The sequence below is a fragment of the Akebia trifoliata genome, chromosome 11 (genome assembly GCF_017979445.1).
Source record: "Akebia trifoliata isolate Shusen 1 chromosome 11, ASM1797944v1, whole genome shotgun sequence".
Classification (NCBI taxonomy): domain Eukaryota; kingdom Viridiplantae; phylum Streptophyta; class Magnoliopsida; order Ranunculales; family Lardizabalaceae; genus Akebia; species Akebia trifoliata.
In genome coordinates this window covers 45097924-45226476 of record NC_141385.1, presented here as the reverse complement: position 1 = coordinate 45226476, position 128553 = coordinate 45097924, and the positions used below count along the sequence as shown (strand labels likewise).

General features: G+C 35.0%; 8 protein-coding genes, 2 long non-coding RNA genes and 1 pseudogene across 16 annotated transcripts; 7 read left to right on the top strand and 4 right to left on the bottom strand.

The window, feature by feature from the left end:
* The first annotated feature begins 1677 nt into the window (after positions 1-1677).
* LOC147392031 (eukaryotic translation initiation factor 2 subunit gamma-like) lies at positions 1678-9858 on the top strand. The gene is made up of 9 exons (XM_086457518.1): positions 1678-1824; positions 2082-2223; positions 2346-2407; positions 4382-4494; positions 4579-4681; positions 5879-6106; positions 6234-6452; positions 7392-7652; positions 9210-9858. Exons 2-9 carry the CDS (start codon positions 2118-2120, stop codon positions 9510-9512), a joined length of 1395 nt encoding a protein of 464 aa, XP_086313644.1. The 5' UTR covers positions 1678-1824; positions 2082-2117; the 3' UTR covers positions 9513-9858.
* A 9611-nt stretch (positions 9859-19469) lies between these two features.
* LOC147392030 (protein ACCELERATED CELL DEATH 6-like) lies at positions 19470-24055 on the bottom strand. Its single transcript, XM_086459469.1, has 3 exons — positions 23256-24055; positions 21962-22494; positions 19470-20344 (listed from the first exon to the last, which is right to left on the bottom strand). The coding sequence occupies exons 1-3, from the start codon at positions 23854-23856 to the stop codon at positions 19625-19627; spliced, it is 1854 nt and encodes a 617-aa protein (XP_086315595.1). The 5' UTR covers positions 23857-24055; the 3' UTR covers positions 19470-19624.
* Positions 24056-49933: 25878 nt separating this feature from the next.
* Positions 49934-50638, top strand: LOC147392029 (secreted RxLR effector protein 161 pseudogene; annotated as a pseudogene).
* Positions 50639-51535: 897 nt separating this feature from the next.
* Positions 51536-52509, top strand: LOC147392028 (uncharacterized). The gene is made up of 2 exons (XR_015183200.1): positions 51536-51673; positions 52196-52509. It is a non-coding gene; the product is annotated as an uncharacterized LOC147392028 (long non-coding RNA).
* A 1695-nt stretch (positions 52510-54204) lies between these two features.
* On the top strand, positions 54205-65444 carry LOC147392025 (uncharacterized). Of its 6 annotated transcripts, none has more exons than XM_086459297.1 (14): positions 54205-54844; positions 60798-61117; positions 61205-61507; positions 61604-61711; positions 61799-61873; positions 61946-62182; positions 62301-62612; positions 62935-63134; positions 63667-63839; positions 64048-64293; positions 64411-64730; positions 64832-64889; positions 65115-65261; positions 65416-65444. In XM_086459297.1, exons 2-8 carry the CDS (start codon positions 60803-60805, stop codon positions 63055-63057), a joined length of 1473 nt encoding a protein of 490 aa, XP_086315423.1. In that variant the 5' UTR covers positions 54205-54844; positions 60798-60802; the 3' UTR covers positions 63058-63134; positions 63667-63839; positions 64048-64293; positions 64411-64730; positions 64832-64889; positions 65115-65261; positions 65416-65444. The 6 variants fall into 6 exon arrangements, with proteins under 6 accessions (XP_086315423.1, XP_086315419.1, XP_086315422.1 ...); XM_086459293.1 differs by lacking the exon at positions 54205-54844 and adding an exon at positions 63372-63582 and having other exon boundaries at positions 60641-61117; XM_086459296.1 differs by lacking the exon at positions 54205-54844 and having other exon boundaries at positions 60641-61117; positions 61616-61711.
* Positions 57104-58102, top strand: LOC147392027 (uncharacterized). The gene has a single exon (XM_086459137.1). The coding sequence runs from the start codon at positions 57104-57106 to the stop codon at positions 58100-58102; it is 999 nt and encodes a 332-aa protein (XP_086315263.1).
* LOC147392026 (uncharacterized) lies at positions 58205-60583 on the top strand. The gene is made up of 4 exons (XM_086459136.1): positions 58205-59430; positions 59503-59793; positions 59869-60200; positions 60279-60583. Exons 1-4 carry the CDS (start codon positions 58205-58207, stop codon positions 60581-60583), a joined length of 2154 nt encoding a protein of 717 aa, XP_086315262.1.
* A 9166-nt stretch (positions 65445-74610) lies between the features above and the next one.
* LOC147392024 (putative GTP diphosphokinase RSH1, chloroplastic) lies at positions 74611-77619 on the bottom strand. Of its 2 annotated transcripts, XM_086417381.1 has the most exons (5): positions 76903-77594; positions 75906-76732; positions 75429-75490; positions 75276-75344; positions 74611-75195 (listed from the first exon to the last, which is right to left on the bottom strand). In XM_086417381.1, the coding sequence occupies exons 2-5, from the start codon at positions 76318-76320 to the stop codon at positions 75121-75123; spliced, it is 621 nt and encodes a 206-aa protein (XP_086273507.1). In that variant the 5' UTR covers positions 76321-76732; positions 76903-77594; the 3' UTR covers positions 74611-75120. The 2 variants fall into 2 exon arrangements, with proteins under 2 accessions (XP_086273507.1, XP_086273506.1); XM_086417380.1 differs by lacking the exons at positions 74611-75195; positions 75276-75344; positions 75429-75490 and having other exon boundaries at positions 76417-76732; positions 76903-77619.
* Positions 77620-81471: 3852 nt separating this feature from the next.
* LOC147392023 (protein ACCELERATED CELL DEATH 6-like) lies at positions 81472-85368 on the bottom strand. Its single transcript, XM_086459135.1, has 3 exons — positions 84751-85368; positions 83336-83868; positions 81472-82176 (listed from the first exon to the last, which is right to left on the bottom strand). The coding sequence occupies exons 1-3, from the start codon at positions 85334-85336 to the stop codon at positions 81472-81474; spliced, it is 1824 nt and encodes a 607-aa protein (XP_086315261.1). The 5' UTR covers positions 85337-85368.
* Positions 85369-85729: 361 nt separating this feature from the next.
* Positions 85730-88855, top strand: LOC147392022 (uncharacterized). The gene is made up of 3 exons (XR_015170247.1): positions 85730-88175; positions 88261-88354; positions 88443-88855. It is a non-coding gene; the product is annotated as an uncharacterized LOC147392022 (long non-coding RNA).
* A 14498-nt stretch (positions 88856-103353) lies between these two features.
* On the bottom strand, positions 103354-104296 carry LOC147392021 (antimicrobial ginkbilobin-2-like protein). Its single transcript, XM_086417447.1, has one exon. It carries the CDS (start codon positions 104172-104174, stop codon positions 103449-103451), a length of 726 nt encoding a protein of 241 aa, XP_086273573.1. The 5' UTR covers positions 104175-104296; the 3' UTR covers positions 103354-103448.
* Positions 104297-128553: the final 24257 nt, after the last annotated feature.

Here is a 128553-nt window from a genome sequence, read left to right as displayed (position 1 = left end):
CCTATTTTGGAGAGAGAAAATTAACATTTTTTTTTCTCCCTTCTTCTCTCCAATTCTTTTCTTTTCCTTCCCCACTTAACAATCCAAACAAGAGAAATGGAAAGAAACTCACTTATTTTCTCTTCTTTCCATTTCTCTCAATCCAAACATGGCATAAGTCTAACGTTAGGTGCACTCTAAGCACAGCTTGTCCCACTATTCATCTCCTCTCAACCATCATTTTGGATCATAAAATCTAAAATAAGGGTCTCAAATGCACGATCCATCCCATTAAAAAAATATTAAAATGTTTATGGATATCCATGTTTGGGTATCATGGTTGGAGTGCATTTCTCATAAATACTCAAAATGGTTGGAAATCCATGGTTACCCATTAATGGAGATTAGTATTCTTGTTGGAGTTACTCTAAGTCACTTAGACACTTAGTAAGCCTAGGTTTCTAAACTTATTTGATACTAAAACAAGATTTAAAAACAAAAAAACAGGTTTTGTAATGTTTGTAGGAATTTTTATTTTTATCTTTTACAATTTCAATTATTGATTTTTCACAATTAGCGGTTTGAACGGTTTGAACATTGGTTCGAAGTAATCGACAGTTCTTGATGAAGAAACAATTCTTAACCAACTAGACAAATTATTATGTAAAATCCAATTGACCTTGGTCTAATCGTCGGTCCAATTCGACTTTTAAAACACTGAGGAGAAATTGAGAAAGTTTTAGAGCTTGCTTGCGATAAGATTGACTTGCACTACTCGAGATGGTCAATGTGAATCATCTCTCACGTTGAATCATGAGTTTTCAAAATACAAGGCGTGTCATCTCCAACTTGACCGTGTCAATTGGGTTTATGTGTTTTTAGATGTTTGATATAAACTTACGATTATTTCATGGTTCAAATCTTTGTTATCAATAAATAATATAACATAATAATTTTTTTTTTCTATTGAACAACTAATAATGTATTTTATTATAATAAAAAATAATAATTATTCAAATATAAAATAACATTTTAAACAAAATGTTTGCTTGCAAAGTTGGTTGAAGTTTGTGAATATTGATTCCAAGTCTTAAGTTCAAGACCTTAGCTACAAGTTATCAATCACTAAGCTCGTTTGCCTAACAAAAAATTAAACTTGTTCAATATCATATGATTTGAAAGATTCAACTCAACGTTGTTGGAAGACAAGACAAGATGCTTAAATTTTAAAACATTAGAGATCATCTTTAAAACCTCGTAAGTGATTGATTTTCAAAATCGATTGAGTTTATTTATTTATTTATTTTTTGGAAGGTAATCATGAAGTTGGGTTCTAAGGGAGTCGAAGATGTGGGAACACTTTCCACATGTCTTACCAACTTGCTAAGTTGGCATCTTCGACTAAGTTAATTGACTTTTACATTTTTGATACACAATAATCAAATTTTTTTCAAAAGTAAATATTTGTTATTTATAAAAAAATATGATTTTGTGACACCGATTATCTACCAATCAATCTTATAATGATAAAAAATTAAACTTTTTAATTATACATATATTAATAAATAGTTTTAAATTATTTAACTTAAACAAAACGAGATGACTCGGAGGAGTCAAATCGGTGTTCGTCGAGATAGGGGAACGAGAAGCTGGGCTTGGGTCTGGCATTAAGATGGGCTTAACGTATCTGATTCGGCCCAAGATAATCCTGACCCACGTAAAGTCCTTACTACCAGCATCGCAGCGAGGGTTCTCATTCTCATCTATCGTATCGCATTTCTCTCCGCCTCTCTGGACTCAAAGAGCTCTCACAGACAACTCTCGTCTCATTTGCCCTAGAACCCGGTTCGTCAATTTCTTCTACTCGTTTTCAATCTCAGACTATTTCATCGTTCTCTGCTTTTGAAGATCTTGTTTCTTGTTTTTTTTTTTTTTTTTTTTTTTTTTTAAATTCGATTTGGTTTTGAATCTGTAACAGCTAGTCTTCTTTTAGTTCTTAAATCGTAATGTTTTTATTTAAAATTCTGAATCTTTAAACTCTAATCTTTTTAGCCAAATGAGTACAAAACTAAAACCCTAATTTTTTTTTTTACCTTTTGCAGGTTTATATTAGATAAAACCCTTTAGCGACACCGAAGATGTCTCGAAAAGGGTTGATGGAGCAGGATCTAAGTAAACTGGATGTAAAAACTTTGCATCCACTCTCACCTGAGGTTATTTCTCGTCAGGCTACAATAAATATTGGTAAATTTCCTAAGATTTACTTATTTGTATTTTTTTATGTATTTCTTGAATCACTATCGATGTTTAAAGAATGTTGTCACGATTTGGGTTTTATGCACTTGTGCCAAATTTTGTTGTTTTAGGTACTATTGGTCATGTGGCACATGGAAAGTCTACTGTCGTAAAAGCGATATCAGGGGTTCAGGTAATTTATTCTCTTTTGTTCTGTTTTATATTGTTTGATTTGGTTTTAATGTACTGTCACCTATTTTGTTGTTAAATTTGTGAGTTTATTAAAGTGGTAGGTCTAGAATTGAGAAATAAAGTGCCTTGGAGGCAAGCCAATTTTGTAAATTATTATGCTGATTAGTTGTTATGAAAATAATAGCGTGATATAATTTATTTATTTATTTATTTTTTCAGTTGATTCCCATGTTATAGTGGGATTAAGTTGTCCTTTGAGGTCAAAATTTACAAGTCATTTGCAAATTGATCACCAAAAAAGATTGGAATTTGATGATAGACAAAGAAGTAAGAATATTTTTTTATTGTTGAAATATAAAATAGTAATATCTTGTAATTGTTATTAATATAGGTATCCAAACTTGAAATTTAAAATTTTTGGTGGCTACCTTAATTATGTAATTTTCAATATTAATTATTTATATATGTTATATTATTTGTTTTAAAATTCCATGCATGTAAGGCTTACACTTTAGGTAACCCTTGAGGCTCTAGGTTATCGAGGGCCTCACGCTTCAGTGTTTTGAAAACATTATATAGTTTGGGTTCCATCACTATAGAAAAGTAGATTCATCATCCTCTTCGTTGTTGAAGATGCCTTTCCCATCAATGAGAGGCCCACTAACTTATCTCCAAACATTTTTCATCGTAGAAGATTTCACCATCCAAGTTAGACTTGTCACCTCTATTAGTAAATTCTAAATTACCTTCTACTCCAGTATTAGACCATTGGCAAAGTCCAACTAGTTGTTTTCATCGTCGTTACTTCATCATCCAATGTTGGTGTCACATCCTAATCTCAAACTTCAAGTTTTCTTCAATGCCAATGTCAAACTGTAAAATGCACATCATCAACATTGCCGTCATCATTATTCCTTATCCCAATATTGGGGTCTGAAATATGAATCCTATTTCTCTTAAGCTCACATCCATATTGGGGATTGCCACTATTTTACACCCACGTACAATCTCACACAGCCCTCCTTTTTTCAAGGTTGGGATCTCTAATGCAAGCCTATCAGTTACAGAAGTAAAAGTTGACCACTTTGTTCAATATTTTGTAGCAGTCGACCTCTTTGCTTAGAAGTCTCGTGTATATCTCGAAGGACTTGATCGCTTAGTTTGTTGCTCTTGAGTCTTTGAGGAGGTTCTTCAATTCAAGGAGTATTAGAAGCTTTAATTTCATTGGATGTGTTTTGAGGCATGATAGATTAGCTTCAATGAGAAGGTTCAATCTCATAATCATGAATATGTATGGTTTATGAAAATTGTAGATAAATTGGATACCAAATGACCCTGTTAACATGCAAGTTTGGATACACACTCTAGGCTTGGCTTTGGCTCTGTGATTACTTGCTCATTTTAGCTTAGGTCAGCTTTGTTGGTTGGGCTTGACTTCGCTGATCTGTTTTACTTAAGACTACTTTTTATCAACCTAAAATTGAGTACTTTGCTTTGAGTTCTTGCAAAGCCTAGCTATCAGGTTCAAAGCTAGAGGTCACGGACATTCAAAGTACGCAGGCAGAATGGTTATTAGCAAGCGTTTAAACTTCTACAATGGGAGCAATACCGGAGCTCTCTTCAATGTGGAAAACACACCTAAGTGATTGTCATGTGTTTCTGTTTTTATTTTTATTTTTTTTCCTGAAAAGAGTAGCCCAAAATAGACACATGCACAAATAGCAGATAATGGGGGAATATCAAGCCCTTGTTATGGATACCAGCTATGTCTTTGTGCAAAGCAATATATTTGCAACCTGTTAGAATTAGTGTTGTTAATGTGGACAAATCATTATTAAATTATTGAATTTCTTGTTTATTAGATATGGTAACCTGTGAGATGGTCCAACATTGGTAGTCCACTAATCATATCTGAAAAATATATTTCTTTATAAATCTGGAATTATACTCTTTTCCTGGTTTGTTATTTCTGCAGACGGTTCGATTTAAAAATGAGCTGGAGCGTAACATTACTATCAAGCTTGGATATGCTAATGCAAAAATATACAAGTGTGAAGATGAGCGATGCCCTCGTCCTATGTGCTACAAGTATGGTGATCTCTAGGACCTAAGGTTCTTATCTTTTCATTGTTGCTCGGATTTTCATTATTTATGTTTAAAATTTGTATGCAGGGCGTATGGCAGTGGAAAAGAAGATAGTCCTCCATGTGATGTCCCAGGATTTGAAAATGCAAGAATGAAGCTACTTAGACATGTCTCTTTTGTAGATTGCCCGGTAAGGTGATTGGCCTTTAGACGTTAATGTCAATGTATATATCAACTAGAATATTGTGACATGGGCATAACCACTGGTCTATATTGGATGAGAGCGATTGTGTTAATTTACGTTTTTTGATCCATTAGTTTCTTTCGGAATCTAACTTTTGATTACACAACAGCGTGAATTTTCTTAACTCCATGTTTGAGTTCTTTTTACCCTCTGCAGTGAATTGTGAATCTGCAGTATGAGCTTTCTTCTAGTGGACATATGCAAAATTATTGAGTGAGTAGACAGCTGTATTCTTAATCATTTTTATCAAGTTAAGATCATAACTTGAAGCAAGATTGAAGAACAGAAGTTAGGTCTGGAAAACTAGTTGCTTGAGTTGAAAGTGGATAACATTTTACGAAAACCATTGAATGGTTGAAGGATCTAATGGACAGAAGGTGGGTGAGCCATAAGGTATCCATTGAGGTGAGATATTGGCTTTCGAGGGTTGAGTCCCGTCGACCAAAAGGTTAACAAACTACATAATCAACCAATAATATTATGAATTGATAAAAGACAATTAGAAAAATGGGGGAACTGATAACTCAATATCGTCATGTTTTTAGCATATCGAAACTGTTAATTCATGATTTATCTGTCCAGATTACTGTCAAAATTCCAATTTGAAGGTTTTTTTTTTTTTTTTTTTTCTATAAGCAAAATTTTTATTGAAAAGAGGACAAGGAGTCCTCAAGAGACGAAACAGCAAAAGCAAGCCCATAAGGCAACAAGAAAAAGAGTAGAGAAAAGAAAGAAAAACAAGGACAACCCAAACTAACAAGAGGATCACCCTTTACACACGAGATCCCACTGAAAGAAGAAGTCTTCAAAGGAATACCCCCCTGAACTCAGAAAAAAGCTTACACCAATAAAACAATAATTTCATAACATAATCCACACGAAGTTTAGTTTACAAAGTCGGTCACTAAAAATTTTATTTATGTAAACTACGTTTGTATAAAGATGTAGAGTGGAGACTAACCAGTGATAAAACTAATTTCTGCACTAATTCTTATTTGTGTATATTCTGTGCCATAGTTGCCTCATTTACTGCTCCCAATGACACTAATTGCAAATTTGCATTGAGGGCCTTGTGTGTCTATATTTGTGGTTTTCTCTCTATAGTGGATCTGAAATTTTTTATTTTGCTTTTCTATCATTTAGGGTCATGATATTCTTATGGCTACCATGCTCAATGGAGCAGCTATTATGGATGGAGCATTACTTCTGATAGCCGCCAATGAGAGTTGTCCCCAACCTCAGACTTCCGAGCATTTGGCCGCTGTTGAAATTATGCGCCTCCAACACATAATCATCCTTCAAAATAAGGTTGATCTTGTTCAAGAAAATGTAGCCATCAACCAACATGAAGCTATCCAGAAGTTTATTCAGGTCAGTTTTCTTGAACCATAACTGATGCAATATATATATATATATTTTGCTAAGCAAGCAAGAGATTATATACTTCTATTTGTTTATTTTACTGTTTTGAGTTAAATTGCAAACGTGAATTTTGCAGAAAACGGTTGCCGATGGAGCACCAGTGGTTCCAATATCTGCACAGTTAAAATATAATATTGATGTTGTATGTGAGTACCTTGTAAAAAAGATCCCAATCCCAGAAAGGAACTTTGTCTCACCACCCAATATGATAGTAATTCGATCTTTCGATGTGAATAAGCCGGGGTCCGAGGTTGATGAGATTAAAGGTGGTGTTGCTGGTGGAAGCATCCTTAGGGTATGCTGTTAATCCATTACTTTCAAAGATAGGTATCTAAGGTATATTTTGACAAGGATTTGTGGGAATCCTATTTATAACTGGCCGATAATTCATTATGCACATGCAGGGTCTGGAGATCTACTTTGCGATCCAATCCACTGGATTGGACGGTCCAAACCATCTATCTATCAATTTGTCTCTTGACTATTTACATTCTTTCTCTTGTTTTCTGGGAAAAATGCAACATAATGAATGGTTACATTATCCAATTAGGTGGATTTTCTCTTTTAGAGACCTAAATCATGGTTACAAAACCCCGTTTGACGTCTCGCCTCGTCCATGGATGAGACCGAGTTATCTTGGATGAGCCAACTCATTTCGGATGAGATAAAACCCTTTTACTCGTTTTACAATTATTTACTCATATATTTATATGAGAATAATTATAATTTTTTATTATAAAATAATGTTGATTAGAAGATGTTTAATCTTAAATCATATTTATTTTGATAAATATGTATTTAAATTACAAAAAAATTATTATTTTAATTAAAATATACAAAATCCTCGTTGACTTGGCTGAGTTTTATTGATTTGGACGAGATTTTCAAAATCTCAGCAGTCATCTCGTTTATCTCATGAGATTCGGCACAGTTGAGACGCCTTGTCTATTCGCCTCGTTCATGAACGATACCGAGATGACTCGGGCTAGTCATCTTAGTCTTGGATGAGATTTAAAACCATGACCTAAATGGGTCTTACCAATTTGCTGGTTCTGATTCAGCTGTATGTGCTATTCCTTCAGAAACCGGTTCAAATTTCTCACGAGTCCTGATATCCCTGTAAATCTATCATGCTTTAAATGTGGGAGCTGATGTGTTTTGGTAAAGTTTGCCTTTTTGGATCTCATAATAAGTTCTCTATGAATCACAATTAAAACAAGTTTGTGTTGTGCAGGGTGTTTTGAAAGTGAATCAATTTATTGAGGTCCGCCCTGGAATTGTAGTAAAAGATGAGAATGGTAACATCAGGTGCACTCCTATATATTCAAGAATAGTTTCACTGCAGGCTGAACAAAACGAGCTGCAGTTTGCGGTGCCTGGTGGTCTCATTGGGGTTGGCACCACAATGGACCCTACTTTGACTCGTGCTGATAGGCTGGTGGGTCAGGTTCTTGGGGAGGTTGGATCACTCCCTGAAGTTTTTGTTGAACTCGAGGTAAGAAACTGAGCCTGCAAATTAATTTTGCTGTTCTGAATTAACTGTTATTCACATGTACGTGTGTGGCTTTGTGTGCATGCGCGATGTCCATAAGCTTTTTGAACCAACACCTTGGTTGTAAACATTCACACGTACAAAGCAAACCAGCTCAAAATTGAAATAAAAACAATGAGCAATTTTCTTAAGTTACTATAACAGCCTTACCCAAAGATTTGGGGTCAGTTAAAAGGATCGTGTTTCTCCATTCCCCTTTGTCTAGTAGTCAAGTTTTCTGGTATTGAAAGTTGGTTTGTAGCTACGTTGACTATCTCGATCTGTGTTCTTTGGGTCTTCCCCTTGCTCTTTTACAACCAACAACTTGGATATTTCTTCTCAATTTGCCTTATTTGATCATGTCCTAACCATCTGAATTGACTCTCTCTTGGTTGATTGCCTATTGGAGATACTCCACATTTTCTTGAATTAGTTTATTTCTAATATATCTTTTCTCGTCTTTCCAATCATCTATCTCAACATCCTCATCTTTGCTTGGTTCAATTCATTAATATGATGCTTCTTGATAGTCCAACAGTTGGTCTTACTACCATCTTATAAATTTTTTTATATTTAATTTGATTGGTACGCATCTGTCATGTAACACTCAGGAGGCACACCTAACTTTAATCATCCAACTCTGATTCTATGGACAGCATTTTCTTCAATCTCTCCTTCCTTACATATAATTTTTTTTTTGATAAGTACCTTCCTTACATATAATAGACCGGAGATAATGTAAGTGGTCGTCCAATGGTGTCTTTAGACCATCAATTTTTACTAAACAAAACCCCCTTAGTGAGTACTAAATTTACACTCCAAATACCCAATATTGGTTTTAGTCATTCTAAAGTCCTTGGGTTCCAACATCTCTCTCCATATATATGAGTAGAATTTTCTTACATTACTAAAGAAAAATGTAAGAACTGATAAAAGAAATTTCTCTATGTAAAAGTACTATATTGACATAAGAGAAATACTGGTTCCCTGGGCTGGTCTCTCTTTTTCTTTTCTGTCTTTTTTACCCCTTCGTTTTTCAAAGAAAAACTGATTTGCAAGGTAAAATTTCTATGCTCTCCCCACAAGTAACTATCTCATCCCCTAGGAAAGTCCTTTGACGGGTAGAATGTGTTCTCACACATGCATGACAGTGGTTTACAAATGCATCTGCTCCCAAAGTGCGAGTTTGTGGTTTGAGAGGGCGACCATCTCATAATGCCAGCAGTTATAGTTACAACGGCCCTGAATCCTTGGTTGTGCATTGTGGATACTCATGTATTTGAAAATATGCTTCAATTATTAATAGCTTGCTTGTTGATTCTGCAAATAAATTACCTTATCCATGTGTCCTTGACTAATGGAGAGGAAGGTGGGTTTGAATGTTTGAAGACATGCCGAAAAAGCCCAAGATTGTTGTTCCATCTTTTACCCTGAGAGCGTTGCATTACTTTATCTTACATGTGCCTAGTAAAATTTTGTATAAAAATGATGAATGAGTCTATTGCTCTTGAATATTTTCAGGTTAACTTTTTTCTTCTAAGGCGGCTTCTTGGAGTCAGGACAAAGGGTACAGAGAGGCAAGGAAAAGTCTCAAAGCTGGTGAAAGGTGAGATACTTATGTTGAACATTGGGTCCATGTCAACGGGGGCTAGAGTAATTGCTGTGAAGAACGATCTCGCTAAGCTGCAACTCACATCTCCCGTGTGCACTAGCAAAGGGGAGAAGGTTGCTTTAAGCCGGCGGGTTGAGAAGCATTGGCGTCTTATTGGATGGGGCCAAATTCAAGCCGGAACCACCCTAGATGTCCCACCCTGTCCCATCTGAGTAAACCCCACCTGCAGAGGAAAGAAAAAAGAGAGAGAAAACAGTACTCTGTAACACAACACAAACAGTTTGGAGAAAATGTGGGAGGGAAGGCAACTACTAGGAACAATTTTTGTTAGGTGGAGAAGAAAACATGGTTTGATTTCTATTATGTTTTTTGTTTTTTCTTTCATTAGACTAAATGATATGGAGTGTTCGAGTGAATTGGGTCTGAGGAGTAAATTTTTTCCCAATTATGTTATGGAAACTTTACTATCAGGTACTTGGGATATGTCACTTTTTGTTATTGTTGTTTGATCATACTGCAATTTTTTTATTTATTATCTACACATTTGGATGCTGTCAATTGGGATTGCCTGGTATTTCAAGTCTTTTGAATCTTGACTTAGGCAATGTGTTGTGTGGCCCGCCTTTTATTCTCAAACCTTTTTGGTTTTTCTTCTCTGGTGGATTCCCATTTTGTGCTTTGCTCCAAACTTCTGGAAGAGCTATTATGTGGGAGAGTCATTCTTCTAAAATGCTCATTTAGTTTGTTCGGACCTTAGTGGAGCTGGTTGTGGCTTAGGAGGTTGTGGGTGGATGGGCTTGATAATTAAACCTTTGGTTCTTAAAGAGTTGTTCTTATTGAAAAGTGCATTTGCATACAGGCCAGTTTTATTTTTATTTAATGGATTAGTTTGAAGATTTCATTAGATTTCTAGACCCTTGGAGTCTCTCTATATCGCCTTTTTTGTGAAGTTAAAAAGACTGAAAAGGTAAAAGAAGTTGAATTTGACTACAGTTTGGGAATTTGAATATCATATTAAAGGAAGCTGAGGTTAGAGTGCAGGTGCTAGAAAAAGAGCTTGCAGAGTTAGATTGGAATCATAGTATTTATGAAAATTATCAGAAAGCAAATAATGACTACTCTGTGATTAGTAAGGACATTGAGGCAAAAGTCTAGAATTCAATAGTTGAAAGAGCGTGACTGGAAGCTAAGATTTAAAGCTCAAGAAATTGTATCCGTAAGATCAAGAGTGCAGATGGGACGTGGATTGAAAGTCCTGATGATGAGATAGGTTCCCATTCAGCAAATCTGGTTATGCATGGCTCATTATAAGGGTATTGATCTAGTAATTTCACAAGATGAGTGTTGATCTAGTGAGCATGGTGGATGAGGAAGAAATTTTCAAAGCAATTGTGTCCATGAATATAAAGTGGAGTAGGAGGCTAGATGGTTTCTTGGGCAAGTTCGACAAATCTTCTTGGAACATTATTACAGTGGATTTGATAAGTGCTGTGCGTAATTTCTTCCTGGAAAGAGTCATAATTTTTTTTTTTCTAATTTTTGTTCAAGTAGCATTCGCAATTTTCTTTACAAAATAATTTCCAAGATCTCAGCTAATAGGTTGGGAAGGTTTTTACCGAGCATTATCTCAAAAGAGCAGCAAGCCTTTGTCAAGGGACGGAATATTTATATCATTAAATTATCGATCTCATGAGATTTTCGGTGGTTCGGATAAGAAAAAGAGAGGAAACAATCTAGCTTTAAAGCTGGATATGTCAAAAGCTTATGATAGATTGGAATGGAGGTTCCCTTTCTCAGTTCTAGAGAAATTCGGGTTTTCCCATGCTTGGATTAATTTAATCAAAGGATATCGTTATTGTACTTCAAGAGGTCTCCATCAAGGTGATCCTTTGTCTCCTGCTTTATATATTATAGCGGAGGAGGCTCTTAGCAAGGGTTTGAGGAGACTGGTGGTGGAACGATACAGTGGCTTGAGGGTGGCTCAGGTTCCTTCTCACCTTTATTTGCGGATGATTTATTAATCTTTTGCAAGGCTACAAAGAAGTCTTTGTTATATTTTGTGAGAATTTATTGAGCCTAATTATGAAAAGTCTTATAGACACTGTCTGGATGTGGAGAAGAGTACATTTTTTTTTTTGTAAGGATGCAAACTCAAGATGCATTAATATTGTTCGAGAATTTTTGGTTTCTTTGAAGGTAGCTTGCCAACTAATTATCTTGATGTTCCCCTTAGTGTAAGAAGGTTTACTCGTGAAAGTTTTGAGGCTTTTTGATGGAGAAGATTGGAAGGAAAGTTGAAGAATGGAAATTCAAACTCTTTTCGGAGGGAGGAAGACTAATGCTTCTCAAGCATAGCATGTTCTATCATTGATTCCAAATTTATTTGTTCTCTATTTCTCTCTTGCTTAATATGTTACAAACACCCTTGAGTCTCAATTTGCAAAATTTTTCTGGGGTGATGGTGTTAAAGGTAAATGAGGGTTAGTTGGGAAAAATTAGCTAAACTAGTCGATGAAGGAGGCTTGGGAGTGCGTTGTCTAGCTGTTGTTCACAAAGTTGGGAAGCTTAAAATGTGTTTGGAGAATTAGTTATGATGGATTATGGGTGCAATTACTGAAAAATAAATATATGAAAGACGATCTGTTTGGACTGCTTGGGTTTCCTCTCAGAGTTCTAAGATATGGTCTTCAACGTGTTCATATGCAACCTGGCAATTGTACAGATGATGTCCATTGGCTAAGTTCTTTCCTTTTATCACTTCAAAGGTCTTGTGGGAGTGTTGGGAAATGGCAGCTCGGATTTTGCGAAAATTCAAGAAAAGCTGGGCTCTGATGCGGTCTTGTTTTTGTCCATAGGCCTTTAATGCTAGGAGTAATGCTAATCGTTTCGTTTGGAAACCAAATCCTTCAGGTAGCTCCTCTTCAAAATTAGCGTGGGAAGTAATTTGCACCTCAGAAATGTTTGTTATCGTTGATGCTTAGCTGGTGTTCATCTTGGTGGAGATCGCAGTATGGGCGCTGTAAGCAAAATCCTTACTTTGGATTGTTTGTTGGGTGATTTGGTTACTGCGTAGTAAGGGCATTTTTTGAAGATGTAATAACTTTTGAAAGACCGAGTTTTAATTTAAGTGGCATTTTGGCTCAAACAAATTTGTCAGTTTTGTAACTTTTTTTGGAAGGTAGTCGAGGGTGATTGCAGATCCCTAACCGACGTAAAAAAAGAAGATATTACATTTCAATTTTTTACGTTGGGTCTGCCATTGGCAACCTCCCTAATAATACAAACTAGAATGTCACAGCATTACAGCTCTCACTATCCTTGCAATGCTTCTTAACACCCATCTTGCTTACCACCTCTAGAGTAAGACAATTACGCTAAATAGAAAGTGTAAGGGCATCTTTTATTGCCTTACATGGATTAGACCACTAGATGGGTGGATCAAGGTGAACGTGGACGTTCAAGCTTGGGAAACCGAGGCGAAGCTGGTGGTGGTGTAATCGTGTGGAATAGTGATGGTCATCTTCTATGGGGCTAAATATCTGCTTTAATTTTGGAATTCTTTCTAATAATGTGGTTGGCTTTAGAGCTTTGGCTGAAGGTTTAAAACTTGGTGAATAAGGAGGTAAAAAATGTAAGTTTTGATTGAATCAGATTCAGCAATAGTATAAGTTCAGGCATTAAAGGGAGGAAATTATCCATTGCAGGTTGATTGATGTATGGGTAAGGGTGTCTTAAGGTGCTTGTTTGTAACATGTCTTGGAACATTTGTCCTGTTTAACTCTAGAGAAAGGAATATGTTGGCGAATTCATAGGCCAAATCAGATGGGAGTCATTTCCATTGGATGAAAGAAAAGCAATGTGTGGAGATCTTCTGAATTCATCTTACATTCGCCTGATGATTAATTTTGGGTGTGTCTCCCCTTTTTTAACAAAATTTAACCATACTTTTATTGTATTTGTCTATATAATTACTGAGCACAAACAAACAAAAAAAAAAAAAAAAAAAAAAATCTAGTTTTGAATGCTAACTGAGTAGTGGAAATGTTGGATATTCCAAAAATCTAGTTATGCGCTTAGTATGTAAGGATGCCAGAGGGCATGCCTATGATCGTTTGTAATCTTTCTTGTGGTTGGGGTCTGAATAATGAGATCTGACTCATTATTGATGATGATTACATGACCCTAATAGGGTTTATATAGAAACTAATAACATACTCTTAGATAAGATAAACACAATCAATTCAAATATTTAACTAATCTACCTTATCTAAATTTCCATAGATATGATTCAGTGTATTATTGTACACCTTCTTACAATGCTTCACATATAATATTCTAATATCCCCCCTCAAACTCATGGTGATCGAAGATCATTATGAGTTTGTTGAAATCTATCGCCTCCAAAAATGTAATTGTCGATGGAGAGTAGCCTACAACCAAGTGCTTGTTGATGAAGAAGTTGACCATCAAAAACCATTTCAATTTGTCAAATGCTTGTTGATAGAAAAAAAAAAAAGGTTATCCATCAAAATCCACTTTAATTTGCTAAATGTAGTGTCTGCCCAAGAACAAGGATATATCCATATGTATGGTAAAGAATGAGCAGTAAATGACTCAACTCAAATGGGCCTCCATTGGGCCATGTTTGGTTCAGAAAATGCTGAAACCTATGGATTTTAATTAGAAATGTAGCCTCGAACGGACCAGGAAAATGTGCTCAATGTCAGCTTCATGAGCTCGATCATTGACAATGACCTCTTTTGGACCTTGAAATTAGAAATGGGTCTCTATGGACCATTGATGAGCTTGATCTCTATGGATTCAGAGGCTCAGCTTTGGGTTATACCCACAAGCAATTTTATTTATTTTTTGCTTGCTACAAATGGATAATGGGCCTCCTGTGTTTGGGCTCAACTTGGGACGTCGGCATTCTGTGGATTGGTTGCTCAAAGTATTGGTTGTTTGTATGAAGTTTGGGCTTTTGAAATTGGTGCATGTGAGATGTACAAAATCCGTCTCAACCATTAGAAATGAGATTCTGTCTGGTGCTTCTTTATCTTCTTAGACTCTGAAAGAGTAAAGAGTACAATGACAGTACTCATCTTTGAATAGAAGTGGTTGGACAACAACAAAGCATTATCGAATACAGTTCGCCAGCAAGGATTCTTTAGGCAATGTTGAAAACTGGATTTTATTGATGATCTACAGGGTGGAGTCATGGATATGATCTAGTTGAGTAGAGCCGATGTATGACAAGCATGGTGGATGATTCTATTGGTTGTATTGGTGGGTGATGGAGATGATGGAAGTGTAGCAGAGGGGTAAATATCTGGTTAATGCAGTCTGTGCAAATGGAGATTTAGAGGGGGTTTGGTGGAGCAAAACATAGAAATGAAAGACGGACAAACGGACAGACTGCGGCATCTCCCGAAGGGCACCAAGATCTTAGATATTGACTGGAAGATCAATGGGTAGCTCTGATACTATGTTAACCAACCAATAACTCCAAAAGACCGATGTGTTGGAGAAGGGGAGAACTATGAGTATAAGAGGGTCACGGGACTTAACTTGTGTATGACTCACCCGAGAGTGGAGGAAAATATACACTCAACACTCCCCATCATCCATAAGGGTGGACATATTTGAACTCGTGACCTATACGAACCGAAGTGAAATAATGAGATTTGATTTATTCTTGATAATGATTACATGACCCTAATAAGATTTATAAAAAACTAATAGCAAATTCAAATCTCTAACTAATATATACTATCTAAATCTCTCTAAATCTTCATCGATAGGATTTGATGTATCATTGTACACCTTATTGTAATGTTCACAGGCGAGCGCTGGTGAAGAACGCAAGCAAAGCTGGAGCTTAGGCATTGTTATATTCCATCCAGAGAAAGGAGGCAGACCACATAGGGGGAGCGAACCGAAAAGCTCAGTTTTGCGGAGCGGACCAATCTTCCATACCACAGCACCTGACTGATTGAGTCGAATAGAATCTCATCCGGATAGAAATGGACAAATAGCGCTCAATAGCAAACTACGGAGATGCAGGATCAGAAAACCTAGTTTCTTCAGTCGATATAGTTGAATAATCAGCTGTTGATTCTGAATCTCCTCGTTTGCCGGGCCTACGTTTGCATATAATACTCTTAACCCCACTTTAATGTTAAAAACAAAAAAAAAGTGTTGTGCCCACTGAATATATATTACAAGTAAAAAAAAAGTTGAAATAATTGTTTACTCATCATCATTGTAATGAAATAACATAGACACATACGTTGGGTGTTGACTGCGTATCATTTCAGATGTCCAATCTTTAGGATTAACATAGAGGTCACTGTACACCGAAACCCAGTAGACTAAACACTTATACAAGTAGCACTCCTCAATAGAGCATGGTAACACTCTACGTACCACTCCACTCGCGAGTGCAATCACAACAAGAGCTGTAAAAGCCCTATCGGGTAATGTACTGCCAAAACCATTATAATGCATGTTTACACCGGACATGAATGCTGATAACATACTTTCGAGCGTAGTAAGGATAGATATGATTGCCGTAGGAAATAGAATTCAAGAAGTAAACCTAGTGGAGGTGATTTGCGTCATCACAAGAGAAATCATTGTGGTCATCAGGGGTGGAGCTAGTAAGGAGTTGGTGGGGGCAATTGCCCCCACAGAACTTTGAGACACCCCTATATTTTCAACTAATTACATGCCCCATTTGTCCCCACTCCCTCATCTCTTCAATTTTTTGTTGATGACATTACCTCTTGACCGGGGCTTTTCAAATATTAATTGGAAATGACTTAAATATCATTTTCTTCAACTTCTAACTAAAAATCTCGTAATTTCTCCTTAAAACCATTTATCTTCACTATACAACTAACCATAGTTTGCCCCCACTACAGGAAAGTCCTGGCTCTGCCCCTGGTGGCCATTGAGTAATACATTGTATCAGATCTAATGAATGCTTGGAAATCGTTATTATTTTGTTTACTTCTCCGTCTTTATTGTATCCTCTAGGCTATTGGAAGCCTGCGGCGAAGGTGACAGCGACAATGAGCGTTGCTACGACTAAAAGGTTGTTTATTTTATCCTTTAAAAAATTGGTTGATCTATATTCTCTCCTAGTACTATGATTTACAAGTTTCCGTAGGCTAGCTTTGGGGTTAGAGCATTGTGGACTTGCATGGTGAAGTAAGGTTACTAAAGTGAAGGCCTACACACAAAGAAGAATATTAATTAATTAATTATATAGAAAGATATCTAAATAATAGGATTTAATTTAAAATTACCACAACTTGTACAAAGCTTCTCATCTTGGTGTTCAGAACAACAATAATTAAGAATATGCCACAAGGAAAATGTTGAACTGACTGCACTTAACACTGCATTTGACATTGTGCTTATGTGGCAGTGTTTCCTGAATCATAGATTTTCTCCTTGAATCTCGAGGAAAATACACTATTGTTCAAGGGACAATGCCACGCCAGCTCAGTGTAGAGCGCAATCGGTTTAGAACGACTCTTTGAACAATTATGGACCGTCTGATGAGTTCTCAAACAAAATCTTAACATGCATTTTAAGCATATGCATTGCAAATAATAAATTACGATGGAAATTAATGGTGGATTAATCTTTCTTTGCATCATGGTAGGGGCAATTTGTGCTCGAAACCCTAATAAATGCATTCTAGCTAGGATTCATATTATGCATCAAGAAAAAAGTGAATCACATGAATCAACATTACTAAACAATTAGGAAAATGGGTACCATACCTTGAAACGATCGGTACCATTGTAACCTCCTAACTTTGCAATCTCTAGAGCAGTTAATCTTTTGTTATTTGATTAGGAGTTAGAAAGTTGTTTTAGGGCTCTATTTACAGAGACCCTAAAGTTGAATAATACATAAAATCCCCTAAATAGACATAATATTTGATAGTTCATGTTAAAATTTTTTTAAAAATAAATTATGAATTTTCAGACTAATTATGGTTATTTATATGTAATAGGTCAAAGTCGTGAGATTCAAAAGGATGAACTAAGACAATTGAAGACTCAAGACAAAATCACGAACTGATGACCAAAGTCAACGGGCCCATAAGCACCGCGACGTGATGAGCACCTTGGGTGGCGCAGTGATGTCAATGAACTTCATCTCAAGATTCGTGCAATGTTGAGGTGGTGTGATTTGTAATATTATACATTAGGTTTCAGAGTCCTTGTAAAACACAAAAGTGTTTCGAATTCTAAAGGAACCTTAATCTGACTTCTATAAATAAGAGATTAGCCAAAAGCTTAGGGATCATCTCTTCTCTTATAATCTCCTATCTTTTTTTAGGTTTTTAGGTTTATTTTCTGTTTAACCTTTGTAAACAGAAGGAGTACTCTACCAGTTTCAAGTCTAGATTAATAAAATGATCATCACTTTCTTCTTTATTCTCTTCTTTTTTTATTTTTATTTTGCCTTTATTATTCTTGCTATGATATGTGGCTAGACCTCCGTTAGAGAGATCGATGAAGGCCTAAGTAGGATCATCTTAGATAATTATTTGTTTCAATCATGATTCAATGCTCTATTGTGATACCAATTTATTAAGTAGTGATTATTAGATAAAATATTTATTCTCATGATTTTGATAGTTTAAGCTTAGATAAGTTCAAGTTAAACTATGCTTTGTTAGAGATTTGATATTTAATCTTTTAATTTTGTCTTATTAAATATCATCACATAATTTATGATTAATATTTGAATTAACAGATTTCATCTTTTGATCCAATAACATTAGTTTTATTAATTGGATCGAGATAATAAGTAAACAAATAAATTGATAGGGTGACTTATTGTTGTGGATTTGACTGATCTAATTATTTAAATTGTGATTTTCATTCTTGTTTATTTTAGAATAGTTTTAATTCAGTTTTCTTTAATACTTCTAATCATGATTATTTTTAAGTCGAAAAATTGTTGGATTAACGTTATTTCTTTGGATTGACTTTTGTTTGCTAAGATTTTTATATATTTTTGTTCTCTTATATTTTTATTGATAATCTGCACCGAACATTGTTCACGGCCATCAGATCTACTCCCGGATTCCTTACGAGAATATTCACTATAGAAGGGTGACAACTGATGGTGGCTTGATGCAGAGGTGTATTACCACTGTAGCCACTTTAGGTGCAATCGCCATATCCGAAAGAGAATAACTAGAAAACTAAATGGGTGGATGAAGGTGATTGTGGGAGTTCGAGTTTGGGAAATCGGGGCGAGGCTGGTGGTGGTGTAATCGTGCGGAATAGTGATGGTCATCTTCTATGGGTTACATATCTGCTTTTATTTTGAAATTCTTTCTAATCATGTGGCTGGCTTCAGAGCTTTGGCAGAAGGCTTAAACTTGGTGAATCGGGAGGTAAAAAATGTATGTTTTGATTGAATCAGATTTGGCAATAGAATAAGTTCAGGCATAAAAGGGAGGAAATTATCCATGACGTATGGGTAATTAAGAGTATGTTAAAGAGCTTGTTTGCAACGTCTTAGAACATTTGTCATGTTTAGAGAGAAAGAAGTATGGTGGCAAATTTGTAGGCTAAATAAGCTTTTAAATCAAAATCAGATGAGAGGTTTGAATCATTGGAGTCATTTCCATTGGTTGAAATTAAGAAAAGCGATGTGTGGAGATCTCCTGAATTTATCTTACATTCGCTTGATGTAATTTTCTTGGTGTACGTCCCTTTTTTCCAACATTTGTAACCATTCCTTTTTATTTATGAAATACTTTTGCTTGATTAGAAAAAAAAAATCAATGCTAACTCAATAGTGGTCAAGAATATTGGATATTCCAAACGAGGTGAGACTAATTTTATATGAGAGCTGCTATTGGCACCCCAACTTTTACTTATCACACCCCAATTTCTTAAATTATGTATCACACCTCTATTAAAGCTTAAAACACACTCTTCAACACATTATCAAGGTTTGGTCCAGAGTAATAATTGTTTACAATTATATATGATTAGACTCAAAGAAAATCCAAGAGAGAGCTCTTTGCACTCCAACTTTTACTTATTTTCTACCATTCATAAATTTTCTATATTCTAATTGGGGTGTAATAAGTAAAAGTTGGAGTGTCAATAGCAGCTCTATTTTATATTATGATTGTAAGATCTTTTACTATTAATAAAGGATGGTGTCCCATCAGCCTACAGTTGTTATACATTATATAAAAAAAATAAAAATGTAACAGGCATAAATGATGATTAAAAAAAAAAAAAAAAAAAGGAAAGAAGAAAAAAAGTGAAATGATTGTTTACCGATTATCATCCTTCTGGTAACAAAATAACATAGACACTTGGGTTAGGTGTTGTTGACAGGCTGTCCTTTCAGATGTCCAGGGCCTACAATTCAGTGCATTAAGGACCAGTAAATACCCGTACCAGCAGGATAAAAACCCGGGCCAGTATGACGGATCAAGCCCGAGCAGCTCAACCATGGCTGTAAATATTGGAATAAGGAGAAGGCAAGTGAATACATTATCGTCAACAACATTTTTATGCATCAAGCTTTTGTTTCCGGATACTGCCACGTTTACACCTGACAAGAATGCTGTTGTCATAAAGGCGAACGCGAGATACAGAAAAATGCCTGCCACCAAGAATAGTATTGGAGAAATAAACCTATTGGTGAGTTGCATGAACATAAGAGCAACCACTGCGGTCATTGAGAAATACATTGCTTTGACGTCACTGTTAACGAAGTTTTGGAAATCGGTATTATTTGCTAGAAGGATCCTGATGTTTACTTCTTTGCCGTGTTCATCGTATCCTTTAGGCAATGTGAAGCCTGCCGTGAAGGTGACAGTGGCAATGAGCACCGCCACGAGTAAAAGGACATTTATTGTGTTATCGTTGGAAAAATTGGTTGATATTGTATTTGCTCTCCTATAGTTATGAAATAGTTTACGCAGGCCAGCACTGGGTTTAGACCATGGTGGACTTGCATAGCGTAATAAGGTCGCTAAAAGCAAGGCCTGCAGTGCATACAAAGAAGAATATTAATTATATAGAAAGATACCTAATAGGATTTAATTTAAAAACACAACTTACTATATACAAAGCTTATCTTTTTGCCTGGGTGAGAAAGAGGTGGAGCTAGTAAGGAGTTGGTGGGGGCAATTGCCCCTACAAAACTTTGAGACACCCCTATATTTTCAATTAATTACATGCTCCATTTGTCCCCACTCCCTCACCTCTCTCCCCATTTGCCCCCACACCCTCATCTCTGTCTAATTTTTGCCCCTACAGAACTTCAAGATACCCCTATATTTTCAATTAATTACATGTCTCATTTGTCTTCATTCCTTCACCTCTTTCCCCATTTGCTCTTACACCCTCACTTCCCTCCAATTTTTGCCCCCACAGGATTTTCAGATGCCCCTATATTTTCAACTAATTACACGCCCCATTTGTCCCCACTTACTCACCATTTCAGTTTTTTGTTGATGACATTGCCTCTTGACCGAGACTTTTCAAATATTAATTGGAAATGGTCTAAATATCATTTTCTTCAACTTCTAACTAAAAACTTCTTAATTTTTCCCTAAAATCATTCTTCTTCACTAAACAACTAACCATAGTTTGCCCCTACTACAGGAAAATCTTGGCTCCACCCGTCTCTATCTTATTAATGTTTTATAAGCTTCACCATAACACTTTTTTAATTAGTTGGATAATTCGAATTGAACCACACATCCAAAAATGCATTCAATGTCTTAGATTATAAGCCACAAATCTGCCTATGGATAATTACATCACTTTAATTTTTCATTTTATTATTTTTGAAAATGTTAGATTCCAACTCCTTCATCAAACAAACAACTAAGATAAGAAGAATAACGAATATTTCCTAAAAATACATACTAATCGCCTAGGAATCAATACAATTTTTTTTTCTAGGGGTACATTTTTCTTCAAAACCTATATCATCTCAACCGTCGATTTGACGGAGACCCTCAATGTGAGGCTAAACTTTTATTTGAAAATATGAATAACATGCTCCATTTGTCCCCATTGAACTTTTAGACACCCCTATATTTTCAACTAGTTACATGCCCCATTTGTCCCCACAAAACTTTGAGACACTCCTATATTTTCAACTAATTACATGCCCCATTTGTCCCTACTCCCTCACCTCTTCAATTTTTTGTTGATGATATTGTCTCTTGATTGGGTCTTCTCAAATATTAATTGGAAATGACTTAGATATCAATTTCTTCAACATCTAACTAAAAACCTTTTAATTTCTCCCTAAAACCATTCATCTTCACTATACAACTAATCATAGTTTGCCCCTACTACATGAAAGTCCTGGCTCCACCCCTGGTGAGAAACAACATTAAAATATGCCACAAGGAAAATGCCGAACTCACTACGTTCAATACTGCACTTGACACTGTGTTGATGTGCAGTGTTTCCACAACCATATATTTTTCTCCTTTTATCTCAAGAAAACAAATCTATAGTTCAAGGGACCATGTCAGAACAGTGTCAAATGCAGTGTCAAATTGCGTAGAAATTAATGGTGGATCATGACCACAGGATTCATATTCTGCATCAAGAAAAAAAGTAGGGTCACATGGATACCATACCTTAGAACGAGAGATACCATTGTAACCTTCTGACTCTGCAATCTGTAGAGCAGTTAATCTTTCCTTGTTCGTGGCCTTGACATCTACTCTCGGATCCTTTACGAGAAAGTTCACCATAAAAGGGTCACAACTGATTGTGGCTTGATGCAGAGGTGTATTACCCCTGTCATCCTTTTCATTTATAAGCCCCTCAAGTTGCCTCATTTTCAAAATACGTGAAACCAACCTGAACCAACTATGCTCGACTGCAATGTGAAGTATATTCTGACCTTTGCTGTTATGCAAATCCTTCATATCTGGGCAGCATCGAAGCAACTCATTAATAATGTCAATGTGGCCATTAGCTGCTGCCACATGAATTGGGGCAAAGCCGTATTTGTCTTGGAGATAGGCCGTCGAGGTATCACATTTCAATAGTTGTTCAACCATCTTATTGTAACCCAGAGTTGCTGTAAAGTGCAAGGGAGTTCTCTTGTTGTCATCTGCTTCGCTGAGTAGTCCTTCCTTCTTCTTTAGTAGCAACTTAGTGATGTCTTACATAAAGAATGGAAATTATCAACAACAAAATCCCAATATTGTTAGTCTTTACAAAATAAGATGAAAAAATAAATTTGTAAAATAGAATAGTACATTCCATATTTGAGTGCATCCAAGCATTTGTTAAAAAGTTCAGTAAGTAACAATTCAACTATTTGGATACTTAATTGAATTTGAATTTCTTACTTACTTCATAGAGATTGGTCAGTAGGGCACAAATGGTTAGATCCAGGTACATCTAGATCTTAATCTATCTAGGATTATCTAGAATTTCTTACTTAAATATCTTTTCAATATAGACCAAAAAAAAACCAAAAAACAAAAAACAAAAACCAGTAAAATTAAACCGAAGCATTCCACTTGGCCAAGTTTTGAAAAACACGGCCAAATTGATAAATGTGGGTCAAATTCCTTCGACCGATGAGTCAAATAAGTTAAGACTGAATGTGAGGTACTCCTTGTCCTTGAAGGCCTGAAGCTTGCTTCTTCATCTCCAAAGGAAGAAGTTGGTTATAGAATTTGATTCTTCTCTTCTAATAAGATGTTCGAATGGTGGCGCAAACATCCCATGGAAGCTTGAGCATGTTTTTCAAGGGATCTTTAATGACCAAATATCAGTGGAATGGAAAGGAAATCATATATATGGAGAGAAGGAAAGGTTCAATTTGCTTATTTTAGCAAAAGAAAAAGAAAAAGAACAAAAACTGTCATGAAACCATGATAGTTTTACTCCAGGTGAAGGTAGGTGTGAGTTTACCTTGATTTTCATGAATTACGGCAGCGTGCAAAGCGGTCCGTCCATCTGGGCCGGAGTGAGCATAATGAGTATTATTTAAGATTTCTTTAACGATATCTAGTGCATCTAGTGCTGGTCTTTCGACCGCCAAATACAATGGAGACTCCCAATCATTATTGATAGAACATAGCAGTTCCGGGTCCTCCGCTATAAGCAATTTCACCACCTCAAGGTGGCCATTTCTTACAGCCTCATGCATTGCATTGTTGTTCTCCACATTCCTCTCTCTCAGAAACTTAAGTGCTTCGCTTCTTCCAATCTCAACATCTCCAGAATAATATCTTTTTACACAATCAATAAGAGATCTGAGTATTTCCAAATGTCCAGCTCTTGCAGCGACGATGAGTGGGGTGTCACCATTTGAATTTGATTTACTGAAAAGTTCTGGGCACAGGTCACAGATCTTATTAGCAAAGTTCAAGTGTCCGAGTCTTACTGAGATGTGAAGTGCCGTGTCCTTGATGGGGGTTACTTGAAAGAGGATAATTCTGTTTTCCTGTGCAAGTACAGTAAGAAAGGCCACGTTGCCCGAAGTTGCTACTCCGAATAATCTAGGATCCATGGCTTCTACTTTATGCTCGGAAGTAAACGAGGTATCTTGGAAGAACTTTGAAGAAGTAGAGAGGCAATTAAACTTTCAACTAGAGAGAGACTAATAGAGCAACTGATTTCTTGGCTCGATTAGGAGCTAGAGAGAGGAATTTTATGTAATTGAGGATGAAGGTGTCATGCCTCAAGAGTTCATGAGAATCATTCTAGACGATGTAACATGAAAAAAAGAAGTGCTGCAAGAACATTAAAAGAGTACCCTATTTATATTCGAACCTTTTTAATTGTTGATTTATTTGGTAAAATCATAAATAGTAATAATTATATTTATTTTCATCTATTTGATTAAAACTAAAGAAAAAAAAATACAAAAAATTAAATAATTAATCGAAGGGTAGTAGCTGTCAGAAGTCAGGATGTTTGACTAGTGGGGACTAAGTATTAACGATGGTCGACCTACAAGAAGAAGAAAGAGAGCGCAGAGCAGCAGCAGCTTTTGGCTTCTTTTGAGGGTGCATGTGCTTACTGAATAATTGAGGTGGTGGTGGGGTATACTATGGTACCACCAATTATTGAGAATAATTCTAGTGGCATCCCAGATTTTATTTATTACAATTCAATTAAATTAAATAAGTTGAATGATATTTTTCTCCCTTTTAATAATTGAGGTGGTGGTGGGATATAGTACAGTACCATCAATTATTGAGAGTAATTCTATTGGCACCCCAGATTTTATTTATTACAATTCAACTAAATTAAATAAGTTGAAAGATATTTTTCTCCTTTTTAGTATAAAGAAATTAATGAGAGAAGAGCACAGCATCGTCATCATTAAGTTGGTGCAGAATTGGAGTAGATGATCACGTTGGTTGATGTTCTCTCTTAGGATTGTTGTTGTTCGTGGTATTTCTTTTTTTTGTCTTATACAATTTTAATTTATTAGTGTATTAAGAGAACATCATGACGTGGAAATGTTGTTCTAATTTTAAATAGCGTGTTAGGTTTAGCTGTGTATGATAAATAATTTAAATAATTAAAGTGTAACAAATAGAAGCTGGGCTGCCAATAGAAGTTCCCATTATTAAAACTCTCATTTTTATGGTCAAGAGTCAAGAGTCAGACCATAGTTTTAAAAGTTAAAACTCGTGGAGTCCAATCGGTTGGGAAATGACCAAAATCAGGTCATGAAATAAGCTTAAAGCGCTTATATTAATTTTATTTAATTAAAAGTTTAAAAATAATCTTTAAATCATTATAAATAACAGTTATATTTATAAAAACAAAATTAAATATATAATATCGATAAATTTAACTACTTGAGAAAGAGAGATTAGACTTCTGTCGGATCAGGTTTTTATTATAATCTCAATATTAGGATCCAATACAATCAGATCAGATCTAGTACAATCAGTCATCATGATAGGTGATTTTTAGCCATTGGATTTGAGTGGTTAATTTACTGGTTGAAACCAAGGGATAGAAATCACCATCATGATATGTATATCAATCAGTGGGCCTTAAGGATTATGCCAGGTGGCAATAAAAGGAGATTACTTCTGACTCTTGATGCCTAGTGGGAATTGGGATCTTGTATATGTTTGTTCACATTTTTGCTGCTCAAAAGCACTCCTGCCATCTATTGACCAATTTTTTACTCTCAATATAAACAATTATGGCGAACGAATTTAGAGGCAAAACATTTAAAAATGAACTCATGACAATTTCAATTTAACCAATTAAAAAGAATTTTTTTTACTAAGTGGACTATCAAGAGAAGTTCTAATACTTAACGGTCTTGGTGGATGATTTTCTTTCTAATTAGTTATTGACTTTTAAGGGTTAGCTAAATAGTACATATAGTAAATCCCTATTTTCTATTAGTGCTTGAACCTTATCCTAAACATTTTTCACGATTGAAATGTTAAAACTACTCTAATCATTCAAACTCATTATCTTTGCTCAAAATTTTTTGATTTCCAACATCCCAGTCAAGTTTTGGAGATACCATTCTGATGAAAATGATTTGAGAAAGAGGAAGAAGTCATTTTCAAGGATTTTAATATGTATGTAAAAAAATATGGGTTTTCAATTGTTTTGTTTCATTTTTAACTGAAAATTGATGAAGGATGGTTCTTTTGGTTTAAAATCATCTACACAAATCATTATATCAAATTTGAAGCAGATCTTTCCACGGATTTCAATTGGAAAATCTCAGGAAAAAAAAAAAACGAGGGGATTTACAACATCGAGTAAGACAATTATATTTAAGTTCAATATTTTTATCGTCGAGTTCGACATTTTTTTTAAAATTGTCGAACTCAACAATAATTAAAACTCGTGAGCTTGAAAATTATTTTTAAAAAAGTCGAACTCGACGCTGTAAAATCCACCCGTTTTCATTTTTTCGAGTTTTTCCACCTAAAACACGTAAAATGATTGACTTAAAATTTAACATAACGACTTGTGTAAATGATTTCAAACCAAAAGAACCATCATCGATCAATTTTCATCAAATTGGAATTGTCGGAAATGATTGGAATCTTCATTGGAAAACCTAAGTATATGAAGGGGATGAAAAAGGGGTAATTCCGATATTTCAAAAATATTATAACCTAATATGAGGTTGAAGGACCATTAAGAAAAGAAAATTTTACTAAATGAACTATTAAGAGAAGTCCAAAAACTTAGGGACTATAAAGAAAATCTTTCACCAGGTATCTGTAGACACCCCATTTTTGCATCTGCCTAATTCGACAATTCGTCACCCGGTTACCGTGAATTCCTAATGATGATCGTAAAGAATTCGAAGGCTTGTGAGTACTGTCCCTGATTCCCTTAGTTTCCACTCTTTTCATCTCTCTTACTCGTTTGCGACTCGACATAGAAATTTACGCACGCTTAGGATCGCCATACGCCAAACCCGATTTAGTAAGCACGTACGCTTAGGTTCGCTACACAGTTTGATGACCTAGAGACCTCGCTACGCTAGGAAAATATGACTTTGAAATATAGAAATAATCACGTTGAAACTGAAAGAAACTTCACGTTAAAATTCGTAAAAATCTACAAAAATTGACAAATGACAAAAATACCCTTCATGAATTTCGGACTTCCGAAAGATCTCGAAACTACTTCCATCGCACTCAGAATATGATTTCGAGTCTAACGGGACCTAAACCGATGAAAACAGAGAAATTTAGAAAAATTCATAAAAATGATAGAAATGCCTCTCGACCTCCAAACTCAACTTAGAGACTTCGATCGTTAGGAAAATGTAACAAAATCAAATTTAATCAAAAATTCAATTTAAATTTAAAAATAATAATAATAAAAAAATTCAAATTAAAACAATTAAACAATTCAAACAATTAAAACTAAAAATTAAACTCAAATTAAATGTTAAACAATAAAAAAATTAAAATTAAAATCAAGTAACAATTAAAATTAAACGTTTAAAATTAAAAATTAAACAACCGACAAAATCAAAACGCAATCAAGAAATTAAATCCAATCAAAAAATTTAAATTAAATAAAATTTTTTAAAATCGATCAACCAAAATTCTAATTAACCAACCATTAAAATTAAATCAACAAATTTAAAAATCAACTTCAATCGATCAACCAAATAAAATATAAATCAAATGACCGACTAAAGCTCAAAATAAAAATAAAATTTAAATTTAAATTAATGAAATTTAAAACAAAATTAATCAATCCATAAAAATCCAAAACGAAAATAATTAATCAAAACTTAGTTCAAATCGACCAATCACAACTCGCTAATAAGAGATTACCAACAAAGTGAGAAGCATGGGATCGCTACTCTCATATTCTCAAAACAAGGGAAAGAGAAATACGTGTTGATTGAAAGAAAAAAAGAGAAAGCAAATAAAAAAAAATTAGAAAGAAAAAAAATAGAAGAAAACGAGAAATAGAAACTGAGTTTCTATATAAAGAAGGGCGTTCCCTTCTTCTTGGGGGTCTGGAATCTTCGGCTAAACACAGCCCTCTCCTTCATCTCTTCTTCTCCATTGGGCTGAACGAAGATCTTTGGTGGTCTCTGCATTGATTCTTCTCTCCTTCAACTCTCTCCTTCAAGTCTCTCATTCTTCTCTACTCACGTCCCTCATCTCCCAACTACTCTAACAGCCCCTGCAACACAGCCATCCCCCCTCCTCCACGTCTCCATTAAAACCTGTAAATCACTTCTCACTCACCTCTCCTCCAACGACCTTGCTGTACCAACGCCCCAGCCACCTTCATACAGCCCTTGCTGCACCATAGAACACCTCATTCTCTTCTCCATTAACGCCCCAACCACCTTCATACAGCCCTTGTTGCACCATAGGACACCTCCCTCTCTTTTCCATTAACGCCCCAATGATCTTTTCCATCTCTCCAATCTCTGCAATGCAGTCCCATTCCCGCCATTAAAAGTCCAACCGCCCCTCTCCTTGCTATCTTTGACACCTCAAATCGCCTCCATTGGCAGCCCCGAGTCAGTCCAAAACCAGCCCCAATCATCGCTCCTTATTCTCCATCAGCAGCCTCATCAGCCACGCCACTGACCTTCTCAGCCTTTTCTCTCATTGTCAAAAAAATGGAGCAGCACAACGCTAAGAAAGTCCATGATGGGGGTTACTTGAAAGAGGATAATTCTGTTTTCCTGTGCAAGTACAGTAAGAAAGTCCACGTTGCCCGAAGTTGCTACTCTGAATAATCTAGGATCCATGGCTTCTACTTTATGCTTGGAAGTAAACGAGGTATCTTGGAAGAACTTTGAAGAAGTAGAGAGGCAATTAAACTTTCAACTAGAGAGAGACTAATAGAGCACCTGATTTCTTGGCTCGATTAGGAGCTAGAGAGAGGAATTTTATGTAATTGAAGATGAAGGTGTCATGCCTCAAGAGTTCATGAGAATCATTCTAGACGATGTAACATGAAAAAAAGAAGTGCTGCAAGAACATTAAAAGAGTACCTCTATTTATATTCGAACCTTTTACAGAGAACCCCAAACACAAATACAAATTCCCAAATCACTCCAAATGTTTAAAAACCTCTCTTCATACCCAATTTTCCACCTTATTTATGATCCTCTCTTCAAGATGGGCCACATTAATTCTCCCTTCAAGTGGGGCCTATGATGTTATTTATTTGCAATCAAACAAACTCTACTAGTTATTGTGGAATCACGTGTCCAAATACAAATTCCCAAGTCACTCCTAATGTTTAAAAACCTCTCTTCATACCCAATTTTCCACCTTATTTAAGATCCTCTCTTCAAGATGGGCCACATTAATTCTCCCTTCAAATGGGGCCTATGATGTTATTTATCTGCAATCAAACAAACTCTACTAGTTATTGTGGAATCACGTGTCCAAACTTTTAGGAATATTAAATAATAGACTAACAAGAGAAGTATCTTTCTAATGTGCTACAAGAACATTAAAAGAGTACCTCTATTTATATTCGAACCTTTTACAGTGAACCCCAAACGCAAATACAAATTCCTAAGTCACTCCTAATGTTTAAAAACCTCTCTTCATACCCAATTTTCCACTTTATTTATGATCCTCTCTTCAAGATGGGCCACATTAATTCTCCCTTCAAGTGGGGCCTATGATGTTATTTATCTGCAATCAAACAAACTCTACTAGTTATTGTGGAATCACGTGTCCAAATACAAATTCCCAAGTCACTCCTAATGTTTAAAAACCACTCTTCATACCCAATTTTCCACCTTATTTATGATCCTCTCTTTAAGATGGGCCACATTAATTCTCCCTTCAAGTGGGGCCTATGATATTATTTATCTGCAATCAAACAAACTCTACTAGTTATTGTGGAATCACGTGTCCAAACTTTTAGGAATATTAAATAATAGACTAACAAGAGAAGTATCTTTCTAATGTGCTACAAGAACATTAAAAGAGTACCTCTATTTATATTCGAACCTTTTACAGTGAACCCCAAACGCAAATACAAATTCCAAAGTCACTCCTAATGTTTAAAAACCTCTCTTCATACCCAATTTTCCACTTTATTTATGATCCTCTCTTCAAGATGGGCCACATTAATTCTCCCTTCAAGTGGGGCCTATGATGTTATTTATCTGCAATCAAACAAACTCTACTAGTTATTGTGGAATCACGTGTCCAAATACAAATTCCCAAGTCACTCCTAATGTTTAAAAACCACTCTTCATACCCAATTTTCCACCTTATTTATGATCCTCTCTTTAAGATGGGCCACATTAATTCTCCCTTCAAGTGGGGCCTATGATATTATTTATCTGCAATCAAACAAACTCTACTAGTTATCGTGGAATCATGTGTCCAAACTTTTAGAAATATTAAATAATAGACCAACAAGAGAAGTATCTTTCTAATGTGCTACATCTTTTTTTGGTTTTTGCTAAATGAGCAAAGAATAATACCTTGCTCCATACTTTATCAATTAAGAAGGTGAGTTTTCTTTTTCTAAAGAGTATTCTTTATAGATTGGTTTTGTGTGGTACGGATGTTTGATTTTTGTTCGTTTGAATATTGTTATATGATAATGAAGATTTTGCTTGTCAAAAATGACTTGTACTTTTTTCTTTTTAATCTTCTCAAACATCTTTGTGTTTGGAGAATAACTTGTAGACTTTTTCCTCTTAAAATTACACTTTTCGTAAGAAAAGAATGTTTTATCAACTAATAAGAAGATATATAAGAGAGAATACAAGGGAGAAGAAAGAGAGAGAGAGAGAGGAAAACAATGTCTTATCTTAATTAATTAATATATATATATATATATATATATATATATATATATATATATATCTATATATGGGGGGCGGTTCGTGGGACGTCTTGGAAAACGGTTGGGAAACCGATGCAATACTACCGTTAGATCTGAAGTGGTTGACGGCTGAGATTTAATTTTTATATCGAAATTGCTTTACAGCTGTAAAAAATTTCAACATAAATTCTCAGGTTTTTACAAAGACCTCCTGCACAAAATATTTTTTTTATTTCTTTAAAAAGACTTCTTTCTCTATAAAAAGTAAAAACTGATTGGACATATGAAAGTTTTTTTTATTTTTTTTATTTTATTTTTTTATCATTCATCTCTCTCTCTCTTTCCATCGGCTTATGCGGAGAACCATACCATCTCTCTCTCTCCATTGGCTTCTATAAAGAATCAGACTATTTCTCTATCGGCTTCTACATACATTAAGATCATGGAAAAATATAGCTGAAAAAATATATATGGATAACTTGAATTTTTTTCATTTAAGTATGTTGGCTAGCATCTGACACATGGTTACAACACAATGTTGGACTCGGCAATTTGTAGAAAATGGAGTGCTCTTAATACTACTGGATGACCTGCAAGATTCTTGGGCATCGATGGGCCCAATCTAGATCAATGGGCATGTTTACCATATGTATTATAGAAACCATTTTGTATTATAATATGATGGCATGGCTGTATTCCATGATAATCTTTCAATCCTTCTTTTAAACTTCATAAGTTCCCTGCTTTTGTAGGAGTTGAAATATACTATGCACCAATGGCGGATGCCAGAGATGTATGGCGGACGTCCATGACTCACATTGCCATTGAAGGTGAATGCTTTGTTCTTTCTGCAAATTAGTTTTGCCAAAGGAAAGACTACCCATTACCACCAGAATGTGTAGCCATAGATGCAGATAGAGATCTTTCTCCAGATTCGATTGTGTGCTCCGGAGGCAGTGATGATCTGATTTTTTGTAGAAGCTAAGAGAGAGAGAGAGAGAGAGAGAGAGAGAGAGAGAGAGAGAGAGAGATGGTCTGATTGTCCATGGAAGTCGATGGAGAGAGAGAGAGAGAGAGAAAAATGATAAAATAAAAAATAAAAAAACTTTTCAACTGTCCAATCAGTTTTTATTTTTTTATAGAGAATGAAATCTTTTTAAAAAAATAAAAAAATATTTTATTGAGGAGGTCTTTGTAAAAACCTGAGAAGTTATGTTGAAATCCTTAACAACTGTAAAGCAATTTTCGAGTTAAAAATTAAATCTCAACCGCCAAGCACTCCAGATCTAATGGTTGAGTTGCATAGGTTTTCTAACCGTTTTCCAAGACGTCCCACGAACCGCCCCCATATATATATATATATATATATATATATATATATATATGGGTGGGGTTCCTACGACCCCCATTACGACTCACATTGCGACACACCGTTTGTCTTATATGGGCAAAAATGTTTCAAATGGGCTGATTTCTCGTAAGAATGATCTTTGTGATGAGGGGATCATCCTCGCAAAAAATCATCCCATTCCAAAATTTCTAACCCCATCAAAATTGATTTACAAAAATTGGACGGTCTAAAATAGTTCAACTTGTAAACATGGGGCTAGAGGTTTCATAATGAGCTGATTTTTGGCAAGGATGATCTCCTCACCATAGAGATCATCCTCACAAAAAATCAGCCCATTCCAAACATTTTTGCCCATATAAGACAAAACGGTGTGTCGCAATGTGAGTCTTAATGGGGGTCTACGGAACCCAACCCTATATATATAGGGTCCCGTTCCCCACCCTAAGCTTTAACAAACGTGTTTTGTCCTACATGGGTTAGAAGTTTTGGAATGGGCTAATTTTTGGTGAGGATGATCTCTATGGTGAGGAGATCATCCTCACCAAAAATCAACTCATTCCAAAACTTCTAACCCCATAAAAAATGATTTACAAAAAATGGACGGTTCACGATTTTTCAACTTGTAAACATGGAGCTAAAATTTTTGGAATGAGCTGATTTTTGGTGAGGATAATCTTCTAATCATGGAGATCATCCTCACCAAAAATCAGCCCATTCTAAAACTTCTAACCCATGTAGGACGAAACACATTTGTTAAAGTGTAGGGTAAAGCTTAGGGTGTTGAACATTTCCCACATATATAGAGAGAGAGAACGGAAAATAGTGTATTTTCTTGTCTTGTCTCATAAAGAGAGAGAGAGGAAAATAATGTCTTGTCTTGTCTCTTAGAGAGAGAGAGGAAAACAATGACTTGTCTTGTTTTAATTAATATTTATACATATAGAGAGAAAAAGGAAAATAATGTCTTTTTTTGTCTTAATTAATATTTATATACATAGAGGAAGAAAGAGATATTTATATATATATAGGGTGGGTTCCGTAGACACATAAAACTACAACGTTTTTGTCTTATATGGGAAAAAAGGTTCGGAATGGGCTGATTTTTTGTGAGGATGATCTCTGTGGTGAGGGAATCATTCTTGCCAAAAATCATTCCATTCCAAAACTTCTAACCCCAACAAAATTGATTTACAAAAATTGGACGAACTAAAATTTTTCAACTTGTAAACATGGGGCTAGAAGTTTCATAATGGACTGATTTTTGACAAGGATGTTCTCCTCGCCATAGAGATCATCCTCACAAAAAATCAACCCATTCCAAACATTTTTGCCCATATAAGACAAAACACGTTGTAGCTTTATGAGTAGCTTTATATGTATACGGATCTTAATCCATATATATATATATGGGTCTCGTTCAGCAACAAACATTTTGGCAAAACGTTTTTCAAAACATGTGTTAGAGGTTTTGGAATGGGCTGATTTTTGGTATATATATATGGGTCCCGTTCAGCAACAAACATTTTGGCAAAACGTTTTTCAAAACATGGGTTAGAGGTTTTGGAATGGGCTGATTTTTGGTGAGGATGATCTCTACGGTGAGGAGATCATCATCACCAAAAATCAGCCCATTCCAAAACTTCTAGCCCCAGTTTACACATTGAAAAATCGTGGACCGTCCATTTTTTGTAAACCATTTTTGATGGGATTAGAAGTTTTGGAATGGGCTGATTTTTGGTGATGATGATCTCCTCATCGTAGAGATCATTCTCACCAAAAATCAGCCCATTCCAAAACCTCTAACCCATGTTTTGAAAAATGTTTTGCCAAAATGTTTGTCAAAATGTTTGTTGCTGAACATTTCCCTATATATATATATATATATATATATATATATATATATATGGGTCAGGTTCAAAGGACAACCATTTCAACACACATATAGACAACGTGTTTTGTCTTATATGGGCAAAAATGTTTGGAATGGACTGATTTTTTGTGAGGATGATCTCTGTGATGAGGAGATCATCATTGCCAAAAATCAGCTCATTATGAAACTTCTAGACCGTCCAATTTTCGTTGAAAAATTATAGACCGTCCAATTTTTGTAAATCAATTTTGATGGGGTTACAAGTTTTGGAATGGGATGATTTTTTGCCAGGATGATTCCCTCATCACAGAGATCATCCTCACAAAAAATCAGTCCATTCCAAACATTTTTGCCCATATAAGACAAAACACGTTGTCTATATGTGTGTTGAAATGGTTGTCCTTTGAACCTGACCCTCTATATATATATATATATATATATATATATATATTGTAGCTTTATGAGTAGCTTTATGTGTATACGGATCCTAATCCATATATATATATATATAGATATATGGGTGGGGTTCCTATGACCCCCATTACGACTCACATTACGACACACCGTTTGTCTTATATGAGCAAAAATGTTTGGAATAGACTGATTTTTTGTGAGAATGATCTCTGTGATGAGGGGATCATCCTTGCAAAAAATCATCCCATTTCAAAACTTCTAACCCCATCAAAATTGATTTACAAAAATTAGACGGTCTAAAAATTTTCAATTTGTAAACATGGGGTTAGAAGTTTCATAATGAGCTGATTTTTGGCAAGGATGATCTCCTCACCATAGAGATCATCCTCACAAAAAATCAGCCCATTCCAAACATTTTTGCCCATATAAGACAAAACGGTGTGTCGCAATGTGAGTCGTAATGGGGGTCTACGGAACCCGACCCTATATATATATAGGGTCCCTTTCAGCAACAAACATTTTGGCAAAACATTTTTCAAAACATGGGTTAGAGGTTTTGGAATGGGCTGATTTTTGGTGAGGATGATCTCTACGGTGAGGAGATCATCCTCATAAAAAATTAGCCCATTCCAAAACTTCTAGCCCCATGTTTACAAGTTGAAAAATCGTGGACCGTCCATTTTTTGTAAACCATTTTTGATGGGTTAGAAGTTTTGGAATGTGCTGATTTTTGGTGATGATGATCTCCTCACCGTAGAGATCATCCTCACCAAAAATCAGCCCATTCCAAAACCTTTAACCCATATTTTGAAAAATGTTTTGCCAAAATATTTGTCAAAATGTTTGTTGCTGAACATTTCCCATATATATATATGTATATGGATTAGGATCCGTATACACATAAAGCTACTCATAAAGCTACAATGTGTTTTGTCTTATATGGGCAAAAATGTTTGGAATGGGTTGATTTTTTGTGAGGATGATTTCTATGGCGAGGAGATCATCCTCGTCAAAAATCAGTCCATTATGAAACTTCTAGCCCCATGTTTACAAGTTGAAAAATTTTAGATCGTCCAATTTTTGTAAATCAATTTTGTTGGGGTTAGAAGTTTTGGAATGGAATGATTTTTGGCAAGGATGATTCTCTCACCACATAGATCATCCTCACAAAAAATCAGCCCATTCCGAACCTTTTTTCCCATATAAGACAAAAACGTTGTAGCTTTATGAGTAGCTTTATGTGTCTACGGAACCCGACCCATATATATATATATATATAGAGTAGCGTTCTTTGGCCAACAGTTTGGCAAACACATTTTTCAAAACATGGGTTAGAGGTCTTGGAATGGGCTGATTTTTGGTGAGGATGATCTCTACGGTGAGGAGATCATCATCACCAAAAATCAGCCCATTCCAAAACTTCTAACCCCATCAAAAATGATTTACAAAAAATGGACGGTTCACGATTTTTCAACTTGTAAACTGGGGTTAGAAGTTTTGGAATGAGCTGATTTTTGGTAAGGATGATCTCCTCACTGTAGAGATCATCCTCACCAAAAATCAGCCCATTCCAAGACCTCTAACCCATGTTTTGAAAAAGTGTTTGCCAAAATGTTGGCCACGGAACGGGACCCATATATATATATAGGGAAATGTTCAGCACCCTAAGTTTTACCACACATTTTAACAAACGTTTTTTGTCCTACATGGGTTAGAAGTTTTGGAATGGGCTGATTTTTGGTGAGGATGATCTCTATGATTAGAAGATCATCCTCCCCAAAAATCAGCCCATTCCGAAATGTTTAGCCGCATGTTTACAAGTTGAACAATGTTTGTCAAAATGTTTGTTTCTGAACAGGACCCTATATATATAACCTCCTCACCGTAGAGATCATCCTCACCAAAAATCAGCCCATTCCAAGACCTCTAACCCATGTTTTGAAAAAGTGTTTGCCAAAATGTTGGCCACGGAACGGGACCCATATATATATATATATATATATATATAGTCTTAATTAATGTTTATATATATAGAGGAAGAAAGAGATATTTATATATTTATTATGTATGGCAGTCGAATCGGATATTAACGAATCAGATGTAGCGACATTCGAATTCGTATCCGAAATCATTTGAATCCTAAAATCACATCCGAATTCGAATTTGATATCTGAAAATTTCGGATGATATCCAATTTTTCAAATTCGAACTGTGGTCTTTCCTCTTTAACTTGAAAAGATAATTATTTATATTAAATGTAGTAAGTAAAATCGTGAAAAACATTGCCTTTGACTATTGAAAAGAGGATTATTTTTTGAAAAGAGAATTGTTTTAGAGCTATCTTGTCTTATAGAGAGAGAGAGAGGAAAATAATGTCTTGTCTTGTCTTAATTAATATTTATATATAGAGAGAGAAAGGAAAATAGTGTCTTTTCTTATCTTGTCTCATAAAGAGAGAAGAAGAGAGGAAAATTATGTCTTGTCTTGTCTTAATTAATATTTATACATAGAGAGAGAAAGGAAAATAGTGTCTTTTCTTATCTTTTCTCGTAAAGAGAGAGGAAAATAATGTCTTGTCTTGTCTTAATTAATATTTATATATATAGAGAGAGAAAGGAAAATAATGTCTTTTCTTGTCTTGTCTCATAAAGAGAGAGAGAGAGGAAAACAATGACTTGTCTTGTCTTAATTAATATATATATATAGAGAGAGAAAGGAAAATGGTGTCTTTTCTTGTCTTAATTAATATATATATATATATATATGGGTCGGGTTCCTGCAACACACATTGCGACACACATATAGACAACGTGATTGTCTTATATGGGCAAAAATGTTTGGAATGGGCTGATTTTTTGTGAGGATGATCTCTGTGATGAGGGGATCATCCTGGCAAAAAATCATCCCATTCCAAAACTTGTAACCCCATCAAAATTGATTTACAAAAATTAGACGGTCTAGAAGTTTCATAATGAGCTGATTTTTGGCAAAGATGATCTCCTCACCACAGAGATCATCCTCACAAAAAATCAGCTCATTCCAAACATTTTTGCCCATATAAGACAAAACATGTTGTCTATATGTGTGTTGAAATGGTTGTCGTTTGAACCTGACCCTATATATATATGAGTCGGGTTCTTACGACTCACATTGCGACACACCGTTTTGTCTTATATGGGCAAAAATGTTTGGAATGGGCTGATTTTTTGTGACGATGATCTCTATGGTGAGGAGATCATCCTTGCCAAAAATCAGCTCATTATGAAACTTCTAGCCCCATGTTTACACGTTAAAAAATTTTAGACCGTCCAATTTTTGTAAATCAATTTTGATGGGTTAGAGGTTTTGGAATGGGATGATTTTTTGTCAGGATGATCCCCTCATCACAGAGATCATCCTCACAAAAAATCAGCCAATTTCAAACATTTTTGCCCATATAAGACAAATGGTGAGTCGCAATGTGAGTCGTAATAGGGGTCGTAATAACGCTATTATATATATATATATGGGAAATGTTTAACACCCTAAGCTTTACCCTACACTTTAACAAACGTGTTTTGTCCTACATGGGTTAGAAGTTTTGGAATGGGCTGATTTTTGGTGAGGATGATCTCTATGATTAGAAGATCATCCTCACCAAAAATCAGTCCATTGCGAAATTCTTAGCCCCATGTTTACAAGTTGAAAAATCGTGGACTGTCCATTTTTTGTAAACCATTTTTGATGGGGTTAGAAGTTTTGGAATGAGTTGATTTTTGGTGAGGATGATCATCCTCACCAAAAATCAGCCAATTCCAAAACTTCTAAACCATGTAGGACAAAACACGTTTGTTAAAGTGTAGGGTAAAGCTTAGCGTGGGGAACGGGACCCTATATATATATATAGATAGGGTCACGTTCAAGGGCCAACTTCAAAACATGGGTTAGAGGTTTTGAAATTGGCTGATTTTTTGTGAGGATGATCTCTACGATGAGGAGATCATCATCACCAAAAATCAGCCCATTCCAAAACTTCTAACTCATGTTTTGAAAAATGTTTTGCCAAAACGTTGGCCATTGAACGCCATATATATATATATATATATCAGGTTCAAAGGACAACCATTTCAACACACATATAGACAACGTGTTTTGTCTTATATGGGCAAAAATGTTTGGAATGGACTGATTTTTTGTGAGGATGATCTCTGTGATGAGGAGATCATCCTTGCCAAAAATCAGCTCATTATGAAACTTCTAGACCGTCCAATTTTTGTTGAAAAATTATAGATCGTCCAATTTTTGTAAATCAATTTTGATAGGGTTACAAGTTTTGGAATGGGATGATTTTTTGCCAGGATGATCTCCTCATCACAGAGATCATCCTCACAAAAAATCAGTCCATTCCAAACATTTTTACCCATATAAGACAAAACACGTTGTCTATATGTGTGTTGAAATGGTTGTCCTTTGAACCTGACCCATATATATATATATATATATATATATATATATATATATATATATATAGGGTCCTGTTCAGCAACAAACATTTTGGCAATACATTTTTCAAAACATGGGTTAGAGGTTTTGGAATGGGCTGATTTTTGGTGAGGATGATCTCTACGGTGAGGAGGTTATATATATAGGGTCCTGTTCAGAAACAAACATTTTGACAAACATTTTGGCAAAACATTTTTCAAAACATGGGTTAGAGATTTTGGAATGGGCTGATTTTTGGTGAGGATGATCTCTACGGTGAGGAGGTCATCCTCACCAAAAATCTGCCTATTCCAAAACTTCTAGCCCCATGTTTACAAGTTGAAAAATCGTGGACCGTCCATTTTTTGTAAGCCATTTTTGATGGGTTAGAAGTTTTGGAATGGTCTGATTTTTGGTGATGATGATCTCCTCACCGTAGAGATCATCCTCACCAAAAATCAACTCATTCCAAAACCTCTAACCCATATTTTGAAAAATGTTTTGCCAAAATGTTTGTCAAAATGTTTGTTGCTGAACATTTCCCATATATATATATATATATATGGGATAGCGTTATTACGACCCCTATTACGACTCACATTGCGACACACCGTTTGTCTTATATGGGCAAAAATGTTTGGAATGGGCTGATTTTTTGTGAGGATGATCTCTGTGATGAGGAGATCATCCTAGCAAAAAATCATCCAATTCCAAAATTTCTAACCCCGTCAAAATTGATTTACAAAAATTGGACGGTCTTAAATTTTTCAACTTGTAAACATGGGTCTAGAAGTTTCATAATGAGTTGATTTTTGGCAAGGATGATTTCCTCACCATAGAGATCATCCTCACAAAAAATCAGCCCATTCCAAACATTTTTGCCCATATAAGATAAAACGGTGTGTCGCAATGTGAGTCGTAATGTGAGTCTACGGAGCCCGATATATATATATATATATATAAGATTAGGATCCGTATACACATAAAGCTACAATGTGTTTTGTCTTATATGGGCAAAAATGTTTGAAATGAGCTGATTTTTTGTGAGGATGATCTCTATGGTGAGGAGATCATTCTTGCCAAAAATCAGCTCATTATGAAACTTCTAGCGCCATGTTTACAAGTTTAAAAATTTTAGACCATCCAATTTTTGTAAATCAATTTTGTTGGGGTTAGAAGTTTTGGAATGGAATGATTTTTTGCAAGGATGATTCCCTCACCATAGAGATCATCCTCACAAAAAATCAGCCCATTCCGAACCTTTTTTCCCATATAAGACAAAAATATTGTAGCTTTATGTGTCTAAGGAACCCGACCCATATATATATATATATATATATATATTGTCTTAATTAATGTTTATATATATAGAGGAAGAAAGAGATATTTAAATATTTATTACGTATGATAGTTGGATCGGATATTAACGAATCAGATGTAGCGACATTCGAATTTGTATCCGAAATCATTTAAATCCTAAAATCACATCCAAATTTGAATATGATATCCGAAAATTTCGGATGATATCCAATTTTTCAAATTCAAATTCGGATTTTGACTATCCATTGACATGCCTACTTTTACTAGGAACCCCTAACATAAGTACAAATTCCCCAGTTACTCCTAATGTTTAGAAATCTCTCTTCACACCCAATTTTCCAACTTTGTTTATGATCCTGTCTTCAAGAGGGGCTACATTATTTCTCCCTTCAAGTGGGGCCTATGCTATTATTTATCTGCAATCAAACAAACTCTATTAGTTATTGTGGAATCACATGTTCAAATTTTTAGGAATGTTAAATAATAGACCAACAAGAGAAGTATCTTTCTAACGTGCTACATATATATATATATATATATATATATATATATATATATATATATATATATATATATATATATTTGATGTTTTCTAAATGAGTAAAAAATAATACCTTGCTCCATACTTTATCAATTAAGAAGTGTAGACACCCAATTCTTGCATCTGTCTAATTTGATAATTCGCCTTCTGATTACTGTGAATTCCTAATGATGAGCACAAAAAACTCGAAGGCTTGTGAGTACTATTTTTAATCTTTCCATTTCTAGTCATTCCATCTCCCTTACTCGTTACGATTCGACATAGAAATTTATGCACTCTTAGGATTGCTAAACCTTATACTTGATTTAGCAAGCTCGTATGCTTAGATTCGCTACACAGTTCAATAACTTAGAGACCTCGCTATGCTAGAAAAATATTATCTCGAGATTTAGAAATAATCACGTTGGGATTGAAAGAAATCTCATGCCAAAATTCGTAAAAATCTGTAAAAAGTCACTAAAATGATGAAAAATACCCCTCACGAATTTCGAACCACCGAAAAATCTCAAAAATACCTCCATTGCACTCAAAATATGATTTCGAGTCTAATGAGATTCAAATCGATAAAAATAAAAATATTTAAGAAAAATCACAAAAATGACCGAAATACCCCTCAATGTCCAACTCTAACCTAGAGACCTTGATTCTTAGGAAAACATGATAAAAAATTGGAAAATCCTCAACCAGAATGAAAATTTAATCAAAATCATTTAAAAATTAATCAAACAATTAAAATTAAAATCAAAATCAAAATCAAATTCAAATTAAAAATTAATCGACCAAATTAAAATTCAACTTCAAATTAAAATTCAACTTCAAATTAAAACCAATTAAAATCCAATCAACCAACAAATCAAAATCAATTAAAAATCTAATCGACCAATCAAAGCAAAATTAAAAACAAAGACTAATTGACTAATTCAAATTAAAATTCCATCGAAACCCAACTAAATTAAATCAACAAATTATTTAATAACTCCCAAAAGAATTACAAACAAGTACTCAAGATTAGATCACTCTTGATGTTCTCACTACGATCAAGAGTTCTCTCTCAAAAACTAAAAAACCAGAGAAAATTTCAGAGAATTACAAATAGAAAATAAAAAATTACAGAAGAAGAGAGATGCCTTTCTCTGAAATCAACCCTCCAATTTATATTATTCGTAATCGGGTCATTGGGTTGATTTTTCGGATGATTTGCTGCGAAAGAACCATTCTGGTACAACGTCCGAGGCTTCTCGAACATCTCATGCAAATCTCGAGGAAGAATTCCTCGAGATGACCGCGACGGGGTCTTGCCTAGCCACAGCGTGGTGACGTGGCACCCTTTTCAGCTCAACTTTGGTTGGTTGCTCCCTTTTGCTCGCACGTTGTGAGAGTAGTTACATATTTTGTTGGTTTCCAAATGTATTCTTTTCACCTGAAATTAGTAACAAATTTTCATTAGCTACATTAATTTGGGATTTTAATATAATTCATTATTATTTAAAGGAACTAGTATTTAAACGATGATAATCTTAGTGTAATTACGGTCCCAAAATCGAATAATTAGGACCTTATCAGTTGGTCTTACTACCATTTTATAATTTTTTTATATTTAATTTGATTGGTACGCATCTGTCACATAACACTCCGGAGGCACACCTAACTTTAATCATCCAACTCTGATTCTATGGATAACATTTTCTTCAATCTCTCATTCCTTACATTTAATTTGTTTTGATCAGTACCCTCCTTACATATAATAGACCTGAGATAACGCAAGTGGTCGTCCAAAGGTGTCTTTAGAGCATCAATTTTTACTCAACAAAACCCCCTTCGTGTGAGTACTAAATTTACCCCCCCAGATACCCAATATTGGTTTTAGTCGTTCTAAAGTCCTTGGGTTCCAACATCTCTCTCCATAAATATGAGTAAAATTTCTTACATTACTAAAGAAAAATGTAAGAACTTATAAAAAGAAATTCCTCTATGTAAAATTACTATATTGACATAAGAGAAATACTGGTTCCTAGTCTGGTTTCTTTTTTCTTTTCTATCTTTTTTACCCCTTCGTTTTTCAAAGAAAAACTGATTTGCAAGGTAAAATCTCTATTCTCTCCCCACAAGTAACCATCTCATCCCCACCCTAGGAAAGTCCTTTGACGGGGGTAGAATCTGTTGGAATTATTATTTTATTATTTATTTATTTTCATTATCAAAATTATTTTGTGGCCTTTTCGCATATACAAATTTTATATAAATACTGGATTGTAATTTGTTCAAAACATTAAGGATAAAATTAGAAACCATGCTAGTGGTCTGGCATTGGTTATCAGCATCAAATATGATGGGTTAGTGAACAATCCTATCAAAACTTAAGTGGTATTTACCTAATACTAGAATTCTACGATGGGTAGAAAATCTAGTATTGTTCTTTATAAATAGGTGGTCGTCTCCCCCTCTACACACAGATTATTCTATTATTGAGATAGAGGTTCTCATTACCAAAAGTGTAGGTAGAGTTGGGGTAGTGCACTTATTTTTTGCAGATAAAGATCAACGTATTCTCCACGGATAATTGGAAAAGCGAATCCAGGTATTTTACAATTATTGCTTTTCGATTTCGATTATTATATTGTTTGTTCAAGATCAAATCCTAGATCCATATTTATTATGTTCATACTTTTGCAAGCAATTGGTATCAGAGCCTGTTTGGATTTGTTCTTGTTTAAAACTGTTGATTAAATCTGAGTTGAATAGATTTAAATTCGAAATTATTTATTTATTTATTTAAAATCGATTTATTCGATTTTGAATCTCGTTTTGCCAATCTAAAAGAACCAAACTTTGATTAAGTTCTAAGTCGGATTTAAATTGATCTTGATTAGATCTGATACGAACCCAGATTTACATTTGAAATAAATCGACTATTAATTAGAAATCAAAACCTATTCAAACTGAAATCGAAGAGATTTCAGACCTGAATAAACATAATAATAAAAAAAAAGGTTTTCGATTCTCAAATTTCAGTCGATTAGATCTGCAGATCTGAGTCACGTGACTTTAATCGGATGTTACCGGATGATAAGGTCCCAATAATGTGATTTTAGGAACGTAATTTCCCGGATTCTATCACATTATAAAAGCTAGTTCCTTTAAATAATTACAAAATTAAATTATTTATCCAAATTAATAGAGCTAATGAGATTTTATTGTTAATTGTAGATAAATAAAGCGCACGTGGAAGTTATCAAATCGCGAAACAACTACGGTTATGAAAGTGCCCTCGATCCGCAGGGTGCGCGGATCCGCTTTTGACCCTTGAGGTTTGGGAGTCGCCACCTAGTTGTTAAGGTCTAGGAACCAAACTGACCCTAAAAAAGGCAAACTAATCTACGAAAGAGAAAAAGAGTCCGGGGATCACGTTACGGGGTTGGAAGGTGTTAGGCACCAATCCCGCCCGGCCAAAGCCGGTCTCTACTAACTTTCCAAGTAAATCACATTGCTAAAAACCTAGATAGAAATAAAAATAATAAAAAAAAAACTGTTACCTTTCCGATAGCAAGGATTTTGCTCCCTCAGATCTGACAAAAAGAATTCCTTGTACTGTACTCCCTTGCTTCGTTCTGTCTCCGGATTTGACTTCGGATCTCCTAGATCAAGGTATCTCCTTGTTTTTGAATCTGAACTCTTCAAGTTTGTTACGGATTTGGGGATGTTTTTGGAGGGATTTTAGGTGTTTTCTAGACTAAAATTGAAGGATGGATGTTAGGTAAGGAGTTGGGACTCCAAAACTAGGGTTTATGGGGGGCTAGGGGAGCTTCTAGACCTACTTCTCCTAGGGTTTATCAGTTGATACGAAAATAGGGTGTGAGCACCTCTATTTATAGATGTTTTTAGGGGTTGATTTGGATAGAGTTAGTGTTTAATTAGGGATCTTTTAATTAGAATTGTGTTTTAGTTTGACTTGTTTTAGGTAGAATTGTGTTTTAATTAGAATTGTTTTAGGTAGAATTGTGTTTTAATTCAAATTGTTTTAGGTAGAATTGTTTTTAAGTTAGAACTCTATTAGATAGAGTTATTATTTAATTAGATCTCTATTATGACTTTTAGTCTTATTTGATTGACTTTTAATGTTTTGACTTTAGTCTTAATTGATTGACTTTTAATATCTTGACTTCAATCTTGCTTAATTAATTTTAATTTTGACTTCAGTCTCACTTGATTGACTTTAATACCTTGACTTTAGTCTTGCTTGATTTACTTTAAATTTTTGGAGAAGGCCCCTCCATTATTTCTTTAATTCTTTGGACCCCCAAATGGAGGGGTCCTTAAAGAAATATCCCACGAACCCTCAACAATTTTGCCTGAGAGCCCGATTGATCGATTTTTTAGGTTCAAAATTTTAAATTAATTTCATTAATGTTTAAATTTAATTATTTAATATTTTATTCATTAATTTCGGAATTTTTTATCATGAAAATTGTGAAATTACCGTTTTGCCCCCGGGGAGGACTTTTCACGTTTTAAGTCGGTTTTTAATGTTCTAGGATGTTTTAGAATCGATTTTTCGTAAGGAATTCAATGAAAATATTAGTTCTTGTCATTTATAAAATTTTTTGTGTGAAATGATTGTGAACTTTATGAGGGGTATTTTCGTAATTTTGTCAAATTCTGTTAAAATTGGTGAAATGATTTATTTGGTTTCGATTTGTTGTTTTATATGTTCGAGAGAGTTTTCCTAAGCGTAACGTAGGCTCTAGGGTTGTTTTGAAGTTAGGGGTATTTTGGTAATTTGATCAATTTTTAGTGATTTTTATCGTGAAGCTTCTTTTTGGTCTGCAAGATGATGATTTCTATGTTTCTGGGGTCGTATTTTCCTAGCGTAGCGTGGTTTCTAAGGTTTTGTCAATTCGAGATACCTCATCTGGATTTCTGAAACAAATCTGGTAACAAAGTAAAGCAATGGAATACACATCCATCATTGGGAATCATTGCGATCGGGTTGACGAGTTGATTAATCAGGCGGATGCAAACCGACCCACTTATCCGACTCATTTGGGTCAATCCCTGACTCGGTTCAAGTCAAACGGTCCAGCCGAACCGGTTCAGTTGGTTCAAGTGTGAACCAAAACATAGAAAATCGTTTTTTCCTTTAAAAACTTTGAAAAATCATAATTAAATCGTTTTAACTCCGATTTAGACAAAACAAGAGTCCATTTTGAATATTTTTTGAGATCTATTCAATAAAAATGTTAAAATAATTCATTGACAGCAACATATAATAGTAAAGTTCAGATTAAGATGTACCATTTTGGAGAATATATCTATAATTGTTTTCTTTTATATTGATAATTTAGTTTGTTATTTTAATGTACCCACATGCAAAACTAGAACAATTAGAAAGTAAATTTAGATATATTAAGGTATAGGCCTTACCTATAGGGGTTTAGGAAGACACTTTAAGTAATCATTCAAGGAATGTGATGGAAATAGAATAATAGTCTGCCTAAAGGTGACTGTTTTATGGAAGTTACGGGTTCTTGAATTCTGAAACTTAGTGTCTCACTAAGATCACTTTGTGACACTCTTTTGCATGAAATCACTAACTCCTAGCTAAAGGTGATTTAAGGATGTTCGTGTAGATTAAATGAATATAATAGTCACAAGTGTAAAAGGGAGAGAAGGATAACCCTCTTGCCTAAAAGTGTGGATAGTGTCTGGATTGAATTGGAACATGAGTGACTAGGTCTATGTGCGAACTCTAACACAATTTTAGGGAACATATAGCATATTGAGATCTCAGCCCAAAGATGAGTCTTAATGATACGACTTGTTTGTACCTACAGAGTGGAAAGTTTTACCCTTAATGAAACAGTCTGAAATGATTCGACCAAAATTCCTGGTACGAATTGAAAGAATTGAATCCCACAGTATATATTAATGTTTGACCATATCTTATTGCAGCTATGGATGGGTCATTGATTCAAAAGAGTCTAGCAGGGATTGAGCCTCTTAATGACTTTAATTACTCATCTTGGAGGATGAATATTGATATTTGTTTGGGAAGCATGGATTTTGATTTTGTTCTTTTTGAGGACATGCCACCGGCTCCACTTTCAGATTCTATAGAGTTGGTGAGAACCCATTTTGCTAAATGGGAAAAGGCTAATAGATTGTTTATGATGATCATTCGAGCATCTATTAGTGAGACTTTTCGAGGTGGTATTCATATCACAGATACAGCTATAGAATTGTTGTAGGTTATCAAGAAACAGTTTGTAGGAACAAAGAGATCCGTTCAGTATGAGTATTTGGGTCAATTAATGAATCTGAAGTATGATGGTAACGAAAATGTGCGGGAACATATTCTGAAGATGTCAAAGCTCGTCATTGGTCTCCGTTAGCAAGGAACTATTTTTGAAGATGACGTTTTGGTTCACATGACAGTTTTATCTCTGTCTAAATCTTTTTATACTTATAAAGTCAATTACAGTATACAAGAAACTAAATGGGATTTGAATCAGTTGATTTCTCTTTGTGTTACTGAGGAAGCGAGATTGAGAGAATCAAAGGTTGAGTCAGCTCACTTGACGGTTCATACAAGTAGTAAGAAAAATTTCAAGTTTAAGGGTTTCAAGAAAGGCATCAACAAGAACTTCAAGCAAGGAAAATGGTTTCAAGGGTTTCAAGAATAAAAAAATAATCATGGAAAAGACAGAGGCTGGAAAAACAGATAATGAAGAATGTTGGTTCTACAAAAAGAAGGGACACATGAAGAGGGATTGCTTTGCTGATAAGAACTAGTTGTAAAAGAATGTAGGAGGTACTAATTCAATTCTAGTTTGCCATGAGTCTAATTTAGTTGATGTTCCTTCAAACTCATGGTGGATTGATTCAGGCGCATTTGTGCATATTTCTCATTCTCTACAGGAGTTCGTCAACAGGAGAAACCCCAGATCAGAGGATAAACTTTTTCTTGGGAATGTAGAGGCATTGCGAGTTGAAGCTGTTGGAGTTTATCGCCTCATTCTCAATACAAGACATTCTTTGATCTTAGAAGATACTTTTTACATCCCGTCTTTTAGACGGAATATTATTTATATTTCTAGATTGGACATTTCTGGTTATGCTTTTACTTTTGACGATAGTAGAATGCACGTTCTTTATCATGATGACGTTGTTGGACATGATTTTTTATTGGATGGTCTTTATCAGTTATCTTTGAATAGTTTGTTTGCTTCTTCTCTGTTATGTTTATATGTTGATTCGCATGTTTCGGGGTCTAAGCGTCTTAATTCGTCAGAAAACTCTTCTATGTTATGACATTTGAGATTATGTCACATTTCTAAGAGAAGATTAGAATTCTTAGTTAAGAAAGGAATTCTAGGTCCTCTGAATTTCTCAGATTTTGATGTATGTGTGGATTGCATTAAGGGAAAGATGACAAAGCAACGGAAGCTTGAAGTTAGTAGAGTTACTGATTTGTTAGGATTAGTTCATACAGATATTTGTGGTTCTTTTTCGATTCCTTGTCGAGGTGGTCAGCGTTATTTCATTACTTTTATCGATGATTATTTTAAATTTGCATATCTATACTTGATACACCATAAGGATGAGGCATTATAAGTTTTTAAAACCTATCAAGCAGAAGTTAAGAAAGAGTTGAATAAGAAGATCAAAGCTGTTAAATCTGATAGAGGTGGAGAGTATTATGGGATGATAGATAATGATGGTGTAAATCATGGGAAGTTTGTGGAATATTTGAGGGAATAAGGAATAGTTCCTCAATATACCACACCTGGAACACCTGAGCAAAATGGGGTTGCTGAGAGAAGAAATCAGACTTATCAAGAAGCTGTTAGTAGTATGATGAATCACTCAGACCTACTAGAAAATTTTTGAGGTGAAGCCTTGAAGACAACAGTTTATATTTTCAATAGAGTTCCTTGCAAACCAGCTCCAGAAACTCCTTTCAAGTTATGGACTGGCAGGAAATCAAGCCTTGGCCATCTTCATGTTTGGGAGTGCCTTGCCGAGGTAAAGCTTTACAATCCAAATCAGAAAAAACTTGATCTTCGAACGATAACTTGTCACTTTCTTGGTTATCCCGAGAGGTCGAAGGGTTATAAGTTTTTCTGTCCGTTGAGACATATGGAGATTGTTGAAACCAATCATGCTAGGTTTCTTGAATATGGTCAAAACAGTGAGAGTGAAAAGTGAAGAAAAATTATATTTGAAGAGAAACGCAGTGATCCACCAATATGCTTTATTCCGCAACCTTTACCTCATTTGGTGGCATTACCTATCCGTACAGTCGTTGTAGAAGATGCGACAATCCAATCAGAACCCAATATTCAAACGGTAGTGGTTTTAGTTCCACAATCAATCATTCCCATTAGGAGATCTACCCGAGAACGCAGACTCGCTATTACAGATGATTATGAGGTGTACTTTCAGGAAGGAGATGTTATCAAAGGTGATGTAGATGATCCTTCAACATTAAAAGAAGCAATGGACTCAAATGAATCTCAATTCTGGCAGGAAACAATGAAAGAAGAATTGAGATCTATGGAAAAGAATGAAGCATAGGAACTAACGATGCTTCTAGAAGGTCGTAAGATAATAAAATGTAAATGGGTTTTCAAAACTAAAAGGGATTCAAAAGGTAAGGTTGAGAGGTTCAAAGCAAGATTTGTAGCGAAAGATTTCAAGTAAAAGCCAGGTATTGATTTCAGTGAAACTTATTCTCCAGTTTCTTCTAAAGATTCACTGAGGATCATCTTAGCGATAGTGACACACTATGATTTAGATTTACATCAGATGGATGTAAAAACAACTTTTCTGAAAGGTAAACTGGATGAGGAGATTTACATGGCACAACCTGATGATTTTAAAGTTGATAAAAAAGAACATCTTGTCTACAAGCTGAAAAGATCAATTTATGGGTTGAAACAAGCATCAAGACAATGGTACTTGAAATTTGATCAAGTGGTGACCGGATACGGATTTAAAGAAAATATCGTCGACAAGTGCATATATCTCAAGATGAGTGGGAGTCGATTCATCTTTCTTTTACTTTATGTTGATGATATATTACTAGCAAGCAATGATGTTCATCTCTTGTGAAATACAAAATCTTTTCTGTCAAAAAATTTTGATATGAAAAATATGGGGGATGCTCAATATGTTCTAAGGATTAAAATTCACTGAGATAGACAAGCTGGGTTTTTAGGTTTGTCACAGAAGGCATATATTGAAAATGTGCTCAAAAGGTTTGGTATGGATGAATGTGCTCCTGGTGAGGCTCTGTGATTAAAGGAGATGTATTCAGCCAAGATCAGTGTCACAAGAACAAGCTTGAGAAAATGGAAATCGATGCATCAGAATATGTCTCAGCAGTTGGTAGTCTTATGTATGCAATGATTTGCATCCGACCCGATATCAGTTACATCGTTGGTATGCTTGGGAGATATCGACAGAACTCCGGTATTGCTCATTGGAGAACAATAAAGAAAGTACTTCGATATTTACAAAGAACAAAAGATTTTATGTTAGTATATAGAAAATCGAGTGAGCTTCAAGTTGTTGGTTATTCTGATGCAGATCATGCTAGATGTTGTGATAGCTTGAAGTCTACTTCAGGTTATATTTTCATGCTTGGGCATGGAGCCATCTCATGGAGAAGCTCAAAACAGACCATTCTGACAGATTCGACCATGTATTCAGAGTTTATTGGATGTTATGAAGCAACTCGTCAAACAGTTTGGTTGAATAATTTTATCGGTGAATTAAAGATTGTGGATTCCATTGATAGACCTATTGTTATTTATTGTGATAACAAGGCTGCTACTGATTTTGCAAAGAATGAAAGAGTGACCAGAAGAAACAAGCACATCGAAATAAAGTACCTTTTAGTATGTGAAAAGGTTCGTGAAGGATTGATCGAAATTACCAAGATAGATTCTAGTAATATGATAGCTGACCCTCTCACAAAAGGACTCCTACCAAAGATTTTCAAGGAACATGTAACTCGTATGAGAGTTATCATGTCATTTGTTCATGTTATTTAAGTGTTAGGTTTATTTTATGCTTGTTTTGATTCATTTATACTCTTGATAGACTATTTATTGCTGCTTAAATAAATTAATTATGACTAGTCATTGTTTATGCATTATTGTGTACACATGTTATCTTTGCCTGTGAGTAGATGTACTCGTAAAGTATTGAAGAAATGCTTGGACTAGACGTGACTTGACATCACGTTGATGAAGTATTCATTTTGGATAGAAAGGTGATGAAATATCACATAACTGGTTGCTAGTAAGATATCAGAATGACATACGATGAGTATGAAGCTGGACACCTAAGGGATGTACATACATACTACATTGAAGACTGTACATTGCCATAATACCACAAAGAAAGTTCACGTAAAGGTAAACTTCTGAATTCATTGATGGTACTAGTTTTGAGACCATGAAACTGTCTTAGGGCCGACAAATGAGCACTTTGTTACATCCATGATCCATCATTAGTGGTATCTTTGAATGAAGGTGACAGTTAAAGTTTATCTAAATTGTTTTGAATAATTATTTTTCAAAAGAGTGCACTCGATTATTCAAAAGGTAACAATCCAGAGAGTCGTTTTTTAAACAAAAGGTATATGTGAAGACCAAGTGGGAGATTGTTGGAATTATTATTTTATTATTTATTTATTTTCATTATCAAAATTATTTTGTAGTCTTTTCACATATACAAATTTTATATAAATACTGGATTGTAATTTGTTCAAAACATTAGGGATAAAATTGGAAACCATGCTAGTGGTCCGGCATTGGTTATCAACATCAAATATGATGGGTTAGTGAACATCCTATCAAAACTTAAGTGGTATTCACCTAATACTAGAATTCTACGATGGGTAGAAAATCTAATATCCTTCTTTATAAATAGGTGGTCGTCCCCCCCCTCTACACACAGATTATTCTATTATTGAGATAGAGGTTCTCATCACCAAAAGTGTAGGCAGAGTTGGGGTAATGCACCTATTCTTCGCAGATAAAGATCAACGTATTCTCCACGGATAATCGGAAAAGCGAATCCAGGTATTTTACAATTATTGCTTTTCGATTTCGATTATTATATTGTTTGTTCAAGATCAAATCCTAGATCCATATTTATTATGTTCATACTTTTGCAAACAGAATCTGTTCTCACACATGCATGACAGTGGTTTACAAATGCATCCGCTCCCAAACTGCGAGTTTGTGGTTTGAGAGGGCAACCATCTCATAATGCATCAGTTATAGTTACAACGGCCCTAAAGCCTTGGTTGTGCATTGTGGATACTCATGTATTTGAAAATATGCTTAATCTATTAATAGCTTGCTTGTTGATTCTTCAAATAAATTACCTTATCCATGTTGTTCTTGTCTAATGGAGAGGAAGGTGGGTTTGAATGTTTGAAGACATACTGAAAAAGCACAAGATTGTTGTTCCATCTTTTACCCTGAGAGCGTTGCGTTACTTTATCTTACATGTGCCTAGTAAAATTTTGTATGAAAATGATGAATGAATCTGTTATTGCTCTTGAATATTTTCAGGTTAACTTTTTTCTTCTAAGGCAGCTTCTTGGAGTCAGGACAAAGGGTACAGAGAGGCAAGGAAAAGTCTCAAAGCTGGTGAAAGGTGATATACTTATGTTGAACATCGGGTCTATGTCAACGGGTGCTAGAGTAATTGCTGTGAAGAATGATCTCGCTAAGCTGAAACTCACATCTCCATGTGCACTAGCAAAGGGGAGAAGGTTGCTTTAAGCCGGGGGGTGGAGAAGCATTGGCGTCTTATTGGATGGGGCCAAATTCAAGCTGGAACCACCCTAGATGTCCCACCTTGTCCCATCTGAGTAAACCCCACCTGCAGAGGAAAGAAAAAGAGAAGAGAGAAAAACAGTACTCTGTAACACAACACCAACAGTTTGGAGAAAATGTGGGAGGGAAGGCAACTACTAGGAACAACTTTTGTTAGGTGGAGAAGAAAACATGATTTGAATTCTATTTTGTTTTTCGTTTTTTCTTTCATTAGACTGAATGATATGGAGTGTTTGAGTGAATTGGGTCTGAGGAGTAAAGTTTTTCACAATCATGTTATGGAAACTTTACTATCAGGTACTTGGGATATATCACTTTTTGTTATTGTTGTTTGATTATACTGCAATTTTTATTTATTTATTATCAACACATTTAGATGCAGTCAATTGGGATTGCCTGGTATTTCAAGTCCTCCTTCCACACCCCAGCTCAAGATTGCCTTTTGAATCTTGACTTAGGCAATGTGTTGTGTGGCCCTCATTTTATTCTCGAACCTTGCTTGTTTTTCTTCTCTGCTGGATTCCCATTTTGTGCTTCGCTCCAAACTTCTAGAAGAGCTATTATGTGGGAGAGTCATTCTTCTAAAATGCTCATTTAGTTTGTTTGGACCCTAGTGGAGCTGGTTGTGGCTTAGGAGGTTGTGGGTGGATGGGCTTGATAATTTAACCTTTGGTTCTTGAAGAGCTGCAAGTTCTTATTGAAAATTGCAGTTGCATACAACCCAGTTTTATTTTTATTTAAGATGATGCTCTATTGGATTAATAAATTGGAACAGGCACGTCTGCCCTCTACCTTGCACAAAATGGATTAGTTTGAAGATTTCATTAGATTTCTAGTTTAAATCGCTTTTTTGTGTAGTTAAAAAGACTGAAAAGGTAAAAGAAGTTGAATTTGACTACAGTTTGGGAATTTGAATATCATATTAAAGGAAGCTGAGGTTAGAGTGCAGGTACCAGAAAAAGAGCTTGCAGAGTTAGATTTATGAAGATGATCAGAAAGCAAATAATGACTACTCTGTGATTATTAGGGACATTGAGGCAAAAGTCTAGAATTCAATGGTTGAAAGAGCGTGACTGGAAGCTAAGATTCAAAGCTCAAGAAGTTATATCCGTAAGATCAAGAGTACAGATGGGACGTGGATTGAAAATCCTGATGATGAGATAGGTTCCCAATCAGCAAATCTAGTTATGCATGGCTCATTATAAGGGTATTGATCTAGTTATTTCACAAGATGAGAATGTTGATCTAGTGAGCATGGTGGATGAGGAAGAACTTTTCAAAGCATTTGTGTCCCTGAATATAAAGTGGAGTAGCGAGTCTTGATGGTTTCTTGGGCAAGTCCGACAAATCTACTTGGAACATTATTAAAGTGGATTTGATAAGTGCTGTGTGTAATTTCTTCCTGGAAAGAGTCAAAATTTATTTTTCTAATTTTCATTCAATAAGCATTCACAATTTTCTTTACAAAATAATTTCCAATATCTCAGCTAATAGGTTGGGAAGGTTTTTACTGAGCATTATCTCAAAAGAGCAGTGAGCCCTTGTCAAGGGACGAAATATTTATAACATTAAATTATCGATCTCATGAGATTTTCGGTGGTTCAGATAAGAAGAAGAGAGGAAACAATCTAGCTTTAAAGCTGGATATGTCAAAAGCTTATGATAGATTGGAATGGAGGTTCCCTTTCGCAGTTCTGGAGAAATTCAGGTTTTCCCATACTTGGATTAATTTAATCAAAGGATATCGTTATTGTACTTCAACACTACGTCAAAACAGTAATATTTCGGCGCTACTGTAGCGTTAAATTCGACGGCTCTAACCCGTCGTTTGTAGTTCGTCGGCCCAAAGCCCACGTTTAAAGCCCATCAAACAATTCGACGGGCTTAGCCCACCGAATTTCTTTCATCGTTTTGCCCGACCCGTTAACGAACTCTCTTCGTTCTGTTTTCTTGTCTGCTCTCTACAGTCTCTCTACAGTCTCTCCTCTCTCCTCTCGATCAGGTTGTAGTCTCTCTCGATCTCTTCTCTCTTTTTAAATCTCTCTCGATCACTCTGTTAGACTTAATCTAAGTCTCTCTCCTCTCTCCTCTCTCCTCTCTACAGTCTTTACTCTCTCCTCTCGATCAGTCTGTCTGGATCTCTCGGTCTCTCCTCTCTGTAAGTCTCTCTCGATCTCTCCTCTCTCTGTTTCTGATCTCTCTCTCACCTATTCGATCGATCGATTAATAAAATTGTTGATCTCTTCTTCGAATTAAGCTCAAATCCGCTTGATCTCGTCGTCATCTGCGTCTTCCGAGAACTGAAGCTCAAATCGAAGAAATTAAGCTCAAATCCTTGATCTTCTCTTCTCTGCCAACTATTTTCGAAGCTCAAATTGAGATATCCATTTGATTGGTTCAGTTCCAGTAAGTACTGTCTCTTATTTCTTCTCCTTATTCATCGTTCATCAATTTTCCCTTGTTTTTAGGGTTTTTTTTTAACAATTTGATTGATTTTGTTTAGTCTTTGTTTTTCATGCTAAAGTGTATCAAGTTGTCATGATCATATCTAATGCATGTCGATTGTAAGTTTGTAATTTTTGATTGTTAATTATGAAATGGATATGTATCTCTAACTCATTCATCTCTAGGCGTCATTCACATTTAAACAATAGAACACACTTTAAACAGGAGATAATTTTGCCGAATGTGTGACCGTGACTAATCTTTTAGCTTTGAATTGGTGTGAGGAGTCATATACGAAAAAGAAACAGATATTGAGGAGACTTGTTTTATTCAATTTCATGACTTTTCCTAATTAATTAGGATAATTTTATCTTGATTTTTTAGCTTTACACGGGAGGGAGAATGTATGAAAGAATCTCATTATCACCCGTGGATGTTGACGAACCATGTAAATTATGTGTTGTGCTATTTCAATATATAAGAGTCTCGTTGGAGTGACTTCAAGCTAGAACTTCATGCCACACTTCTTGACCCTCAGCACGACTCTTTTCCAAATGATTCTAAATGATTCGGTGGTTCACATATTGACCATCTTATATGGGTACCAAACAGATAAGAAGAGAGACCTTCACATCCCTTTTAAGTCTTGAGATGCTCTCTTAAATGAACAGGTATGAAGTATTAACATTCTTTTTGAATGATAGGGATAGGAGGCACCATCTGACTCTTTACCTTACCCATTACTCCATCATACTCGGCCTACTATTATTTTATTTTTATTTTCTTTTGTACTGCTTTTCTTCTAGTGCTCATGTCTCTTTATTTTGGGGATGTATAACATATTTGGTTGTTTACTAAAATCACCCTTTGGGGTGGTGGGGAGAAGGATGAATTGTTAGTGTAGATGGTTTAGAAGATATGATTGGAGAACATATATGATTAGGTTCCATTTGTATACTTGATAGATTCTGGCATATTTTAACCAAGCTCTTTTCATGGGTTCGTCATGCTCTTGTACAGTCTGGAAAGGTTTAACATTACCATTGAAGATGATATTGAGAGGGTATTTGTATGTCACATTTGAAAAAATTTCCTCTCTACATTTTTTTCTAAACTGTCCCTCCAAATCAAGTCAAGCTAAACTTGCGTGTCTCTCTCTCTCTCTCTCTCTCTCTATATATATATATATATATCTCTTTGTTCCTTCCACTTTGGTTAGTTAATTTGGAGAGACCTTTAGTTAGTTAAAAGAATTGACAAGTTTCAAGTACTAGGCTAGATGTAGACCTGTGTCTTGCTGTTGTCACAAAATTGTACAAATGTATGAAATGGTACTAGCATGTTCAACATGACTCATTAACAAAAAAGGACTACATCTGTCGGTATGCCTTCCGAGTTCTATAAGGATTCAATTGCTCAACATCACTGATTCACAACAACAGTCAATACTATTTAGCCGATTAAGCAAAGCCCTATCAAAATCTAACATCCAAGGTGCCAGGGCACCAATCATATTTACGAAACATGGGCCTTTTCTTTATAAGTAGCCTTGGCTGCCACCATTCCTTGCCATGGCAGCAACCAATCTTCAATGTGACCACCAGTATTAGGCAAAAAGATTCAACCCATCAATTAATTTGAAGTCAATACTGTCATAGACAGCACCCAAATCTCCCACCTCTTTGATAGAGACCAAAGATTTCAGAGTTAAATGTTTACAAGATATGATAGATCCAATACCAAGATCAAAACTACATACCCACAAAAACAAGTAAATAAATAAAATATGAACATGTGTAACGACATAAAATTGAGGACAATGTTGATTTGTTCAATAATTTCAGAAAAGCAATACAATAGGGGGCTTTGATAAAATTGGGTTTGAATCCTCCTCTATTTTAACAATTGCTTTTGAATCCTCTTATCTTTTATTTTTTCTTTTTGTCTTCCAATGATCTTAGACTGAATCTCTCTCATCTTTTTGTCTTCCACTAACAATTTATCTTGTCTACCATTCACTACTAACACGTGCATCACACATGATGTTATTGGAAATTTGGCTTTGTTAACATACTACATACACTACTTAAGCTCACATAAATTTGGCTTAGTAAGTATTAGCATATATCTTTATCGCTTAAGGTTCAATCTTTCTTATTTTCAGTTTATTTTGTAAATCTATCCTTTGTTTTTTCCTCTTACTTGTCAGTTGTATGTTTGATGGAGAGGCTCGAAGTTCCAAGCAAAAAGTGGATGTCAAAACCTAGGTTATCAACGGAATATATTGATGGTGTAGTGTCATTTATTGAATACTTGAAAACGAATAAACAGAATTTCGGTTATGATGATCATTATTTTTGTCCTTGTGTCAAATGTCATAATACTTCATCGAGAAGGAAAAATATAGAAACCATCGTAGAACACTTAGTTTGTGACGGTATAGATACTTCTTACACGAGATGGATATTCCATGGAGAACATTGGAAGAGCGGGGATCATGTAACAGTCGGGGCTAGTACGTCTGTTCGTCAGTGTGATGAAGATATGGTCCCAAGAATGACAGACATGTTGAATGATGCGTTTGGACACTTTTCCAACGAAGAAGATGAAGTTACTTGTATGGACGAGTGTTCTGATAGAAACGATGACCAAGTTCATGATGATTCAACAGATGATATTCAATATCACCAAATGATAGAAGAAGCGATGCAACCCTTATATCATTCATGTCGAAAAGAGGATACAAAATTGTCAGTTATAGTTGAGTTGTTGAGTATGAAAACTAGACATCAATGGTCTCAGAAGAGTTTTGATGAATTGTTGCAAATGATTAAAAGGATATTGCCACATGATAACTCTTTAACAGAGAGTACCTACACTGCAAAGAAAATGATCAAGACTTTAAGGATGAAATGCGAGATTATTCATGCATGTCCTAATGATTGTATATTGTATTGGAGAGAGAATAAAGGTAGAGATAGTTGTCCAAAATGTGGCGAGAGTAGATGGAAACCGGTTAATAAAAAGAAGTCGAGGAAAAAACTTTTACCGGTGAAAATATTGAGGTATTTCCCACTAACGCAAAGGTTGAAACGAATGTATAGTGTGTCATGGATTGCAGAGAACATGAAATGGCATTCTAAAGGATGTCAACAACGAAAAGAGTTTATGTGTCATCCAGTGGATTCATCTTGTTGGAGAGGAGTGGATAGTAAATGAGGAGATTTTGCTGTTGAGCCACGCAATGTTCGGTTGGGACTTGCAACAGATGGATTTAATCCATTTGGGATGAAAAACAACTCATACAGTTGTTGGCCTGTTATGGTTGTTCCGTATAATCTGCCACCATCTTTATGCATGCGGAAAGAGTTTACGATGTTGACACTTATGATTCCTGGGAGAAATGGTCCAGGACATGACATTGACGTGTACTTGCAGCCACTGATTGTAGAGCTAAATGAGTTGTGGTCTACAGGAATTGAAACATATGATGCTAGCACTAAACATATGTTTACAATGAGAGCAATTTTGTTATGGTCTATACATGATTTTCCAGCGTATGGTCATTTATCGGGTTGTAAAACAGCGGGAAAATTTGCATGTCCTGTTTGTAGTGAAGGAACAGATTCAATGTGGTTAAAACATGGTGGAAAATTTGCTTATATGGGGCACATAAAATTTTTAACTGATCTCAACCATCCTTTCAGAAGTCAAAAATCTCAATTTAATGGGTATGAAGAAAAAGAGAAGCAAAATCGTCGGTTGAGCGGAGTTGATCTATTAGCCAAGTTGGAAACAATTCATACAGAGTTTGAAAAATTACCAGGTAAGAAAAGGAAAAAATCTATGAATGATGAGACTCCATGGTCGAAGAGATCAATATTCTTTGACTTGCCTTATTGGAAGGATTTGCCACTTCGTCACAATCTTGATGTGATGCACATTGAGAAAAATGTGACTGAAAATCTTTTCGCAACAATTATGAAGACGAAGGATAAGACCAAAGATGGTCGTAAAGCTCGATTAGACTTGAAAGAAATGAAGATAAAAAAGAATTTGTGGCCGATGAACATTAATGGCAATGAGATTTTACCAAAAGCTCTTTACGAATTGTCTAATGAGGAAAAAGAATTAATTTGTAAAACCTTGTGGGATTTGAAAGTTCCTGTCGGATACAGTTCAAATTGGAAACAAAATGTGAGTTTACAAGAATTTCAATTGAAAAATTTGAAATCACATGATTATCACATACTTATGCAACATTTATTACCGGTGTTGCTAATGCACGCATTCAAGATGAAGAATCAAAAGCCGTTGCGTGCCGCTATTCGACAACTCTCGATATTTTTCAATGTATTATGCTCGAAAAAAATCAATCGTTTGGAGCTACAAAGTTTTAAAGGACGTATTGTAGAAACAGTGTGTGTATTCGAAAAATATTTTCCACCTTCTTTTTTTGTTTCTATGATACATCTCCTTGTGCACTTGGTGGAGGAAGCGTTGATGTGCGGACCAGTTAGATATCGATGGATGTATCCTTTTGAACGGTATGTGATGATCAATAAGCAATGAATATTTTTATTTTTCTTATCGTTATCTAATTCGTAAAATATTATTAGGATGATGAAGAGTTATAAACGATACGTGGTGAATCAAACATTCCCAGAAGGTTCTATCATAGAATGTTATCTTATGGAAGAAGCAATGATGTATGCTATGCATTACATGCCCGATGATTTACGTAGAATAGGAAGTCATCAACGAGGCCAACATATGATTATTAATGATGACTGTGAACCTGCCTACCCTATTGATAAGAATGGGAAACGTTATGTTCTGAACAATGTGGAGTACGAGCAAGTTCACAAATGGGTACTTCGTCAGTCTGCTGAGAATTCTCAATGGGAAAAGTATGTAGCAACAACTCAAATTTATTTCTATATTATATGAATTTAAACCTCATTAATTCATATTATCTTATATAGGAAATATAATGAATACCTTCAAAGTCTTGTGTCAAGAGCTAATAGTCGAAAGACCAATTTACAAGCAGAGAAAGAAATGCCATACGCTCATTGGGTTAGAGAACAACTACATGATGATTTCAGCCCCTCAATCACAAAAAGGCTTGCTACTGGTCCAAATGCTTCTGCAATTTCATATAACGCATATGCAGTAAATGGGTATGTTTTCTATACAGCGGAATATGAAATGAATTTATCAACACAAAACTCTGGGGTGTCAATGAAAGCTGTAACGAGTTTCCGGGCAAATGCTAGAGATACGAATTATGTAGATGAAGAAGTTACCTATTATGGTATTGTAAAAAAAATACTTGAGTTGGACTACCTAGATTTCAAAGAGACGGTATTTTATTGTGATTGGGTGCGTATAGAAGATTCAAATGGGTATGTGGTTGATCGAGATACAAATTTACGATATGTTAATCTAGAGAGATTGATGAGAAATATAAAAGTGGACGATGAACCGTTTATTCTTGCTTCACAAGCAACTCAAGTTTTTTATTGTAAAGATCAAAGTCGGCCTACGGAAGCTTGGCATGTGGTTTTAGAAGCTCCAAAGAGATTGAATAAAGATGTAGACGCTTTTGAAGATCCTTTAGCATTTGCTGCAAGTAACGTGGATGCTTTATCATCTGTTCTTAAAGAAGATATCATTGAAAATGATGATGAAAACTAACTATATTGGTACGTTATGTATATATTTATGAAAAATAGTGTGTTATAATAGTAATGATCTACTTATATTTCTTTCAAATACAAATTCATTGGTGATATTGTGTAATATTTCTGCTTTGGTTGTTATTGAACTCACTATTTGATTTATTGCTTTCATGTTTAATCTTATTGCTTTCAAATATCTATACTATTTTTTTTAATGTTATTCCATACAGGCCTTATGACGTTGATAGAAGATTCTGATAACTTATCGATGGAGAATTCTGATAGCTTGTCGACATCGGATTCTGATAGCTCGACACCCTCGATTCCTACACGAGATAGTCATCAAAGTTCGTCGACATCGGATCTACATTCATCATCTGATTCACGTCTTCATGTGGAATTCAATGCTATGGGGCAATGCATTGGGGATAATTCGACAGACTTATCGACCAATATAGGCCGCTATGCGATGGCATACGTGCCACCTTTCTATTCTTCTTGGAGGAAGGTACCGACGGAGTTGCTTGAACTTATTTGGCGTCTTCTCCAGGTAGTTTTAATATTCTATTGATTAGTTGTAATAATGATGAATATTTTCATTATATTAGAATTGATTTATTTGTTCATATTTTGACAGTCCCGTTACGACATTTCTGAGGACTACAAGAAGTTCTGCCTACAGAAAGCTAGTCATGCATGGAGAGATTGGAAATATCGATTGGGGAAGGAATATTGCAGAGTTGGTAATACTGATGCAGAGCGAAAGTTGAATAAGCCCAAAAGTAGATGGATCAAACAGGATGATTGGGAGAAGTTTGTTGATTTAAAATCGACATCGACTGACCAAGAAAAATGTGATAAAATGAAAAAGCTTCGTAAGCAAAATAAAACTCCACACACAACCGGTAGAAAGGGTATAGCAAAAAAGGCAGAAGAAATGGTTAGTATTAATCTAATTATTAATTTACATACTTTGTTTCAAATGTTCATTTATTTGTATTGCTTTTAAGATTGTATGCATTTTTGATCTAAACAGAAAAAATATAAGACGGATGGTCGGCAACCCACAAGAACAGAGCTTTTCATTGATAGTCATACGAGGAGTGATGGTAGTGCTCTCACTCCTGAGTTGGCCAAATCTCTCGTAAGTGATGTCATTTTTTTAGTCAATTTTTTTATTTTTATTTTTGAAAATATTACTTATCATCGTAATGTTTTCATTGTTTTGTAGGGTCAATTAAACAATCTTATTAAAGAAGATCCTAGTTTTGCCCATAAGGATATCGATCATGATCCTATTTCCATTGTATGTATGACTTATATTATTTAATTTTAATTTTTTATTTACATACATTATATTAATCATAGTTGTGCATAGGTGTTTGGGAAAGATGGAAAAGGCAGAGTAAGAGGTATGGGGAGTGGAGTTTCAAAGACTTCATTACGTTATACAACTCAAAGTCGGAATTATACGAATAAGTTTGAAAAAGACATGGTTAATTTAACTCAATTAGTTCATGCACTAATGAAAGATAAGAAGAAGAAAAAGAAGAACAAGAACAAGCACAAGAAGAAAAAATCATCTACATATGAAGTTGGAGGTCCTTCTACTCAGGTAAAATGTAAAAACACTTTAGCTTTAGAGATTCTTCATTTAATTTTTTATTAATATTTAATTCATATAAATGATGGATTTTAGCTTATATATCTAATCATAAACAATAATTTTATAGGCGACATCGGATTCCACAATTCCTAATAGGCGAGGAGGTAAAGAACCAATATCAGAACCATTACCATCCTTGAATAATGGTAGGGTATGCTTATTGATGAACTTTAGAAGGAATGTGATCTACGCCAAAGGAGCACTAGTAGATCCTGAGAAGCTAGATATGGAGTATTATTCAATTTGTATCGATGAGATCATTGACTCTTCGGCTGAGCTAATGGATAGAGATGGACCCCAAGGGACTTTACTTGATATTCTTTGTGGTGAGGTGATTAGTGGCCTAGGAGCCATTGTCGTGTATTTTGATAAGCATGAGGTAATTTCCATAAAGGTTGGATAGATGATTACCTTTATTTATATAGAATTTTATATCACCAACATTCAGGTTCTTCTAGATTGTATTGAGGACGAGGATGATTGCTACACTTCACTATTTCGCTAACTTAACCTTTGCTTTATAGAATTTACTAATAATAACTTTTTTTTTTATATTTTAATTTCCTTCAAAATTGGATTACATTTTTTTCTCTTCTATCTATTGTTTAGCATTGAGTATGTGATTTATAAATACAAGTATACTTTTTTATTTGTTTAAAACTAATGCTGGAACTAACTCTTACTTTCTTGAACCTCTTAAGGTTGGACAAGACAAAGTTCCATGTCATTGGAGCTTTCCTCTTTACTGCTCAATCGGTCCTACTACATCCAACAGCAGTTGTAAAGAGTCTAGAAGAAGTCCTGAGGTTGACATTTCATGTTGATGGAATTGGGGTTGGAGCAATTGGTTCGTCTCGACCGAAAATTGTGGATTCTACTCTTAAATCTATAACCACTTTTGGTGAGTTTTAAATTCACCTTTGGTTTACATTATTTTGTTCTATTTCTCTATTTATTTGTATTTTTTTAAATTTGGCTGTTAGATTGGTAGTTGTATATTTGATTCATCTAATTTACCAGCATTGGATTTGTATGTTTTTTTGATTACTTTAGCAAATTTTGGGTAATTTGCTTCTTCTGATGCTTGGTAATGGTTAGGTTAAGAATTATGTTTTAATTTTATTTCTACATGTTATAGGTAATGATGGTGAGAAGTTAAGTCTGATAAAATTGGCCAGTTTAATTGAGGTTTGTTTGAAGAAAGGTACTTGGGATCTCAATCTCCATCGGAAATCTTTTGAGTCTAGTCTTTTTAGATTTGAGGGGAAACCAATTAACATCTCTACCTGCTACGCTCGGAAAATTAATCCGTCTTGAGGAGCTTGATATTAGCTGAACAGGGTGCGCAGGTAATTTTCTATTTTTTGCAGTTTTGTTTTCTATTTATGTGATCATTTTCTTTTTAAGGCTGATCATTGTATTGTGGTTTTCAGGCTGTTGTTCAGTACATGGCTGAACATGTTTCCAAGAAGGATGTCAAGTTGCAACCAGTTAAGCAGAAAAAGACTTGGACTGAGATGTGTTTTTTCTCAAGATGTAACAAGAGAAAGCTTGATGGTTTGGACTATGTCAAAGCTTGATTCCAAAACAGGTTCCAGTCTGCTATGTAAGTTATAATACTTCCAAAAACCTTCCACCTGATGTGGTTTTTATTCTTTTGTTGTTTCTAGACTATTTGTATAGGTAAAAATAATTATATTAATATAATCAGTAAATTAGTTACTTTTTGATATTTTACCAAACAGGGTCCATCATTTTATAATTACTTTTAACATAACTGCTTACTTATTGGTGATGCACCAATCAAGCTGCAGGGGAGTTCAGCAGTGGATATATCAGGGGAGCTTTCCTCTTTACTGCTCAATCGGCCCTACTACATCCAACAGCAGTTGTAAAGACAATAATGCAAGTTGATGGATCCGGGATATCCCACATGCAGTTGTACAGCAGCTATTGAGTCATTGCCGGGTAGGGTCTCAGCCTTGACATCGCTCGAAGTATCAAAAGATACAATGCTATCGTGATTTATCCCACTTTCAAAGAAGTCCCAATCATACTAGGTAAAAAACAATAACCTTTGATCCAATGGCTCAGGTTGAGTAATCATCCAATCAGATTGATCAACGGCTCAGATTTGTAACTGTGTGTGGGGTCATATATGTTTTGGTTTAATGTAGGTTCATGGTGGAAGAGGGGCGTGATGGAGGTTTTAGATGAAGCTATAGAAACTGGAGGAGAACCGGAGGCCTCAGATGCTCACACTATAAACGGTCAACCAGGCGATCTATACCCTTTTTCCAAACAAGGTAAATATATTTTTGCTGTTGCGGTACGACAGTGCAAATATTCTTTCATTCCATGGAGTGACTAGGGCTGTCAATGGATCTCGTCTGGATTGGATCATGGTTGATTTGGCTGAGCTATGGTCTCTTCTTCATTTCATTATGCCCACCTTGTATGATAGCCACGAGCAGTTCAATGAGTGGTTTTCAAAAGGGTATGTATCCCTGTATCAAGTTCATTTATTTTATATTTGACTTATATGAGCTTTAAATTTCTCACACTTCAATCATTGATCATTTTTCCCTACATTTTCAGCATTGAGAACCATGCAGAACATGGAGGAACTTTAAATGAACACCAACTTAACAGACTGGTGAGTGCACATTTTTTCCCTGCATTATTGTTTTACCCCCTAATTTAACTTAATGAATATTGTCATTCAACTGAGGAAGGTACTCTATCTATTAGTGTTGAGGTTTTCTTTTACGGATGATCTGATAGAAATGAGGATCATCTTGAGTTCTTGATGTGTCTTGGTATTAGATCTATTTTCAGTCATTCGTTGTGAATAATGTATTTTTCTTTCGTATAATGGTAGGTATGCAACCACCCAGAGTTGTTTGAGCGAAATGAGGGAAGCACGTTCTTATATTTTGGAGAGATCCCGAATTCTCTTCTACCTCCTCCCTTCGGGGAGTTGGAGGACATACACTATGCGGGAGATCAAAATCCTATAACATACAGGGTACTTTCTTAAATTTGGTTCTTCCTTCATCTTTTTCTTATTGAATTGTTGTTATCAATAGTCCTTTTCTGATATTTTCCGAGGTCTTGGGAGAAATATGGTAAGTCTTGATATTTTCTGATATTCCGACCTAACATTCCCATTGCTCATGCAGGTTTGTTGACAGAGAGAATGAATGATAAGGTCCCAATAATATCATTTTGGGACCGTAATTTCACCGAGATTACCATCATATAAATACTAGTTCCCTTAAAATAATAATAAATTTTATTAAATCCCAAATTAATGTGACTAACAATAGTTTGTTACTAATTTCAGGTGAAAAGGGCACATTCGGAAACCAACAAAAGAAATAACAATTATGGTTACAATACGCGGGCCGAAAGGAAGTTTCTAGAAAAATATCGATCGATTTGGGCACCACGTCACCGCGCCGCGGCTAGCTAAGACCGCGCCGCGGTCATTTCGAGGAATTTATCCTCGAGATTTTTACAGAAGCTTCTAGAAGCTTCGGTGGTTGTAACTGATTGGGCCATGTGAATCGAATTATCCGTCAAATCACCCCGATTACCCGAATACAAACATTATAAATTTGAGGGTTTATTTCAAAGAAGGGGTCCCCTCTTGGGTCCCTCTTAGGCTCTTTTCTTCTTTAATTGTCTTTAGTTTCTTCTTAAAATTCTCTGTAATTTTTCCTTTTGGTGAGATCTTGAGTGTAGTGAGAACATCAACATCAAGAGGAATCACTCATTGTTTATGTAATTGTTGGGAGAACTATAAAAGGAGAATTTCGGATCGATCATCATCTTCATCTTCTTCACCTATTCTCTCTTTTCTCTTTTATTATTTTTCTGCAATTATAATGCTTGTAATGATTGGCTAAATTCTCATTAGAGAAGTTAAGGAAGCCATAGCAAATTAATCCCTCTAGTGTAGATTTAAATTCTTGTTTTGCTTACATGTTTTAATTCTGAAAATTCTATTCTGATTAAGGTAATCCAACTTATAATTCTGATCCAACTTAGATAGCCATTACTTAGATAAGTTCAAGAATGGCTATGCTATGTGAAAAATTAGAAGATGAGTTGGGCAATCTCAATCATACTAGTATTTTCATGAATATCCTTTGATTACTCTTAAGGATTTAATTGTTCCACCATCCGATCCATGAGCAATGACTTGCTCCATGGATTGAGTTATATTCCGAATTTATCTACATTATGGATTAATTGCAAATGTTCGATTAACTTCTCTAATCTTTCTCTCTTAGATTCTCAATCTTTCTTTTCAGTTTCAATTTCTTTTACAAATCAGTTGTTATTTGCTTCTTTGTTTCTACAAATCAATTCTGTTTTAAAATCAATCTGTTTCTAATTCTGTTTTTGTTTCTAACCGAATGAATCTTCATTGTCCCTGTGGAACGAATTTGACTTGCCCAAAGTTTTAGTTCAAATCTTTATCTCTGCATCTCTATTGCAAGCTTTACAACCGATCAAAATGGCGCCGCTGCCAAGGACAGCGAGTTGATTCATTTTTCAATTCGGAAAGTATCCGAAACAGTTTCCGAAACAGAACCGAATGTGTTTTGCTTGAAACAAAAGCTAAACGAACAGAAAAAAAATTGAAAAAAATTTCATTACAATCCTCAGGATATCAGAAACCATTTCCAATTTGAAAAATCGATTTTCATCAAAATTTTACCGCGCCGCGGTTGCCCCTTAGTGCGCCGCGGTGACGTGGCAACATTTTCTGCTGATTTTTGTTGGAAAAGTTTCTGACATCATGGACATTGTAATGGTCATATTGGTTTTTTTTTCTTAGTATTCTGATTTGAATAATTTTGTTCTGTTCAGGTGAAGGACTCGACGGAAGGCGACACGTGGAATTGTTTATCCACTAAATTGGTTCTATCACCAAGAAGATCAGCACATTCAAATTTTCTCTGCATTTTTATTTTTTTTCTTAGAAAACAATTTGTATTAGGTACTTGAATTTGTATTAAATTTTAATTGTATCCGAGAGGGCTTGGATTGTAATAGATTTAGGGACGGACGATAGTGGGACGAAACTATCTCAGCCCCTCGGGTTCGTACACCAAATTTGGTGTTGGTGGCCCGAGTCGACTCAACTCGATCATCCCCCGTCTAGAACGGGAGGTAAATTTTGAAACACTCACGCATCACTCGCTAGTGAGTTTCTGTATTGCTTTTGAGTGACTAAACTGCACACATTGGATTGCACCTAGTAATAAGGGCACCCTTACGAGGATGGCACCATAAGATAAGAATCGGATTTCATCACCGATATCTTGCCCTTTTAGGAAAATTGAATTCACAGCCATTTAATTAATTAAAATTTGGTTAGACTGGACTTTAGGTTCCATCGAGCTCATTAAGCAAAGCTAATCAAAAGTTGCACCAATTGCACTTCTTGATCGTGAACAGTGCCTAGCGCAATCTTGCCCTGTAGTTCTACGTGAATTCAGGGGATAGACTACGTCTATTCAAGACGAGAGGTGATCTAAGAGTACCCTTGCTCAGCATTGTGCGCCACCTCTCCTCTGGAGATTAAATTGGCTGTTCCGATTTCAGAGATTTGGGTTTGAGGCTTTGATTAATCCTTTGAACCAGTTAGGAGCTGTCTAGTCATAGGCACCCAGTTATCACGTGTGAATTCCTCCCTCTCTTGTGTGCAAGTCCAAAGTGTGTGTTACAGTAGATACAGAACCTCGAGCAGATTTATATCGTCATGGAGTTTAGGAGAGAATCCTTGATCTCATGCGGCTTATGTGATAATTATGGTCATTCTCCCGAGCATTGTCCGAATCAGCCCATGCTTCATGCTACACAGGCCAATATGCATCATTCTCAAAACTCGTATTGGATGCCGACACCCAATTCGTTCGACCAACCATACCACGTAGATAATTTGTTTCCCCAAAATTCCATGCCGTGTCAGAACGAGTTCACTCAGGGTAGTCATTTTGGTAACCATGAGGATTTTTATTTGCATAACACCTCGATGATGAATCCAACCATAATTTCCCAACAATCCTATGATTCTCAACATTTCTCCGATTATAGAGCTACAGAGCCTGAGCCAACATCCACTCACTCATATTTGTCTTCTCCTCAATCGTCGTCATTAGAGTCTATGATGTCTGCCTTCTTAATTCAACAACAACAGTTAATCCAACAACAATAGCTCCATCAACAAATGTTGGTAAATCATCAACAACAGTTGTTAAATCATCAACAACAATGGGATATGGGTCAAGCCTTAGTCAACATAGGAACTCAACTGAATCACCTAGCGTTATTCTTAGAAGAAGGAAAATTTGATAAATTCAAAAATGAGGATATCTCAATCCTAGAAAATCCACCATTCTTTCAAAATAACCTTAGTGACCAGTTATACTCTTTTGAAGATTTCGATGATTGTCCATCAACAATTGATAACCCTGTCTCAATTGAAGTTGAAATTCAAACCAATGAGGTTACAATTCCAACCGAAGCAACGATGGAAGTCCAACTAGGTCAGCTTATTGTGCCTTTAGAAGAAAGAGAGAATGGTCAATTTTCAAATGAGATAACCCATGAGAGCCAACCAATGTTTCAAAGTCCTAATGAGCAAGGTGATTGTACAAATTTGGCTAAGCAAATTGATCCGCCATCAGAGGAGACTGTTATCCAAGAGGAATCAACAACCAATTCTAATTTGTTAGTCACACCAATTTCGACCATTATTGATTCAACTTCGTATCCCATCCAACCCATCATTTCACAAAAGTGTAAAGACCCTTCATGTCTTACAACTTCCATTCTCTTTGGGAATATGATGATTGAAACTTGTTTTGAAAAGGTAATGACACTAAGAACTGAGGACAAACGAGGGTTGTTGATCATTTTTAAAAATAATTTCCAAGTCCTAACGATGGTAAAAATCTGTCTACCTATTAATTGGGGTAGGAAATCGATCGTTGTGTCCGTCAAGATGAATGTTAGGAAAATTCCTATATATCAGACCTTTTGATAGGTCCGGCTGAAGACGTTAAACTTAGCGCTGCTTGGGAGGCAACCCATGTGCTTTTATTTTAATAGGTAGTGTAGTTAGGAAATAAAATTTTTCTTAAAATTAAAAAAAAAAAAAAAAAAAAAAAAAAAAAACAACCTCTAACCTTAATCCCTTTCTCATTCTCTTCATCTTCAAGTCCACTATCAAACCAAATCAATGAATGTCACTAGGACTGCAGCCTGGTTACTAATTGTTGATTGAGTAGCAGAGATAGATGTTAGCTTATATTGAGGAGAAAAAGGCACAGACCACTGAATGTTCGGATTAAGATAGGTTTAAATTTTAGATTAGGATGTTCTTAATTTCTTAATTAGGTTGTTTTTCTATTTTAGAAATGATTTCTTTTATGCAAAAAAAAAAAAAAAAAAAAAAACCGCTTCGAAAATTCTCATTGTTATAACTTTCATTCTTTTTAGATTAGTTGTAACAAGACTTTGCACATTAATGCCCAATCCGTTTCAGGTGTGATCTAACCTTTTTATTTTTCCTTACTGCTTGCATATTGAGGACAATATGTCATTTAGGTTTGGGGGTATTAGGTTAGTTCACAATTGCATTGCATTGGTAGTTTAGTTTCAGGTTTATTTCATTGCTAGTTTAATTTCATGTTCAAAAAAAAAAAATTTTTAAAAATATTCAACACTTTCGAAATATTTTCTTCAAAATCTTTGTATATATTTTTTACATATGAATTTCAAATCTCAGGCTAATGTTCTAACTTTTGATCAGAAGTTGTTTTTGGTTATTCCTCATTAAGAAAATTATGAAAGAATTACTTTAGAAATTTACTTCTGATTAAGTATTTGGAAAGATAGATTTTATGGAACAAAAGTTGACCCTCTTTTCTAACTAGAGTGTTAGGGAAAACCTAGTCTAGTGAACTATGACTTCTTTGTCCCTTGGTTGACTTGTTAGAAGAAAAACAGAACTGAAGTTAGTATTACTTGGACAGCAACCATAGGATTAGACTGGGTACCTTGAAAAGGGCTACCTGCTTTTTGTAAAAAGAATACCAGAAAATGGTGAAGTGTGATAAAATCTAAAAAAAAAGCAGAAAATACAAGAAAAATATCAAAAAATTGTTAGAACTGCAAAAATGAAAAAAGAGTCCAATGAGACCAAATAGTGCAGTAGGGTGAAAGCCGTCAATGGTAAAAACGTGAGTAAACTGGAATATCACAGATAAAACCCCTTAGAGGTATTAAAGTGAATATCCACACCTCTCACAATCCCAGACAGGATGCTTAGTTTCGAGTTAGAACTTAGGTAGAACCGACCATTCTTAGCAGTTAGGAGGTGAAATCTTGTTCCTAAAAAGATGTTGCTTTTAAAAAAAAAAAAAAAAATCAGAAAATCACACAAGCACTCAAGTTATCTTTCAAATTTTCTGAAAATGAGGAATAAAAACTTAGAACTTTGTTCAAACATAAATGACCTTTGACTGATTTATGAAATGTCGTTATGTTCACTTTACATACTTTGATTTTGATTTTAATATTTTTGTAAAATGTTAGAATTTTGTGGGTATATTCTTTCACTGCAAACCCTCACGAGTCAAACTCGTCCACTAGGGGTAACCTAGGGGTTTAAGGGCTTACTGCATAAGCTAAATGCAATCGGGAACCTCACGAAAGAGGAGTTGTTTAGATTTAAGTTTTGCTCGGGACTAGCAAAATTGTGGTTTGGGGGTGTGATAAGGTCCCAATAATATCATTTTGGGACCGTAATTTCACCGAGATTACCATCATATAAATACTAGTTCCCTTAAAATAATAATAAATTTTATTAAATCCCAAATTAATGTGACTAACAATAGTTTGTTACTAATTTCAGGTGAAAAGGGCACATTCGGAAACCAACAAAAGAAATAACAATTATGGTTACAATACGCGGGCCGAAAGGAAGTTTCTAGAAAAATATCGATCGATTTGGGCACCACGTCACCGCGCCGCGGCTAGCTAAGACCGCGTCGCGGTCATTTCGAGGAATTTATTCTCGAGATTTTACAGAAGCTTCTAGAAGCTTCGGTGGTTGTAACTGATTGGGCCATGTGAATCGAATTATCCGCCAAATCACCCCGATTACCCGAATACAAACATTATAAATTTGAGGGTTTATTTCAAAGAAGGGGTCCCCTCTTGGGTCCCTCTTAGGCTCTTTTCTTCTTTAATTGTCTTTAGTTTCTTCTTAAAATTCTCTGTAATTTTTCCTTTTGGTGAGATCTTGAGTGTAGTGAGAACATCAACATCAAGAGGAATCACTCATTGTTTATGTAATTGTTGGGAGAACTATAAAAGGAGAATTTCGGATCGATCATCATCTTCATCTTCTTCACCTATTCTCTCTTTTCTCTTTTATTATTTTTCTGCAATTACAATGCTTGCAATGATTGGCTAAATTCTCATTAGAGAAGTTAAGGAAGCCATAGCAAAAAAAAATCCCTCTAGTGTAGATTTAAATTCTTGTTTTGCTTACATGTTTTAATTCTGAAAATTCTATTCTGATTAAGGTAATCCAACTTATAATTCTGATCCAACTTAGATAGCCATTACTTAGATAAGTTCAAGAATGGCTATGCTATGTGAAAAATTAGAAGATGAGTTGGGCAATCTCAATCATACTAGTATTTTCATGAATATCCTTTGATTACTCTTAAGGATTTAATTGTTCCACCATCCGATCCATGAGCAATGACTTGCTCCATGGATTGAGTTATATTCCGAATTTATCTACATTATGGATTAATTGCAAATGTTCGATTAACTTCTCTAATCTTTCTCTCTTAGATTCTCAATCTTTCTTTTCAGTTTCAATTTCTTTTACAAATCAGTTGTTATTTGCTTCTTTGTTTCTACAAATCAATTCTGTTTTAAAATCAATCTGTTTCTAATTCTGTTTTTGTTTCTAACCGAATGAATCTTCATTGTCCCTGTGGAACGAATTCGACTTGCCCAAAGTCTTAGTTCAAATCTTTATCTCTGCATCTCTATTGCAAGCTTTACAACCGATCCATGGACTCGGTCACGCCTAACCCGGCAGCTAGCACCCCCTAAAGAGGATCATAGTTCTCAATCTAGCATTTGAAGTGGATGTCATTGAACTTAAATACTGGAAATTTTGATTGTCTACAACATATGTAGAATTTTCAAGTTATGGTTTCAGTTTTTGCATAGTTATATAAATTGTTGATATGAATGTGTATGGACAATAATTTTTAAATCTTATTATTCATTGATGGGATATGAATGTCGATGTTGATATCAATGTGTGAATTTTTTTCACAAATATAGGTTGAAGACAAAAGCTAGCATTTGGGTACATTCTGATTGGTCTGGAAATTAAATCGACCGTCTTTATTCGACGGTCTATAGCCGTCGAATATATGTGATCATCCTAGATTCGACAGACCAAAACCGTCGAAATATTTTATTCGACGGCTCTGAAGCCGTCGAATAAATATGATTCGACGGTCTAAAGCCGTCGAATTTTGATAAAATTCTATGGTTTTTAACCGCCGAATTTTTTTTCGACAAGTTAAAATTTGATAGGCCGGTTCGACGGTCAAGACTGTCGAATTTATCCATAATTCGACGGTTTTGGACCGTCGATATTTGGGTATTTTCACGTAGTGCAAGAAGTTTCCATCAAGGTGATCCTTTGTCTCCTGCTTTATATATTATGGTGGAGGAGACTCTTAGCAAGGGTTTGAGGAGACTGGTGGTGGAACTGTACAGTGGCTTGAGGGTGGCTAAGGTTCCTTCTCACCTTTATTTGCAGATGACTTATTAATCTTTTGCAAGGCTACAAAGAAGTCTTTGTTAAATTTTGCGAGAATTTATTGGGTTAGTTGGGAAAGATTAGCTAAATTGGTCGATGAAGGAGGCTTGGGAGTGTGTCGTCTAGCTGTTGCTCATAAAGTTGGGATGTTTAAGATGTGTTTAGAGAATTATTATGAAGATGGACTAATATATGAAAGATGGTCTGTTTTGGACTGCTTGGGTTTCCTCAAAGAGATCTAAAATTTGGCCTTCGATGTGTTCGTATGCAAGCTGGCAATTGTGTAGATGATAGTCCATTGGCTAGGTTCCTTACTTATATCACCTCCGACAGAAAAGTCTTGGAGTGTTGGGAAAATGGTAGCTGGGATTTTGTGAAAATTCAAAGAAATTCTGGGCTTTGATGAGGCCTTATTTTATCCCAAATGCCTTTAATGCTCAGAGTTGCTAATCGTTTCGTTTGAAAACCAAATGTAGCTTCCTTCCTAATCAGCTTGGGAAGTAAGAATAAGGATTGGAAAGTATGGTGGCAGTTAGAGATTCCTACGAAGATGAAACTCTTATGATGGAAGATTAAGCATAAATATTTCCCTAGTGGTTAGTATGAACGAAAGGTTCAATTAGCTTCAAGGTTTGTGAAAGAGATGTGGAATCCATAAACCATCTGTTCTTTAGTTCCTTGTTTCCTTCTTCTATATGGAAATCGACTTTGAGTTGGTTTAATAGGATTTTACCTCAGCAATGTTCGTTATGGTTGGTGTTTAGCTGGTTTTCATCTTGGGGGAGATAGCAGTATGGGCTGTAAGCAAAATCGTTACTTTGGATTGTTTGTTGGTGATTTGGTTATTGCATAATGAGGCATTTTTTGAAGATGTAAAAACTTTTGGAATACCGAGCTTTATTTTAAAAGATGTCACATTTTGGCTTAAAAGAGATTTGTCAGTTGTGTGTGTGTGTTTTTTTGGAAGCGGATCTCCAGCCGACGAAAAAAATGAATGTAGGGTCTGCCATTGACATCCTCCCTAATAATACAAGCTAAAAGTCACAGCATTAGAGCTCTCAACTAGCCTTGCAATGCCTCTTGACACCCTTCTTGCTTGCCAAGCTGTCGTTGGTTGGGTGTTGTGTGTGTGTGTGTGTGTGTGTGTGTGGTAGGTGAACGTGGACGTTCGAGTTTGGGAAACCGGGGGGAAGCTTTGGTGGTGGTAGAGTCACAACGTGAAAACTTTCAAAATTCGACGGTCCAAAACCGTCGAATTATGGGATCATTCGACAGTCTCGACCGTCGAATTGGACTGTCGAATTTGGGCTTGTCGAAAAAATATTCGACAGTTAAAAACCATAGAATTTAGGGATATAGCGACGGTCGCCGACCGTCGCTATAGAGGAAAACCCGGTCACAACTACGTGGTAGGGACCTGGTATATGGACTTATAGCGACAGCTGCTATTGGCCGTCACTATAGGTTATTTTGTTAAAAAAATATACATTAAGCCTTTAGCTACGGGCGCCGACCGTCGCTATAGGGTATTCGTTTTTAAAAAAAATTATTAGGTCCTCAACTAGAACTCGCCCAATCTGAAAGTCCAAAAAGTAACACCTCTAATTTCAACCAATTACAAAACACATTAAGGCCTCAATCCTACATATGGAAGTTTGATTTGCCTCCAGTGACTAGTAGTAGCTCGAGGTGAATATAATAATAATAGATAAAATAGGTGTATCAACGTTTGGATGACCAGGTGGATGCTCTTGAGCTCATCATTGCGCTACTTGTCACCATGATCTTCTTGTCTGCCCCATTGTTCAGGTTCAGGGGTTGGGGCCATTCCTCCAAGGCCCTCGGTCTTCTCATGCCGGAACTTTGGCACGTATTTCCTAGAGGTAGGCGGAGCAACACCTATAGGCTCTGTTGTTGGCCGAGCTGCAGCAGCAGCCGCAGCAGGAGAAGCTGACCAATCCTTTCCTCTCTCTCCAACTTCAATATGCTGAATTCAGCTTCACAACGGCTAACAAAAGCGGACCTGAGAAGCAGACCAACCCAGGATGCCAAGGATCAGATCCACACGCGAGCTGGCATTTACCTGAGAAAGAACCAATTTATTACATCATTGTGAGTACAGAAGGATTCAAGGAGCATTTTAGACGGCCTTGTTTTACGTACCAGACTATCAAGGCTCCCATCAATGTGAAAAAAAATTACCCCCATTCCCCTTCTTCTATCGATCTCTGCCTACTCATTCAATGATGTTAATGTACATTAGGCAAAGAGGGTTTCATTTAAAAAAACTCTGCAAGAATTTCAAACGTCACTCACCATACAAGAACAAATTGTGATCTCCTCTGCTGTCAATGCTGATGTAACCTCTGCCAACATGCCTGAAATGGAAAGCCAGTTAAGATGGTTACCGAAAAGACAGGAAATACGTGAAGTTTAATGTTCACGACAAAAGAGACATTGGTCCCAAGCACTGCACCAATGGTATCTGGTACTCTCAGTGCACATACAGGGAACATTATCACCATTTGATAGAAATCCCACAAAGATTTACTATGTAAAATATTAACCAATAAAACTAGAGAATTTTTTGGTTGATCAAGAAAATATGGAACAGTTCAGAGAGGGGATGGTTAGTCATGCTTCAATTAATTTTTTATGCATGTCCAAGGTTGGGAACTGTTGAATGCAGGCTCCCAGCGCTTGCACATGTGCCAAAACCCAAAGGGTAGCTTACATTTCCTCATAACAAAATTAAGCAAATAATTGGTATCACACATGATAGTGGAAGTTCACCTTTACGATCTATACATACAACACAGAACCACTGGATTGAGAGGTCTTCGTGGTTGTGCCAAGAGGCAACCTTGCTAGCTTGCCAGCTCTCCAAACCGGGCAAGACTTCCTTGTACATCGGAATGTTAGCATAAATCGACTGGGCAATACCATTTCCCTGTGACAACAACTTTCCATTGGCCTTCAAACTCGAATGTTGCACATTCTTGGCATGTTTCCCATTGACTTTGGGGATTCCAACTTTACCGTTTTGAATATGGAGGGCATCGTCATGGTCTATCTTCAAATTAAATTTTGTATTCACAAGGATTTTCTTCCAAATGGATTCAAACTCTTTGGAAGAGTCCAGGAACTCTTCTTCCAAGTCACTCTCATCCTCAACATCAGCAACAATGTTATTTACAGAATCCATCATAATTTCGGTAGCAGACAATGGCAGAATTATAAGCCAAAACCTGATTGAAAGACTTTACTTTCATAATCTTGTGTCGGGCACTACGAGTCTTTGCATGTTGCATCCACTGCTGATGCCTTTGGAAAGCAGACTTGCTTGAGAGAGCCTGGTAAGACATTATCATCATCATCGAAGTGTTATCCCAAAACTTATGAAAGCTAACGAAGCAGTGACCCCTCAGATGAATAGTTACTTCAAGAGACAAAAGACTTCTGAGATCAACCATGAATTACACATGTACCAATTAAGATGTTCAACAGTATTAACAACTTCAGCATTGCCGTTGGCCAACTAAATCAGTAACACATACTCTCCCACTGCAGTGAGCAGCAATGCCTCTCTGGGCTATTAGATCCATCTTTTCAGTTCTTATCTGCCAAAATAAAATATATCCCACTATCATACCTTTAAAGCATAAAAAGAAAAAAAGACAAACAGTTGGTTCAAAATTGAGCATCGATAGAAAATTTTGGCAAAGAGAGGAAAATTGTAGGTAAGGAATTAGACATAAACATGAAGAAATAAAAGACAGTCATAACTCACCTGAACTTCCAGCCGAAACATGCTCTCGTAGAGGAATGGTATCACTGTGGTATGGAGACTTTGATAGCCATTTGGCTTTGGGTCCAACATCTTTGGCATGCAAATACTTGCATAAAAATCACCAACACCACCGCCACCACCACTCGAGGCTGCGGTCGATACATTTCCAGCATAAACAAGAGGAAAAAACTTTTCATTTTGCAATGGGGTGCCACTAGATAGAGAAGTTCCAACAACGACTGAACCATCTTCAAGTATAACATCAGCAGGAAAACTCCTGTCGATCGTGCCAGCACCGACTGTTGTTATCCATGGTGCAATATTACTGACTGACTTCTCACTGAGACCTTCATTTCCACCCGAAGCATAAATAAAAATACCACGTTCCATTGCACCAAATGCACCTATAGCTATTGTGTCGATATCATATGGTAGAGGTCCAGAACCTACAGAAAGTGAAATTACATCAACACCGTCTTCTACCGCCTTGTCAAACCCTGCGAGTATATCAGAATCGGCACAACCATTTTCCCAACATATCTTGTAAACTGCAATTCGAGCTTTTGGTGCAATTCCAACGGCAACACCTGCAGCATATCCGAATAAGGATGCTTGTTTTACTTGTCGTCCAGCGACAGTTGATGCTGTATGAGTTCCATTTTCCTGAACCCCAAACATAGAAACTAGCAAAATTGGTATCATATTAAATGATCATAGTGCCCTCAAAATCTTCATTTAGTTTAGGACCATTATTATTTATGATTTTAGCTTGAAGAGGAAAGATCCAAAACATTGAATCAGTTAAAACCCCACCAAAGTATTATCCTCATCAATTGCATTCTTGGCAAGTCTATTGGAATCCAATGGTCATAATCAATCATAAGATCAAGAAAATACCAATCCAATTCATGAAAACTCGGCCAGGTCAACCAAATTTGGTGTTTTGACATATAAAATTATCGATTTTTCAATGACTCAAGTATTTGCCATCTAAGTTAATTAAGACTGTCATGAACTACTGGACCAACTTGGAATCAGAAATAACCCAAAATATTACCAAATGGAACCATCCTAAACATATAATAAATGGAATGGAGTTTTGTATGATTTCGGTAGAGATTTCTTCAAACAAGTTCTTCGTAAGTTGACAAATTAACATTCCATCTTCTTAATCTGATATATGATAGAAAGCAATTCAAGTCTCTATGTACCAAACCCATGTCAACTTCTCAGATGAGAGCAATAATAGAAATACAATTCCTTCACACAACCAAAACATGTTTTGTAATTCAAAAAAGTAACGAAGACAACAACTATAGAAGACCATTGATTGTGCTTGCTAAAATAATCAAGGTGCCGTTGGTTAAAGTATAGAGCACTCATGCTGGAAGCTTGCTTCGATGCAACTGATCCAATTTTGAATGGCTAATCAACAATTTGGCTTTTCAACTGTTGAAAATTAGGATTTGGGATGTGGAGTGAAGTTCTACTAAACAACATTTTGGCCTTCTTGGAATATGTAAACTGTGATGGGGAAGAGACAAGGGTATCAACAGAATCACTATTATAGCTCTATAATGGTTGGCTGCATACTAGAAATTATCCCAACATATATGAGGATCCAAGACAACAACTATAGAAGAGCAATGTGTAAATCTTACTAAATCAAAGCAATCTAAAAGGGGAAAAAACAAGAACATCAAAAGAATGAAACACTTAAAATGCAATCAATGAAAAATCATTGATTGTGTTTTGCTTAAATGATCAAAGGTACCATTGGTTGAAGTACAGAGCACTTAGTTTAGAAGCTTGCTTCGGTACCCAATTTTGAATGGCTAATCAATTATTTGGCTTTTTAACTGTCAACATCATGATTGGGGATGTACAGATTGGAGTTTTCCTAGACAGCATTTTGGCCTTCATTTGGGATATGTAAAATGTGCTCTTAGGCGTGCAAGATGTCAAAATTCAATATTCAAGAAATAAATTAAAGGAAAGACTAAATGAAATAGGCAATATATTATACAACGAAAGAATGCTGCTGGTAGAGTACCTTTGAGGCTAGCCAACGAAAGAATGCAAACAGCCCGTGGACCATGGTCAGAAAATGACGTTATTTTTTAGGATACATCCTGAAATGTAAACACCCAAAAATAAAAAACAAGTTAGTGACTTAATCAAAATCAACCCAAATTTTTTTCCAGGGGAAAGTTACAGCATACTAAGTTCTATTTTTTTTTCCCTCTCAAACTGAGATCATAAATGGTGAAATAGGATTCAAGTCGTCAGCCTCAATAGTAGGATAAGGTGTTGTACATGGGAGAACTAGACATTGGAAAATTCCTATAGAAATTCCATATTAACCATTGGTTACTACCCTCAATAGCGCAATCTATATCGTGATGTAGACCATCTAAACATAGAAAAGATTTCCTTATCAAATATTTGGACATTTTTTCAACTATTTATCCTAAATTTTTATTGTTTTAAACATCTTAATTCTTCTTAGTGTTGAATTAGACTGCACTCCAAAGTTTTTAGTTGCCAAACCCTTAAATTGTTGCCTACTAAAAGCAGTCCTTTATGTTTTTATCCAAATTCTGGTAATGCTCATACTTCATTGTTCCTTCTTATGTAGACCCAGACAAATTAAATTAACAGTAACATACTAAGTTTAAAAAATCATACTTCATCACAAATCTAATTGAGGTCAATGTCAAAGCTTAGTTATCTAAAAACCTGTAGGTTCTATAATGGATTTGTTTTCAGCAAAAAGAGACGTTATTTAGCCAAATTCTATGAATTTTCATGATTCATGCATGAACCTTTCAAGCAAGCATAGTAAGAAACAACACATGAACAGAGGAACAAACATGAACAGAGGAACAAATGAATAACATGATCATTAAAGTTCAATTTAGCATTCTAGAGTGGTTTTTAGGGGGTTTTTTTTTTTTTCGATTTTTGAGAGAAATAGACTTACAGATGCGCTTTGGAGTGGTTTGATCGGTGGCACTGATAAGTGAGCTTCAGTTCTTAGGGTTTTCGACTTGAGCTCTGATTTCTTCTTCGATTTGGGCTCTGAGAGATTACAAATCCATTGTCAAGTGAGTTATCGATTCGAAATGTGCGATTGAGAGATCGTTCGTGTGTTGAAATGGGAGATTGAGAGATCGTTCGGTGTTGAAATGGGAGATTGAGAGATCGTGATTGAAATCGCAAATCCTGATTATGAAAGTTCTCGAATCAAATCAAGAGGGATTTTTGATTTCGATTGAAATGGAAGAAACTTCTTCGAACTAAAAAATCAGTAAAAATGGCTGAGAAGAGAACTTCTTCGATTAAATGTGAGGTTTTCTTCCCAAAGGCGACATAAACGAAAAGCTTCTTCGATGTGAGGTTTCGATCTACTGACTTCGTCTTCGTTGAGATGGCTGAGGAGGTTGAGAATGAAAATGGTGGAGAAGGTCGACTGTTTTTTTTTATATATTTATTTATAAAAATTTCGGTGGTTCGTTGGGCTCGGACTGTCGAATTTATTTCTTGGACTTATTGGGCCAGCCCAAATAAACGTGAGACTTGGGCCGCCGAGATTAATGATGTAAAAGTAGCGAATTTTACCTTTTTTGAGGTAGTGAGTAATCATGTGGAATAGTGATGGTCATCTTCTGTGGGCTATATAGCTGCTTTTATTTCTAAATTTTTTCTAATAATATGGCTGAATACAGAGCTTTGGCTGAAGGTTTAGAACTATTGGTGGTTCGGGAGGAAAAAAAATGTATGTTTTGATTGATGTAATTATTGGGGGGTATGTCACCTTTTTTCCAAAATTTGTAACCATTCCTTTTTTAATTTATAATTTACTTTCCCTTGCTTATTAAAAACAAAAAAAAAAAAAAAAAAAAAAAAACAAAAATCTAGTTTTGAATGCTAACTCAGAACTGGCAGGTGATCAAGACTCTTGGATATTCCAAACAAGCTGAGACTGATTTTATATGAGAGCTGCTATTGGCATCCCAACTTTTACTTATCACACCCCAATTTCTTAAGTTATGTATCACACCCCAATTAAAGCTTAAAACACACTATCAAGGTTTGGTTCAGATTATAATCTCACCATTAGAAAATATTATAACACTCATTCTAAAATTTTCAGTAGTTGTTTACAATTATGATTAGACTCATAGAAAATCCTAAACACACACACACACACACACTCACATAGCTATTGGCACCCCAACTTTCACTTATTTTCAACCATTCACATTTTTTTAAAATTATAATTGGGGTGTAATAAGTAAAAGTTGGGGTGCCAATATCAGCTCTCTTTTTAAATTGTGATTGTAATATGCATTATTCTCGTTTTTAAGATCTTTATTAATAGTAAATGGTGGGGTCCCATTAAACCCCAGCTTACAGTTATTATTTATATATATATATGTATATAAAAAAAAAATAAAAACTCCCATCCCAGCAGTGTTGTGCTCACTGAATATTACAAGTAACAGGCATGACAAATGCATAAAGATAGAAAAAATGGAAAGAAGAATAAAGTGAAATAATTGTTTACTAGTTATCCTTGTTGTAACAAAATAACATAGACACTAGGGTTGGGTTTTGACTGTCTGTCCTTTCAGATGTATAATCTTTAGGATAACGAACATATTCCCTAATGCAGAAAACAACCCAGTAGATCAAAGACTTATTCATGACTGTCCGGATTGTAACGTGGAGAAAAGCTCCACAAACGAAAATGAGTAATACAATGTTAATATTATTAGTAAGCTTTAAGCCTTTATTTGTGAACACCCCCACGAGTACAGCTGACCTGAATGCTCCTGACATAAAGATGATTGCAACGAACATAGAGAAGCATGCCACCACAAATAGGATTAAAGAAGTAAACCAATTGGAGATGAGTTGCATGCAAATAAGAACAACCACTGCGATCATTGACCAAAACAGTGCGATAGTGTTGTTGAATACGAATGATTGGAATTCCAATGCTTGGGAATTGGTATTATTTTTTAGTAGGATCGTCATGTTTACTTCTTTGCCGTGTTCATCGTATGCCTTAGGCAATGTGAAGCCTGCGGTGAAGGTGACAGTGGTAATGAGCGCCGCCACGACTAAAAGGGTGTTTATGTTATTCTTGAAATAATTGGTTGATCTATCTTCTCTCATATAATTACAAAATATAAGTTTCCACAGGCCTGCTGTGGGGTTAGACCATGGTGGACTTGCATGGCATAATAAGGTTGCTAAAATCAAGGCCTGTAGTTCACACAAAGAAGAATATTATTAATTATATAGAATGATACCTAATACTAATAGGATTTAATTTAAAAATACAATTAACTATACAAAACTTCTCTTTTTGCCTTGGTGAGACAACATTCACTACAAAATAAACGGTCTTTACCGGCGTTTCCAAATCGCCGCCATATGATAAGGAAAATGAAAAACTGACAGCGCTCAACACTGCATTTGACACTGTGTTGATGTGGCAGTGTTTCCAGAACCATACATCTTTCTCCTTCTATCTCGAAGAAAAAAAAATCTATTGCTCAAGGGACACTGCCATGTCAATACATTATAATGACTCTATATATGAACAATTATGGACTGTATGATGAGTTCTCAAACAAAATCTTAACATGCATTTTAAGCATATGCATTGCAGAGAATAAATTGCAGTGGAAATTTGACACCGGAAATTAGAGAAATAAGAAGGAAATAAAGTGAGTAACTCGAATTAATTTAGCTTGCCACCGTTGGAAATCCACCAAAGGATAAGAGCTAGCAAGAAACAAAGAAGAACTCTTTCTTCTTCAAAACAAAGTGCTCAAAAACTCCCATGTTTTTTCTACTTAAGAGCTTAAATATTAGAATAACTTAATTTGAAACTTAACCTCCAAGCAAGAGGTTACATAAGGACTTGAAAGACAATTAATTAAACTCTAAACAACTACAACTACCAAAGTCAAAAGCCTAAGAAAATGTGCTGAACCAAAAGTCAAACAGAATTTAAACTTGAAAATTTTCGTTTTTGTTGACAGCTCAGACACCCTTTAGTATTTTGCCCATAACTTCTTCTACAGAGCTCCAAATGGTGCACCATTTGAGGCATTGGAAAATAGACTCAATCTTTCCAACCATATATGGCTTACTTCGTTTGTGTTCTGACTAATAGTAGTTTTAATGACAAAGTTATCCAAAAATCCTGGTCTGAATCAGACTCATCAACTTCCTTTTTTAAGGACTTTAAATTTGTGGGCCCATTTGGGTTGGGTTGGGTCCGGTCATCATGGTTGGGGCAATTTGTGCTCAAACCCTAAACAAAATGCATTCTAGCTAGGATTCATATTATGCACCAAGAAAAAATTGCATCACACGAATCAATGCTACTAAACAAGGAAAATGGGTACCATACCTTAGAATGATCGGTACCATTGTAACCTTCCGACTCTGCAATCTGTAGAGCAGTTAATTTATTGTTGTTCAAGGCCATCTTATCTACTTTCCTAACCCTTGCAAGAATTTTCACTATAGAAGGGTGACAACTGATGGTGGCTTGATGCAGAGGTGTATTACCACTGTTATCCTTTTCATTTATAAGCCCCTCAAGTTCTTTCGTTTTCAAAATGTAGGAAACCAACTTCTTGCACTTATGCTCGACTGCAATGTGAAGTATATTCTGACCTTTGCCATTAAGCAAGTCCTTAATTTCTGGGCAGCATCGAAGCAACTCTTTAGGAGTTTTAATGTAGCCATTAGCCGCTGCCACATGAATTGGGGCAATGCCATATTTGTCTAGATGATAGGCCGTCGAGGTATCCCATTTCAATAGTTGTTCAACCATCTTATAGTAACCCAGAGTTGCTGCAAAGTGCAAGGGAGTTCTCTGGTTGTCATCTGCTACGTTGAGTAGTTCTTTCTTTTTTTTTAGCAGCGACTCAGTGATGTCTTGCATATAGAAAGGAAATTATCAAGAACAAAACCCAATATTGTTAGCCTTTACAAATTAAGATGAAAAATATAAAAATGCCCTCTATTTTTTTTTTTTTTTTGGCAAGGAGATATGGTATGAATTCGGAATTAAAAAAAAAAAAAAATGAATTCAAGACTTTCAAATATCTAAAAATTAAAATTGCTAAAATATAATACTTCTATATCTGTGTGCATCCAAGCATTTGTTAAAAATTTTAGTAAGTAACAATTCAACTGTTTCGATACTTAATTGAATTTGAATTTCTTAATTGATAGAAATTGGTCGGTAGAACACAAAATGGTTAGATCCAGGTAAATCAAGATCTTCATCTGTCTAGGATCATTTGGAATTTCTTACTTAAAAATCATTTCAATGTAGACACACAAAAAAAAAAAAAAAAAATCAATAAAATTAATCTCACCCAGTCCACTTGGTCAAGTATTGGAAAACATGGCCACATTGATAAATCAGGGGTCCAATTTTAAATCGAAATTCACTCAGATCACCCTGACCCATTCCATTATCACTCGACTGATGAGTCAAATAAATTGACTGAATGTGACGTACTCCTTGAAGGCCTGAAGTTTCAAGGGATCTTTATCACAAAATATCGGTGGATGGGAAAGGAAATCATATATATTGATAGAAAGAAACAATGTGGCTCATGGTCTAGCAAATTTTGATTTGAAGAACAAGCGATCTTGCATCTTTTTGCTAAAGGTTGCATCCCTCTTGTACACTGTTCTTCATGGATTATAATACAAATTTGCTTATTTTAGCAAAAAAGAAAAAGAAAAAGAAAACTGTTATAAAAGCATGATAGTTTTACTCCAGGTGAAGGTAGGTGTGAGTTTTACCTGAATTGCAACGAACTACAGCAGCATGCAAAGCCGTCCGTCCATTTGGGCCTATGTGACCATAACAAGCATTATCTAAGATTGCATCAACGATTTCTGGTGCCGGTCTTTCGGCTGCCAAATACAATGGAGACTCACCAGCATAATTGATAGAACATAGCAGTTCCGGGTCCTCCTTTATGAGTAATTTCACCACCTGAAGGTGGCCATTTCTTACAGCCTCATGCATTGCAGTGTTTTTCTCCTTGTTCCCCTTTCTCAGCATCTCATGTGCCTCACGTCTTCCAATCTCAACATCCGTAGAAGAATCTTTCCCAGAACCTATCAGAGCTTCGAGTAATTTTAGATGTCCAGCTCTTGCAGCGACGATGAGTGGAGTGTCACCCTTTGAGTTTTCTTCACTGAGAAGTGACGGGCATCGGTCATAAACCATACTAGCAAACTCCAAGTGCCCATGTTTCGCTGCGATGTGAAGTGCCGTATTATTGATGGGGGTTAGTACTTGTCGGAGAATATTATCGTCTGAAATCCCACCAAGGACACCAATGTTGCCCGAAGTTGCTGCCTCTAATAACTCTGGATCCATCTCTCTCTCTCTCTAATCAGCCAAAGATAACTTCAAGGATCGGAAGTTAATCAAGATCAACAAGTACTCCAAGAACATCAAAGAAGTACATCTATTTATATCTGAACCTTTTACTAAGAACCCCAAACACAAGTACAAATTCCCCAGTCACTCCTAATGTTTAGAAATCTCTCTTCATACCCAATTTTCCAACTTCGTTTATGATCTTCTCTTCAAGAGGGGCCACATTAATTCGCCCTTTAAGTGGGACCTATGATATTATTTATCTGCAATCAAACAAACTCTATTAGTTATTGTGGAATCAAGTGTTCAAACTTTTAGGAATATTAAATAATAACCCAACAAGAGAAGTATCTATCTATTGTGCTTCATTCCTTCTTTTTTTTTTTTGTGCTAAATGAATGAATAATACCTTACTCCATACTTTATCAATTAAGAAAGTGAGTTTCTTTTTCTAAAGAGTATTCTTCTCTAGATTTTTTTTTTGTGTGGGAAGGATGTTTGATTTTTGTTCTTTTGAACATTGTTATATGGGAATGAAGATTTTGCTTGTTAAAAATGACTTGTACCTTTTTTTTTAATCTTCTCAAACATCTTTGTGTTTGGAGAATAACTTACAGACTTTTTCTTCTTTAAATTATACTTTAGGTAAGAAAAGAATGTTTTATCAACCAATAAGAAGATATTACTACAAGAGAAAATCAACTCATTTTATTCATTTTTTTTATGTTGTTTTGACTTTTGGATGGGGACATGGTTGATCTAGAACCAATTGGATCCGATAGGTTTTCCAATTGGATTGGATTCTTATTAGAACAGGTCAGATTTTGGATCTAATCCGATCCATTGGCAGCCCTGGATATAATCCAATATCCAAACATGATACAATAAAGTAATAAACTGGAAACATTGGAATATTTTTGAGCAAATGATTTTCCCATCCCAATGGGTCATTCGAGGAGTCCCAGTTTGATGCGAAGCCTGGATCAATTGATACATAAGCCTTTCTAAATTTTTGTTAGTACTACTTTATTTTAGATCTTTTCTACCCAACCGCCTTTGAATTCCAACTTAGTACCAATAAGGGGATTTCTCTTTGCAAGTGATAACAAATGCCTAAGAAAGCATGCCATTTATGAAATACACCTATATAACTGTGCCATATAATTGGCTTGATATGAAGTTATTCATATTTTTTAATGCCAGTAGTATAACTGAAGTGTTGCATGTATGTGATAAGTCATTTGGTCCAAATCACATGGTACTATGACACATAGGTTCCATTAGCTCAAATTATGATACGTGATACCTATAAACCAGTTAGTAAAGGAAAATTTTGATTGTTGCTATGAAATCCTTTTAGATAATTTCTGAATATTGATGAATTATTGCTTTTAGCAGTTTGAGGTATGATATTATTGATTCAGTACTGACAGTTATATACTAACTGCACTATATCTCTATTCAATGTAATTTCTCTCCGTACATTTAATTGCAGCATGATGCGTTCTTCTCGCAATACCATATTTGGTTTATTAGTTTTAAATCTGAATTCTGTTATCTTCCATCTTATGTTGATCTTAAATATCTGTTCATGCTGGCTTGCTTGCTCTTGGTGATATTTGGGGTTGTATTCTCATTGTGATTATAGTTCTGACAGCTTAATCAGCAAATTTCATGTAAAAATCTAATATAGAGGGTCCTTGTTGTGTGACAAGGTCTGATCTCTTTGCCGATTCCATTATTTGTGTTGTTTGTTCATCGGAGGGTCCTAATGCACTGGAGTTCTGTCTTGTCTGGTCCAAGTTTCATAGTATAACACCCTCTTTAGTAAGTACATATGTATCCTTCAATTGTTTCTGTTTGGGGTGTGACTTATTTTCTCTTGTAAGTTGGTGATTTGAGATTTTCCGGGGTTTGTGCACTTCTACAACATATTAACGTAAATGATCCTTTCATTCAATGAATTCAAATATTCTAACTTCGGTTGTGGAAACTTTTGCTGAAGTTGTTAAAGGGTTCACTGTGCCAGGGAGCACGCTTTAAGGGAGGTTCTGTTCTTCCATTTTTTCAGAAGCATTTTGGTTACTTACAGTCCCCTGTGCCTAAGAAACCAAGCTCAGCAAAACATGTAATTGGGTCTTTTGTTTAGACTTTGATTTCATCTAATAATGTATAAAGGTTCATAGGTACAATGCTTACTAAACTCTTTGTTTTCTTTTGTTCTCTCTACACAGATTATTTGCAAGGAAGAAAGTGGAAATGAGATATGGTTATATCTTCTACCACTCCAACTGCTGATTCTGCTACCCAGTAAGAGATGACTTAATACTAGCTTGTTTAGTCTTACTTTCTAAGCTGGAGGATTTTGGTGGGTAGTATTTCAACCCAATTGGGTTTCTTCTCTTCTCACTATAACCACCCCCACAACCACCACCATAGCAACAAAGCAATCAACTCTCTCTTCTTCTTTCTTTGTTCTTCTCTGTTTCTACTTGACCTTGATCTTGTATCACTCTAGTGGGTATGGCAACAAAAACCCAATTTGATGTTTTAGCTGTGTATATGAGCCTCATTGACAGAAAGCTGATTAAAGAGACTCCTCAAGACCTCATCTTATCAAGGCATTTTAATTTCAGGTTCAATTCTTTACATGAGCTAGTGGTTGTTACCCCTTCCTAATTGAATTGTTAGAAAGATAGAATCAATCTAGCTAGACCATGTTGTAGGTTTTAATCACACTTCTGGCTTTGATGACGGAGTGGCTTCAAATAATTTACATTGATGCAAAATATGCAGCAATTAAATCCTGACCAATCAAAATAGATGATTTCTTCCTGTAAGTCAAATATTTTGAAAGTTGGAATCAATTGATTTGTTTACCTATTTATTTTGTCATTTTTACCTAACCATGCATTTATCAGATATGCAGATCGTGCAAACGCATACTGGACAGGATACTTTACAAGTATGCCATCCATCAAACGTTATGCCAGAATGATGAGTGGTTACTGTTAGGTAAGATTTTTATGCATCTTTAGTTTATTTTAAAAGTAAATTGTCTCATTGAAATCTTTGTTCCTTGTGATTTTCTGGTTTTAATCAGGCAGCAAGGCAATAAGAATATTTTAAAGGGAGGAGTAATTTGAGGCCCAACAGACACTTTGGCCCATGCATTTGCGATCACACAACATCACATCACGATGCCATTAGTGGAACTGAAAAGCAACATGTGGCTAATGGTTTTGCAAAAAGACTGTCAATACGTTATATGGAGGTGAAGCTCTACATGTTTCATCACAATATTTTTTGGCTGGAAAGGTGCAAGCTTCAGATAATTTCCAGGAGTTACCCTTTGCACGTCGATAAAACTTCAGTACAACAAAGATTCTGTAATTTTGAGTTTTGAATGTTATTTGATTGAGATTTTGTTGGTCTTTTTTTGGGTGTATTTCCTTTAGTTTTGGTTTTATTTCTGTAACTGGTTTCATAAGCTTCTTTAACCTTGACAGTAGGCATAAGCACATTTGTCTTTAGTTTTGGTTTTATTTCTGTAGACAGAAATTTTATAAGGTTCTTTTAATTGGGTCTATTTTGGATGCGGGTGGCAGGTACATAGAAAAAAACAGCAGAATTTTTTTAAAGAAGTGAAAAACACTTTAGACATCGTTTGTAATAAAGCCGATGTCTAAGGTGCCAAGAAACATTAAAGAATAGAAATTGATTTTGACACTTTAGAGATTGGTTAACAATCGATGTCTAAAGCTCAGGTTTTAGACATCACCTTTATAGACACTGTTTTTACCAAATGTCAACTATAGATATCACTTAAACCGATGTCTAAAGTATTTTTGGTACAAGTGGATCCCATTAAACGTTCTAGTCCAAATAATTTGATCTGCTTCATTTGGCCAAGGAGGAGAATGAACTCCCACCTTGTCACTAATTTCGGCCAACTAGATATTATCTCAAAAAAGACCACACCAACCATTTGCACTAGCAAAATCTGCAACTTTAGCATTTAAATCACTATTCATTTGGTATGCTGGATCCTACCAAATTGATCAATCGATGAACCATCTTCTTACCTTGGATCTTTTCGAAATTCCGTGGAATTTCCATACCAATAATAAATCTGATGAACTTTGCGGCCCAACTTCTACTTAATGCTTGAAGATGACATAATCCATCTCTCTTTCTATTCAATGAAAGAGATAACCTCAACAATTGAAAGTTAATCAAGACCACAAGAATTGTTGCAAGAGCATCAAAGGAGTACCTTTCGATATGAGCCTTTTACTGGTAACCCCAAACACAACTAAAAATTCCCCATTCACTCCTAATGTTTAGAAAACTTTCTTCATATCTAATTTTCTAACTTCAGTATGATCTTCTTTCAAGAGGAGCCACATAAATTCTCCATTCAAGTAGGGCTCATAATATTATTTAACTACAACTACACAAACTCCTTCAATTATCTTGGAATCATCTAATCAAAATTTTAAGATTCTTAGCTAACATCCCAATTATATAGATATCTTACCATCATTTTTCATGCTTTATCAACAAAGAATAAGGTTTTATTGCAAGAAAACATAGTACTTGTATTATTTGTTCTACTCTGATGTTGTTGTCTTTTTTTAATTTTCTTTAAAATCATGTTTCCTTCTTTATCAGTTGAGAAGTAATTTTACTTTTTCTACAAAAAAAAAAAAACACTACTACAGAATAATAACCTTTTATTTAAGTTAATAGAATTTCGTCCTCTACAAAGTGATCCCATCAAGAAATTTGCTTTTTTTCCATTGTAGGTAGGAGAGAGAAATTATCTTTCTTATTGCTTATGTCATTTATGTGAAACAGCCGTTGGGCTGTAACCAAAAAACCACTAGTTGATTGAGAAAGAATCCTCCTATCCTGTTTCAATTATGTTTTTTTCATCCACTGATGAACGGTCCAGATTTGCTTAGCGTTTGGGAATAATGTCCACCAATGATAAGAGTAAACATAAATTCGGGCTTAGGCCCACATTGCACAGCAAAACATTAAAAGCATATCCGTAACTTCAGGTTAAAAAAAGAGAGGTATTATTCATTTTCTTTGAGGAACATCTCTTCAGTTGCAAGGTTAAAACACAGCTTAGTTGGCTAGTTGCCTTCACGTGACAGAACCTCTTCTACTTTTTAACCTCCACTCCTAACTAACCAACTCCAAATGCATAATTTCTCTTATTCTTCAGATCCCAACACCATGAAAAGAAGAAGAAGAAGCATATTTGATTTTTATTTCTAAAAGAGTGAAAAAGGAGAAAATGTGTTATATTGGTAAAGCTACAAAGATCTTTATCTTTATAGTTACAGTTCTGTTTCTGTTGGGTCTGATTTTGGCCTTTGAATTTCTTCTACATGGATTTCAAAAGACCCACAAATGTACTGGAGACTCTTGCAGGAAGCCCATGTTTGCTTACCCGATACCGGGTTACACGGTGGCCGCACCACCTTACTGCCCACCGAGTCCAATGGTTGTCACTCAAGGTCCAGTTCAAGCTTAATGTAGCTTAAGAAGGTAGTGATTTTCCCTACCTTACTATTCCTTTTCTGATGTGTAGTTTGTTTGTTTTATTTTTAATTTTTTCTTTGAATTTTGATTTTCTTTTTTTCTCTCAAAGAAAGAGTTTGATTTCTAGTTTTGAATGGCCGTCTTGTAAAAATTTGGTTCAGTAATTTTGGCAAATTAGAGAATAGTGGATTTTGTTTAATAGTTAACTAGTGGGTGACATGTTTATTCGGGCGAGTTCAACAAAATTAGTATCATAAGGCTGAAATATCAATGTAAATATTTAATCGAAGAAATTATATTTTAAAATATGAAATAAATTATTCAAGTTTAATTATTGTGAATATAGTGCAAAGTTATTTTTGTAATTTTAAAAGTTAACGCCTCTCTGGCATCAATTGATAAGTTTCTTTGTAGAGTTGTGATAATGTGACTTAAGCATGTGGCATACTCAATTGACTTACCTAACGTGACAGGCTTGGAAATCGTTGATATGTTCTTCTTGAGATACAAAATTATACATTTTTATGGGGAATCACATTTATGTATCCCGAGGAGAGTACATCTACGGTTCCCGAGCCTATTACATTAGGTAAATCGATTGAGTTGCCACGTGCGTAAGTCAGGTTATTAACACTCTTCTTTTTAATGAGATTATAACTTGGCGTTGAAAGGAATTGAAATTAGGCATATGATATCATTACCTATATACTTTACCAAACTAAAAAAATTAGCCCTTGGTCTTCCTCTGATTGTGATGGTAATATCATGTAATATAATTGAAAGTAAAAATATTTTTTCATAATTTTAAAAATTAACCAATATGAATATGTGTCAATAATAATCAGCTTTCTCTCATTATAATAGACTAGCTAGTATACATTTGTAAAAGTTGAACCTCAAATGAACTGTGGTGATGTAAAACTATGAGTAGGTATCCAGAATGGTGTCCTGTGCCTAACCAAGGTCAAGTGGCACCTCATTTTATGCCACGTAACATTTTTGAGCACCCAACGACCGTATGGCTATGTGGTCCATCCCTTCATGAATCTACACACAAAAGATCAGTTTAATTGGCATGTGCATTCATTGAAAATATTATTGTTTTAAGAATGATTTTTAATTCTACAATTTAATCTCTTTTTCAAGAGCTCACACTATGTGAAAGCTGAAAATTCGATAGAAAAAATTGACAAGCCGAGGCCCATGAATCTTAGAAACTGAATTTTGACAGTTTAGGATCGTCGAAATTCTTGATGTTCCCATATTTGATGGCTTAGAACTGTCGAATTTCTCTCATCCTTTATTAATTTGACAGTTTCGACCCGTCGAAAAAAATAAATTTGACATCAATTAGACTTCTTGGTCCGTCCAATTTTATGAAATTTGATGGCCCAAGCCGTCAAATTTGGATTTTTTTTGACATTGTGTTAAATTTAGTGGATATAAGTTATCAAACACTGACTTTTGATACGTAGGTTCACCAAGGGATGGGCCACATATCAGTACGGTCAGTGAGTCCCAAAATTCCACGTGGCATTAAATGGGGTGCCACCTGACCTTGGTTGGTTACGGAACACCATTAGGAAACCCTACTCTAAAAAAATACTTATAAGATTTCCAAATAGATGTATCACTATAATTCTTCATTTATGGCTATAAACAAGTGTAGATCTCAAGAAATTTTTTTGTTCTTTTTCTTGGGTAAATTTGTTGTCAATCCTGACTAAGGCCCTAATTTTTAGATTAAAATGTAGTTTTTAGGGCCAAATTGGGCATTTCCTTAAAGTGGGAATCTGGATACCATTTTTGGGTAATGTCGAAGGAATCCAAGAATGGGTACCCCACTACCCACTGCTTTGGACTTTTTAAAATGACAAAACTGACCTTCTGTATAGTCATATATTTTAAAAAAGTTATTAAAGGAAAACGGCCTTGTGTTTTGTCAAAAAAATTACTGGTCCAACCACGACTTTAAAAGATTTATGTCATTACCCAATTTTGTAATCATTTAGTTTTACCAAAATGGATAATATTTTTTACCATCCCAATGGTCATGGTATGGAGAGCCCCAATCTGTTGATGAAGCTCCAATCCGTTGGTGAAGATTAGATGTGATACACCTTATTACAATGTACCATATCATAATAATCTAACAATAGGAGGTATCCATTTTTAATAACTTAAATAGGCCGTCTTTCCCAAACATGCATTAAAAATTGTGAAACTCTAGAAATTCTGTTAACCATTTACTGAAATGGTGAAATATTTACTGTTTAAGTAAGTAAATATCAAAGCAGGTATATTGTCCTTTCGATGACTATTTATAAAGCATGGTGGACCTCAAATCCACCCCCATCTCTACCGACATTCACGGCATGTACATCCACCTTCTTAACCAGGTAATCCAATAATAGAAAAGTGTAATCGATTAGTGGGTCCTATCGTCCTGCCTTGTCTTTTAAGAAACACTTTATTTTTATTTTCATTATTTTTTAAAACAAGCAATTAAATTGTATAAATGGATCAATAGTCTAGAAGATTTGGGGCATACCTTTTTATATGTCCATATAACGAAAACATCTTAATTAGGAAGTTCCATCAGTTCTCCAAAATAGCATCTTTTGATTCTTTGGAAAAGATGATAAATTATTGAAAACTATGTTCATTTATTGGAACTACAATGGAGACCAAAGCATAAACTATTTAGCAATTTGGTTGTCTAATTGAAATTCATGTGTTACATTCTAATTAGTGTTTCAGCTTCTCTCTTATTCTCTTCCTCCATATTAAACTTAGAGAAAATTATCAAAATGGTGTGTTATTCATCTTAATTTTGAAAATAATAATTTATTATTTTTGAAAATAAGTTATTTTATCAAAACGGTAAAATTTGAAATAAATGGTATTTTGATACAAAAAATGCCCTTTCAACATCTTTTGGATTTGAAAACTTGAAAATCATCGTCTCCTTTAGATTTAAGGTATTGTAGATCTATAACGAGGCTGTTGAGTGTTGAAATAAATAAGATCTTGAAAGGAAACATCACAATACTAGAACAGTAGATCTTGAAAGGAAACATCACAATACTAGAACAGTTCTATTTCTACTTGTTTACTTAACCATGGGAAGTGTATATTGTTTTATAACAAAAATGCAAAGAAAACATTTTTAGTATTAAAACATTGTTCATTGCAAAGTTTACCGTTTTAGTAAAATAACTTATTTTTGTAAATGATAATTTACTGTTTTCAAAATTAAGATGAATAGTACACCATTTTATTAATTTGTCAATTTTCAGTACCAATTTTGTTAAATTACCCTTAAACCTAACTTTCCAATGAAATTGTTGTGACATATCTATTATTCTTAAGTTGGGCTTGGGCTTCAAGAGGCCACTTCAGAAGTAAAGGGGCCTTTTCTGTGAAGCAGAGGATAGGAGATGGAGGGTCTATTACTCGTTATAATGTCAACCTTGCAAAGAGTAGTCACCAGGAGCATGGCATTGAATACACAAAAACTTTTACTCCTATTTCAAGCAATCCACAATAAGAGTCATTCTTGCTCTTCCTGTCCAATTTAATTTGCCTTTACTACCATAAAGGGACTTACGTATGTTACATAAGTCCCTTTATGGACTTAAGCAAGTAAGTCGTTCTTGCACGGACTGTCTTTATGTCCCCTTTGCGACAAATCACTAGGATCTCAAAAAAAAAAAAAAAAAAAATGGGTAGAAACATGTGCCAATGCATACATTGCAAATCAAATGGGAAAAATCCAAATCTGGGGATTATTCCATCAAGTTAACACTGTTTCAGTCCAAACCAAAAGATTTAAACTGACTGCATTGATGCTTATAGATTATTTTGAGTCACCTCACTTAGGGCTGTGTCTATCTGCGGTTATTCTTCGCTCTCTTTCGTGAACAGTTCTCTCAAAAGCTTTAAAAAGAGCCCAAGTCGTTAGATTGTAGTTAAGAATAGCATCAATAAAAGGTTCAATAGGGTCGTTGTTCCTATAAGGAACTTACTCCTCAGAATCCAGCTCGGCGAATTATTTGTCATTCAATTTAAATCTTGGTAAGGACTAATTTAACAAGATAATCATTGGATTTGGATTGGGATTTTTGCCCTTTACTGCATAAAATTAAAGAAAAAATAAATTCATTCCTTTTGTTTTACCAAGTGATCCAAACAAGCAGTAACTAACTATGGTCACAAATGAAACATGTGCAGTTATGTATCCCGAGGAAAAAGATCTATGTTTCTTTGTTCGTGCCACATCAGCCGAGTATTGACCGAGTGAAGATTTTCTAATTAGAAATGATCACTATTCTTGTTCTCATTAGTTAAGACCTCATCCAATAAGAAAGTAATGGGTTCGACGAAGCAAACAACTTTAATTATGCCATGTACTCATTGTACCTACTGCACGTGTTTCACCTACCACACCCACCACACCCAGACTTGTTGATCATGATATGAGATTAATGCACTAAAGAGGAATATGGCTAAAAAGAATATGTTTCTAAAAGCATTAAGGGGAAATTATGTGAAAAAAATAAAATAAAAAACCCATGAGAATAAATAGTTTGCAAAAAGATAATTATTTTGTCGAAATTACAAATAGGAATCCAAAATGCCACTTGAAGTGGCGTTTTGATCCATTTACTAAATTACTCTTGAAAAAAACACCACTCGAAGTGGCATTTTATTTTTTATTTTTTAAATATAAGGAAAATGACATTAACTTTGAATGGTCATAGATACCCCAATTGTAAATTTAACATTAATATAATCAATGTCATTTTGATCAAAAATCATGAAAATTACAATTGCATGTCCCTCAAATCAAGGTTGCTTGTTTTGCAAAGAGTACGGCTAGCCTTACAAGGTTAGTAAGGATTTCACCTTTACTAAGGGTCTTTGGACTCATCTTTTGACATAAAAAAAAAACATGATCTGATGCTTCAAGATCGTAGAAGACAAAATTCTATGAACTTGAAAAAACAAAGTTATTTTCACTATTGAATTTTAATTTTAAATTTTTTAGTGAGGTGGAAGTTTGGTAACCATAAATTTTCAAAACCTTTATCAAGCCAATTTTTTTATTTTTTATTTTATTTTATTTTTCTTGTTTTGGATATGAGTTTTTCGATGAAATTTAGAGGGCTGTGGTGTTGGCTTGCTAATGAGGTAATCCATATGAGTAAAACAATCCTTAGTAAGGCTACAAATCTGTACTTAGTAAGGAAAATGTTTCTCTTTTGAATCTTTAAAATCGTATAGTAAAAAACATGATCCCATGCTTCACAGTTGTAGAGGGCAAAATTATATGAATTTTGAAGAAAAAAATTAAAAAAAAAAAACTATTATCAACCACTGAATTTTAGTTTTAAATTTAAATTTTGGAGTTAGGTGGAAGTTCTGAAGTAGTCTGTTTTCAAAACCTTTGATCAAGCTCAAAATTTTTTTTTTCTGATTCATTTTTTTATTATTTTAAATCTAAGCTTTTTGATGAAATCTAGAGGACTTTGGATTGTTAATGTGTTAATCCATTTGATCAAAGCAAGCCTTACTAAGGCTTAAAATATTTACGAAGTTAATAAGAAAAATGTTTCCCTTTTAAAAGTTACAAAATAGGATAATTATAAAAGCACCCTACGAATTAATAAGGCAACCCACACATAGCTGAATTATTTTGTTTTATATGGGTTAAAAGTTTCATAATAAACTTATTTTTTCTAAGAATGATCTCTATTGATGAGTAGATCATCCTCACAAAAAATCATCTAATTCCAAAACTTCTAACCCAATCAAAATTGATTTACAAAAAATAAAATAAAAGATGAATGATTTATGATTTTTTAACTTGTTTAGATGGGATTAAAAGTTTCAGAAAGGTTTAATTTTTGTGAGAATGATCTTCTCATCATAGATATCATCCTCACCAAAATCAATTCATTTATAAACTTTTAACCCATATAAGACAATATAATTCGGCTATGATGTGGGTTGACCTCCTTAATTTGTAGGGTGCTTTTATAATTACCCTACAAAATATCCATGTAATCTTCAGAATTTGAAACCGTCCTCTATTTATTTTTTAAACTAATTTTTTTATTTTTCAAAATCCAAGAAAATTGCAATTGCACATCCCTCAAAGAGGAAGGATGAGGGGAAAAAAAAAGGAAAGAAAGAAGAAAAACTCCACTTGAAATGGCCTTTTTTTTGAAGTTGAGGGTATTATTGTCGAAACATAAGAAATTCAAGTGGCGATTTAGGTTCCTATCGATAATTTTGGCAGAATAATTACTTTTTCATATAAATATTTATTCTCATTAGTTTTTCTTTTATTATTTTGATAATTTCCCAAGCATTAACGATCAGTGGGAGTTTTGCACAGCCCCATGCACCAACAACAAGCTTCAGGATCTGCTCAACCGCTCAAGCACAAGCTACACCAACTCCAACTACCAACTCCACTCCAGCTACAACTCCAGTTGATATACCAGCACTTGCTCAGGCTACCGTCCCACCTCTAACAATTCCCCCACCACAAACCACACCAGTTCTTGTCCAGTGCCCAGTGGCACAACAAGCATGCAGAGGCAACTCGTCATGGGGAATCTAATTGGGGAAGAAAGCCAGAAAAGAACACAGTTGAAGAAAAACTTGCAAGTCAGGTGGAAGCCTTTCACGAGGAATTGAGGAAGCTTAAGGGAACGGACACATTTGGTGGAACTGGGTTCAAGGATCTCTACTTTTATCCCAATGCAACTTTACAAAAAACTCGACATATTTGCAGATTGTACAAATGTTGTTTGGTTTATTCCCCAAAACCATCCTCTTCAAACTACTAAAAAAAATCCTATATTCTTGATATTTCAAGGTTGAAGGGTAAAAAGCTTGCCTTGAAGGTTGAACACAACGAGCTTAAAAAAAAGAGTCAAGATTCTTATTTTGAAATGAAAACTAAAGGAATGTTTAATAAGATTTTAGAAGAAGAATGACTTTGAAGACGATGGTATCGCCACATAATTTGTCAATTTAATCAGTTGGTCTCTTATTCGATGAATTTTTCTAAAATTTCCAAATTATTTGGACGATTTTGTGACATTGCTTAAGACACCATAAAACATATTGCTGCTCAATTTGAGTCAACTGTACCATCCACAAGGAAAGTTGTAGCTCATCCTTGATGCAATTAATAGAGTATCGAGAATCTGAATTGGTAAGGATTTGAGGAAATTACCACCACCTTAGATTCCAGGATTATTTTTGTTGGTTCCATCAATGTTTATATCATAAGACAACCTTTTCCTTAGTTTTTCTGCTAAGTGAGAAGTTTTGTATTCAAATTTGAAGAAAAGAAAGGGAAACACACTTAGTTTACAAGCTTTAAAGAGGGCAGTTGCAGATGATCTCCTCTATAAGATTTTTATATTTTACCAATGATGGAGATCCCTGTAACTGGAAAATTATAAAAGATTGATGAACTTCAAGAAATAGTGTGGTTTGCAAGAACATCCGCCAACATATTTCCTTCTCTCCATACATGCTCAATTTTACATATCTTATTTGAGAGAGCTTCTCTGATTTGATGAAAGCAAGAATCAAGCTTCCAAGGTAATATTTCCCTTTTCAGCCCATTAACTAAGAGCATAGAATCAGATTCAAAAATTATTTTCTTACCTCTTAAGTCAATTAAATCAAAACATTTTAATAGATAATTTACTTTTCAACCTAAAATTTTTATTTTCTTCAACATTCAAATCTAAAACAACCAAATAGGGATTTGGGGGAGGTAGAAGATGAGACATGTTTTGTTAAGAAATCCAAAAACATCATTTCTATACATTTCAAAATTTTCCCATTTTTAAACCAAAACTTTTTGGAACTGATACGAATTGATCCTTTACGAATAATTATCAAATCTGAACTTTGTTACTAAGACTCATGGAAAACGACTTAAGGACCCTCACCTCTGTCTTCTACCCAAATTTTTAGAAAAAAATAGTAATTTAAACCCCAATGTTTTGATCAAATTAGATATAACCTTGCATTTGCATCCTTGCAAGGACCCCATTGAACTTCAAAAAACAAAAACTTTGTGATTTAGCCCCTCATGTTTTGGTGGATATTAGAGATATCCCATGTGTTTTGCAAATTGGCAACATGTGTCCATTGGCCTCTATATCCCCACACTAATAAAAAATGACTTAAGGCCCTCAAATTCAACCATTATTCACTCTCAGAAACATAGTAACAAAATTAAGATTTCTTTTATTACATTTGAAGGAGATTCAATTTAGATAAATTCAAAAATGTTTATAAAAAAGTTGTGCGGGTTTTGGGGAATATAAAAAAAAATGATATTTTTGAGTTTCTTGCCAAAATCCATGATCTTCAACTCCTTAAAAATCATTTCTTATTCTTGAGACTTTAATGTTAAAGAAAATAAAATTTATAGATATTAAGCCTAAGCAAAACATTTTTACAAGTCTTAATATCTATAATTTTTGTGGGAATCTTCTGTCACTATTATGAAAATTATTGGCCAAATATCATTTGTTGAAACCAGTCCAAAATTTGAATAGAAGGAAGCCAAGATTATCGGTCGATTAGCACTTAGTCCCCACTAGCCAAAAACCTTAGCTCCGCCCTTGGGTATAGCCAGTGGGCATTTGTGATGAATAAAGAGCGAGGAAATTTTGGTCAAGGGAGGATGTACACTATCCATTACTTCTCTCCCACTCTAGGATTGTTTGACACAATTTTTTGGATTAAGACATCGTGAATTTTCTTCTAAATTAGCTTATGACCTAGCGAAGATGAAATTATTACCATGGAAGCTGTTCCATAACGTCAATTCTTGGGAGTCTTTGCTGTCAATTCCGTGACCAAAGTGCATGTGAAGGTCTTTTAATTTGTGCTTCTAAAGCATCATTGGATTCAAAACCTTCAACATTGTTCCCAAAAGTTTAGTTTCAGGTTGTGCCTTCTTAAGAAGGCCTTAAGACCTCCGTGGACTAAAAGTAGGTGACCTACACTACATGACAAAAGGGATAAATTTAATGCCAACTTTCGTAGAATTTAGCCAAATTCTGTTAAATTCGACGGACCTTGACATAGAATTTACCCTTTTTCATTTAGTACTAGGAACCTATCTCTGTGTTAGAGAAGCCCTAAGATAACTGGATTTAAATTTGAAATTTTTTGTTCCTTTGACTACCCTTTCGATTAGCTTCAAAAAGATGAAGAGAATTGTTTGGCTAACCGAAAGTTCTCTTTAGGCTAACCGGACAACTTTCGGTTACATTTCTAGAGATGATACAAACTGCTCAAAACTCCTTCGGTTAGCTTCAGCTAATTGAAAAGAACTATTTACCTAATCAATGAACATTTCTTGGCTAACTGTAGGGCTCTCGGTTTGATTTCCATAGGTAGTATATTTCGAGTCTTGAGCTCTCGGTCAGCTTTTCCTAGCTGAAGATATATTTTTTATAGATATTAGTTAGAGACTCAGTTAACTGAGAAGGACTCCTTGGCTAACCAAACATATCCGCTATGTCCAAAAATCTATAAATAGAAACCTTGTTCAATTAGGATTTTTGCTTGAGTCATTTGAGAGTTTTGTGTTGCCACTTACACAAACAAGCCACACTCTTCTTTTCCAACTGTAGGAACTTAGAAACCCTAGTTTTCTTAGAAAACCCTCCCAAAATCTTAAGGATAGACCATAAGCTTCACCTTCATCCTTGGCACAACCTTCTATTCTTCTTGGATCATCTCATGGAGTTCTAGATAGAGCTTATTGGAGTTGGAAGTACAATGAAGCTTTTAAGACTTAAGTCCTATGGTGCTATATTTGTAAATCTTCAACTTTATCATTTTTCTTTAGTTTATAAGTTTCTTTGCTTCTTGTAAAAAACCAAGCTCTTAATTGGTAAAGAACTAATAAAGAGTGAGTGATGGGTTTACTAGGTTTTCCTTGGTAAAAACCCAGGTGTGAAGGGAATATCTTCCTAGTTGGGTTCTTTGTTAGCCTTGTCAAAATCATGGTGTGTGTAAGAACTCTTGAGTTAGGTTTAGTGATTGGTCCTAGCAAAAATCAGCTGTCAAAGGTTTGAGGTGAACTATAAACCTTTAGATAATGGAAAGCCAAGAACTTAAGAAAGGGACCCTTGGGAATGGATGTAGGCATCTAACCAAACCACTATAAATCTTGTGCGCATTAAGTATTTGATTATATTCATGTCTAAATATTTGCTTGATTTAATTAAATTTCTGTTGTATGTGTTCATGTGCTTTCCTTAGTAGGAGGTAGTACATTCACATCACAATGTGAAAAAAGCCCAAATTTGATGGCCTTGGGCCATCAAATTTCATAAAATTCGACAGACCAAGAGGTTGAATTGGCGTCGAATTTTTCATTGTCAAATTTTATTTTTCAACGAGTCGAAACTGTCAAATTAATGAAGGATGAGAGAAATTCGACAGCTTTAAGCCATCAAATCTGGGAACATCAAGAATTTCAACAGTCCTAGACCATCAAAATTCAGTTTCTAAAATTCGTGGGCCTTGGCCCGTCAAATTTTTATGTCGAATTTTCTAGTTTTCACATAGTGCATGGCCCTACCTAGGAAATAAGATTAATCCCTAGTGCAAAAAGATTTTAAAAACTCTTAGCTAGGAAGATAGAAAAAACTTAAAGCGATCTTTGATGGATTCAAATCAACATCTCGCCATGCTCTCCAACTTATTTTGTCATGGTTGAAAGAAGAAAAGTTGATGTTTCAGGGTAAGGATGCTAGCCCATTTGATGGTCCATTTGCAAACACTTATGAATCGATTTGATTCTTAGGAATCCTAGACACTTAAAAGCAGTTTGTTGGATTTGAATCTCAGGTGGCTGGATTAAGTTAAATTTAGATGGATGTAATTGAGGCAACCTAGGTGAATCTGGGGTGGTTGCATTGCTTGTAACAACTAATTAGGTCATCTTCTCTGGGCTCATTGCTTCCACTTTAATCTAAAATAGCATAGCTGATTTCTTGTAAAAGATGGGCTGTGCCCCTGTTAGTCATGTATAATAATTCCATTTTATAATCTAAGTTTTACTTGTCTAGCAAATAAAGAAGAAAAAAAGAACAAGAAAAAGATAAGACCTTTATCTAATAGTCTCCAAGTATATTTAACAGATTTGTGTGACACCGTTGTTTGTGATGATACTGATTCTACAGTCCTAGTTTATGCTTTGAAGAATGGGATTGACACACATGAGTTGGGTTCTTAAAGAATAGGTTCGTGATGTAGGTAAGTTTGTCGACACATATCTCAATTCCTATGATCGAATTAAGAAGTGTCGAAGAAGAAATCAACAACATTGATTGAGTCAAATCAATTTGACCAAGTCAATCCAATTTGACCGAATCAACTCAATTTGTTCGAGTCAACTCGATCCAATCTTTGACTGGTCTTTAAAATCTAGTACAACTCATCTTAGGACTTTTTCTTTTATTGAGTTTTTATTTTTTAAGTTGTTTAAGTAGTCTTAGTTAGTTTCTATTTCAATTTTAAAAAGTTTCTTTTCCTATTTAGTTTCTAATTTGTTTAATGTTTAAAATTTGTTTTTATTGTTTAGGTTATGATTAGAAGTCATTTTAGGTATTCAAATTGAGTTCTAATAAGATTAGAATGTTAGTAAGATGTTATAAATAGATTATGAAATTACTTTTTAGTATTTTAGAAGGTTTATTAGTTGTTATGAAGGAGTTATATATATATATATATATAAGGAGCTCCAATAAACAAATTTTAAAGTTAGTTTGTTTAAGATTGATTAATAAAAGAATAAAAAGAGACTTCTTTCCTTTCTTTGTTTATTTATTTATTTTGAGCATATAAACTCGATGTTGATGCTTAATTTTAGTATTTGCGATTGATTTCTATCAATCTTAAAAATTATGATTGAAGTTTCTAGTCATTTTGCTCGATTTAGAGATTCTTCTTTACTTTTAGTTCTTAGGATTTCACCCTAGAATCATATTTTTAACAGAAGCTATAGGATTGTGTGTTCTACCCTACATCAATTCGTGTCAGCTATAACAAATTTTTGAATACCCATTGGAACGTACAACATTTATTCAGCGAAAAGAATTTGGTGAAGGGCACATTGGCTAAATTATATTCTTGATTCGATAAGTCTTTAGTTCCCATTCTTTATTTTCCTTCCCTTTTGGATGTAAGAAATTTTTTTATGAGTGATTTAATTGGTATTGCTTTTGTTCGTTTGATATGATGTAATTCCCCCCCCCCCCCCCCCCCCCCCCCCCGCGCATTTCCTTGTATTTCTCTCCTCTTTTCAATCCATTTTCTTTTTTAGAAAGCAAAGAAAATTAACTAAAAATAAAAACTTGTCGATTGGAAAAAAAATTAAAAAAAAAGAAGTAAAGGAATAACAAATTAAAAGGTGTTGTTATAACACTTTATTTATGCATAATATTCTGGGTAACCCAAGATCCTAGAAATTCGAATTTCTACCTCTTAACACCTAAGAATTGACAAAGGGATACAGTTCATATCTAAAATTACAACTCCCACCAACAACCCTTCCTCCTTCTTTCCCATCACAACAGTTAGGAAGCTCACTTATGGCATCATCCAAACACTTCTTACACTCAGTGCTAGAGAGGTCCCTTGTACATTGAACAAGACCATACAGTTTCTCTGATTCTCCGAGCTGTTCTTCTCCAGTAGCGAATAGCAGCGGAGTAACGTGGGCCTTGGCAGATAGCTGAATTAACAGCTCCCTTGTTTTCTTATTAAATGATTCTGGATCGCTTACTTTATTTATGTTCCACATGTAGAACCTGTTTTCGTAGGCAATTTTTCCAAAGAAATTTACATCCGAGTACTTCAAGAGACAGTAATCGTACCATATGATCGCTCCTTTGTCATTAGGACAGCGATTGCGAATTTCACTACTTGCCTCAATGACACAATTCTTGCACTCTTTGCTTGCGACATCACCCCGACATAAAGCAAGCCCGTTCACTACATCTTGGCCTTTCCCTATAGAGCTTTGGCTATAACCCGTCGTGGGTACTGAGGTAGAGAGGTAACTCACCAACATGTTCAAGTTCTTCTCATAAGGTCCATTCGAAGTATAGTTCTTGGACTTGGAGCAAAAATGAAAGAGAGGATCCATGCAGGTGACGCTGTGGAGAAGAAGAGTGAAGGATAAGAGATAAAGTGGGGAAGACATGAAGAAATTCATGGTCAGTGAATATGGAAGGGAGATGTGTTTTTTGGATTGGTTTTTTTTCTAGGAATTGTTTTCCTTTAAATAGAGCACATATCATATATTGCTTTGTTTGGCAAATACTAACCTCTCTCTCTCTCTATCTCTATCTCTATCTCTATCTCTCTCTCTCGCGATAAACATATGGTTGAGCAAATCAAGTAGTTGCTAAGTTGTGGGCGCACTTCTTCAACCCAAAGTTGAAAAATTTTAAATTCTAGATAACAAGTATTATATAATCAATTAAAAGAATCTGAAATGGTGTTTAAAAGAAGTTAGACTGGATGATCTTACAAAGAATTGATCAAGGTCAATTCTCAACTAGTCACCGTGATTATTGGCTTGAAGTGATTGCTTTGGTGAGATCCACTGATCGGTGGGTCCAATCTCTCTTGATGTACACCACGTGTCAAGTTGATTCATGTGACATTAAGAAAGTTGAATTTCATTTGTGCTGGACAATTAAGCTTTTTCAGTGCCGCTTCTTTAATGATACTTGATTGACTTATTCCCCTAGACCTTCTAGAATAAAAGAATTTTTTGTTTGTTTGTAATTCTTTGTTTCTAAAGTAGAAACTAGAATTATCAAACTGTTGGCCTAGTAAAACACTGATTAATTAGGTGACCAACTCCTAGTGGAGACACCATTTGTAATGGAAAAAAGAGTTACTAATAGGTAAATAAAAATTAAATAAGGTGCACTGCAATAAGATCAGGGAAAAAAGGCATTGTAATAAGGTAATCCCACTGGACCATTATGTTATTCATGAGATCATAGGAAGATAAGTGAGAACTTCTTATAATATTTTTCATTAGAGTCTCGATTGTATGCACCTAGGTCCTAGGGTGGAGGATTGAAACCTTCTGTTCCCACACCTCAACACATGCCACATAATCCACAATCGAAGGAATTAATGATTAAAATATCTCCTTTTCAAAATTCCCTTGGATAATGGCTTAGTTAATCCTCCGCCCAGAATGCGTAGGATCTCTAGACTCTTTTCATTATGTGACCCACATGCTTGGGTTTCTAATATTACTAGATTCTCTTAATTTTCAGTCCTAACATAAATGCTAAAAGAATCTAATATTAAAATATAAATTTTCTTGATTGAAAAAAAATAGATTAATAGGAATATAAACTTTTATCTCTCTTTGCTGTACCCAATTAATTAAGTTCATCATTAACATGGATCATGAATGTCTTTAGTAGGAATGGGAGATGAGAGAGAAAGTGAGTCAAGAGAATACCAAGATATTGATGAGACTTAATTAGGATGATTGTCGATGCACTTATTGGCAAAAGTCAAAAAAATGGATGGATCAAACATTCGGCAATGAAGGTGTAAGGCACTTATATTTAAGAGTCGTGATAATTTGACTTGTTAGATGGCATACTCAAATGACTCCATGATGTAACAAGTTCGGGTATCGTAGATCTGAATGCTTCAAAATATATGGTTGCACTTTCCCATAAAAAAGTGTATCCCAAGAGGATCGTGAGTCCCGAGGCAAACATATTTACGATTCCTGAACTTGTCCATGTCATGGAGTCATTTGAATATATGCCATCTAGCAAGTTATATTATCAGGATTCTATATTTAATTATTTTTATTTTTATTTGATTTGATTATCAGACAATTTTAAGATGATAGATACTAATTTTAAACATTGATCAGATTACAGATGTATTAAAATTTACATTTATTCTATAAATTATTTCAATAAATACTGTCATGAGTTTTCATTAAATTATTACAATCTTAGGATTTTCGAGAAGCTCAGCAGGACAACAATAGTCAAACTTAGAACATTCCGTCATGATAGTTAGTCAAATTTCTCAACTCAAACAATAACAATTAACAAGCGTAATGTTGACTTTTCCTTTACAAAAAGTAAGAGCCATCAATGTGTGGAGGTGCACCTTCTAGTCATTGACTTGTTCGTTTTTCTTCAAAATTAATTTGCCCCACTTTTAACTTATTAGGTTTTGTCTTATCAACCATTGCTGAATAATGAAAATATGTTTATTCTACTTGTTTGTGCGAGTAGGTCAAATATAAACGCTTGTTTGATTTTAGGTCAAATATAAACGCTTGTTTGGAAGAGTTCTTAATTATTATTTTTATCCAGGCAAAGCCTAATAAACCTATCACCATTCACAAATATGACACATTACATACTCTTTTGGCCACATTAACCCATTAATTTCTATTTTCAATAGATAAGGAAAATGTACATTGCTAAAGATCTCGAAGGCATCTGAGCGAAAATCCCATTGTAACTTGTCCATCTCAATAACTTGTCTAAGATTTGAATCATTTCAACAATATTTTTAAAATTTCTAGCAATTTTTGGTGTATTTGGAAAATTCAAGCACCATACACCAGTTTTGATGTTTTTCTTAACTAAATATAATTAATTTTGAGTTTTGTATAATAGCTTTAAAACTAAGAAAACCCAACTGGAAAAATCCATCGAGTCGAATCAACTCCAAAACTTGTGAGCCAACTCAAACAAGTCTCTTTTCTATGTTTGAATATTTATTTGACAAACTTCAATCTCGATCCATGTGAGTAATCAAGAGTAGAAAAGAATATTGGTATCGAAGATTTATGTTGTAACTATTCTCATCAGGTTTTGTTTATAGAGTAGAGTCCCTTAAACTCCAGCTTAACACCACACCCCCCCCCCCCCCCCCCCCCCCTGAAAAACAAAATACTCTACAATGGAGAACTTTTGACCATAGATCGAGAATCATAGTAAGATTTTTTTTTCTGTCTAGTTAGATGGAATAGGTACCTATTTATAAAGAGAACATCTAATTCCTAGCGATCGAGGAAAATGTAGTATTAACTGGATACCACATTAAAATAAAATTAGAATTACTATAATCAATTAAAACTTGATTGTAATGTCCTCGCCCTTGACTAGGAAATAGTATAGTCCGCTTTGGATTTTTCCTCACGATTTAAAAAAATGCGTTATTACAAGGTAAGGGAGTTGGATTACCTATTGCACAGAATCTCGAACATTCCTTGGTCGATGTGGGACTAACTTTATCCTCCTCCCTGTTATTTCCCCTCACAAACACGAGCTTAGCCACATGTGCCCCATTGACCACGAGTCCAGTCAGCAATGCAATGGTGAGGGTGTGACAACACTCCTCATATTATAGGAGAGTTGTCCTCTGTTCTGATATCAGTTGTGACACCCAACTCTCGATTAGGCAATTATTTTTTTTCAATTTGGGTTTCTCTCTCAAGACTTTAAAATGCATTGTTACAAGGTATGAAAGTTAGACTATCTATAGCCCATAATCTCGAACGTTCCCTAGTCGATATGGGACTAACTTCACCCCCCTTCCTACTATTCCACCCTACAGCCACGAGCCCAGCCACACATTTTTGATAGACTACAAGTCCAGTCAATAGCACATTGGTGAAGGTTTGACATTGGTGTTGTTACCAGATTATACACATGAATCCCATATTTACTTTATTTTTTTGATCAATTTACAATCCGAAACCTTAATAAAAATCATTGTATATGTTGGGCCACACAAAAATAGGCATATGAACATTCCAACAAACCAAGCTTCGGACGATGGAAAAGAAATGATCACTCAAGTCTAGAAAATCTATTCATTGAGGATTAAGGGGATTGACATAAACAGAGATGTAAAACATGTGTACATAGAATGAAATGAAATCAGAGTCATGTCGTTGGTCGTCACATATAAAAAAGACTCCAAATCTACTTATGTTACCAGAGAAATCATGATGATATCCACATATTAAAACTTTATAATACAAGATAGAAATTAGTGCATTCCCAAGAGAATTTCTCTATGTCCCATACATCCTGCTCGACCTTGTTTAAAACAAATTGATTTGATTTCTGCACCCTCTTAATTAGTGCAATAGTAGCTTTCTTTTGGGAGTTCTTTAGATTGTGTGCTACAATGATGGGGTCGACATGAATGCCATAATCAACCAATAATAAATAATAGAATCTTAGATAAGATGCATTGTAATAAGGTGTGTATATTGATGTATCATACCATTATTTTTATTAGTGGTGGGGATATTTGAGATCATGAGCTTTTTTCCATTATGTCATTAGTTAGGTTTTATATTTGATTTCGTTTTATATTTAGGAAGATTTTAGTTAGTAATTAAGATCAGTATTTGTACTTATTTTTATGTTATTTTCGTCCATTGTCGTAGTATATATGTTTAGGGGTAATTTTTCTAGCTTTATCATTTTTTTGTAGTAGTTTTCATAGGATAAATATTCATGGGAGATAAAATTACGGGATTGGGCATAGATAGTATTTTTGTTCTTATCATATTTAAGTTTTATTCAAGATTGTTAGAACTTGTTATGTTAAGTGGATGGTTGAGATTAGATTAGGTTTGAATCTTATATAAATAATTGAAGAGATATTATTCTAGATTATTATTATTATTATTATTATTATTATTATTATTATTATTATTATGAGAGATTGAATAAAATTTATAATTTTTTTATAGATTGGATCTATGGTGTGAAGCCATGACTCTTCTTGGTGTGATTCTAAGTTAGGATTGCCTTTCTAGGTGCGATTCCAAGGCATTAAGCTTATTTTCACTTTCACATCCTTTTTGATCTTCTTCTCTATTATTTTTTTTTTCTTGATTTTATTTTGTCAATATAACTTGTTATCCATAAATTCACAGCCACCATTTACTTGGCCAGTACCTTTCTAAACCCTAATTTCATCATCAAGAAACTTTAGTCCACCTTCTTTCCATGCCAAATATAATCCCCATACCCAATCCTTTAACCTTATTACAACATATCCAAAACTTTGTGTTTAAACATTTTACATATGGTTAATTGAGGATGTTGAAACTTCCACAATAACCAATAAAATCCTTTGAGTGTAAAATATTTTTCTTGAAACTCTTAATTGGGCTTAAGAAAACTTTTACAAGTATTAGCTTGAGACCCTAAGTTAGTTTGGAAGTTGTATTTTTCTTCCTTACGGTCCCTCATTTTAATATTTGGGGTAACCCTGTAGAATTGTGACTTAACCTAGGAATCATTTATAATTATGTAATGCCATGAAATTTTATTACGTATATTGATGAATTAAGTTAATTATATTGACTTGCTTTCCTATTTAATTTTTTAAAAAAATATTAAAAATAAATTGTAACATTGTCGATCTAAAATAAAGATTTGCTACAAAAAGAAATTGACAAATGAAATGTACAATTCAAGGAACCTTATGATGATTATGATTGAATAATTAGAACATTTAGTCAAAATGGATAAAATTCAAAATTTTATAGAAAGCTCTTTTGGTCAAATAGATATTACCATTGAGTTCAAAAATATAATTTAGACTATCAACGTGCTTAAATCTGAGTTTATGATGATTATGATTGAATAATTAGAACATTTAGTCAAAATGGATAAAATTCAAAATTTTATAGAAAGCTCTTTTGGTCAAATAGATGTTACCGTTGAGTTCAAAAATATAATTTAGACTATCAACATGCTTAAATCTGAGTTTAATATAATAGTTGATAAGGTCCCAATAATCTCACTTTGGGACCGTAATTTCACCGAGATTACCATCGTATAAATAATAGTTCCCTTAAAATAATAATAAATTTTATTAAATCCCAAATTAATATGACTAACAATAGTTTGTTACTAATTTCAGGTAAAAAGGGTACATTCGAAAACCAACAAACGGTGTAATAACTATGGTTACAATACGCGAGCCGAAAGGAAGTTTTCAGAAAAATCTCGGTCGATTTGGGCGCCACGTCACCGCGTCGCGATCACCTCGAGGAATTTGCCCTCGAGATTTTCACAGAAGCTTCCAATTGCTTCGGTGGTTGTAACTGAATGGGTAGTTTGAAGCGAATCATCCGAAAAGTTGACCCGATTACCCGAATACAAATGTTATAAATTGAAGGGTTGATTTTAGAGAATGGGTCCCTCTCCTTGCTCTCTTCTTCTCTAATTTTTGATTTCTTCTCTTTAATTCTCTATAATTTTCCTTTTGGTGAGATCTTGAGTATAGTGAGAACATCAAGAATAAACCATTGGCTCTATTGTAACTCTTTTGAGATATCCTCAAGAAAGGAATCAAGTTGCATTTCTATTTTAGATTTTCTTCTCATCTATTGTCTTATTTACTTTTTTTCTTGCTGCAACTATGAATCTTGCAATGAGTGGCTAGAATCTCCTTAGAGAGTTTAATAATGCCAGAGCAAGTCCATCCATTTAATGTAGTTTCAAATTCATTATTCTTACTTATCTTGTTAAATATTCTGTAAATTCTTCTTTGATTAGATCTCTTAGTTTATATTTCTGATTCAACTTTGATAGCCATTACTTAGATAAGTTCAAGAATGGCTATGCTCTGTGAAGAATCAGAATATAGATTAAGCAATCTCAATCAGAATAGGATTTATATGAATAACTTTTAGTTACTTTCGTTGATTAAACGGCTCCACTTTCCGATCCATGAGCAATGACTTGCTACATGGATTGAGTTAGATTTAGAATTAATCTGCATTGTGGATGGTTTGCAAAGGCTACATTGAACTCTCTAATCCCTCTCTCTTAGAATTTCAATCTTTATTTTCTGTTTAGATTTCAATTTAGTTTCTACTACAACTTTGTTTTGTTTTTAAACTAATCTGTTTTTGTTTCTAAATTCTGTTTTGGCATTTTTATCCGAATGAATCCTTGAATCCTCATTGTCCCTGTGGAACGAATTCGACTTACCCAAAGTCCATTTCTTAATCTTAATCTCTGCATCTCTATTGCAAGCTTTACAATCGATCAAAATGGCGCCGCTGCCGGGGACAGCGAATTGATTCATTTTCCAATTCGGAAAGTATCCGAAACAGAACCGAATGTGTTTTGCTTGAAACAGAAGTCAAACGAATAGAAAAAAAATTGAAAAAAAATTTCATTACAATCCTCAGGATATTAGAAACCATTTCCAATTTGAAAAATCAATTTTCATCAAAATTTTACCGCGCCGCGATTTCCCCTTAGTGCGTCGCGGTGACGTGGCAATATTTTCTGCTGATTTTTGTTGAACAAGTTTCTGACATTATGGACATTGTAATGGTCATATTGGTTTTTTTTTCTTAATATTCTGATTTGAATAATTTTGTTCTGTTCAGGTGAAGGACTTGACGGAAGTCGACAAAAATTGACGGAAGGCGACACGTGGAATTTTTATCCACTAAATTGGTTCTATCACCAAGAAGATCATCAATTGTCAATTCTCTGCATTTTTTTTTTAGAAACCAACTTGTATTAGGAACTTGAACTTGTATTAATTTTTAATTTCATCCGAGAGGGCTTGGATTGTAATAGATTTAGGGACGGACGATAGTGGGACGAAACTATCTTAGCCCCTCGGGTTCGTATACCAAGTTTGGTGTTGGTGGCCCGAGTCGACTCAACTCGATCATCCCCCGTCTAGAACGGGAGGTAAATTTCGAAACACTCACGCATCACTCGCTAGTGAGTTTCTGTATTGCTTTTGAGTGACTAATCTGTACACATTGGATTGCACATAGTAAAAAGGGCACCCTTACGAGGATGGCACCATAAGATAAGAATCGGAGTTCATTACCGATTTCTTGTCCTTCTAGGAAAATCAAATTCACAGCAAATTAATTAATTAAAATTTGATTAGACTGGACTCTAGGTTCCATCGAGCTCATTAAGCAAAGCTAATCAAAAGTTGCACCAATTGCACTTCTTGATCGTGAACAGTGCCTAGCGCAATCTTGCCCTGTAGTTCTACGTGAATTCAGGGGATAGACTACGTCTATTCAAGACGAGAGGTGATCTAAGAGTGCCCTTGCTCAGCATTGTACGCCACCTCTCCTCTAGAGATTAAACTGGCTGTTCCGATTTCAGAGATTTGGGTTGGAGGCTTTGATTAATCCTTTGAACCAGTTAGGAGCTGTCTAGTAATAGGCACCCAGTTTTCACGTGTGAATTTCTCCCTCCTATTGTGTGCAATTTGGTAGTGTATGTTAGGTAGGAGATCGCAGAAAAATCCAATAGTATTTGATCCGGAGATCACAAGGTCTCACCCTCTACCTAAGATTAGAAGAGAAAACAATACCGTTCTTACTCCACCAGTCCCAGAAATGGATCCACATCCACTTCCACCCCATCACATCCATGAGGATCAACGAACGCTCAATGAGTTATTCGCACCTATTACTGCCAACCCTCCATCATGTATAATTCTACCTGCCGCTAACGTGGCACAATTTGAAATTCGGGCAGCTACCATCAATATGCTGCCCAAATTCCACGGTTTTGAAAGCGAACAACCGTACAATCACCTCAATAAATTCTTGACCTTATGCCAGACATTCAAAAATGGTCACCTCGACGATGAGAATGTCAAGCTTAGGTTATTCCCTCTTTCCCTCGAAGACCATGCTGCGGCTTGGTTAAATTCCTTGTCCTCCAACTCTATCACTACATGGGATGAGTTGTCGAGAAAATTCATGGCCAAATTCTTCTCTATGGCGAAGATGGAACAATTCAAAAATACCATTCAGAACTTCAAGGGAAGATCGGATGAAGAATTCTCCCAGACTTGGGAAAGGTTCAATGACCTTCTTGTCAAGTGTCCGCACCATGGGATAGACAAAGCTCAATTGGTAAATTTCTTTTACCGAGGTCTCCCAACAGCCCAGCGTATTCTTCTCGAGTCTATGCATCAGGGTAAATTCATGAATCAGACTCCTAATCAAGCTTATGAATTCTTAGTCGAATTGGCTGAGAATGCTCGAAATTGGAGCACAAACATAGGGGATTTTGATAGAGGAGATTTAGGAGTCAAGAAGCCGGGCATGTATGAGGTTAAGTCTGATCCTGAACTTAAGAGTGTCATGAATAGCCTTGTGAGTAGCCTACAAAGTCTCAACAAAAAGTTTGATGCTTTCAGTGTCAAAACCAACTTTCAAGAAGCCACTCCAATCCTACAAGTTGCCACAGAGACATTTTCATCATGTTAGCTGTGTGAGAATTTCAATCATTCTACAGAGAATTGTCCCACCTTGACTCTCTCGCAGTCAGAGCAAGCCAATGCTGTTGGAAATTACAGCACGTATAGGAAACCCACTTCTAACTCCTATAGTCAGACGTACCATCCCGATAATAGGTTTCACCCTAATTTTTCCTATCGACAAAGTGAACCTATCCAATCAGGAGGTCCTCCAGGGTTTCAGAAAAATTTCAATCGTCAAACTCATGCTAGTGCGAACCTATCTTTGGTTCCACAGCCATCCTATTCTTCACCTCAAAATTCTGATCAACGGGCGATCGTTGTTGACCCTATGACCAATTACTCTCCTCCGGTTGCTCAACCAAACTCAGCATTGGAATCAATGATGGCTGAGATCTTAAAGTAACAACAGCAACTCATACATCAACAAATCCAAACTACCCAGAGTCAGTCTCAGACCAACCAGGTCACTGCGCAAGCAATCAAAAATTTAGAGGTTCAGATGGGTCAGTTAGCTTCATCCATAGGAGAGAAAAACAAAGGCCAGTTTCCCAGTCAAACTGTGCCTAATCCAGCAGGAACTGTTCCAAGAGGACAGTATGAAATCAATAGTCAGGCAGGTCTCTCTAATTCTGTCCAAGCCATCCACACCTTACGATCTGGCAAATTGGTGGACAATAAAGTTGAAATGCCTGAGGAGGTTCTATCCAAAGAAACAACCTCTAGTGCACCTTCCACAGAAAAAGAAGACCAGTCTAAGGAAACACCTCCTCCTCTCGAAAGTCGAGTAATCATTCCCAAAGTTCCGTTCCCTCATAGACCTCTAGACAACAAAAAGGGAAAACAATTGGAAGGAATCTTAGAAGTATTCAAGAATGTTCAAATAAATATTCTCTTCCTTGACGCAATTCGTCAAATTCCCTCATATGCCAAGTTTCTCAAGGATCTCACCACAGTGAAGCGAAAAACTCCTGTGCTAAGAGAGGCTATGATGACAGCCCAGTCTTCCTGTCTGGTTCAGCAGACAATTGTTCCTAAATTCAAGGACCCAGGCTGTCCTACAATTTCTGTGCACATTGGAGAAACGATGATTGAGAAATGTCTATTAGATCTTGGGGCTAGTGTGAATCTTCTTCCTTTCTCAGTCTACCAGCAATTAGGTTTAGGTGAACTTAAACCTACGGATATCACTCTGAGTCTAGCAGATAGATCGGTGAAGATTCCCAAGGGAATAGTAGAGGATGTGATTATCAAAGTGAAGGATTTCTACTTTCCTGCCGACTTCGTGGTTCTTGACACTGAACCTGTCATTAACCCAAATTCTCATGTTCCAGTCATCTTAGGAAGACCCTTCTTAGCCACTTCCGATGCAGTCATCAAGTGTCGCAATGGTATCATGACCCTATCATTTGGGGACATGAAGGTCAAAATGAATGTCTTCCAAAATAAGTTTCAATCTACTGACATGGATGATTTGGAAGAAGTCAACATGATCGACACCCTGGTCAGTAGTATGTTTAAAGAAGAGGAGAACAAGGATCCGTTTGAAGAGTATTTTGACCAATTCGGCCTTGAGTTCGATACTAAGAAATCCATCAGGGAGGTGAACTCTCTTCTTGAATCTGTCCCTATGATGGATTGGCAGCCAAAAATTCAGAGTCTGTCCTCTCTCTCGTCATCTCCAATAGTGGAAGAAATTCCAAAGCTTGAGTTAAAGCAATTGCCTGATACGCTGAAATACGCATTTTTGGGTAATACTGAAACCTTCCCTGTCATTATCTCCCCTACTTTAGAAAAATCACAAGAAAATCGGCTACTTGACGTTCTGCGCGAAAATCGAGAAGCTATTGGGTGGACCATAGCTGATATCAAAGGCATCAGTCCTTCTGTGGTCATGCATCAAATTCATCTTGAGGAAAATTTTAAATCATCGAGAAAACCACAGAGGCGACTCAATTCGGTGTTACAAGAGGTAGTCCGAAAAGAAGTCATCAAACTTTTAGATGCGGGTATTATATACCCCATCTCGGATAGTAAATGGGTCAGTCCAGTTCAGGTTGTCCCTAAAAAGTCGGGTGTCACAGTTGTGACAAATCAGGATAATGAACTCATACCTACTCGAGTCCAAACTGGATGGAGAGTTTGTATAGACTACCGAAAACTGAATACGATGACACGTAAGGATCACTTCCCTCTTCCATTCATCGATCAGATGCTTGAACGTTTAGCCGGTCATGCTTATTACTGTTTTCTTGACCGATATTCGGGATACAACCAGATCCCAATTGCTCCTGAAGACCAAGAAAAGACAACGTTTACCTGTCCATTTGGGACCTTCGCCTATCGACGTATGCCATTTGGGCTATGTAATGCTCCTGCCACCTTTCAAAGGTGCATGTTGAGTATATTTTCTGATATGGTCGAAGACTTTCTTGAAGTCTTCATGGACGATTTTTCTGTATTTGGGTCGAGTTTTGATGACTGTTTGGATCATTTGAAGTTAGTTTTGAAAAGATGTCGAGAGAAGCACCTCGTGCTAAATTGGGAGAAGTGTCATTTCATGGTTACCTCTGGGATAGTTCTAGGACACATTATTTCCCACAAAGGAATTGAGATAGATAAAGCCAAAGTCGATCTCATCGCAAATCTCCCTCCACCTAGAACTGTGAAAGAAGTTCGTTCATTCCTAGGGCACGTAGGGTTTTATAGAAGGTTCATCAAAGACTTCGGATAAATTTCAAAACCCCTGTGTAATCTGTTAGTCAAAGACATTTCTTTCGAGTTTTCTACCGTTTGTTTATCCGCCTTTGAGAAGCTAAAAACTGAGTTGACCTCAGCACCTATTATCCAACCACCCAATTGGGATCTCCCATTTGAGGTGATGTATGATGCATCCGATTACGCCATAGGTGCTGTATTGGGGCAACGAGTTGACAAACTCCCCCATGTCATCCAATATGCCAGCAAGACGCTTAATGATGCCCAACTCAATTATTCCACCACGGAAAAGGAACTACTAGCAGTAGTTTTTGTCTTAGATAAATTCCGTTCCTATCTTATAGGGTCCAAAGTAGTCATTTTCACTTACCACGCAGCGTTGAAATACCTTCTTGCCAAGAAGGATGCAAAAGCGAGGTTGATACGATGGATCCTTCTTCTTCAAGAGTTTGATCTCAAAATTCGAGACAAAAAGGGATGCGAAAATGTGGTTGCAGACCACCTATCTAGGCTAGTAGTTGAAACTCTCTCTGACTCACTTCCTATTTCTGAAAATTTTCCTGACGAGCAAATCATGGCACTTTCTATTTTTGACACACCTTGGTATGCTGACATTGTCAACTACCTGGTGACTGGTCAAACTCCCACCAGTTGGAGTAAACAAAATCGTCTGCGTTTCCTCGCCCAAGCCAAATGGTTCTTCTGGGATGATCCGTATTTATTCAAATACTGTCCAGACCAGATAATTCGTCGGTGTGTTGATGAGAGATAACAGAGTGGGATTCTCGAGTTCTGCCACATCACGCTTGTGGTGGACATTTTGGAGGAAAGAAAACAGCAGCTAAAATCCTACAGTGTGGTTTTTATTGGCCCACAATCTTTCGTGACGCTCATCTCTTTGCTAAATCTTGTGATAGATGTCAACGTCTAGGAAAAATCAGTCGAAGAAATGAGATGCCCTAACAATCAATTTTGATCATCAAAATCTTCGATGTTTGGGGCATTGACTTCATGGGTCCTTTCCCCATTTCACACGGATTCCAATACATTTTAGTCGCAGTCGACTACGTGTCAAAATGGGTTGAAGCCACAGCTTGTCGAACGAATGATCATAAGGTTGTTGTTCAATTTCTCAAAAATACTGTGTTTGCTCGATTCGGTACCCCTCGTGCTATCATTAGCGATGGAGGAAAACATTTTTGTAACCGAGTTTTCGAAAGCTTGATGCGCAAATATTCAATCACTCATAAGGTAGCTACTCCGTATCACCCACAAACCAGTGGGCAGGTCGAAATTTCTAATCATGAGATCAAAACCATTCTTGAAAAAACCGTTAATCCGACTCGTAAAGATTGGTCCTTACGATTATCTGATGCCTTGTGGGCTTACAGAACAGCGTTCAAAACTCCAATAGGAATGTCCCCTTATCGGTTAATCTTTGGTAGAGCCTGTCATTTACCAGTCGAACTTGAGCATCGAGCTTATTGGGCAATCAAATATTTAAATTTTGATCTAGCGAAAGCCGGCGAGCTTAGAAAGCTCCAACTCACTGAGTTGGAAGAATTAAGGAATGATGCTTACGATAGCGCAAAACTTTACAAAGATCGAACGAATATCTGGCATGATAGGCACATTCAGAGAAAATCTTTCCACGTAGGTCAGAAAGTGCTCCTGTATAACTCTCGCCTTCATTTATTTCCAGGGAAATTAAAGTCTCGTTGGACTGGACCATTTTTGATCCACAATATTCACCCTCATGGAAATATTGAGGTGTTCAACCCAGCCAATGGAAATACTTTCTAAGTCAATGGCCAAAGGCTGAAGTCATTTCATACTCTCCCTCATTCATCAGAAAAAGACTCATTTCTGAGTAATCTTGTGTACCAGGATTAGCTCTAATTCCATGTCTGGCTGAAGACATTAAACTTAGCGCTACTTCGGGAGGCAACCCTTGATTTCTGTACATATTTTGCATGACCATGTAGGATTTATTTTTCAATTCTTTTTTGCATTTACTCACTTTCTTTCAATTGTACACCCTGTGTAATGTGCTTTTCACTTTTACACCTTGTGTGGAACACTTCTTTTGGTTGTACCTACAACTTTTGCAACGTAATGACATCCGCTTTTAGGTGTACTCTAAACCTCTACTCTTTAATCATTGAGGACAATGTTAAATTTAGGTTTGGGGGTGTGGATAGCACATTTCAATTAAAAAAAAAATTAATTTTACATTGTTTTCGGTACATTTTTCAAAAATACCTTTATCAAAATTTTTATATGTACTGTCATCATACGAATTTTTAAACCAGGCTCATGTCCAATTTGTTTATAAATTCTTATTCCTCAAAAACAAGATATTTTGAAAAATAAAATTCACGCCACTTCTGATTGTAGTGAAAAAGTTATTTTGGATTAAGAGTTGTCTTCTTCGCTGTTTAGAATGAGAGGGAAAGCTTGAAAATACTGAACTTTGACCTCCTTGTCCTTTGGTTGGCTGAATAGAAGAAAAACAGAACTGTAGTTAATATTTTTTGGAGACAGCAACCATAGGATTAGACTGGGTACCTTGAAAAGGGCTACCTGCTTTTTGACAAAAAAGAATATCAGATAAATGATAAAGCGTGAAAAAGGTTGAAAAGAAAAGTAGAAATATGTGAAGGTTAGAACTGAAAAAGGGCAAATTATAAAAAGAGTCCAATGAGACCAAAATAGTTCAGTAGGGTGAAAGCCGTCAATGGTAAAAATGTGAGTACACTGGAATATCACAGATAAAGCCCCTTAGAGGTATTAAAGTGAACATCCATACTTCTCACAATCCCAGACAGGAGGCTCAGTTTCGAGTTAGAATTTAGGCAGACCCGTACATTATAGTAGTTAAGAAGGGAAACCTTGTTCCGAAAAATTTATGTTACAATCAGAAAATTTTGTGCACACACTCAAGATATTTCTGAAAATGAGGAATAAAAAGAATTTTTGCTCAAATAGACCTTTGACTGGATTTTTGAAAATTGGTGTGATGGCATTATATACAATAATTTTGAAGTTGTTATCTTTTAAAATGTTAGAATTTTGTGGGTATATTCATTGCAAACCCTCACGAGTCAAACTTGTCCACTAGGGGTAACCTAGGGGTTTAAGGGCTTACTGCATAAGCTAAATGCAGTCGGGAACCTCACGAAAGAGGAGTTGTTTACATTTAAGTTTTGCTCGGGACTAGCAAAATTGAGGTTTGGGGGTGTGATAAGGTCCCAATAATCTCACTTTGGGACCGTAATTTCACCGAGATTACCATCGTATAAATACTAGTTCCCTTAAAATAATAATAAATTTTATTAAATCCCAAATTAATATGACTAACAATAGTTTGTTACTAATTTCAGGTAAAAAGGGTACATTCGGAAACCAACAAACGATGTAACAACTATGGTTACAATATGCAAGCCGAAAGGAAGTTTCCAGAAAAATCTCGGTCGATTTGGGCACCACGTCACCGCGCCGCGGCTAGGCATGACCGCGCTGCGGTCACCTCGAGGAATTTGCCCTCGAGATTTTCACAGAAGCTTCCAATTGCTTCGGTGGTTGTAACTGAATGGGTAGTTTGAAGCGAATCATTCGAAAAGTTGACCCGATTACCTGAATACAAATGTTATAAATTGAAGGGTTGATTTTAGAGAGTGGGTCCCTCTCCTTGCTCTCTTCTTCTCTAATTTTTGATTTCTTCTCTTTAATTCTCTGTAATTTTCCTTTTGGTGAGATCTTGAGTGTAGTGAGAACATCAAGAATAAACCATTGGCTCTATTGTAACTCTTTTGAGAGATCCTCAAGAAAGGAATCAAGTTGCATTTCTATTTTAGATTTTCTTCTCATCTATTGTCTTATTTACTTTTTTTCTTGCTGCAACTATGAATCTTGCAATGAGTGGCTAGAATCTCCTTAGAGAGTTCAATAATGTCAGAGCAAGTCCATCCATTTAATGTAGTTTCAAATTCATTATTCTTACTTATCTTGTTAAATATTCTGTAAATTCTTCTTTGATTAGATCTCTTAGTTTATATTTCTGATTCAACTTTGATAGCCATTACTTAGATAAGTTCAAGAATGGCTATGCTCTGTGAAGAATCAGAATATAGATTAAGCAATCTCAATTAGAATAGGATTTATATGAATAACTTTTAGTTACTTTCATTGATTAAACAGCTCCACTTTCCGATCCATGATCAATGACTTGCTACATGGATTGAGTTAGATTTAGAATTAATCTGTATTGTGGATGGTTTGCAAAGGCTACATTGAACTCTCTAATCCCTCTCTCTTAGAATTTCAATCTTTATTTTCTGTTTAGATTTCAATTTAGTTTCTACTACAACTTTGTTTTGTTTTTAAAACTAATCTGTTTTTGTTTCTAAATTCTGTTTTGGCATTTTTATCCGAATGAATCCTTGAATCCTCATTGTCCCTGTGGAACGAATTCGACTTACCCAAAGTCCATTTCTTAATTTTAATCTCTGCATCTCTATTGCAAGCTTTACAATCGATCAATAGTTATATATTATAGTATAATATATTATATTATTATATATTTTAATATAAGTTGATGTTCATTCATACCGCGAGAGTGAAATAAAAATAGAAACGAGTGGATTTTGATAATGGATTCGTTTACGTTATCTTTGATTGATATTTAAATGTGTTTCATATATCAATTAAGATCTGACACTGAATGTCAAAATATCCACGACTTCAAGATTTACTTAGTAATTAGATTATTTTGTCAAAACGTAAAGAAAATAATAAGAAAAATCATTTTAACACTGTAGGATCGAATAAAACCCAACTGCGAAAGTAGATAACTTATAATTTCAAATTCATAGTATAATTTTCAATGAAATATATTTTATTTCAAATTTGATAATTAATCTCAAATTTATTATGATTTAATTTTGAAATTCATGAATCAAATTGTAGAATAATATTTTTTTATATCATTTATCTAATATTTTAATATTGTGAAATAAAAATAAATAAATTTGGGTGAGTGTAACGAAAAATCAATATGTTTAACAAATTAATTTTCATAGTAATTCTCGAAAAGTGTTCATTTAAAAAAAAATTGTTAAGACGTCCTGTTTTGAAAGTATATTTTCATTGGGTGATAATCTATTAAAAAAATAAAATATTTAAGTTTAAATTTGAAATCGAGAATGAAAATCTCGATTATTTATAATCGAGAATGAGATTCTCGACTATATGTGCTTATGTTGAAGAATTTTCAAGTTAGAGCACTTTTGAACACTGTGTAATAAAGCATAAGATGCAATTAGAATGATAACCGTGGGACGGTGTACCTATATGTTTACTACTTTCGATATACTACTGTATGTTTATAATTTTAAAATACTTAGGAAGATTATCACATTTACAAATTTATTTTAAATAAATTTCAAAAAATATATATATATATATATATGTATATATATTTTGTTATTCCTTAAAAGGGTAATGAATATCTATATAATTAATCGGTAGCTTATTTCAGAAGCAATCAATTAATTTATAATAATAAAGGTTTGATATTCTCTTTGTAGTATGTGATATCCCTTAAAAATACTATTATACCTATTATTCGAAAATTTCTTATATTATATTTATTGAAAAATAACAAAATTGTAATGTAAAGATGATTTATATATACTAGATTAATTGATGACACATACATATCACAGAGGTACAATGAAGCTGATTTGTCAAATGATCATTTACAATTTATAATAGTCAAATGATTGATCTCCGTTAGGGATCAACGACCAACTTGAATTAGAAAACACGGTCAACTAATTATGATAAATTATCAGAACGACCATAAAATAAAAAACCAATGGTAAGTTTCACACTATTAAGTACTAGAATATAAATATACAGATCAGGACTTTTGTATCAGTTGTGTACCTCATCATTCTTATCAAATATACCACTATGACTGATATTCTTATGTCATGTTTATGTTTCTTTTGTTTTATTATTAGATGGAGATGTTTCGTTATTGTTTTATTAATAATTAGTATATTTTTAATTTTATTCGTTTTGTTTACTTATTTAAAAATCTGCACTATTTATAATAGATTAATTTATTTAATTAATCATGTTAGGACTATTAATTTGAAATGTGAGTTTATTATTAAATAACTTTTTTATTACTCATTTTATAAACAAAACATTATAAATATCCCAACTATCGAGATACCTATTTCTGATGAGGAACATTATATAAAGGGGTCGTAAGATTAGGATGATGAATACTATTTCTTTATATGTGAGCTTAGATTGGAGTTTAATAGAACTATTTTGTTTAGTTTGTACTTCTTTTTATATATTAATATCATATGTGTTGTGTATTCTTGTATTTATATGTCTAGAGAGTGATAATTAAGGTTTATGATGTAGACAACTGTCGATTGATATGCAATATATAGTTGATATATGTACATTTTTGGGTTATAATTAGTAGTTGATGTACATACACTTTTGGATTATAATTATAATTATATATTTTTTTAAATGATATATATTCGACATAAGATGGTGGTTGGAATGCAATTGGATATATGAATTTTGATTATACAGGTATGTTTATATAGGTAAAATTTTTTCATAAATCTAATTTTTAAGAGAAATTTTGTCGAAATTATTTGGAAGAAATTCATATCGTATTTAGACATTTAAGATCTTGATTTTGATTTTTTTTCCTTTTACTCCACCTTTGAGATTTTGAAAAATCTAGATCTTAAATCGAAAGCGTGACAAAATCCTTTTATAAAATGATAATCCAACACCACAATATCCCTTTTGATTCCATGGAAAATGAGAAAAGATTTTCCTCTCTAAACGACAAATTCTATGTGCAAGACAAATCATTTTCTCTGTCATTTTAAATTAATTTCGTTATCAAACATAAGAAAATAACAGTTTTCTAGGCAAATCATTTGCCTTGTCGTGTAATCAAACTGATCCTTTTTTACTCTCATTTTTTTTATAAAATACCCTAACGTATTCTCCTTTGAAAAATCAATAAAATTTTCTTATATGATAGCATGATACAATTAATGAGAGAAGTCATGATTTTCAAGAAGGACAACCTTGTGAATTGTCATTGCTTGAGAATTCACGAGAGAAATTCATGTGTCATACAACTCATATTTTAATTGAACAATGCTGAAATGACCTCACATCACACACCCTGATGTGGAAGTGCACAGGAACAATAGATGTTTTTCCTTGAGATACAAGTGAAAAAACATCTATGATTCTTATTCACTTTCACGTTAAGATGTGCAATATAAGGTCTAATCTTGAGGTCACTCTACCACGACTCATTTTAATAACTTAGTAGCCAAGCAAGATAATAGAAACCAAACACTACGTCAAGTGAGCAAAGCTTAAAACAGTCTAAGGATCTACTAGTCAAATGTAACAATTCTCAAACCATAACATGCATAAAACAAGAAAAATAAAGAGCAAAAAAGGAAAAATATAGTCAACTTCATTTATTTTTCTAGATAGTTTGCTTACTTTGAAGTTTCCGTGTTTTACTTTATCCACCATTAATGGTGAATTCTGAAAAGATGAACACAAAAGTATGATTTGTTCTACATGTTTATATATGTGATATGTTCTATAACGGATTAAAAGAGTTCTTATTTATTTATTTTATTAGGCAAAACAAATATAATTATCCAAGGATGATAATCCAATCTCTAAACCTGCCATATTACACAATTTTTTGGTTATAGTAGTTCACTAATATCTATTTTCAGTATGTAAGCCTTGTAAATATACGCAAGATTTTAGATCTTAAACGAAACCCAAATTACTCGTCTTGGATTCCAATATTTGTAACTAGGCCATCTCAATGACATTCGAATCTGAGTCATAACTGTCAAGATTTCAAGCCTCAACAAATTTTTGTGAATTGGCAGTTCAACAATTATAAATCATTTTTGGTATTTTTTCTCAAATAAATTAAAATATAATTAATTTTTTTAGAATTTAAATGTTTTTTTCTCTAGATAAAATAAACTTTTGTTACTGATCACCTACTATTAAATATTTTGATTGTTAATTAAATATATTTAAATCAGCTGGGAAGGAGATTGCACAAAACATTCTCAAAGAGAAAATGAATCTTCCTGGTCAATGTTGGAATTTCTATAAAAGTTAGATATGGCACGAGGAGTATGGGTGGTCCTCGTGCACCACACACAAGTGACAGTTGGGCTTCCATGGACTGTGGATGGCGGTCCGCTATTAGCGTTGTGTGGGTCAACCATATGTGTGGACCATACACTGAAAGTCCACTAAGTCATTTGGTCAACCATGTGGACCATAAACTTATAGCACAGTTATAAAACTCAGACTGAAAGTCCACTGAGTCGAGGCAACTCGTTCTACAACTAAAAAAACGTTGTTTTAAAGAACAAAACTTGAAAAAAGAAAATAGAGTCATGACAATCTGACAACCTCACGTGGCAAACTCAATCGACTCTGTTGATATGACAAGTTAGGGAATCATAGATCTGTATGCCTCGGGATACACTTTTTATGGGAAAGTGCAGTTTTGTATCCCGAGGGGTGTAGATCTACGGTTCTCAAACTTGTCATGTCAGGAGAGTCGATTGAGTGTGCCACACGGGGTACTCAAATTATCACGCTTCAAGAAAAAATTCTAGAAATTAACTTGCTTGGATACTTGAGTGTCGATCTCAATGTGAAAACCCTAATATCGAATTTGATGCTCAAGTATAGTTTAAGAATTGTAAAAGAGTAGTGATAATCTAACGCGCTATGTGACATACACCCCGCTATGCCCCCATCACAAAATCGTAGATAATTTGCCTTGGGATACACAAGAAAAGTATTTATGATTATGCATATCCCAAGGAAAGTGATTTACGATTCTATTATCAGGGTGTATGTTAAAGGGGGGCATCAAAAAATCATTATTAACGATAAAAATTATTATAAAGGAAGATGGGGTTGAGGGACTATTTAGAAAGAAAGCCCTCCCACAAAATCTATTAAGTAAGGCGCGTGTTACATGCGCCTAGAAGTTTAGCTAGGGCACCCATGCCATAGCCATGGGTTAGAAGTTTCAAAATGAGTTGATCTCTATCATTTTGAAACTTCTAACCCCTTCAAAAGTGGTTTAAAAAAATGAATGATATACAATTTTTCAACTTGTTTTGATAGGGTTAGAAGTTTTGGATTGGATTGGTTTTTGGTGAGGAAGATCTCCTCAACATAGAGATCATCCTCACAAAATCAGCCCATTATGAAACTTTTAACTCATATAAGACAAAAACATTGGTATATGATGTGCATCTGTACGTCAATGGGCAAATGTTATGAAAATGGGTTGTAAAATGGTGAAAATAATTCTTGTGAATCACAAAGAGATATCTAGATCCATCAATAAGTGGGCTGCAAACATTTACGTTCCATGAACTTTTTAAAATTGGACTCTTCAAATATCAAACGAAGTATGGCTGATCTATATTCAGAAAACATAGGTTTCCTATGTTGGGATGCCAATATCAGCTCTCATTTTTTATTTTATTTTTCCCCTTTTCTGTCCAACAACGACGGATAAGCGCATGATGGTTGAGACTATGGCTCTCCATAAAACTAAGTGTAATGATTTTATAACTCAACCTGACAGGGTGACTCAAAAACTCAATTGATGTGTACCCTAAGAACCTCTAGGGATACACAACATCCGCATAAAACATGTGCAGTTGTGTATCCCGAGGGAAAAATCTACGGGTTCTTGCACCTGCCACATCAGTGAGTTTTTGAGTTACTATGTCAGGTTGAGTCACAAAATCAGCACTCTAAGATCTAAGGTATTGTAGATCTATAACGAGGCTGTTGACTGTTGAAATAAATAAGATCTTGAAAAGAAACGTCACGGTACTAAAACAGTTCTATTTCTACTTGTTTACTTAACCATGAGATATGTATATTGTTTTATATATAAAAAAAAATGCTAAAAAAGCATTTTTGATATCAAAATATTGTTCATTTCAAGATTTGCCATTTTAATAAAATAACTTATTTTGAAAATGGTAATTTACTGTTTTCAAAATTAAGATGAATAGTATACCATTTTATTAATTTGTCAATTTTCTGTGCAAGTTTTGGTAAATTACCATTAAACTTAACTCTCCAAGGGAATTGTTGTGACATGTCTAGTATTTTTAATTTGGGCTTGAGCTTCAAGAGGCTACTTCAGAAGTTAAGGGGCCTTTTCCTTGACGCAGAGGCTAGAACATGGATGGTCTATTGCTCGTTATAATGTCTACCTTGTTGCAAAGAGTTATCAGCAGGAGCATGGCATTGAATACAGTCCTATTTCAAACAATACACAATAAGAGTCATTCTTGCTCTTCCTGTCCAATTTAATTTGCCTTTGCTACCATAAAGGGACTTATGCATGTAGGTTACATTAGTCCCTTTATGGACTTAAGCAAGTATGCTGTTCTTGGTTTGATGGGATTACGTGTATTAGTTTTCTCTTGTATTTGATTGTAATGATGTTGATACATCTTTATTTGTTCAGCATTGTGTCAGTTCCATCTCGATCATTCTTTTATGTATGCCAATGATATTATCCTTACTGAAAGTTATACATCCTATTCATAACTTCTAATTAAATAAGACAGCTACTATTGCCATGCCAAGTTTTACCAATGCCACACCAATTCCTATACAAATCACCAAAAAATTACATGCAGTTCATGTGGCATTAGTAAAAATTGGTGTGGCAATAGAAACTCTCTTAAATAACTAAACTATGTTTCCAACACTAAGTACGACATGGGCCCATTGCACTACATCTTAGAGCCCAAATCCTATGGGGTAGCACAATGCCATTCAATTTCTATAAGTAAATGAATATCAAGATTTTGAAAACAGTAATTGGACTACCACTAAGTACTTGAAACCAAGGTGGATCAGAATTACAGAAGAAATCATATAGGTGTTAAGCAAGAATAAGAAATTTTGACTGCCAAGTCTGATACACCAATCATGGAAAATTGACACTTTCGTGGCATCGATCAATGCACAGACTGTCTTTACATTCCCTTTGTGACAAATCACTAAAATCTCCAAAACAAATTGGGCAGAAACATGTGCCAATGCAGACATTGCAAATCAAATGGGAACAATCCAAATCCAATGACTATTCCATCAAGTTAACACCATTTCAGTCCAAACCAAAAGATTTAAACTGACTACATTGATGCTTTAAAGATTATTTCGAGTCACCTCACTTAGGGCTGTGTCTATCTGCAGTTATGCCTCGCTCTCTTTCATAAACAATTCTCTCAAAAGCTTAAAAAAGAGCCCAAGTCTTTAGATTGTAGTTAGAAATAGCATCAATAAAAGATTCAATAGGGTCGTCATTCAATTTAACTCTTGGTAAGGAATAATTGAACAAGATAATCATTGGATTTGGATTGGGCATCTTTCCCTTTTCTGCATAAAATTAAAGAAAAAACAAATGCATTCTTTCCTTTTTACCAAGGTGATCCAAACAAGCAGTAACATTGGTCGCAAATGTACCATGTGTAGTTCTGTATCCCGAGGAAAAAGTTCTATCTTTCTGTGTCTGTGCCACGTCAGCTGGAGTATTGACCAAGTGAAGATTTTCTAGTTAGAAAATGATCATTACTCGTTGTACCTACTTCATGTGTTTCACCCACTACACCCACTAAAGAGGAATATCGCTAAAAAGAATATGTTTCTAAAAGCATTAAGGGGAAATTATATGAAAAAAAAAGACACGTGCATAAATAGTTTGCAAAAAGATAATTATTTTGTCGAAATTACAGATAGGAACCCAAAACGTCACTTCAAGTGACGTTTTGATCCATTTACTAAATTACCCTTTAAAAAAAGCCACTCGAAGTGGCTTTTTTTATTTTTTAAATATAAGGAAAATGACTTTAACTTTGAATGGTGATAAATACCCCAATTGTAAATTTAAAATTAATATAATCAAGGTCATTTTAATTAAAAATCGAGAAAATGACATTTGCACGTCAGTCAAATCAAGGTTGCCTGTTTTGCAAAGAGTACGACTAGCCTTACTAGGTTAGTAAGGATTTCACCTCTAGTAAGGGTCCTTGGACTCATCTTGTGACATAAAAAAACATGATCCGATGCTTCAAGATTGTAGAAGACAAAATTCTATAGTAAAAAAAAATTATTTTCACAGTTGAATTTTAATTTTAAATTTTTGAGTGAGGTGGAAGTTTGGTAGCCATAAATTTTCAAAACCTTTGATCAAGCCAAAAGTTTTGGATATGGATTTTTCAATGAAATTTAAAGGGTTGTGGTGTTGAATTGCTAATGTGGTAATCCATTTGAGTAAAACAACCCTTAATAAGGCTAAAAATCTGTATCTAGTTAGTAAGGAAAATGTTTCTCTTTTGAATCTTCAAAATGGTATAGTAAGAAACATGATCCCATGCTTCATGGGTTTTAGAGGGAAAAATTATATGAACTTAGAAGAAAAA

Bases quoted from the DNA above. Each gene is read 5' to 3' on its own strand.
- LOC147392031 (XM_086457518.1), top strand. From the start codon at position 2,118: ATGTCTCGAAAAGGGTTGATGGAGCAGGATCTAAGTAAACTGGATGTA. The intron at 4,682-5,878 runs GTAAGGTGATTG...TCTATCATTTAG, and splicing joins TCTCTTTTGTAGATTGCCCG to GGTCATGATATTCTTATGGC. The intron at 6,453-7,391 runs GTATGCTGTTAA...TGTGTTGTGCAG, and splicing joins CTGGTGGAAGCATCCTTAGG to GGTGTTTTGAAAGTGAATCA.
- LOC147392030 (XM_086459469.1), bottom strand. From the start codon at position 23,856: ATGGATCCTAGATTATTCGGAGTAGCAACTTCGGGCAACGTGGCCTTT. The intron at 22,495-23,255 runs GTAAACTCACAC...TCTTTATGTAAG, and splicing joins CGTAATTCATGAAAATCAAG to ACATCACTAAGTTGCTACTA. The intron at 20,345-21,961 runs GTATGGTATCCA...TATGCACTGCAG, and splicing joins ATGGTATCTCTCGTTCTAAG to GCCTTGCTTTTAGCGACCTT.
- LOC147392027 (XM_086459137.1), top strand. From the start codon at position 57,104: ATGGAGAGGCTCGAAGTTCCAAGCAAAAAGTGGATGTCAAAACCTAGG.
- LOC147392026 (XM_086459136.1), top strand. From the start codon at position 58,205: ATGGTTGTTCCGTATAATCTGCCACCATCTTTATGCATGCGGAAAGAG. The intron at 59,431-59,502 runs GTATGTGATGAT...AAATATTATTAG, and splicing joins TGGATGTATCCTTTTGAACG to GATGATGAAGAGTTATAAAC. The intron at 60,201-60,278 runs GTATTGTAAAAA...GGGTGCGTATAG, and splicing joins TGAAGAAGTTACCTATTATG to AAGATTCAAATGGGTATGTG.
- LOC147392025 (XM_086459292.1), top strand. From the start codon at position 60,782: ATGTTATTCCATACAGGCCTTATGACGTTGATAGAAGATTCTGATAAC. The intron at 61,712-61,798 runs GTAAGTGATGTC...ATTGTTTTGTAG, and splicing joins CTGAGTTGGCCAAATCTCTC to GGTCAATTAAACAATCTTAT. The intron at 62,613-62,934 runs GTAATTTCCATA...GAACCTCTTAAG, and splicing joins TGTATTTTGATAAGCATGAG to GTTGGACAAGACAAAGTTCC.
- LOC147392024 (XM_086417380.1), bottom strand. From the start codon at position 77,604: ATGATACCAATTTTGCTAGTTTCTATGTTTGGGGTTCAGGAAAATGGA. The intron at 76,733-76,902 runs GTGAGTTATGAC...TTATTTTGGCAG, and splicing joins TGTTTCGGCTGGAAGTTCAG to ATAAGAACTGAAAAGATGGA.
- LOC147392023 (XM_086459135.1), bottom strand. From the start codon at position 85,336: ATGGATCCAGAGTTATTAGAGGCAGCAACTTCGGGCAACATTGGTGTC. The intron at 83,869-84,750 runs GTAAAACTCACA...TCTATATGCAAG, and splicing joins TGTAGTTCGTTGCAATTCAG to ACATCACTGAGTCGCTGCTA. The intron at 82,177-83,335 runs GTATGGTACCCA...TGTGAACTACAG, and splicing joins ATGGTACCGATCATTCTAAG to GCCTTGATTTTAGCAACCTT.
- LOC147392021 (XM_086417447.1), bottom strand. From the start codon at position 104,174: ATGAATTTCTTCATGTCTTCCCCACTTTATCTCTTATCCTTCACTCTT.